Source organism: Cyrtonyx montezumae, unplaced genomic scaffold (genome assembly GCF_038088225.1).
Source record: "Cyrtonyx montezumae isolate F1298 unplaced genomic scaffold, pur_monq_1.0 scaffold_5, whole genome shotgun sequence".
In the NCBI taxonomy this organism is placed as follows: Eukaryota; Metazoa; Chordata; class Aves; order Galliformes; family Odontophoridae; genus Cyrtonyx; species Cyrtonyx montezumae.
Genome location: NW_027072056.1, coordinates 7,372,372 through 7,516,550, shown reverse-complemented (window position 1 = coordinate 7,516,550; position 144,179 = coordinate 7,372,372). Strand labels below are relative to the sequence as shown.

Here is a 144,179-nt window from a genome sequence, read left to right as displayed (position 1 = left end):
ACGCAGTTATTCTCACATCCACCGTAGGCGGCAGCGATGGGCTATTCCTTAAAGTTTATAAAGGAGAATCTCAGCCAAAGTGAGTAATTTTCCAGAGCAAACCTGAAGCAGGGGAGGGACCAAGGCAGTCCTGGGACTGCTGCTGAGCTGGGAAATCCGGCAGGATGAGCCATGCTCTTCCCGACAGCCACAGATGTCATTTGTTGCTTTGGCATCTAATAGCATCAAGGAGGGTAAAAAAAGTTCACTGTCCCAAGGTGGATAGATTTTTTTATTTTCGCTGTATCTTCTACCTGAGAATTGCAAGCATTTCACGTCTGACAAGGATGCATCATGTTCTCACAGCCAGAAGCGTCAGTAGCTTCATCTGATAAACCAGCGAAAGATGAGACAATTAAACAGATCACCCAGGAAGAGAGATGGGAGCACAGATTGTGGTACTCTGTTCAACAGCCTTTGTTACCCTTCTCTTAGTCACTTATTGTGACAGCAAAAGGCCTCAGTCTATCCTGGCATCATATAAACTAAAACTCTGCCCAAGGCCAAACTAAACCAAAAAAAACTCTGAAAAGCTCTGGTCCTCGTTGATTTTATATAATTTTCCATTTTTTCCCTTGTTGAAATGGATACAGAAGTGTTAATATAATAAGAAAAAGGCTTATCTTGCAGCTATTTTTGGCTGCATGCAGAAGGAACTGTAGAGATGTGTGAAAATTGAAAAAATATGGAAGCAAAACACCAAATGCGCAGAGACAAATATGATCAGTGCATAAAAAAGCAATAACCTAAGCAGTTTTATTAATTTTTTATGCATCTAAGATCAAAAAACTGTATTCAAAATCTAAAATACAACCATGAACTCGGAGAAATATAATTTTCTCACTAGAACAATAAAGTCCAGAAAGATTACAACACAAGACAGCATGTCAACATCCACAGGAGAGCTTTGGCACAATTGTATCAGTTGTGATGAAGCACAGTATTCTTCACCCCACTGACCACCTGTGACAATGCTTATCTACTGTGTGGCAGGGCTCCTTTATCCTTTCTTTGTAAAGTTTTGAAATTCTGAGATGAAAATTTAAGGTGGGTGGTTTAATCTTCTCCTGAATTAGATGGATGCATTAAAAGATACAGACACATCTGATTTGTGTGCTCTCCCTGTCCTTGGATGATACACCTAACCTTGTCCAACACCAGTCACTCAGGACTTAGAAATGGCAGGAATGGCTTACCTGTTTCCTTCCTTTTGAAACCTTAGAGAATCAATTTGATTATTAGGGTGGGTGTTGGAAACACATCCAAAAAAAAAAAAAAAAGGGACAGATCCAGAAGAACCTGCTGTGAGAGGGGCAAGCTAGGGACAGAGGTTTATGTTAAAATTAAAGTACACAGGGCTCCTGACCTTACTTACCATAATCTGGGAGAGTCTTTCATCTTTGTTAACCTTCCCTCCCTGGTTAGCTCTTTTCCTGGACCAGAGCACGCAGTCCTGGGAGGTCTGCATTTCCACTTCAATTATTCAGCAGGTTCAAGCTGTTGAATGAGGAACTTCACCTGAATGCAATCCACTGTCACAGTTCTCAGACTGTGAATCATCCAGGTGCTACTACAAACCCCAGAATGATGATCTTGAGTGCTGGCATTCATATTTACAGCTGCTCCTGGAGCTATGCATGCCACATGCTGCCAACTTTTCCTGCTCTATCGAAGGAAATATGTGTTAGTAATTCCAATAAATATATGAAGTATAGCACTGCCAGGAGGTGGGAGTCCAATTGCTGTGTTCTTTCAAGATAGAGTGCATTTGTAAAAATAAATCTTCTCTGTTCAGTTCAATAACAATCAATTATTGTTGTCTTCAAAACAAGATCTGTCAGCTGTGAATATGATTTAACTTTCTGAAGCACACTGGAAACATCTACTATCTTGGGAGAAAAAAGCAGTCATTTCCACCTTCTTCTTTTCCATAGAGGACAAAAGGATTTTGAAACAAGCTTAATGGAAGCAAATTTCCTGCCTCCATCCATAGTGTTCAAGGCTAGCAGCACGTCTTCTAGTTTGGAAAAACAACTACTTACAGTCCTGGGACATCAGCCTGCTTCAAGGCATTGTGGCAGCCTGATCTGGAGGGTGGCAACCCTGTTCACATCAGAGGGTTGGAACCAGATAATATTTAGGGTCCCTTGCAACCCAAGCCTATCTATGATCATTGCATTCAGTTGCAGATGCAACTAACTTTTAAAGCTAAAATGTGTTTTGGCTGCTCTTTTTTCACCCCTAGTACTATTAGAATTCTTATTTGGACAAAGCGAATGTCTTAGTAAATGGATGTGTGCCAAACTATCATGCATACCCTCTGAGCCCCACAGGCCAAGAGAGCTCCTCAGCAGTCCACAAGAAGGTGGTCACAATTTTGTGCTTATCAGCCCACTTTAGAGCCCAAAGCACAGCATTTCCCTTTATAGCAGCTCAGTTTAACACAAGAGACTGCTGGAATAAGATAGCTTTTTGATCCACGAAGCAGAGCTGTAACTTACATCTTGTTCTGTTTTTCCTTCTTATCGCCAGTGTTGTCAGGAGTCTCTTGATTCATGAATGTGGCAATGGAAACACTGAGGCAGCACCACGGGTGTGTGTGGAAGATGCAGCATTACTGACCCGCTCTTCCAGGACACTGCGGGTGTCCCAGGAGATTACACTGCTGCTTACATAGCTGCAGGGCAGCTCTAGGGCCACGGAACAGGCCCCGCAGTTCTTTAGGAGGGAGGGAGTGAAGAGAACAGAGCACAGGGGAACAGATTTTGTGGGAAAGCAAACAGACATAGCCTTACACAACCTGATTTTTGAAGCAATCTAGAATTGCCCACATGCAAGTAGGCCTCAGCCAGTGCCCGTACCCCATACGTACTGTCACAGCTTGAAGGAGTTGCGGAAGTGCAAAGTTGCCTCTGAACACTTCCTCCCTTCACTGGGAGCCAGAACCCTGCAGCCTCCTGTCCCTGCTGCTGGAAATGACAGCGCAGCAACGAGACCTGGGGTCACACACAGCCTGTAACAAAGCCAGCTCTGTACTGTGGCCAAGTGCTGGAAATCCAGTGGGAACCTGTGTAGGATACTTGTGCTAACCTCAACCCTAGCCCATGCGATTTGCTACACACTTAAAACTAAATCCCAAAACACATGCTGGTGGCAGAGTAAAAAGCTCTCACAGCATCTTGTCTCTGCGGGACTTGCAGCAGCAGGAGCACGGTGTGGGCCCAGCACAGAGCCAAAGTGCAAACAGCCCATCATGCCGCAGCACTACTGGTCACTTGGGTCCTCCCAAAGGAGCTGAGGAAAAGCTCCTGTAGCCACTTCGCTTGGTCCCATTCCATGAAATCTATTTGAGATAGTGAACAAACACGGAAACATTTCCAGGAAATGTGTTTCTTTATTTAAATTAAAATGAGTGCCAGTAGAAACAATAAACTTTAAATATGTGAGACAATTATATACAACTCAACGTCAGGAATTATATACATCAGGTTTTTACAGACACAAATGCATCTATACTGAAGTAGAAGGATGAAGGAGAAAGCAATGGAAAATGTGACAACTCACGCATGTCAGTCTCGTTTGGAAAGTTTCAGGATTCAAGTGATTCCAGGCAAAGTGCCAAACTGAATTTGGCTTCTTTCAAACTTAAAACAACCCCTTTCGGAGTAAATCTACCAAAAAGCTTTATATGGTCTGATCCAAAGTTCACTGAAGTCAATGGAAAAACTCCCGCTGCCTTCAGGCTGAATGTAGCAGGACCCCTCGGAGCACAACGCAGCCGTTGTTCCTCTGCCTGGGACACCCCTGGGCTGCAGCACCTCCACCCCAGCCCCACACACCGCCCTGCTGCAGGCAGCAGCAGCCTCTCAAACCCAGCTCCTTCCTGCTGTTCCACACTCCTATTTTTCAAGCTGTCCCTCAAACTCTAATGCCAGTGGATATATTGCAGAGCTATTTTAACACGGGAAATATGTGGAGATGTTTTGCAAGCATTTTGCTGTGCAACACTGAAGTCTCAGGCTCTCTAGCCCTCATGCTTCAGAACTATTCTAGTCATTGTAATAAGTTATTATAAAATAGAAGGTATGATTGAAATAATCATACATTGCTACAATATCAACATTACTCCTTTTAACAGTGCAATGATTTAGTAACTCAGTTCATGAGCATTTGAAAAACCACATTAAATTAGGTGGGGGCTGGTCGTGGTGGTTTTAAAAACTAGTTACTAATGCCTAATGCATACGTTACTGGAAAAAAATTAAAGACGTAATGCAACGTTTATGTACGCTGGCTTAAATAGAGCAGAAAGGCCAGATTACGTAGTGATGCAAATGGATACAGTTTTACTGACCTCAAATGGAGAATATGACTCCAATAGAGAAGCACGAATTTTTGTGCCTGTTACCTGAAGTCAGTAGGGCTCTGCTGGTGACTTCAGGGAGGCCAGGATCTCACCTTTGCTAGGTGAAGTTTATTCTGAGTTCCACCCATTTTCAAGGGGCGTAACAGAGCAGCATTTGTTTAAGCCTTCCTAGATCTTGCACCTTGTAACAGAGATCGTTCAGGTGCTTTTTTAACTTACAGATCTTTGCTTTTAGTGATTACATATACATGTTATTGAAGAATATAAAAGCAAAACCCAAGACCTCTCTTCCTGCTGTTAGTTCAGCCAAAGGCTGGATTGCAGCAGCAGCTGGCACACCTGACCCAGCCAGCACATGTACAACTTCAGCAAAGTCAAATGTAGTGACACAGATCTGAACCCAGCTGTACAAACCTCCTGGAAATAAAAGCCTCCTTTTGCTTTTTGTTTCCATCTTTCACTCTCTCTGTGCCTAAGGTCAGTCTCCAGGCATTCTGCAATCTCCCTCCAACACCATCATCAACAATGGATTGGCCTTTGAGGTCTCACTCAGCAAATCTGCTGTTGGTTGCAGTTTGTTCTACGAAAAAACACACTAGAAGTAGTTCTAGTCTATCACAGCTTTGTGTGAATGAGCATCACCCATCAGCTTTAACAGTCAGGCACTTGTACTAGGGTAACTTCTTTAAGCTTTTCCCAGATATCTGCAGGGTCCTGCAATATGCAGAGACATGCCAGTAACAGTTGCCTCATTAGAAAAAAAAAAAATATATATATATATATATATATATATATTCTCCTTGTTCTTAGCTCTTATGGTGAGAAATAATAATGGTAAAAATAAAACGAATCTTCCCAATTATGTGCAAGTTAGATCTTGGAGCTTGGTACCACTGCTTCCTTGTGCTGTCAGTTCTCAGGAACATCGTGGGCCCCAGGGCACAGATGCTGGTGGAGAGTTCACAGGCAAGCAGGAAGGTAGAACCACAAGTCATCAGTGGGAGCTCTGCTCGTGCTTTGGCTGCACCCAGGGGAGCCCGGCAGGTGCTAGGAGTTCTTGTGGATGTTCTCCACAGAGCCCTCGCTGCTCTCATTAAGGAGCGTTTCTGACACTTCTCCCAGTTCAGCATCCAGCACCTCCTCCTGGATGGTGAAGTGCACGTCTGGGGAAGAGGATTCTGAGCTGACGCTGCTGCCTTCCATTGAGCAGATGGCACAGGACAGGGATGGCACCATGCTCTCCTGCAGCATGTTCAGCATCATGGGTATCTGGACAGACTTCAGCCCTGATACGGTTGGTAGAGGCTTCACAGCTTCCCCCCATTCTCTCTCTTCATCTTTGTAGAGCAGAAGCAAATTAGACGTCTTCTCTTTCCTTTTAGATTTCATGTAGCCCAGCATGATCCCTATCAGGAAGATCCCATAGAAAGACATGACGATCAGGATGTAAAAATACTCATTGCTGTTATTCTTCTCTGTGCTGCGGGACTCAGCGTTCAGCATGGCTTGGGTGATGTTTGCATGGTCCATCTTCAGCATGAAAACTGTACTACCAAAAGCTAAAGCCTGGGGGAGAATTGGTGCAGAGACAAAGATCAAACCTCAGATGAAAGATTTAAAGGAACATCCAAAGGGATATATCCCCGAGCTATTCTTTATTAGTTGTAATTGGGGGCTCACAGGACACATCTGATTGAAGCTCACTGTCTGCCATGCCTCTGCAATAATGCTGTAACTGAATGTACTGTTACCCAGATACAGAGAACATTACAGGAAAGGATACTTAATATTAAACCACAGTGAGTGATATTGTGAAGTACAGAACCCCCAAGCCACATAAATAAAGAAAGAAAACTATACAGAAATATGCTGCTAGGCACTTAAACATAAATTTGTGCTATTTGACCACATTTCCAAAAAGGGAGAAAAGCTTCTAAGGAAAAAAACAAAAAGCAACTTACGTCGGTATGCAAATAATTCTTCCCTGCACAAAGCTCAAGAGACCTTTCCTCTTCCAAACGCCGGGTGCTCTGAAAACTTTCCTCTGCTGCAGTTGGAATAAATAGCCCTCATGAAATGTTTCATCACGTGTTTTAGAGGCACAGTTTATAATAGTTTTGTGTTGGAGTCAACAGATGAACTTGAAGGATTGCAGTTCAACCCACTGAACTCTTAACAGCTGTGAAAAGAAAAAGATTTGGGAACTCAGATTTTACTCTTTCCTACCCAGCTCAGTGGTGGCTCCTTCACCTCTGGATCTGTTCCCTTTCACTGCCACCCCAATGGCTACATCTGACCTGCTAACCAGGGAGCTACTCTGCAGGGTGACAAAGCACCATGCCATTATCCTGTGCTTGTCATATAATAAGGAAAATACGCATTTGGGTGTTATAGTATGTGCTGTTCTGTTAATTACATGCTGCTATGCAAACAGTATTCTCTGAAGAGATGGGGGAGGAAACACTATTTTCTTTTCCCAGGACTTGTAACAAACCCTCACAAAGTGAGCACAGAGCAAAGTGGAGACTGAGCTCCTGGCCTGATGGCACAAGGTGCAGGGCTGTGGAGAACAGGGCTCTGGGTTGGGGATGAGTTTTGAATGGAGGGGTGGCCACACTGTCAAAGCAGCAATGATGGGACTTTGGTTCCTGCCAAGATCAATGGAAAGACGCAGCCTCCTCCAGAGGGCAACTCAGAGCTCAGGTTGGCACTCCCCTTCTGCCTGCACGCAGAGCTGCACAATATGCATGCTATTCACGCTTGAACTAACCAGCACCACCGAGTTAACATGGACTGCAGTGTGATGGAGGCTGACCCCTCTGGGCAGAGGGCTCTGAGTCACACACACACACTGCGGGCACTGCAGTCGGTGCTGGGCTAAGTGGGACGCCCTGCGCTCCCCAGAGCATGAGGATGTGCTGAGTTCCCAGTCATGGGCTCAGTGGCACACAAGGCTCTGAGACCCCCTACAACACGTAAGCAACAGTATAGGCCATGGGAAGAAGGAGGCCCTGCTTGCACCTTGGGGATTTCACTTCCTTATCCCTTGCCATCCTTGTTCTTCACACACAAAACCCAATTAGTCAGGCCCCACATATGTGATGTGAATGTCACCCCTTCTGCAAAGCTTCAAGGATGTTTATGTAACAAGACACTCCACTCCCAGAAAACAGTTGACTGGTGCTGGACTTTCCCAATGGTAGGTCTGGTTTGATGAGCTGTTCTTTTTTTTTCTTTACCGTGCAGTCACTCATGGATTCTTTGCATAGATGGCTATATATATATTTTTTTTTTCAAAACTGTCCTCACAGCCCTTCTGAAGTAAAGGCAGATAGGATTAAGCTCTCTTCACATGCACGAAAAGGCAAGAGAGAGCAGTTAAGCAACATTTAAATGAAGTTAAGAGTTCAAGAAAAGGCAGAACTCTATCTGTTGAAACCAGCATTTTCCGTTGTTTCTCTGTACTCCACAAAGAAATGGAAAAGAAAATTACATTAGCCAGATTCCCTTCTCTGCCCCTTAAAATACAGGATCCACCCGTTAGGATGTTGGCTTTATCTCCCTGTGCATTCCCATGTGATAGCTCAGGAGCTGTTGATGTTGGACTAACATCTGCTGGGATTTCATCTGACAAAGTCTGTCTGCAGCACCAGCTTGCCAAGTCTGGATTCTTCCTCCCTGTTTCCAACAAATTACTGAGCAGGCAGCAAGAACATATGAACTGGTACGCTGAGGCTCAACCCGAAGCAAGTCTGTGGATTTTCTGGCTAACTTTTGGAATTTTCATTTCACATCTTTCTCAGCTCCATGAGACAGATTCTTTCCCAAACAACACGTTGGCCATTCACTCCCTTATTCAGCTCCAGAAATTTGGAATTTAAAAAATTAAAGACTGCATCAGATTTTATCAACATCCTTTTAAGCAAGAGATTCACAAAATAGTGAGAAAACATCCAGTACAGGTGGGTCAATAAAATTTCTCTCAGTACTAGGAGTAACACCTTTTCTGTGTCTAAAACACCCCAGTAGGCCATCTCTGAAGCTGCTTGATTCTGAGAACAAGAAAGCCTAGAGCCATCACCCACCTGAATGTGAGCAGCAGTGTGACTTGCCAAGTCACCAACATCCCAGAGCTCCCAGAGCAGAGAAGGAAGCCAACCTACTCATCTGCAGGTCCCGAGGCCTCAGATTCTTCATGCAGGAGAAGCTTTGCATGAAGATACCAAGACAAAACGTAGCATTCAACAGTAGTACTTGTCAGATACATCTATATGTTCACGCGGTTCCCTGAAGTCCAACAGAAAGATTTGACTGCATAATTATGCACAGTTATTGCTGAGAACTCTTTGCTACTATATTTACTTTGGCTAGCTGATGACAACTGTTCTCCATCTGTTAGCCCAAGATACTGAAAAGCATTTACATTCTAAAAAGACCTAGAAGAAATCCTTCAGCCTTCTTATATAGACAGAGAGGAGGGATAGGAAAACACTGGGGAATAAACATCTGAAAAACATATGTCACTTGTGTACTGGTGCCCTGTCAGTTTTCTCAATCTGTATTATTCAGAAAATGCATTTCTGTATCTTAAAAAAAAAAAGAAAAAAAAAAAGAGAAAGATCTAGAGTCAAAAATGAGTGTCTTTTAACTCTGAATTTCTAAATGACCGTTGTTGCAAATAATGTTACACACTGCACAGTGTAAAACCGTTGATCATGGCAAAGTAAACTTGCTTAATTTAAAGTAATTTATTTTTTAGAGTTACTATCTATTTCTTGTTGGAGGTTTTCCTTCTTCCTTTCAGATCAAATTTACTTCTTCCAAGGCTCATGGAATATCCCCCAGAATTTCACTTTCAGAAGTTACCTCTCATGCATTCCTCTTTAGCATTTTTTGCATCACTCCCCACACAAGCTATAACATTTAAGAACAAACCTCAAGGCCTTTGCTCCCACCTTGCAGATTTGCCCTTCAGAAACCATTCGGACTAGTAAAGCAGAGGAACAGTTGGGCACTTCAGTAATGAAAAGGTCACAACACTGTTGCCAATGCCAGATTATTTTTCTCAAGGTCTCTGTCTCTTAGAGAGTCTTCTGTGGTAGCAAACTCCGTCACCAAAGGACACAAAAGTTGAAGCTCAAGGCATCCCATGGGGGAGGAATTCTTCACAACATGGCTTAAGGGACAGCCTAATGTGAATCTTTTCTCCAAATAAAAATTTGAGGATGGATAGAAAATGGAACAAAGACAGAACCCACTATCAAGACAACTTGAAATGTCCTTAGAGACTCAGATGACTCTCTGCAGGCTACCATGGAAAATAGAAGCCTAACCCTTCATTACAGTCATAATCCGTGGTCTGATGCTGCATTTATCTTGCTTTTTCCACTTGCTGAGTTAATAAGACTAAAGATACAAGATACAACCATAAAAGAGCTTGTTCCTACGGGAAGCTGAGCCCACTTGGTAAGTCAACAGTATGACTCTAAAGAGTTCTTGATCATGCGTATTCTTGGAAATAATCATCTGAAGTTCAACAGCATGGAAAGAAGATAGAAACGGGAAGGACAGAGGGTCTAGCTGGCTTTTTTCTCCTGCTTGTGGACTTTAATTGGAAGTAATGGCACAGCACCTGCTTCTTTCAAGTTCCATGCAACTCAGATTCAATTTTCTGTGAAGCATATGGGTGTTTTGGAATAAAAGAACTAGATCATAAACAGCTAGTCATATTCTCTTTCTGAGAGAAGAATGTAGCAGCCTGACATAAGCAAGTGTGTCCTCAGTAACAAGCCTCTATGCCTCAGTTCACCCACTTGCAAAATGGAATTAATAATTCCTACAAATTACACGTGCTGTGAGGGTACAGCATTGTAATCTATCTGTCAATCACTACCTGAGAAGGTAATAACTGCTGTGTGTGTAAGCACAACAGCATTACCACACGGCTGGCCTAGCATCAGCAGTTCTCACAGCACTAGGTTCAATGTCATTCTCCATCACTCTTCCCTTGCTTCTCATGTTACAGAAATAGATGACACTTTGATATACTTCACACAAGTAATTTATAGAGGAAAGTGGCAATTTTCTTAGTGTAATCTGCAATATACTGAGTTACCAGCAGGATACCAAATGGAAACTTAAGGCTGAGTAACCTGGGTCTGTTCAGCCTGGGGAAAAGATTGAGAGGGGATCTGATTAATGTTTATAAATATCTAAAGGGAGATAGGAGGCAAATGGATGAGGCCAGGCTTTTCTCAGTGGTGTGCAGCGACAGGACAAGGAGTAATGGCCTAAAACTTGTACATAGAAAGTTCCATACTAACATGCAGAAGAACTTCTTTATGATATGAGTGACAGAGACTGGAACAGGCTGCCCAGAGGGGTGGTGGAGTCTCCTTCGATAGAGATATTCAAGACCTGTCTGGACACCTACCTGTGAGACCTGCTGTCAGGTACCTGCTGTTAGCAGGTGGCTGGACTTGATTGCTTGAGGTCCCTTCCAACCCCTGCAATTCTGTGATACTGTGAAAGAATTTTGCATAGACATGTGAATATAAGCCCAGATGCACAAATCAGCCTCCACACCAACTTCTGTGTTGAGTTTGCTTAATTCAAGTTTCACTTAAAATTCATAGCAGACTCACAGATAATGAAATTTTAAGTTTTGCAGGCATTCCCTGCACCTAAAGCAGCAGCAACTCTCATTTTTTATCAATAACAGCAAATACAGCTTCTCAGAAGAACATCTCAGCCAAAGTGGCTGCTTGTCCTCGTGCTTGTAACCCCTGCATGGCAAGGGATTACCCAGAAGTCCTATCTGGAGTCTTGCAATTGCCCTCCAAGCACACAGCAGAACCCCCTAAGGCAAACTGGCTTCTGATGCTGAGAGATGACAAGCAGCAGAAAAATCTCACTACAGTCTGGAACAACAGCTTACACTAAGTTTAGCATTCACTATAAGTCGTCAGTTGTAGGAGCTGCATAGCTTGGAGACAGACATTTTTCAGTCCATAGTCTTAATTCAGCTATGAGTGACTGGAAACAGACAGAGTGAAGATAGGTAACTCTCATGATAGCAGTAACAAGAAATTACATAGGAAGAAACAGAATTTTCAGTGGCTGATACAAGAATCTGAGTCCAATGCCATCACATTCTCAGTTCTCTTTTCTGTAGATGATGCATTTTGCAAAGTTATTTTATCAGTATATATTTCTATACAATAAAGGAAATACACACTGCCCGCTACCTTACATTTTTCCTTTGATGTGCACACAGGAAGTAGGTATGTATGACTTAAAAATACTTTTCTAAACACCATGAAAAACAAAAGCTTAGTCCAGGGTCTCAAATGCCAGATTCAGTTGCACTGTATGTGATTAGCTGTGTTGGACATATTGTCTTTTGTTTGGGATTTAAAACAATTAGCAGCATACCAAATTCTGGACACCATTAAAAATAACTCAAAGTCCTCTACGTTTGATAAACAGTTGTTTGAAGAAATTAACTGACAAGTCCGAACGTATATCTGTTTCTTCTTTGACTAGAGGTGGCTTGCATTTCCAGCTATGGAAAGTGCCTTCAAAGGGTCATTCATCCCCTCTCTGAACTGCTCCTGACACCAGCGTGCTCAAAATTAGCACCTTCATTTATACTAAAGCCTTCTAAAAAAAATAAAATCAAATTGTAGATGAGCAAATACCTAGAAAGTTGGTTTTTGTTGTATTTTTTCTAAGTTCCCTACATATAACATGAAGATCTTTCCTCAGTTCTATAATTTCTTTTGCTCACTTCAAGATTTTCCATGAGAAATTCAGCACATGCTGAATTGTGAAGTTGAGAAGCATAGGAATTAAAGGGGAAAGAAGCACTGAAAGCATTCAAGTGCTTGACTTGAGCTGTCACTTGACTACAGACAGATCAGAAATTAAAGGAATTTGGGAAGAGCTGAGGTGCTTGCACAACATAGAGGGAAAGCTTTTAGAGATGCTGACAAACATCTAGCTATCTAGCTATACACTGCTGAAGCTCATATAGGAAGGCATGCATTCCTTCATGCCAGGAGATATCCTTGAAGCAGAATTTGCTTCAGCTGGGATTTGCTGCCTGCTTCCCAAGCAGCATCTCCCACTGCCTCCTGCCTTTCCCCATCACTTTGGGTTGGGCTTTTCCCAAAGTCATGCACAGAAACTGAGACAACAGGAGAGTGAAATGCTTTTACTAGAACACAACATCTCATTTCTATTTTCAAATATCAAGAATGGTAAGGAGCCCAACATGCAGACAAATGAGCCCCGCCTTGGGTACATGCCCTGAACTCCCATTGAAGGCAGCAGGACTTGCTGAGTGTGAATGACTGCTAACATGGAGCAACGCAGCAGGACAGCCTGCCATGTGAGCCCACCTGGAGATTCAAGTTCCTGCCAGTATATGAAGAGATTTCATATCCATCTCTATTAGCACTGCTCTTGAGAGCAGGTTTGAATGCAGTGTGTTCAGAAAGGGAAGGACAGCACACATTCACCTCAGAAGCAATTCTGCTCCTTTAGGAGCTCAGAGCCACAGCAGTAAAGAATGCAGCACAGGTGTCTCAGAGATCTTCTGTCTGCCTGAGGAGAATCGAGCACGCAGAGCTCCCACAGCCCTATGTGCACAGCAGAAATGAAGGGGACACACAGTGCCTTCTCAGGAGCACTCACATGGCCCAGCTGAAGGCTCACAAGGCCTGAGAGGAGCAAGCCACATTGCTCCTCTTCAATACTACTTTTTGCAGCCCTGGAAAATCTGCTCACAAAGCACAAGGCAGCCCATGCTGCTTCACAGCCATGTCAGCACAGCATCCCAGGTCACTGTGACCTTCTGCGCACACCACTTCCGCATGGATGCCAGATGTCAAGTGCTCTGCCTCTCATGCTCAGGGCACTCAGGCTTCGTCCACCATCAGGCACTGACCCTCCTCTGTGTTTGTAACGCTGCCATTGAGTATTTGTTGTGAAACCTCCACACTGCAGCAAATGCCACACCCCATTCATTTTCTCTCTCTGCCCTGCTGACCTGAATCTTCACGGGACAGTGAATGTGCTCAGGTTTCAGTGCTGCCTTTTTCTGCAGCAATCCCTTTCGGGCTTAAGCAACGAGACTTCTGTTTCATTTATTGCAGCCTGGCATCTATTGGCTTCAATTTTACTTCTAGAGCATAACATAATCAAAACAGCTATTTGTATTCTTATTCCAAAAGTCAGCTTCCAAAAGCACAACCAAAGGCTCCGAACAGCAGGCCAGGGTGTAAGTGGCACCAGCTGGATGAAATTCATGTGTACAGCAGAGAGGAAAGCAGGCCTGCAAAGGAGGTAACAATAACACATGCAGAAGTCTTTCAATCTGAGAAGATGCATGGCAAGGGCAAGAAAGAAGGGGATCTCAATGGGGTGATCTCATCCCTTCCCTTGTGTTTGGTAAAGCAAAGCCTGCCATTAGTTGGACGGAATTATGCTTTCAGAACGAAGGGAAAACAGTCTCCTCTCTTGGCTGCTCCTAACGTGAATAATCAGCACAAAGTAAACAACATGTGGTCTTGTGTGGTCTTTTTGCTCTCTGTATTAAGCTGGTATTTCACTTGAATCTGAGAAGCGACAGGAAGTGGGGAATTCAGCACAGATACCACAGATCCTGCATTTTCCTTGCAGGCTCTAGAAAAGCTGCGTTTGAGAAAATAACACAGCTATTCCTAATGGAAAATGCATTGAAACATCTCTAGGCACACAGAATTAATTAATGCTCCTTCAAGCTACAGAACTAAAGAATTTTGATGCAGTTGTATTCACAAAACTCCTTGACTTTCACAAACATATGAATGCTCAAGCCTCGGGACTGTAATGATCAATTTTTCAAACGAAACACTGAAGAGTTCCTGAAGGTGACATAACTGCGTTATTTGTAAACACAGCTCATGGTGCGTGGTGGTTGCTCTCATACATCTCCCATGCAGGGAGGACACAGAGCTCACAGATGAAAGGGCTCAGCACAGCAGGGCTCTCTTCCCTTTGCACTGCAGACAAGAAGTCTGTTTGCTGCTTCCTGCAGCAAGAATCCCAAATAATGAGGACTTCTGACATGCTCCTACCCATTTTCAAATGAATGGCTTCATGCAGCCTGTATATACCCAACAAGGCTGATCTGCTCTGACATTAAAGGCCCTCCCACTTCTCACCAGCTTTTCCATCCATGCCTCTGGTTCCTCTCCTTTGTTTTCTCCCGTGTTCTCCCATTTTCAGTATCAATATCCTCCACACACCAGGTTGCCAAAGCTGCTTCTTCAGAGCCCTGGGAAAAACAGCAGCTTGTCTTTAGTTGTAAGGGGGAAGGAAACTGGGGAGGATTTAAAGAAAATCTAGATAACACTACAAGACAACAAGAAATACACAGCACATACATAAGCTGCTCACCACCACCCATTCTTATTACTTGTCCATGTGCTCTACTGCTCTTCTCTGGCATTCCTACTTACAAATGTACTTACCATGTCACAGATCACAGCACTAGTTTTTCTCCAAATGGTTTCCTTAAGTGGTTGCTCATTCTGGAGCAAAGACAGGGGCATCTGCACTGGAAGGTTCTCAGCTTCTGCTGTGGGATACCTCTCATTGGGACTGGAATCCAGATATACAGAAGGTTCATCCAAAGTCATCTGTTTGTAAACAACAGCTTCAAACAAACAAACTAGGTGCAGATGTAGTTGCTATGGGTATATCTTGGCATTAGGATTAGCTACCAGCATAAGTGATGAAAACAAAAGAAAGAAATCACCTTTCTGTGTTAAGGAGAGTTGATGACTAACTACGCTCAATGAATTTGTGCTGAACCAACAAATGCATCTCAAATAAAACTAGCCCTAGCTTTTCCAAGGCCAGGAATGAACAAGACACAGCTATGCAAATTCCCAGCAGCATTTTGGGCTATCACAAAGCCCACCTGGTGGACTCCGTGACAGACACACAGAGGAGCACCATGGGACAGCAGCATGAGATGACATGCTGTGCTGGGATGCAGGCTGCAGGGATAGAGGCACCTCGTTCCTACCTTCTGCAGGGTGTGGCAGACAACCAGACCAGAACAACAACAACAAAAAAGCCATACTTTTTGACATGAAAAGAATAAAACGCAGTTGCAGAACCATTCAGAGCCAGGAGCCCCATCCTCATGGTGCTGGGCAGATGGGGCTGATGTGCCTTGTGGTGCTGGGCCCATGGCCCCTGAAGGTCCCCTCACACTCTACCACTCACTCCACTCCTGAGGACAGGGGATATCTGCTGCAATAGAGCCAGCCAGGAAGCGCAGGCTCAGCCTGAGGACTTCTCATTTCCACTGGATACAGCAAACCCTCCCAGGGGCTGCTTCCACTAAATGTGGGGTTTGTTTGTTTTTCTATAAGGTGAATCACATTGTGCCCTTTGGGCTTAATACCTAAATCCCATTGCAGATGAAATTCCCACTAATTCAGCTCTGCAAGTTGCCAGCCTCATAACAACACATCCCATTGATGATAGGACGTAGTGCTCCAAAGCAACACTGCAGATCTGCCCCCATTGCAGACATCACTGCAGCACCTCTGGGTCTCAGGCACAACGCTTCCTGGTGGCTGGCAGCCCTGCCCTGTGCAGATAACCAGGGGAAGCGTAGGACATTGCCAATGTGACAAGTCATCCTTGTAGGTTTGGGGTATCTTTGTTTTCCTATTGAATGTTTTCAGGGTCTGATGCATCTCAGAAAGAAAAAATAAAAAAAAATTAAAAATAATAATAATAATAAAAATAAAATGCAGGTATTGACTCAGGTGCCCAGTTCTCATATACTTCAAATAAACTGCCTGGCTCTTCTCTGTAATTTATCTCAGAAAAGCAGTCAGTTTACTAAATTAAAGATTTTAGCAGTCTTGTGAGTGAAGCAAACCAAGGCTTCACCCTCTGAAACGAAAGCCTGCATAAATGAGTCATCTTACTCAGCCCCTCACCTCAGAGCAGGCCAGCTTTCCAGCAGGTCACTCCGTTGGCACACGGATGAACCCACGTGCAGCACTGCTGCCGTGTCCCAGCCCGGTGCCACCGCCCCACACGTTGCTGTGGCTACGAGGGAGCCTGGGCAGCCAGCACTGCTCAGGAGATGAGATTGCCATGGCACCGCAGAGAGCGAGATGCTGTGCAGGGCAGGGAGCGTGCTCTGAGTGCTGGGCAGCGTCTTAATTAATTAATGAGGGAACGTGCCACAGTCCCTCACGTGTGGGCAACGTACTGCTAAGGAGCATTTCAGTTAAAGAGATAGGCTTCAATTGAGCTTTGAAAATGAATTGCAAAATGAAGGACCCTGTTAACAAAAGAGAGCACAAGCTGCAGTAGATTTACATCTTTATGATAATAAATTGGAAACAAATTGTATGCACTAATTATAGGTGAAAAGCAAATGAGAATCTCTCGCATCCCTATTAAGGACATACCACCGCGCTCCCGAAGGAGAAGGGCAGTGGCTTCCCAGGAGGCTGTCCACCTCTACAGCCCCCAATGGGGACAGCAGGTGGGAAACCCCCAGCCCCACACCTCCCCACCTGCCAGCTCCGCTGCCCATGGGCAGATGCTGGCTAAGGCCTGAAGGCTCCAGCGTATGGGCAACTTGCAGCTGCAGGAACATCACACCGAAGCTGAACACAGAGATCACTTATGTATATATGCATAAGCCCTCCTTGGCTTTGAGACACAGAGTTGTTTAGGATGCACGTGTGTATTTAGGCAGCATGTGTATATGCATTAATAAATGAACATGCAAAAATCCTCCCTCTATGTGACATCGGCGATCACGCCCCACTCAGAAGAAAAGCAAACACTCTTTGCATGGGTCAACAACGAGAGCAGAAAGCTCTGTGCACACAGCAGGGCTCAAAAGCATATCCCATACCCAGCTCCTGCACCTGGCAGCAGCCCAGCCTCACTGGCAACTGAGAAGAGCTAAAGACAAATGTGTCAGACTGCAGCACACAGTGACAGGAACTCCAGAAGCCATTACAATGGACCACTTAATCAGAAGCAGCACTGCTGCTCTGCCATGGCTGCCTGCAGGGCCAATGCAAGGCCCTGTCCCTGTGTATTTAAAACCAGGTGAGCTGACCAGAAGGGTGAGTCCCAGCACAGAGACACCACGGGGCCACAGCCACTGCACTCAGCTCTGCTCACAGCATTGAAGTTGAGGGGGGGCATGGCCTGAGGAAAGCAGCACAACAGCATCGCTGAGGGCAGGCACCGCTTAGAGGATGTTTAAACAGCTTGAGTATTTGTTGCCATCCTTCATGCTTATCAACCGTGTTTCCATCAACTTTGTTTTTGGGGTGTAAACATGTCCAGATGCACCCTAGGATATTCACACAACTCTCACTTGAGATTGTCACACGGATGACACACGTGCATGCTCAGAAGCCACCAGAAGAGGAATCCTGGACAGCAGGACCAAGCAGCACTGTGCTGGCCAAGGGAGAGCAGGCGGGGAGGAGGGTGAGGGGACAGCAGCACCACAGCACTGCACGGGGCAGGGTGGGTAGGGGCATCTGCAGAGCTGAGAGCAGAACTGAGTTACCTTGGGTTGGCCTGGGATCAGTTGGGACCTGTGAGATCACGCTACTGCTGGGCAGCAGGGCTGCAGCCTGGCACTTGCTGCACGTGTGAACAACACTGAGAAAGAGTCCTGGGTGCTCACTCAGTGCGGGTCAGCTTCACGAGGGTCCACAGGTGCTTCCTAATTCTGAGTAATTCATCAGGTGGAGACAGGATACAAGCAATTGAGCACATTATAGATCTTTAGAGCATGGGGTCTTGGCAACAAAAGCAAAAAAAAAAGAAAAAAAGAAAATCATAGTAAAAAAAAAAGTACAGCAAACAAGATACTAATGAGTTTCTCAAGCAGGACTGGGATGAATATCAAATCTGGAATACTTAACGGTGGAAGCTGTTCTGAAGCCTCCTCTAAAGCTTACCCATCTGCCTCCTTAGCTGCGTGAAGTCAGTGTTTACGGATAATGAGCCCTTACAGAGCTCTGTCCACAGTCTCCCGATGTCAGGAGGAAAATTCCCCTTTGCCTTAATGGGCTCCGGCTCAAGCCCTTGCTCAGCAGCTGGCTGCACGTGGTGACGAGCACTGTGGCACTGCTATGGGAAAGCACGCGGCAGCCCCGTGCTCCCGGCCTGGAGATCAGCAACCGCTCTCATGGTGACAGAGGAGCTGGGATGCGCGGCCAGGCTTCCCAAGGTGGGATGGGGGGCTCCGGGAGATCGCTGAGCTCGGACCCAAAGCACACAGGCAACACCACGTGAAACCTGGAGAGGCGAGCAGATACAAAAACAAGCGAGGAGAAGCAGCCGAATGTTTAAAGACAAGCCTTAACTACACAAAGATCCCGAGAAGCCCAGGAGCATCAGCAGAGCTGGGAAAGGGAGTGCCCGGCAGCGCGGCCGTGCTGGGGGTCTGGCTGTGCCGTCGTGATGCTGGGTCCACACGACGGAGCTGCCCTAAGCACTACTGGAGCTTTTCAGAAAAAGTAAATAAAGCAGGGCAGATGGAAGTCATTAGAATATGAATGCCTGCAGTCCGAGGAGTGGATTTTAATTATCCCAGATTGGTTTAGGCCTTAAAAATAAAAATGACAATATTAGAAAAAAAAATAAAAAAAAGCTTCAGGCATCTAAAACTGCAAAAGGAGAAGAAAAATCACTACTGGTCCAGCGAGTCCCCAGAGCCAAAGGAGCAGTGCCTGCTCCAGGGCTGGGTGGGGGGTGCTGGCAGTCCTGGCAGCAGCACGCAGCCCCACACAGCCCAAGGGGACAGAGCAGGGCCAGGTGCCGCAGCAGCTCCCAAAGGCTGCTTGTTGTTCAAGGGACCATGCAGTTATCCTGCCTCCACCTGTACCGAATGGTGACAGTGACAGACTGGAGGCACTGCTCCCTCGCAGCCCGCTGTTCAGTAGCGCTTGTAATTGCTCGCAGTGTGCACTGATAAAGTTAGGCTGCCCTCTACTTGCCGTGCCCCTCCTTGCGTATTTCACAGCTGCACGTAGTGCGGGGGTTCTGCTGTGGATCCTCCCAGCAGCGCCATATTTTCTGGTGCAAGTGAGTACAGCAAACACCTGAATACAGAAAAAGCAAGCAGCTCTGGGGAAGGTGTGTTTAGGGGACTGGCTAAGAAAGGCAGCTGGGCATGGAGCAGGCTGCCTGGCAGCAGCAGGAGGGAGGAGAGTGCTAGGAAGGCAGGAAGCTCACAAGCAGCTTGGGGGTGATGAGCTGAGCAGCTCTGGTCGTAGCAGGGGGCAGTGAGAAAGAGTAAAAGCAAAGCAAGTGTAACTCCAAGGCTATCTACACGGCCTTAGCTAGGATATCTCCAAGAGCGCATGATGGCATACGTGTGTACCTTAGTGGAGTTGCAATAAATCACAAATGCATCAGTCCCTTTTGATGCATTCAGGCAAAATCGGCATACAACAATAGAGAAAAAGGTCTCTTACACAACCTTGGCTGTTGGGGAAAGGAAGAGGATGTGATTGCTGAATAGATCAGATTGCTCACCGGCATTCTCAGTGGTGCTCTCAGCCCTCCTTTGTTACACATCCTGAGAGGGAACAGGCTAAGCCATGACTCCCAGCAAAATCAGCCAAACACATTTCATTTCCAAGAACATTGGCAGTACTGCTCAGTAAACGTGGGTGAGATTCCAGAAAAGAGAACTGTTTAGACATAAAATTTTTAGTGCCTTTTAACAACTAGCTTCCTTGCAGCTTGCTAACATCTACAGCATAACTTCCAACTGCATCAAGTAATGGAAAATACACTGGATGATGCTTTTTAAGTAATTCTTGAGTCAAATGCGTTATACTTTTAAGCTTTTAAGCCAACAGATACACAGCATACCAGGAATGGTATCAAAATAGTGTCTTCGCAGCAAAAAAAAACCTGATGTAAATCTTATTTAGAGAACTGTATCTGATCAGTGACACTAAACCTTAAAAACAAAGCCTACATTAACTAGTGACCCATCCAGGCCTTTTTTCTAGATTCAGATACAGTGAGTTTCATGGCTGTTTGATACAGTAGCCTCTCTTTTTTGCTATTAATGTTTTCATACTTGGAAACAATGCTATGTTCTTCCTCACCCTCTCTACGTGCCTTAAGTAAAAAAAAAAAATTTAAAAGCAAGCAAGCTTTTTTGATCACTTTTCCTTTCTCTTGCAGCCCCAGTGGTTATCCATATCCTTGAGCATTTTGGTTTTCCACTTTTATTTTTAAATAGGTGTGAGCTATTTTAATCCGTTCAATTGAAAGATTTTGTGTGCAGATGACAGTAAGGGGCTAGAGATGAAAACAAGGCATATCGCTGTTTTCCTGCTCTTGGGCTGCACTGTGCAACCCCAAAGCCTAAATAAAGCTGCTCCTGTTACTTCTATGGAAGAGCAGCAGTGCCGCATCACCCTTGAAGAGGTGTACAGTCACAGAAAACACAGCCTGCACACACAACAGGAAATATTTTCTTTCTGACAGCCATTTGTCACGCACAATTTCTGGGGAAAACGGTGGCCTTTTTCCATGCCATTTGCCTTTCACAAGGCCTCGCCTGACAGAGAACTCCTGGAGTGGACAACAGGACCCCCCCCGCCACGTGTTCACCTGCCCAGCTGCAGCACATTGAGCAGAAGGCAATATCTCAGCTGCTCACACGAAGTGGAACACAAGCACAGCTACAGCTGTATGCATAAAGCATGGCTGTTGGTCTCCATTTAACTTCTAAGGAGAAAAGATTGTGTACACAGGGAACCCACTGTGCTGGGGTTGGACTCGAACCTCAGAGGTCCCCTCCAATCCCTACGATTCTGTGGTACACAAAATACTAAAAACAAGTTGTTCCTAACTCATGAAACAGAATTTTCTTTCACAAATCTGACAGCTGCCTCACCATCTTTCAGCCATTTGGGTATTCCTATTCCTCCCTACCTCCCCCCAGATTTTTATTGTGTACAAAACAATAGCAATTCAGAACTTCAGGGTGTTTCCAGCCATAACATTATCAATTACTTTGAATCTTTTATCTTTCTAATATTTTCCTTAACAGATTTTTATTTTCCCCTGACAAGTAGAATTCCTTACATGGTTACAGAAAGGATAACTATGAAATAATTTGCTATCATCAGTTACCTACTGTCACAGTTTAGGATGGTTCATGTTATTTAAAAAGATCCTCCTAAAGGCATGCTTTAGCAGCTGTGGGTGCTTAAGGGGAAAAAAAAAGAGAAATCAAATGTGTTATCCTAAATGAATATGAAACTTTTTAAAAGTCATTTGCAGAAAAGAAAACAAACAATTGCTTTGACAAGAACTGGGAACCAGGAGGAAGCTGGAGCCCCTCCCCAGGGCTGGTTACAGGGACAAAGATCAGCCACCCAGCAGAGAAGGCTCAGCATCCAGCCAGCACTACACATCTGAGGAGCTTGTAAGATAAAAGGAACAACAAGAGGAGAGATTAAGTAGAGTTGCCTCCAGGTTGAACAACCAGCAACAGCCTGGGAAATCAAAATCACCATCTTTGATCTGTCTGCTGAAGATCTTCAATCCACTTGCAAGCATCTGGCATCACTCTGCCACCTGATCCTTCAACCCACAAACTTAAAACACCAAATGAAGTGCTGATACACCTGGACAGTAAGAACTGTCAGCATCTTCCAGCTTGAAGTGAGGCTTTAACACAGCTGGCACACTTCAAAAGTGGGAAGTGAAATGAGAAGTCATTGCTTTACAACTAAGCTGGCAAGCCCTGCACGTCAGGGCCGTTGTTACCTTGTCCAGACACAGAAGCTAGCATGATTCAGTACTACTAACACGCAGAAACATTAACCATCAACACACACACACTGCTAACGGCTGAGTAGTCAGCCAGAATCTTCACCACCTGCCAACACAAAGGCGTGGTTATTAACACAAAATCATCCAGATATCACAGGAGCAGTGCAGGAATGAGCACACTTCCCAGCCAAGACTTCCCCCATAAGGCAAAAGTTTGAATGTGCTTTGAACTAATCAATGCCCATCCATCAGCAGACACATCCTCATCTGTTAGTCAGTTCACTGATTTGCAGCTTTACATCATCTAGGATCAGATTGATAAAAATGAAATGCCACTTTAAAAACTGGACATATGGAGACCGATTTGTGAAATTAGTTTTATTTTTGAAACATGATATCCAATTACAAATAAATAATTCATACAATATAACTCAATTAGGATGTACAACGTTCAGGCAGGTCCTAGTAACAACCAAGATCACATTGAAAAGGAGTTAAAATTAATTAACCAATTACAGTAATATACAACTGGTCACTCAATTGATTTCTCAGCCCAGTCCACGGTGTACACGAGTTGAAAATAGTTCCTCGTACCAGAAATAGAAGTACACAAATTAATACCAAGTCCAAAGTAGTTACTGCACCACACGAAGAAAAACGCTGCGTCGCATGGCCTATGTGTAGTTTTAGTCCAGATGAAAGCTCGTGGACTCTGAAAGCTCGTGGACTCCAGCAGGGTATGGGTGCTTGCAAAGGAGTCTTACACCCAACAGCAATTTCTGCATACAGATTCACAAGCTTCACAGGATGCTTGTGTGCATGGTTTCATCTGCACAACCTCTCCCCCATCCTAGCCATCAAACCAGCAGCATGAGGATGTGTGTTACGTCCTTACCTTCAGTTGCACATTTTTCTTTGCTTTCATTTTGGCCAAATATTTTACTGCTAAGCTACAGCTTCCCACTGAGGTATGGTTCTTGTGTGTGCAAACTGCATTGACAGCAGCATCAGTAAACTCATAAGGTCTTTGCTGACGCTATTTTTTAATTTCCTGATCTGTTCCACAAATCGATATTCTCTGCAAACAACATCGATGATGTCTAGATTTAATTTAGTCTAAAGTCCTGATATATTTAAGTAGTTACAGAATTTAAAGGAGATTCACAGCATCCTTGGAATTTCTTGGTCAGTCATTTTTATACATGAAATACGTTTTTATGCTACATAAATTCTCATGACAGAAAAAGTAGTTACCATTCCCAATGATCCAAAATTCTGCAAGACTCATATTTACAAAAGCTCTGTTAAAAATCCACCCCCCCCCCCCCTTGGGGGACCCTCAGGTGAGGTATATATACACCCTTTGTTCTTAATTTGAACTCAGATTGTTCAAAAGTCACACAGTCTTCTCATTGCAGAATTCCCCATAGGATGAAGACTGCTGCTGCTAACCAAGCACTTCTCACAGCTCATTCTACAGCTGCCTACAGCATGTGGGACACGTGCAATACGTTCCCTGACAGCTCTGTTGTTTCTTTTTACACTGGGCATAGGAATACTAAATTAAAAAGGAAAGCTACCAGGCAAATTCCTGGCTGGTGAATATTGCATGGTACATCTGTGCTGGTACTATTAGTATTTCTAATTCCTTTGTTGTCTTTCTGCTCAGCAATGCAACTGCACAGGGTGTGAATGTGACGGCAGCCCCCAGCCCCTACAGTCCCAGCACACACTGGCCTCAACGGGAACTGGAAAAACACAGAGCCAAGCAATAAAAGTTACCATGCTCACCACAAGTTTAAGCCCATCTAAATACTTTAAGTCTTTCAAAACTTGAACACAAGCTCAAACTGATGAACCACATCAGGTTCACATTCAGTGTAAGAAAAGTTCCACAATGAATCTGATTCCTGAAGGAGGAAGAACTATGCATACTGATACTGATGTTGAACAAAAAACTGACCTGGAAAAAAAAAAGATTCAGATACACAAACCACAACCCAATCTTGGAGCAGAGGAAAAAAATGAAAGAACTAATTCCAAATAATTAGAGTTTCATTTACGTAGTTTACCAGAAACTTCAAGTAAACCCTGAAATAATGATTTCCAACTCACTCTGAATTTACCAAATAAATCACAGCTACTGCACGATGCACCAAGTGATGCACACAGTAATAGTACTTCAGTGATTTATTAGTTTGCACCAAAAATGAGCAACGTACTTCCTGTGCTGAGTGCAAACACCTTCAGAGCCTGCTGATGGAGAACAGACATCGCAACACTTCCCTGCAGCCTTGGCAGCTTCCACATCCTGACAGCTCATTTCCAACATGAGCCTCCACCTATTTGTCATTTATTACCTAGGTATCTGAAGGCATTACTCTTATCAGCCCAGTTCTGTTTTTTGGTTTTGTTTTCTGCATTTCCATTTCACCTGTTACACTGCAAACATAGCAGTTGTTCATAGACCTCAGCAGAGGAAATCTACGGTAATGTAACAAAGAACAGCACAAACCCTCTCATTGTTTCTCCAAACCTGAAGTACAAGGAACCTACTTGATAACATTCAACTGCTCTGAAACCACTTTCTACTACCAATGGGAAGTGTTCATTGAAATAATATATCAGAGTACTTTTTGAAGAGTTTGTGCCAAGCATCTTCCACAACTGCCACATCAGCGCTTCCCAAGTGGTAGCAGCACGAACTCCCCAAACAAACCTTCTGCTGTTCAGAACTGCCATAACACTACCATAATGCACTATTAAGTGAGCAACGAAGACCTTGATTTTTAGCACTGTCAGTGTGATACACACGAGAACTGTCTCCAAATTTACACCACTTTAATATTTGCTCCATCATGAAGTTGAGGGATGTATGTTTTGTCACATTCTCATAAAACCCTGATTAAATTATTTGTTTTAAAAAATATGTTGAGAATAAAACTCAAACCTGAAACAAATCTAAATGTTCTCACTGAAGATGAAAAGATCTCTGATAACTCTTCAAATAGTATTCACATATCTACAGTAAAACAGAAACAGATTCCTTCCCAAAGTTCGAATTTTGGGTGTAGCAATTAGACAGGTAACAAATATGACTCCAATTGACAAATACTTCTAATAGCTGTTTTTAAAAGGAAAAAATTAAACCTCTGAATAGAAGAACACAAAATTAAAAGGGAGATTTTTAATGGCACAAAGGGCAGCTAGGCACTGTGTGAACTGAGAACATAACTACTATTAGGACTTCAGACCCCTCCCCCCCAGTAAGATTTGGGTAGCAGTGAGCACAGAACAGGGCTTTTATCATACTTGCACAAACCAAATAGCAAACCCACTGTGTTGTCCAAATCTAACAAGGAAAACAGAATGGGATTTGTTGCAGTCTCTCTGCTAAACGGACACTGTCAAACTTACAAAGTGTTAATTGAAATTAATTCTGAGAGTTGCACTATGCAATTCAACTACTGTATGGAATGGTCACGAGCTACTTCAAGGAGGAGCTTCTGTATTTGAGAGATTATTCTTCCATTTCATCTTTGCTGTGTTATTAGCCCGATTTAATACAAGATACACTAACACCTGCACAGTTACCCATCTTTATGCAGAGTTGTGCCATGAGCATCTTTTCATTTTCAGACAGAAACAGAAGTAACCATTAGGCACATATTAAAGGTGTTTTACATAATGTCAAACGTTTTCTCCCTCAGATTTACACAGAAAAATAGAACAGCAGCAAATAACCTGGTCCTCTGTTCAACAGTGATCTCATTATAAGCATTTTTAATTTACATAATGTCACAACATGAGTACCTTATCTTTAAACAGTTAGGTAAAAAAAAGGCCCCCAGCGTTACCATTTCTTATATAGCCGAGTTCTCCCTATATACATCCAAATGTTAAAGATACAAATAAAACATTATACAGGATTTATAAATGTTTAAAAACTTGAGGCTTCAGAATCGTGGTTTCCCCAAAACAGTCAGGAAAATCCAAGAACTGACAAGGTAGCAGAGAAAACTGGAAAAGAAGGAGACAGACACAAGTTTGCTGCCATAACATTTTACTAAACTCGCCGCTCATCAGGGTGACGTTACCAGAAATCACAGTTTAGGCTTCAGCTGAGGAACGGTGGTTTGGTGTTTGATCTCAAGTGCTGAGACAGGCGATTCAAGTATTTCCTATTTGATCCAAGCTCACTGCAGCAAAGTGGTGCAGAAAGAAATATGATTATTTTACATTAGTCGCGTACATCCGATCAATGTCCGTCTGATAGTACGCGGTCAGCTCCTTGCGTTTCAGTTTGAACGCGTCTGTCACCAGGCCAGTCTCAGGGGTCCAGGGCTCGGGGCTCAGGCGGATTTTTACTGGTATTTCAAACTTCTCCAGATTAGCTACAAATAAATCAATATAAAACAATGGCTGCTATGTATATAACGTGCAATGTAACCAGCATTTTTATACAATTAATTAAAAAAATGAAGATCCATATTCTCACACAGAGAAGCATTTGATATTACTGAAGAAATGCTCCACAAATTCCCTATGGTCAGGCTCTAAAAACCCCAAAGTGATCAGACACAGAGCTGCAGGATCTACCAGTGCTTATTCTCCAGTTCCCACAGAAATACTAGAATAAGCCTCAGATGTTTGGCTGTCTGTGCTGATCCCTTGCTTCAGAAAAGCCTCAGTGCTTACTTTAAAGCCTATGATACCAAAGAGAAAAATAAAACCATATAAAATAACAAGTGTATGTAGTAAGAGCCTCAGGATTAAATCAAATATTCTGCTTCATCCATTTTAATAAAATAGTTGCAACAATTGAATCCTCTTTAGAATAGTTAGTACTGCTCAAAAAAAAAAGCAAACTACATTCCAGCAGCTTCTTAAAAGAACTCTCCTCTATGCTCTATGCCTTGAAAGAAGATCTATGTGGACAAGAAAATAAAAGTCTACTGCACTACTGAGTCTGTATTCATCATAAGATTATGTTTCAACAACAGAATCATGCAAATACACTACTCCCATAGCTTAACACATTCACAAGTGATATGAAGGAGAGGTGAAGGTTAACAGGACAGATCATTGGAAATTCTCCAGGGTAGAAAAGACAAAGGGAAGTTGCAAAGAGCTACAGAAAGACATCATGATGCTGGATGATTGCAAAAGAGAACAGTGGAAAACATTGCATCAAGACGCAGAGAAAAGAAAAACGAATTTAACCTCTGCAGTGACTATTTAAGAAACATTCTGTGGCAATAACACATTTATATGAAAAGTTCTTAGTAATGGCCAGAGACAGAAAAAGAAAAAGCAGAAATTGTTACATAAGAACAAAATATCCCTGTGCTACTGAATAATTCCCCACCAGAATAGCTAAGTAGAACACAAGCAATTAGCATGATAAAGATACAGCTGAGAGGGAAGTATAATAACACTGAAAAAATCCCTTACTGCCATTGTGACCATTCAATGCCTCTTCCAACACAAGAGCTGACACTACCAGATGGCAGGGATAGAATACACAAGAGGCATTTCTTTGCCTCTAACAACACTGCCACAAGACAGAAAGATACTGATATTTATATAACTTTAAAATATGACTGAAATGTTAATCAAAAGAAGGCTTCTGAAAGCACAAGGAACTGCTTTAAGTTTAGGAAATCTCTCAAATGTTAAGACACTGGATGCTAAAAGAGCCCACACCACTGTGGGCTTTTTCCAGTCACCTTCGTGTAGGTATGCAGCACATGAGATTGTCTAGTACTCACAGACATAGTATGAGTCTATAGAAGACCCACTACCTGTTTCTTCTGGACTAGAAGCAGAAGGCCGAGATGATACTACAGGAAATCCTAAACAGCATTAGACACAAAGGAAAAACTGTGCTTGATGCATAAGCTCAGTTGGTATATTCTTTACTTGGGTACTGGCCACATAAGGAAGAAAGTTACAAGACAACATGAACTAACAGAACTAACCTGGTTCACTGACCCACTCGTGCTTTGCTGTTTACTTTTGTAAGGAAATTTCACTCTACTTATATTCTAAGAATATATAATGAGATCCATATGCACAAGGAAATAATTTTAGGGCACATGCTTATCCTTTTCCACACACTGCCTACAAGACTACTAGCAATTACAGTTACTCACCTGCCATGGCAGCCTCAGCTAGCACCTTCAGTACCTCTTTTTCCATCTCTGGACTATTACAGATCTCTTCCCAGGTTCCTTTAAATCCTTTCTTTCGAGCTAGTTCTGCAAGCTCCTTTTGATTTGGCACAACAAATCCAATGACGTAAGCATGGAAACTGAGAAGTATAACATATTTTAGTATGAATCTTGTAATGTAAAATCAGTGAGCCTTCAAAAATAAGTTGGGGAAATTGCAGTTCATTCAGAGATATGGCTCTTAACAACTGACTTTTGTTCACCTGATTATCTTTCTGAAGTAGTATGCAAATGACCTTTGCCTGCTTAAAAATAAGTAGAAAGAGAAGCTACTTACCTTACAGCAACTGGATTGCTTCAAGGTGTGCTGTCCATATGCATATTCCACTGTGCCTCATGCTCAAAGCTTTGGGGAAGCAGTACCCATACGATGTCAATGCGCCCTGCCTCTCCTCATGTTTTGCATCTCGGTATGAAGGAAGGTGTGCAGCTTCCCTACCTCAGTTTCCTCTCAACTGCAGAAATCCAGTTACTGTAGAGGAGCAGAGGACTGCAGTGAAGAGGGGTTGGAGAGCAGACAGTGGAATAAGCATATGCACAACACATCTCAAAGAATGCCTGCTTCTGTAGGGGAAGTAACTTCTCTTTCAAGTGGTTCTCTCCACACCGCTCTCTACTGTTGGCAATCTTTGTCTACTTCTGATACATCTAGAACATATAAATCCATTATCTCAGTCTTTGAGAAACAATGAAATGCAATTCTCCTTGAAACAAGTAGGGGAGATTTTTGAGATAGTGTAAAGCTTAAGGAAAATGTGAACAGAACCTTAGGTAGCAACTCTCCCCTCCAAAAAAGCCAAATAATCTTTCACAAACTGCAAATGGTTTTGGTTTTCTTTTCCTGTTTTTTCTTTCCCTCTCTTAAATTTCTTTAGGAATTTAAGCAATGTCCCTTCCTCATCAGCTATGGCTCACTGAGCTCCAATCAGATGATGCTCCCAGTTTTCTTCTGGACTATTTCTAAGCAGTCCACCTTTTCTGAAGTGTTGTATCCAGAACTGAAATCCTTTAATACTTAGTAAACCAAAAAAAGATTACTGTGCATCTGGTTGGTTACACATTTGATTGACATGCATTTACCTGCGTTCAACAGCATGGCATTTGGTGATCAATATCAATTCCTACTGAACTACTACCAGCAGATGTTTCTATATGCTTACTAAAAAAGATAACTGTACTCTTTGACTACAGTGGTCTCACAATGCAATAAATATTACGTCAGTGAAGAAGAAATCACCAAGAAAATGAATAAGCATGCTTTGCTAGGTTGAGCAGTAAAACAGATGGCTCTTCTACTTAAGGAATGCTTCAGATTGACCAGACAAATCTGTTTTAGATATTTTTAAACCTGGCTATTTCAAAATTTAGTTAGCATTACTTCCCCAAAAACGTCTGTGAATGCACGTGAAGAATTATATGCTAAATGTGTCATTCACAGGAGAATTACTGAATCTTACAGGTCTTTTAGAAGTACTCTGGTACACTGCAGATGCTACACTGACCTTGAAAAATGAGCAAAAAAAATAGACAGTACAATTCTAATAGTGAGCTCTAATCCTAGCATTGTAGAAATCACTATCTGTACAAAGCCACGTCTGCATCGATGACAGGGAGCACTCAGAGCATGCCCATAGCTTCATGCAGCCAAATCTGAGACCTGCCCGCTGGGTGAAAACCATGATGAGAGCCTAACACCATAAAAATCTCTCAGCAGTGTTATCTAGTACCTATTTTCCCCAAACTGTCAAAAGCAATGTCTCATGATGACTGTTAGTTAGGAAATAATACAGAAACAGGTGAATAAACCATTAGTTCATTTTTTAATCTGTTACTACTGAGCAATTCCCTGCTGTCTGCTCCAGCTTCCTTCAATGTTCAAGTGGTATCATGGAAGCCATGCTGAATAGAATATTTTGGATCATTCAGAAGCTCCAGAATGGCAAGAAAACACATCAAGTACATGAATACATTTAAGTCTATACTTACATACAGACAGGAAGTTCTAGAAATAGAAAATTAAGATATGTCTGTTAAGATATGTTTGAGCCCTGACATGTCTAATTTAGTAGTACAGTTAGAAAGCACATTTATCACTATTTTTCAGTTGTGAGTTTGCATAGTGTTTACAGTGCTTTCAAGCTTCAGGCTTCCTGCTGGTGTTCTGCATGGGTACAAGTCACCTTCTGGGCTATTAGTTTTGTTTTTACTCCTGCCTTCCTCTGAAGAACAGATTACAGCTGAATACAGCAAAGAGCAAGATGCGCTAGGGCTTGCATAAGTAATAACCCTAAAGTGCTTGATTAATGTCTGTTATGAAAGCAGTTAGAGCTCAGTTGCTTTTCAGATTGGAAAAGAGGGAAATGAAAGACTCGTTTCTGGCATTTTCCACAAAATGACTGGAAATGAAAAATAAAAACATTCAGATGTTTTCATCTTCACAAAGAAAGATATTCCATTGTATTTCAAATAAGAGTTGGAAAAATATCCACACTTCGAGAGGCAAAACATTTTGCTTATACCTTCAGGAAGACAGAAGAATACAGCAACATCAAAGCATCAGCTGCTTCTTACCTATTTGCATATGCACAAATGTTATCTACCAGTGGAAGATTCTTCAGAGCTGCTTCTACTTTGCCAAGAGAAACATATTCTCCTGCTTGGAGTTTTACAAGGTCTTTTTTACGATCTATTGATGAAGAAACAGTGTTAGTTATGCAACACAGAAGTTTGACATTTTATACTTCTGAGATGTACATACATCAGAAAGCAAGCTGACTCACATTTGGAGCACATTCCAGAAACATTTAATATCAGATTTACATACTTCATTTTATTAACTTAAAACATGAATCACGTTTCAATTCTACAGATTTTCTGCCTATAAACCAGCACTTCCTATATCACAGAACTAGCACTTGAATGGAAAACAACTAGAATTACAGAAAAGCCAGTGTTTGGCTAGAGACATTTGGTGCTCCCTCATCCAGACATCAGAGGCAGGACAATGCAGCATTCAGTGGCACTTTGCTATTTATTCCTAGATTAAATCCATATTTAAATAGCAACTGTGTTATATGACAAGACAACAATTGAAACTGAAAACGAAGCCCAAATTACTTGAGCTTATTGTATGTAGCTCAAAGAAGGCCAAAGGTGGAGGGGCCAGACCCACCTGGCTATGATGGCAGTCAAGACTACCTCTTTTTTGTAATACCCATATGCTTCTTTGCTTAGCCAAAGTTCTGTAGCTTTTACCTGCTTGACCAGTGAAAGGCAACTGCAATGGGACCTAAGGTTTTGCTCACGTATTAAAAGACAAGCTCTATTTCCAGGATTCCAGCCTGAGTCATCCTCTAATGTCAAGAGGGAAAACTGGCAGTTCATAGGGCACCGATTTTGGCACCTAGGCTCCTAATCCTTTGACACTCATATCTAAGGCTTGTGTCACCTTTATCTTCGTATATTCATCTACTAGTTCCTTTAGAATAAAGAAATACTCTTATTCTGAAGAATGATAAGATTACAAACAAAAACAACTTGTTTAATTCCTGAGAACATATTATCAGAAGTCTTTATACTGAATCAGGCTCTTCCCTTAAAGGGACATAAGATCAAAGACACCTTATTTGGCTGCTTACTATTCAGTCACACTAACAGTAGAGTCCACGTTAAGACTGTTTTGACAGGAAAATTATTTTTAAAGCAACCTAATTGTGGTTTGTTTGTTTTTTTTTACAGTATCAGAATTTTCTTGGGATATATCATCAGACATTAAACTGCATGCCAGGAAATGCAGATTTTTTTTGTTAACTACAGCAACTAGCAGCCCTGAAAAATAGATGTGCATATATATATATATATATATATATTTACCTGGATTTAAGAACTCACCGATAATTTTTAGACATCCATCTTGATGAAACTCTCCAATGTCTCCAGTATGGAGCCACCTCTGCCCGTTTTCATCAATAGTGAAATCTTTTCTGGTTTGTCCTTCATTTTTATAGTAGCCCAGAGTCACATTTTGCCCTCCAATGAGGATTTCACCTCTAGGATATGGTTTATCAGTGTTGTAATATCCACCTGAGAATTATTCCAGTAAACATGAATTTAAAATGAATTCCAATCCCTATTACTTTTGTATTCAAATACCAACAAATTTAGTCAGTCCTTAGCCAGTTACCACTTGAAAAGCAAGTCTAAGCAGTTCAGTAAGAGAAGATGTGGTTCCAATTCCTTCCAGCATATAAAAATCTATTTAACAGGCATGCTTACTAACAGTGAAACTCAAACAGAATGTGAGGAGGACAAATGCCACATCTATGCCTTCCCTCCCCCCCCTTCCAGGACTGACATGCACAATCAGCTTTCCTCAAGTCAAAAAGAAAAATTTCACTTCATATTTTAGGAACAAAACCCACCAAAATCTCAGGTTTCACATTATCCCCCAAGCCCCTCAAGTATTATGTAGGGAATTCTCTACAGTACATAAGAGCCTACCTCAGAGGAAATGGTCTAAACACACTTCAAATTTCATTATACGTACTTAACATAGTATCCACTAAACTTCCTTCCTATACAGACCTGTTTTGTTTGTTTTATTAACAACATTAGGAAGACTATTTTAAAACTTATTAATGGCAACAGAAAGTATTGTGCACATGCTTTAGTTAAAACTTACTGAATACAACAACTCCAAGGGTTGTTACCCTCTCCTGCAAGAATGCTATTCCAAATCACATTTATAGTGACTGGAATAAAAGACAAAATGTAACCTAGCCCAAACACTGTTCGTGTGTTGATAGCTTCTTTCTAGATATTTTTAAATATAAAAAATTGTTTCAAATACCAAAAACTGGCTTTGCTCCCCTTAAGTTCAAACGTATACAGGTAGAAGTAAGAAAAAAACAGTCTAGTTAGTACTACCAAAGTCCAATAGAAACTAGCTTATATAAAATTCTTGCAAACGCATGATAATTTAATCACAGATAGAAATTCTCACCTTCTTCCCAGTTCATTAACTTGATTTCACAGCAAACCAAAGGCGCTCCCACTCTCCCTGTAGTGTAGTCCCAAACTACAATATTAAAAGGATTTTCCACATTAAAAAAATGACTAGAAAAAAGAATTGTCATGTACTTTGTTTACTAGCTGTTCATTTATTCCTCAAGTTTAATGTATACATCAAAACAAAAACAAGCAAAGGCTATATCAAAGGTAATGTGGATCAAACTCTTATACTGCAAGAGAACAGATATCTGTATTTTAGAGGTAGCTCCAGCCACAATAAAACTGATGACAAGCTGCCCACATGGATCACACTGCAGAAAGCATCACTTCTAATAGCACTGCATGACTTTGAAATGACAATAATATTACATAAAAATTTGAAGATTCAATTTCTTATCCACTTCCCTGGTTTCAGTCCCCAATACTTTGACACCTGAGCAGACAGAATTACTGGAGAGGACATCACTCATTACAATTCCACTATTTTTTCCCCTAAACTTCTTTAGAAAGTATTCCCATAGACCTCATGGAACAACAACCACAAACCAGTGATCTGTGGGTCATCAAGGAACATAATACATGCCCTATAATCCAGCATAATCTCGCAATGAACCTCAGATATCCTTAATCTGACTACTAGGCACGCACCACTGCCAAAAAATCAAGAGCTCTGATTGGTTTTGCCACCACAGAATGAGTGAAATTATAGGACTAAAAGGCAAACGGAGCCATGAAGTTACATTAAGATAAAGTCTGGAACAGGTTTTTGAATTCTTTTTTATATTGCTATTATCTTCCTAATGTCTCAATACGCTCACCAAAATAAGATCAAATTTATTCTCTCCAGCCAGTATAGAATACTGACAAGATCCCATTCACATTACCACAGCTTTCTCTATATCACAAGTGCAGACACTGATTCTGTATGTAGGCCATCAAAACACATCAAAATCAGTATTTCTAATATTTAATCCATTTTTTGATGAAGAGAAATTCCCAGGATTTCCCTATTATATTTTAAGACATAAACCAAATGCCATGGATTATTGATGTGCAGCACTCTGAAGGATGCACCAACACTAACCTTCTGTGATTGTTCCAGCTCCAGCTGATTCAGTTAGTCCGTACCCCTGCCCTACAGGGCAACAGAAACAAATGTTCATAAATCGCTGAGTTGCTGCAGAGAGTGGAGCTCCTCCACAGAGCAGGATGCGAATTTTTCCACCTAGCAACATTCGTACTTTCCGGAAAATAAGGCTAAAATACAAAGATAAGAATATTTATTGCCTAAAAACAAAACAAGAGAGTAACTAAGTTTGTATTTGAGATTACATTTCATCCATCTTCAAATAAACTTCTATGACACTGAAGGAAAACTCTGAAGGAGCACAATTAAAGACTTTCAAAAAACACAGATTTCTAACTTTACTTCTACATTCCAATTTGAAGATGAATTACATATTTCGATTGCAGTTTTAGTAAGACAACAAAGTTTGCTTTTCTCTCCAGAAGTATTTTAAATAAACTGCATAAATTGTGTTATCCTTCAGTTTCACTGCTGTTAAAACACAAACTCCAAAGATATCTATAAAATGAAAATGATGCAATGAATGTAAATCTTCAATCAGTTTCAAGTTAAATTCCACTGGTCATTTAAATTATATCAATAAATATTTAAAATTGTTGCATAAATTAATGATTTGTTTCAACTTACACTTCATTACAAACTTGTTCATGCCTTATTCAAAGTACAAATGTTAAAACAAAGAAAAGCAGAAATTTCAAGCAGTGCTCATGTGGTAAGACAGACATTCTTTGATACCATTAACAATAAATTTAAAGTTACCTATCGCAGAGTGGGGTCGTGTAACCTTTGGAAATCTGTTCCATTTTGTAATTGTAGGCCAATATGAATAGATTTCGCTGGAAACTTGTCATTTCATTTACCTTACTCATGACATTTTTGTAGATTCGATCCATAATTTCCTAGTTACAAGAAAGATCAACTCAAAGTAAAAGAAATCATGCAACCAATACAAGAAAATCTGTACATCTAATATATATTCTAAAGTAGTACAGACAACCAACCACTCCCAGCTGTAAAACATAGCAAAACACTAAAATTAAATAACAAAAATCTGAACCGGATTGCTGCTCAATCCCAGTCTGCCTGCTGCCAACTACCCTCATCCTGTAAGTATTACACAAGTCCATTTCTCTCTTCACTACTATCTTGCACTTATACCACAAATCAGTGTGAAACCCAGCACACTGCTAAACAACCAAATACTGTCCTTAACAGGTTAGAAGGCAGAAATATTTCTTCTCTTCCCAGAAAAGGTTTAATGACACAAAGGAAAGTCTGTGTCAAGGTCTATTTTCATCACATAGTGGCTGTTTTCAAATCATGTATAGACACCATTACTACATGATATATAAAAATATAGAACCCTATATGTATATATATGTGTTTTAAAAAGTCTTTGTATGCCACAGATGTATATACAAAGCATATATACACACACACAACACATTATGATGAACTGAACTAAAATAACAGTCCAATCTCCACAGCTATTTAAACTTCTTCAAAGTTTATAACACTTACATTGAGAATAAAAACCATATATAAATAGATACTAATAACATTATGCTACCTTAACATCCAAGATTCTACCTTTTTATTTTGATAAAATTATGAATTACATTTTTAATTTAACACTGTTATATTCTTCAGCGACTTACCGGGACAGCTGCCATTAGGGTTGGGTTAAGAGTAGTAACATCACCTTTGCTTCCTTTCTTTATTTTAGAGGACTAAAGTGAAGAACAAGTTTATTAGCAGAAAAACTTCAAGACTTTTAATGTAAGAAACAAAATGACACAGCACATCTTCCAAATGACCATCTTCATTTAATCTTCTTATTCACAGTTAAACAACCTCAGTATACCAGTCACAACTGCCAATATCCTGTTTCTTGGGATCTATAACCATGAACTGACATATGGTAAAAATAAAAATTACTTATGGGCTTACATCAACAACATACCTGGTCAGCTAATGTCTGAGGTGAAGAGTAACCAATGCGACACCCATGAGACAGGCACACAAGTTCAGCACTCAGCTCCAGAACATGAGCAAGAGGCAAATAGCCTATGTAGATGTCTTTCTCCCTGTAAAGAATTTTAAAGAGAGAGGTGTATACCATACTGTTAGAATCAGTAAGCTAAATTTACTCAGAGCATTCAGAAAAACTATAAGTGGAAGAATGCCTTTGAGCTTATGAACTTGCTTCAGATATGATGGGCTTTGTCTCAAAAATTGCCTAAGAAGTACTGTAGGTCTATAGTACAAATGAAGTGTGAAGTTTACTCATGCCAAGACAATTAACTGTGCTAGATCTGCACAGGCAACTCTGTGGATAATATTAAAACCTGTACCAAGCAGAAACAAACCACAGAATGTCACACCAGCTAAAGAAGTACTGCTTTAGATTTCAACCATGCTACTGCAAGGCAGCCTCACAGGCTTTACATCCCAGTCTTGCCTACATATAGAAGATGAAAAAGACAGCACGAGGAACACTTTTGTCATTTAACACAGTACTGGAAGATGCTCAGACATTGGTGAGCACATAACAGTTTATATTTTACACAATAATTATACATTACACCCAGCTACCCATGTGCATCTTTGGGTAAGTGCTGGCACGTACCCCAGATTTGGAATCCTTTCAGCCATTCCAGTTATACCAGCAATTATGTTGCAGTGGGAGATCATAACTCCTTTGGGAATTCCTGTGGATCCACTTGTGTACATGATTACTGCGATGTCTGAGGGTACAGGCCTGGCTTGCTGTTTGTTTCCTGCAATTTTCATTGAAAAACAATGAAAACAATATGTACAACATGTGGAAAGCCTACCAGACTGGGAGATCTTACATGCCAACATACTATAGCAATTGTTCTAACAATGCCAGCGACTATTGCTACTACATTTTGCTTTCATTTGAAAAGACTGGTCATGCTTAAAAGGCCTTCACAAAGAGAAGGAACTTCTTTGTTTGAGCTGAGCAATAGTTGCAGTGATTGTTTTAGCCTACTGAAACAATGCTTTGTCTTCTGTTTCCTGCACTTCTGCTGGATGGGCAGATCTTCACTCCTCCAAAATGCCCCTCAGCTTCATATGCTTATGAAAATATGCTGCACTGGTTCCAAGCAGGTACAAGGTAAATCTCCATCTACAAAGCTACTTTGCCATGCACTGTCCAGTAGAGGAACAACAAGCTGCTTCAGCTGTAGCAGTCACAGCATGGTTTGGCTGGGCCAACTTGAGCTCCCATTTCCATAAACATTTAATTTCAACAGCTTTAATAGGATTAAAGTGCTTTCAAATACTTGCACTGAAGAAAATATGAAAACTGTGTACTCAAAGGAAAAGCTGCATAATGTGCAATACATGTGGCACAACATGTACACTGTGAGAACACAAGGATATTTAAGTTTACACTCACTGAACCCTGACCATGCTGTGCAATGACCAACAGAGAGGAAACACAAAAATAAGCTCATTTACTTAATATGTGAGTAGAACATGCTTGAGCATAAATAATAACTTGTAGTATTCCATAACTTATGGGTAGCAAACTCAACAAAAGGCAATGTCCTTTTATTATAGTTTGCAGCATAAAATATTTGAAAGACTGCAGAAGGAAGGATTAGACAACTTTACACAAAAATTGAGGGGCCACCATGTTGGCAACAAACCTGATGTCCCCCTAAACTTCAGCAGCAGATGGACTAATCACCCATAACACTCCTAAAACACAATTCAGTGTATAAGTTCTGCTCTGACAAGTTAATTAAAGCACCTAAAGTTCCATTTTCCTAATTTTAAAACTGTTGCAAAGGTTAGAAATCTTAAGAAATCAACATCGTAGATTGATACCCTCAGAAATGCATTAAAAGTGACCACGTTCTATCAGATTTAGAAAAATATTTTACACTTTATTATTTGTGAAACTAAAAAAATTTAATGGTAGTGAATTACTGATGCAATTTGCTATAAAATGCAAAATAATTTTCTCTGTGTGGTCTAAATAACCTGTTTTAAAATGCAACTGACCATACAAATGTGTTTGAAGTTTCTGTCCCGGTCTAAATGTTGAAGAATAACTTTTAGGATAAACATGTGTGCTGCTTGCTTCTGGAGAAGACCATTTTTATTGAAAGCATTTTACTCACTGCATAATTTTCTGAGATCTGCAAATTTGTTCAAGTTGACTTAACAGTGAATCAAGTAGGATCCAATTAGGACAGATGGACCAAACAGAAAGAAAAGGTTACCTACCGCTGTCTGCCTTGGCTCCCATAGCTTGCACAGAAGCCATAGTGTGAACAATGACACCCTTGGGAAATTCTGACCACGTTGTTGGTTTACCATCCACAGTAATAATATGTCGCAGCCGCGGAATTTGAGAAACAATTTCCTGGAGAAATTCAAACACCAATATGAGGTTTGGGCCAACAGGAGAAAGTTATCAATTGCATACATTAAAATAAGAGAGGCAGAAAATATTTGAGGATTTAAAGTACCAGAGCATAAACTTGTCTAGCTCACACAGCTGCAAAGCTTGAAGCTTTCTACATTTAGATTTGTGGGACTAATTGATTTTTCCATTTACAAGTTCATGCAGAATAATAGTTCCACTTGAGTATTCTACCTGGGTCGGTAAGGTCTCAAAAACAGCAGGTATCCTGCACTCAAGGCTTTGCCAAATAAGCAACACCACTACAATACTACGTGATGTTTGTTTCACATACACACCTCCGTTGATACTTCCGGACTGAGAAGTAAGCTAGCTAAACTGTAAGTGCCACAAGCCAAAGATGCCACAGCATATAGCCAACTGACATGTCACATTAAGTAACCGACTGACTCTGTCGTACCCTCAAAAATCAAAGCTTCCAAACAACACAGCAACCAAGTCTGAAAAGTCCTCCTTATGAAAAGAGTTAAGGAACGGATCAGTACCAGCACACTGAAGTTTGAAACGAAACACCTACATTTCTGCAAGCCCTCAGTCACACAGAACTCCTGCTGGTTGAGGCATGACCTCAAGACTCTGGACTACTCTTACTGGATCACAGGGATTTATTGGTTTAAACGAAATTATGAAGTTTACAAAATACATTTTGAGGAATTTTTTTTTTAAGAAAAGCTAAACTAATGTTTCATAAGCTTTCTCTGCACTAGAAAACAGCTCTAACTCTTCAAGCACTGATCTTGAGATTTAACTCATTAATTCTCTGCTGAAAAAGCATCCAAGAATAAACCAGGAGTATGATCACAGTTATTCATATACAGTTTATACATTTTTCTGTTCCTCCCATTTCCTTCAACAGTTGAGTTTATAGACTCTAAATCCACCCAGGGACCACAGCGGTTCTTGTGAAGGTGTTGTTTCAGACAGGACTGCCACTCTTCAATAGCACAAATGGCTCATCCTGCTCTCAGAAGCTATTCAGGAACCTAAATCCCAAGGTTATAATTTCTTCTGTATATGAAGACAGATACAGAAACCTTGTTCTATAAGAAACTACAGAAAGGCAATACATCATCGTTTCATACAGCTACCAAACCTTTTAAGAATAATGAACAGATATAATCAACAGAAACACTTTCTGACCTTCAATTTTGTTTGCATCAACTCTTTACTAGTGATGATGGTGGTCACCTCTGTTTCATTAAGCCCATGTACTATTGCTGCACCTCCTAGGGTAGCATACAGAGTAACAACTGAAACAAAAAAAAGACACTTGTGAATCTTAGTTTGCACTTTCAAGTACAGTAGACAATAAAAGGCTGAGATTAACCTGCTCCAAGTTAGGCAAACAGTCAAAGTATTTGTCAGCTATTAAAAAGGTGGTATTTTCATGCTTCAAAAATACATACTGCTTTATTTAAATCCAGCGTGATTTTTCAGTTAGACTGGGAACAAAGAACAAGTGACTTTACTACTTCTCAAGCTCTAGTTACATGTATTAAAACATTATCCTCTTCTAGATCTACTATTGTATCTTCATGGTTTTTAAATCACGCATCTGTACATAAATACATTGTTTAAACAGTTCTCTTGTATGTGGCAAAGAAACAGCAAATATGTACTTGACTTCTCTTTTCAGAAGCACTGTCACTAGTCTCAACTGGCTCCTGACGAGGAATTATCAGCAGATTAATTCTCACATTCAGTATTAAGTCTGAGACTATTGGATTCTCCCATCAATTTAATAAAGATTTAACCACCACAATCACTAGCCACTAAATTGGCATCGTGACAATACAGAATGGCAAGAAAATTAAATACTTCAGAAATTGACTATTGGAAAAACAGTTTTTTGTATGTAAGAGCAGCTCATTAGTGACAGAGCGTTAAACCACAGTTATTTCATGTTGACAATTTTAACAAACCCAATTTAATTTCCTGCCACTTTTATGGGAAATGCACGAGACAAGGAAGGAAGAGACTGGGGGGGAAAGCAGCTCTGAAAGGAAGAACTGCTCTCAAGGAAAAAAACAAGTTAATTTCTTCCTCCCCCCAAGTTTAACACTAAATGGAGGTATAACAATATAGCATAGCTCACATCTCAGAAATGTTATAGGATCAGATATCACAATTATTAATAACAGCAACATCAGTTTGCTAAGTTTTAGAGCACGAGTTATCTGACTTTCTTTTGTACTCAGCACAGCACAGTAAGGAAGAACGCAAAAATCAGGCATTTCTTACAGAGAGAAGTAAATAGTTGACCTTTATTTATTTTTTCCTTGTTCAGACAGTCTATCATAGTTCAGAACTGTTGCAGGGCAAATGCACATGCACTGTGTTTTCTTTAATTTGGTGGGAGCAAAGTCCAGAAGAGTGCCTCCACTAGTTCCCACGAGCTCTCCCTCCTTACTTCAGTGACCCCTGTTATATAAACATCTCACAGAAATTCAGGCTCCCCAAGCCAACAAGCACAACTGAGATGTCACGCTGCTTGGAAAGAAAAGTATAATCTCTAAAATAACCATTTATATAATTACTCATCCACAAAATAAATGCATCAAGATAAAAAAAACAGATACACCACTTATGAGATGAAGTACTGATGTCATAAGGAGAAACAAACCAAGCAGTGGCTGACTCACTTCTCCACACTGGCACCTTAAAACATTTTCAGGCACATCTGAAAGTGGTTTCAGTATTCCCTTCCCATCCCCCCTGTTTTTCCCTTGAAGGCAGACCAAGACAGGATTACCTTTTCTGCTCATCTTTATATACACAATAATAAAACTGAGTATTAAATGCAAAATGGATCTTTCAATTTCTGCTACAGAAATTGATCTAATCTGAAAAAGTAGAGAAGAAAAACAGTAGCACTAAGTTCACCAGCTAATTATAAAAGTATTAGCCTAAAGCAATAAGATTTTTTTTCAGCATTTATTTCGGCATAACTAGACTGCTGAACCCATCGATACCTCAGAAAGTACACCTTTACAGGCTTCAGCAAAATCAATTCTGACAAAAACACTTCTGCTCATGTTTTTGTCTTTTAGTCATACTTTCCTGAAACATAACCTTTCCTTTTTACTTTTCATTATTTGATTTTTTGCAGGTGTTGCATCTGCTCACACCACTGAACAACTCTTCAAGGATAAAGAGAATACACTAGAAGAAAGATTTTTCTTCTCCCCCTCCCTATTTTTCAGTTACCAATTCCTCTCTACTCTGGCAAACAGAAGACTTACATAGCTTCTAAAGGATGTAAATATGACAATCAAGAACATACTGTATTTCTTATCTCCAAGCCGCTCATATGTGCAATGTGTAAGAATGAATTTCTCTAATTCTGAAGTACAAAAGGCTCTCTAACACCAATACAAAGCATGTGAACTTGGTCTTTTGGCATGAATTTTGTGTAACTCCCAGATTTAACACATTTCACACTCAAAGAATGCCACAATGCTACTGGAGCAGTTGATGGGGCATCTGAAAACTACAAAGTGTCAATATCTTGCCACATGATAACTTCAGCAAAAAGTAAATTCTATGATTCACTCAGCAAAATGACTATGTGAATACTGCATGATAATATCGTCTGCCAATACAAAAGTCAGCCAAGTTCACATAAGATGACATTGTGCTGAAGTGCAGGAACTTAAAACATTAATCCTACAAAATCAAAACCATACAGCATTCTACACATGACATCCATCCACCCACTATCCTAGATTTCGTTTTTCCAAATTACAAAATCTTCCAATGCAAGCTTTTGTATTTTATTCCCAGGATGGCCACTAGTAGCCTACCAGATGCCAAAAGGAACAGAACAGTAAAATGGGATAAAATGCTGAACAGATGTCTTTCTGTCAGTCCTCCAATGTCATGTTTTCCAATCACTCCATCATCCAGCCCTCCACTTGACTCATTTTGGTATTTCAATGCAGAAGGTAACCACAAAGAACCACGTGAGAACTGCTATGTATTTATAACTCTATGGTTTAATCAAATAAACCAATATTTTAAATGATCATTCTCTGCTATAAATACAATTTTTGTTAGGTTTGTTTCCAAAATCTGAGAGAAGTCTGTGTAACTACTGTAACTAGGTACTAAACCAGAAGTTTCCACACATCTGGCTTTTATGACCTGGATCTTAAAAAGGAAGAGTAAACACAGCATGGGTGAGAAGAGGCCGAGGCCCACGAGGAACAGCAGCTTTCAGAGTATCCTATATGTAAGTAAGGAATGTTCCCCTGAGGATGTCCCCACCACAGGCTTACAGCTTACAGGAGAAGGGCACATTAAGACATGGTGATGAAATGGACAACAATCCCTATACCAAGCCAAGTTCAGTGCTCAATAGGTTTCTTAACAAGAAACTTACTGTTCCTACACAAAACCCTGTGCCAAGGCTCTGGCTAGGTTATGGCACACAGCAGGCTTTCTGCCATTGGTGCAACTCAGACACTGTTGTGACCTTCCACATGACTGAAGTGAGCAGAAGGAAGCAGAGTGCCTTTGCATCACTCTGCATGGTACTGCAAAGTGAAGGTGTGCAAGGACAGCTCCAATCAGATTGTCCTATTCTGCCTCCTCCACCCTGAACAGGCTCTACTTTGCCCACCATTAGTGGTCTCACCAACAAAATAGTAGAGGACTAAAGGATCAATAACTAGGTCTTATTAAAGCAGATACTAGCAAGAAGAGAGACTAACTTTAAATAGTTTGCCAAAACTAAACATGGGAGAGAAGTCAAAGCTTCTAACAAGGAAGACTCAGCACTGCTCTCAAAGCCTCAGACAAGCATTTCAGTTAAATCAGAATGCACTAAGGACAAAATGGACTATGAGAAAGTTAACAGACAGAACAGCAAGCAAAATAAGAAAATTAATACATTAAGCTCAGCTCAATGTTTGTACTGAGGAGTATTATAGCTTGGTAAAGGAGTTACTAAGAAGCTTTTTCTAAATTAGAAAGAGCTCCCCAAAATAAGTTCAAAGACTCACCCATTCATTTTCACTTCTAGAGATAACTATACAACAAAGAGACTAAAATCACAAGTGAAGAACTTACAGAATATCCAGCAAAATAAAACTTGCACAGATTAAAGTTTGGCGTCAGCTCCCTAAATTGAGTCAATGAATGCTGTGTGATTTTTGTTTGTTTGTTTTTAGGAACTTGGGAATATGTACTGATTTGAGATTAGAAGAAAATAAACCTCTCAGAAATTCATTGAGCAAGATATATTTACTGAAACCATAACCCAGCTGCAAACACATACTTTACTGAGTTGAGAAAAATCAGTTCAGAAACCTGAAACTACAACACAGAGTCTCTATTGTTATTATTTTTCTAAAGGGGGAAAATCTTTAGCGTCCTATATAAACTTCTCTTAGCATGTACAGTGAAGAAAGAGGTTTATTTTCATGTAGTCCTGTTAGACCAAAAGGAGTTAAAAGTTTTAAGCCTGATACTTACGCCGGTAGTTGCACATAAAGCAGGCTTGTGCTGCAATCATCCACTCCGCTCTAGTCTCACAGAAGATAGCAATGTTTGTCTTTGGTTGCTGACCCAACACTGCTAAGCCATTTCCAAAATTAACAGCTTTGATGTATACATCTTCATATGAAAGCCAGGTGTACTTGCCAAGGATGACCTACCAAGAATAATAAATTCATTTTAAAAAAACAAAAAGCCTTAGCATATGTTCTACACTGCAAACTTATCCACATGAATAATCCACAGATGTTTTAAGTTGTTTAAATTGTAATACCAGTTTATTAATAATGAAAATATCCTTGCCAAAAATTAGAGCAGCTGTGGAAGTTCCAACACAAATACTGCAATATCTCTTTGCACATTACTGCCTCTATTTCAGTATTCACAATAGGAAAACACAGTTCCCACCATCAGTTCAGGAACCCTAAGAAAGGCTGTGATTATCTGACCCATATGCCTTTAGTTTTACGAAGCTTTTTGCTCAAATAGAGCGTGACAAGTTCTAGCTAATAGAAGCCATTCTGTGCATTTGCTTTCTTAGACCTTTGGACTACAATTCTCCTACACAAATATGATACATAGGTGTAGGATCTTACACAAAACCAACAAACTGGAATCCAGAAAGCACTGTATCAGTGGGTTATGACAAAAATTCTGAAATCCCATTCCCCTTTGTTTGTTCTGAAACAAATGTCAGGGGGAAGAGGTAATCTTTTTGCCTTTTTTTTTTTTTTTTACTGCCAAACAGAAGTGGGACAGAAGACGGGAAATTACTGGCACATCCCAGCTCTGAAAACCTTTGTGGAAAAAGTTAAGCAACCACACTTGCCTTCTGTATGGAAAGTTGGCGCATAGTAAAATTGAATTTGAATTTATAATTCAGTATGTAGCAGGTTCCTGTGTGCATCCTTGTGACTTACAGTGCCATTTTCTCACCAAGTGTCAGGCTATTTAGAGGATATCCTAGAAATTCCCATATACAGATGCAATATATTTTGCACTTAATTCTCAGTCTAAATTTACCTTCCTCATCTAGCTATACAAGCACCCTGACAATATTGAACACTATCATTTTAATTGCTCAAGTATTTTAGACCTTTCACTAGACAGCATTATTAGTAAATGCAAGCAAAGACTACAAAATAAATTCAGATCAGCAAACTTTTTCCTCATTGCCCCATTCTGTTCTCCAGATTTATCAAATTTAACTTAGTCTCGAAGTTGCAGATTGTAAAAATCCAACTTAGACACATAACTACACTTCTAACAAGGCTGTGTTCCCAGACTTCCTAGCAAAATGAATTTGAAAATCTCTTGAATTTTAACAGAAATAAAACAGAATTCCAATACGTTTCTTCTATCAGCACACATTAAGCAGCTGAAGTTCACTGCTGACTGAGTTGTACCCACTACAGCCTTGACCCATGCTGCCCATTAATCTGAATGTTTACAAGACAATGTTTTGTTCACTCAGGACAGACACACTGAAACACACAGAAAGATGCTTAGAAATTTCAAAAATGTTTTCATTCGAAAATATTTATTAAAACTAAAAAATACTTGCCAACAACAGTACTACCACCAAAAAATAAACAGATTCAACATGCATATCTGCTCAGGATTCCCTGTCTTATTTACAGAAACAGACAAGTAGGCTGCTCCAAAGCCCAAAGCCTTACTGCAGGAGGATCACCAGCAACTCCTCTGATGTCCCTGGAGAACCACTGCAGGATGCTGCCATGAGCAGTGCCCAGGCACCAGCTCACTGCTAACGTGTCAATGACAGGAACCTGGCACACCAGCCAGTTTAACACACCAGAGTGCTTCTAGTGCAGGAACATTTTAAAATTAAAAAAAACTGCAAAATTTTCCTATTCATTAAAGCTTCAATATTTTTTCAATTTTTTATTTCAGTTTGAGAAACTTTTTCCCCCTAAACACCTTGGAAATTCTCAACAAAACTCACTGGCTTAAAGCACTTTACAGCAACACCCCTTCCACCACTACTCTCCAGTTACAGAAGGGTATCAGAATGCTGTTCTTAAATAAAAGCAAGAAAATGCAGCAGGTAATTGTTACCACTTCTGGTTGGTTTACCAACTAGTGAAAAAGACCAAAGCCTGTTGATTTACCATTTACAGTGTAACATGAATTCAAATTAATAAACAGTCAAAAAAAAAAATCAATCTGAGTAACACTTGTGATTCTTCCTCCCTTTCATTGTCTTTATGAATTTATCCTCATTGTTTAAGCCAGTTTGCAAAAAAGCAGTGAAAAAAGGTCTTACTGGTGCTTTGCTTTCCTGAAACAGGGGACAACCTGCAGAAAGGGAGTAACACACCGCAAGCTGCGTTTCTGGAGAACACTGGTGTGTATGAGCCACTAAGACTTCTCTCATACAAGCCATGTTGGGTTTTACTTTGCCTTCTATGTATTTAAATTTCCACATTCATTCCCTCCCCATACCCAGTGTCTCTTTTCTGTCCTCTCCCTCCAACATCATTAACATACCACTTCTGTATACATCCCCCTCTTCCACACTTTCCCGCATGCTTCCTTTGCAGGACACAGCACAGCTTATGGTTTCACACACTCCTGATGTTTCAGCACCTGTATCCAAACACACCTCCCTTCTTGGCCCTTCTGTATAGCATTCCTACTGCATAGAGCTGTTAAGGCCTATGGTAAGTTCCATAACCTTTTGAGCATTCACCCATATGCTTTGCAGCTCTCAGAACCTCCCCTGCCCTCACTACTGACAAATGCCAAGAAAGCAAGTGTCTGACAGTTTGCAAGAGAAGGGCCAAGGAGCCAAGATTATGAATAGCTGATTAAACACACAAAACCAAACATTAAATCAGAAGATACAGCACCTCTCAACATCTACTTAAAATAGCGCGTGAGTAGAAAGACACTGCCCTCTAGTGCACAAGTTCTTAAACACACAAACTGAAGTGTACAAACACTTCAATCTTACCCTTTAATGCACTGGAAAATATTTAATACCAGCACTGCATTAAAATTGGGAAATATATCAAATAACTAAAGAATAAGTATTTGCTGCCTGGTGAACATTTTTTAACCTGGATTGTAGGGCAGTTGTATTATATATATTATATTCTAGCATGAAGGTGCTATAAAAAATGTTCTGAAAGGAACAGCAGGCAAACCATCATAGAGCTGCCCAACCTCACTGACCATTCAGTCTGCTGCGAAGTAGCTCAGGAGCCTCAAAAAAAAAATCTCAACTGCAATGTGAAGCCAAACATTCCTGGAAACAACAACAAAAAACCACACACCCCCTAAAATACTGTTTACCCAGGAACACCTTATGGTGTTTTCCATTATCACAAGCAACCCCTGTACTGCTGCTCATCGTGGCCAGAACCTTCCTGCAGCCCCTAGCAGGTATCCACACCAGCCACCCTGAGCACTGCAGCACTCTCCTGCTGCAAGGAAAGGCTCTTCTTGTACCTCACTGCTTGTCTCCCTTCAAATCAAGCATAGTGCACATAATTCATGTATCTTATGGGAGCTGCAAAACTTAAGAACTGAGAACTGTCATGTTCCTATTCAAAAGGCTGTACCAAATAAACCTCAACCTTTACTTTCACTGGGCAGTGAAAAGATACATGTTATGAACGACCAAAATCAAAGGAGAACCCTGACATTCAGAGTCAAAGGCACCTTGTGCAATTTTTGTTTATTCACTTGCTAAAACTTTCTGTGAGGTAATAAAAAATATTGTATTCCTAATGGAGAAAAAAAAAAAGTAAAGCTCCTTGCTAATTCCACAACTTGGAACAAAACAGCATCAGGGCAAACATGGCAATCAACCACCATAATGAACTGTTGTGTCAAGCTTAGATAGAATTACCTAGCTTAGGTAATTTCTAAGTCTAAAGACTGAAAAATAAGTAATTTAAGTAGGTCAACATCAACATTCTTCATCTTTCTTGTATTCAGAGTATGTTGTTTGCATAATAGGAAAGGCTAAAACTCGTAAGATCTTAAGCCTTGTGCTACCAACCACATTCAAAGAACAAAGCACTGATCACAGGCAGACAAAATTCTGATCCGTGCTCAGAAGCCTTTACTCTGCACAACACCAACTCCTTTCTGTTTCTTTACAGAGCATTGAAGCAACAAAACATGAATCAAAGATTCTGTATACCCTTCTCTCTCAAAAATGGTCATTCCTGAACAGCATTTAACTCAGTGAAAAATTAATGACGGGGAGGAAGATTCACTAACAAATCTGTAAAGACTTCAGCACAACTACATTAGCCAAGTACTGTGATATTAATTGATTTGCTCCTACAACTGAATTTAAATCAGCATTGTTTAAGGGCCTCTTTATTACACACACGTTTTTCTTCTGCAGGAAACTCAGCCTTAAACAAAAACAGTTCCAAGTACATGCAATTAATATCTAATACAGAAGTACTCAAACCCTGCTTTAAACATAAGCATATTCTGGTAGCTTAACTCACTTCTTCAGGAAAAACTACATTTTTACACACCTCTAACCACACAAATCAGCAAAACAACACAGGCCCTGAACTTTAGAGACTATAAAAACCTCAGTCTCTTGATACAGCAGTTTTATACTGAAATTAAACCTCCCTCTCTGCACTGTGATTAAAGATTAGCAAAGAAGTAGATCACCTTAAAAGAGACTAAAAGAATGCAAGTCTTCCAATTAAAGTCTGTGCAATCCTTTTCCAAGCAAAATCCCATTCAGAACCTGAACACTCAGAGTAAAACTGTAAACCCTTAATTTACAGTTAATTTCACTGAAAAGGCACATTTGAGCATAGGCATCTACTACCTTCCTATATTACATTTAATTATACTTTAGAATCAGACAAAGGGAAATATTTTTGCTCACCTAAAATAAGGATTTTAAGTTACTTTCACCAGCCAAATATTTAAGATAAATAATAAAATGTAGCAGCTTTCTTCAGCACCACCCCCATCCCCCCAGGTTGCTTTGCTGGATTAGAAATGTTGCAAGAGAAAGCAAACACATCGAATAAAAAGCTCTCAGAAGGCAGACTGCAAAAACACTTACCTTCTTGAAAACTCTTCCTGATGGCTGGATTTCATCTTCCTCCTTCAGGATTTCACGAGTCCCTAAGAGCTTTTTGTCCTTATATTTAGTTTTAGCATACTTAAAAACTTTGTCGAGTGTATCACAGCCAGGATATAGAACTGAAGCTAGGCAGTGCAGACTGTTAACAGATCTGTATGCACCCCCAGGCCTGTTATTCACAGGTCTAGCTTTAACCTGCTTGGATTTTGCTATAGCCTGCCTTGAGCCTGAAAATATGTACCAAGGAATGTACGTTACAACTGTGTACACCAAGATGATAAAGTTTATAAACTGCAGAAGAATGGGGTTGATGTTATGCTTCAACTTCATTTTGGCTCCTTGTGACAGTTACAGGGGAGGGTTTGAGACCATGGATCAATCAGACAGGGATCCAGAAAGATCTGGAAAACAAAAAAAATCAAGAGTAAACTATTTTAGAGAATGTTTTCAAGCAGGTGTTGCAATACATGTCAGAAGTAGGCCTCTCTGCACAGAAATCAGGCCAGAAGCCTTAATCCCCAACACAAACACCACAAGCCACCCATAGGTGAGGAAATGCTCTTCTGCTGCATTTAAGCAGTTGTAATGCTGGTCAGCATTCGCATTTCTTTGGGTGTTAAATAGTAAAAACCATTGTTGAGGAATTCAGGAATTTTTTGTTCATTTGTTTTTACATTAAAACACACATCCAATCACATAACACTCCAGAACAAATACAACTCATTCACAATTTCAGAAGATTCTCTTGTCTCACATCAGAACTCCTGTACGCATATCTGAACTAGCAATCTGCACATCCTTCTACCTCCATACAAAACCTAAAAAAACAAGTTGTGCAACTATTTTGTGCAGGGGAAGCCTGACCATGGGTCACCCTATCACTGATCACCACAAATCCCGGGTACAGTACTGTGAAGAGACTGTGCAACTTCTTCCAGTGTCCTTACAACACCAGTATACTACCTTTACTTTTCTTTTAAACCATAGTTTATCATGTCTAATGCATATAATGATGCAGCATCCTAACGTGATCAACTGCAAATAAATTAGTCTATCCAAAAGATCCACACAATCAAAATTAATTATGGCAAATCAAAGAAAAATCATAATGGTTGAAGATGAATTTCCTCAACAGCAAATGAGTTACCCATTATAAAAATAGTTTTGCCCATAAAAACAAAGCAGTCTAACTATAATTACATTTCACTCACTCAACTCTTTAAACATATCGATACAACTACATGAAGAGCAATAACAAATCAGAAAACTAATACTGATGTGTGCACAAGATGCACAGATTTGATCATCATTACCAAATGAACTAAGTCTCCATTCGTGGGCTACAGTGCCAATCCCATATCAGTTTTGCTGTTGTCTTACAACACTTCTTAATACTGGGGTTTTTGAAATGCTAGTAGAAAAAAGTTTATATCATAAAAGATAAAACTTGACCTAGTAATGGAAAGAAACCTTGCTTCATCACTAACATTAGATTTGTACATTCTTCTGTAATCAAAACACCATCCTGAGTGTGCAGGATAAGATTAACTCCATCTTCCTCCAGAATATTTACTTTCTTAGAAATCCAAGCAGAAGTATTTCTGCAAAGCACACAGAGATCTGTATTAAATAAAGCACTGGAGTCCTTCCTTGGAGATACTGCCTGGAACAAGCAGTAGAGGGGGAAAGGGAGCTTAAAACCTAAAATGGAACAGCATATATATATGATTTTTAAGATCAAATGCAAAACAAGCCTGTTCCTGTGCCTTTAAGATTTCCATCTTGAGGAGCATCCAGGCTTCCTGGACCCCTTAACCCCTCAGGAGCAAGTCCCAAGGGACCCTTGCAACAAGCACCCTGAACAAGTCAAAGTCTGCCCTCCAGAAGTCCAAGGTAGTAGTTTTGCTAGTCACCCTCTTGACGTCACCCAGAATAGCAAACTCCACCTTTTCATGGTCACTCTGGCCAAGACAATCTCCAACCTTCACATCCCCTACTAGTCCTTCCCTGTTAGTGAAAAGTAGGTCTAGCAAGGCATCTCCCCTGGTAGGCTCTTGCACCAGCTGTGTCAGGAAGCAATCATCCACACATTCTAGAAATCTCAAGGACTGCTTCCTCTGCGCAGTATTCTATTTCCAGCATATGTCAGGGAAGTGAAGTCCCCCATGAGAACGAGTGCTGGCCATCGTGCAACATCTACGAGTTGTTTATAGAACACCTCGTCTATTTCTTCATCCTGACTAGGTGGTCTATAACAGACCCCCACCACGATGTCACTCCTAAAGACTATCCCCTGATCCTTATCCATAGGGACTCTACTTTATAATTTCCAACCTCAAGCTCTTCAACATCAAAACACTCTTTGATATAGAGAGCTATGCCACCACCCTTTCTTCCCTGTCTATCCCTTCTGAAGAGCTTGTAGCCATCAATCCCAGTATTCCTGTCATGGGAGAGGTCCCACCATGTTTCTGTAATAGCCACAAGGTCATAGTTAGCCTGCCTCACAATGGCTTCAAGCTCTTCTTGTTTATTGCCCATGCTGCGTGCATTGGTATAGATGCACTTCAGCTGAGATAGCTGCCTCACCCCTTTCTCCAGCACAGCCTCCTTAGGCTCTTTACTGGTGAGCCCTGTTTTATCCCCTTCCCTCGTCACAGCTAGTTTAAAGCTCTCTCAATGAGTCCAGCTAGCTCCTGTGCTAGGATTCGTTTCCCCCTTTGAGATAGGTGCATCCCATCAACAGATAACAGGCCAGGAGCCGAGTAAACTGTCCCATGGTCAAAAACCCAAAGTGTCTATCTCTACACCAACCTCTCAGCCAGTTATTCATCACCTGTGTTTTCCTAGCCCATTCTGTGTCCTTCACCGCCCCAGAAGGTATGGAAGCAAACACCACTTGTGCTCCCACCCCTTGAACTAATCGCCCTAATCCCCTGAAATCTCTTTTCATAGTTCGCAGACTTCTCTGAGATATTTCATTGCAGTCTGCCTGAACTACGAGTAACGGGTAGTAGTCGGTGGGGCGTATCAAATCCGGGAGTCTTCTAGCAATGTCCCTGATCCGAGCCCCAGGGAGACAGCATACTTCCCTGAGGTTTGGGTCTGGTCTGCAAATGGGGCCCTCAGTTCCCTTTAGAAGGGAGCCACCCACTACAATCACCTTCCTTTCTTTCTTAGTAGCAGCAGTCTCAATGCACGGAGGTGACTGCCTTGCCATTGGTGACCTCCTGCGGGAATCTTCCTGCACATCACCCCTTATCACCTCTTCAACATCCAATGCTGCAAATCTATTGCTTAGGGGTATCTGGGGACACTGGGGAGGCAGAGGGGGAGACTGCCCACGGTACCGAGCAGGGACTCTCTGCCAGCCCTCCCTATCCCTCAGATATCCCCCTTCTGCCCTACGGGGACAGGTCAGGGAGTCCACCACCAACTGCGGGGGATCTCCCTGGTGCCTTTCTCTCTGGCACTCTAGGGAGTTACTCCACCAGTCTATCTCCCGCTCACAGTCCCTGATGGCCCTCAGTCTCTCAACCTCCTCTTTCAGTTCAACCACCATGCTAAGCAGATCTTCCACCTGCTCACACCTTGCACAGGAGAACTGCTTAGCACCCTCATCCAGCAGTAGCAGGCTCTGGCACTCCTTGCAACCAGAGACCTGTGTAGCCACGCTTCTGGGCAGACCTTCTGTCTGGGTCGCCACAGCCTTTTTAAGGCAAGCCTTCTGTCTAGTAGAGACCACGGCACAAAAAAGAATAAAAACAAATAAATGAAAAATTGAAAATAAATAAATAATAGTTTATAATAATATATATATATATGAATTGTAATAACTTAAAAGTAAATAAATAATAATAATTTATATATATATATATATAAAAAACCACAAACAGTGGGTAGTGACACTTCGTGTCCCTCCCTGAGCCCTATTCAGCTGAGGGGTGAGGGCGAGGGCGCTGAAACCCTGGCAACGCCTACGCCTCGTTAACGCCTCGTTAACCTCTCGGAGAACAGCCGTAGGCACTGGCCGCTCTCACTCGGTTCCCGAGGGACAGGAACCTCCCGAAAAGCCGCCCTGTACCTCAGTCAGCCACCGCAGCACCGGCTGTGCCGATTTCAAAGCACTTGGTCATGAGGACTGAGTGACACTTCCGGGTTCTGACCGTTTTAAATCCCCCGCCGTTGCCCTGGCAACGCCTAGCCACATCAGCCTCTCGCGAGAGAGCGCTGCCGGGATCTGTCGGGACTGGCGGCTCTCACTCGGTTCCCGAGAAACTGGAACCTCCCGAAAAGCCGCCCTGTACCTCAATCAGCCACCGCAGCTCCGGCTGCGCCGATTTCAAAGCAGTTGATCACGAGGACAAGTTTCCTTGGGTTTCCTTGACCAGCACGAGAAGAAGCAGCCAGCACACTCACTGCTGAGTCCGGGGCAGCACATCAGCAGTGCTCAGCACTGATCCTGCTTAGGGCATAATCAGTGATTTGCCTGATACACTTCTTACACTACGGCTGTCACACCCTTTCGGTTTAGAAGCAAACTTTTGTTAAATGAGAAATAAAATCCTTACAGGAATGTGCTTACTAATTGATCTACTTATAGCAATTGCACTACAATAAAAGCACAAAATAATGAGGAAAAAAAACCTTATGCAATTTTATTGAGGCAGGTACAACAGCTGATACAAGATGCTCCTGTCTCAGTTTATTCACCAGGAGCTGTCACAGGCAACTGCAAGATACAGAAGTGGAAAATCTCAATTACACATGTCAATTACAAAATATATCCCCCACGCCTTCACTTGTGTTTTGTAATATAGTCATAAATAAACAAACCTTTTTGCTCACCTACCACTGCTCTTTATCACTTTGGAGAGTCCAGGCCCATGATATCAAGTTAAAACAAAGCCTGTTACAATATGCAGCAGGATGGTCCTGGTTCATGCCCATGCACAGCACAACCAAGGCACTGCAGCAGTCAGACCCAGCAGTTTCTACCACTGGTTCCACCATTTCAGGGTAAAAAAATATTTGGCCCTGTATATCTATCTATGCACGGAATAGACTTTAGCAAGAGTAATAAATATTCCTGGATTTAAACAACTACACAAAATAGTAGTCATCACATACCTGGACTTCAATCCAACTTCTGCTACAGTGTCACACACAGTAACTAAACATGACCAAACTCAAACCCAAGGAGCTCAGAGCACCCACACAAAAACACTGAAATGTGTGTACCTGAGACTTCAAACTGCTGAGTGATTTTCTCACACCAGTGAATCTTGCAAACTAATTGATTTGTTAATATTTGCAGAAAGATCAACAAGGGTATTAATAGGCTTGGCTTTATTGGACAAAATATCAGATAATGTGTAGATACTCTGATATCTAGATTAAGAAAATTAACTCAAGACAACATAGCAAAACACATTAAACAGAACCTTGAATTATTTGCAAGCTTTGCATAATTACCATCTGCTAGTTTATGTCTAGACTTCAGATGTTTATTTGCTGATATTCAGCAAGCGAACTGCTAATTTTTACCAAAAAAAAGTTCTAAAAGAAATTGCTGTTACTTTTAAATGCTCGTGTATTCACCTGCATAAAAATGGGGAAGTCAAACACACAGAAGTAGCTATCAGCCTCTACTTCATTCCCATGAATACAATGCAAGATACATGCCGAGGCGAAAAACGCTTTCAGGAAAAAAGTCTAAATAGATGCCAATCTAAGTGGAAGAGTTGATAAGTTTGCTATAGCTTTATCTCAAATCTGATGTTCCCCACAGCTACCACAGATGTGTTTCTACACATAGCTTATAAAGAAATGCATGGGAAAAAAAGATGGGAACCCCACAGAGCCCCACAGCCCAGCTGATATGCAGACCATGATCTGGAGAGCAGTGCTGGTGCTAAGCACACCTTCCCAAGTCCCAGTACTGTTGGCAGGTCGAGCCTTTCTGCACACAAGGCACATCTGGGCATGCAGCCACTGGGGAGAGGCACCAAGAGCAGGGCAGCTGCAGGATGGGAGCGTGAGAGTGTTGGGCAGCCACAGCAGCAGTTCCCACGTGGCTCAAGCACATTTAATGCTGGGCTGCTAATAAAAACAGAGCATTTGTTTGCAAAATCCAGCTCTTCCCTTTCATTGTCCCACTACTTTAGTGCTTGTGTGGCTAGGAACAAGTCAGATTAGCTTGCTGATCCACTTTAAACCTTCTTGTCAGGTCAGAAGGGTGGATTTCCCTTTGTAACAACTGTGGCACTAACTGGAGCCCAGGGTATCACTGCAGGAACCTAAATCGACAGAACAGCAGTGCTACAGACACCATAACAGGCACTCCTGAAACTGCTGTTACTTATGGCACATAAGCATCCTGTGAAGACAGTAAAATCAGTTGAAAAAACAGTCCTGCTGCAATTCTGATTTTAGCAATGTTCCTATTCAGAATACGTTAAAACTTATTTTCCTTAACCAGTCTCAAGTCAAAAGGTTAAGTATTTCTTGCATTGGCAGATCTATCTCCCACTAACAAGAGTGATTAAAACCAAATCCATGGTAGCAAATTTAATGGACAAAGTACCTTACTTCTTTTGAAGATCTCAGAACAGTCCCGGTATCTAAATATTAACTGTCAAAAAGAAATAAACTCCAATTTCCCAAGTATACCATTAGGTTTTTAAACCACAGCTACAAATTGTACATCAAAGAGAAGTTAAACAAGGACACCAACACATACAGCATGTAAGAACTCCACATAAAAACTAAATGGAAGCATTATCCCCAACTCCAGCCACTGGGGAAGGGGAGTAACGGCCCAGGCATTGCTGCCAGTTCATCCTTCTCTAAATTTCAACTTACTGCCATTTTCCAGTCATTTAAGGCAATCCAGCTAACTATGTCCACTGGGAGGCAGACTCTGCTTTCAGTATGAATGGAAAGGCACACACAGAACGGTGTGATAGGTGTTTTCTACAGCAAAACACAACCTGAGTTCACTTCTATTATTTCTGGGCGAACTGAAATGTCAAGGTGTGAAACAGGCTTGCCCGGGGGAGGGGGCTTGATGAAAAACATATGAAAAATAATCAAAATAATCAGAAATCAGTGTTCCCTTTATCTACACTCAGCCTGGCCATGTGTTGCATTATACTCGTATTTGTCAGAGCAGAACAAAAATCTAATGTATTACCAGAAATTCTAGCATGCACAGTGATGCTCTCATTTACTTTTAGATTAACTGCTTTCCTATAATGTCACAGTAAACATCATCCTACGATCCCTTAAAAAAAAAACCACCAAAAACAAGCAAACACACATGACCAGCTCCAGTCAGGTAGGACATATTTCTATCCCTTTCGCTTCTTTAAGATTTCTTTTTTACTCTAAGGGCTTTTCCTATGGATAACTTTAATGCAGAACCTCTTTAAAGAGCATGCAGCAGACAAATACACTTAAGTCATTCAACAAAGTAACACCTAGAGATCAAACTGATGTTACAGGCTTCTAAAGAAAAAGTAAATATTTATTCTAAGTCTTTAAAGAAGTCCCTCACAAGAGAAATATCAGGTAGATAAGCTACACTTTCAAGAGGAGTTGAACCCATTTTAAAGGGATAAGGGTATCCACAGCACAAAGACAACGGACTGATGAAGTGGCACATTTCACCACTTAATTGGACAGGCTGAGCTGTTGACATTTTAAATACTTTCTATTTTGATGAACAAATGAATGCACAGGCTCCAATTCCTTTGGGTTTTTTGCAACCTAACTGTGCCCAGCCAGCTACAAGAATTTACCACTAAAAATGTAATTAACTCCCCAGAAATATCAGCTCTTCTCCCCACACTTTCTGCTGTGGTGACTGCACCTGATCAAGGGAAGCCACCTCCTCTCCTCTGGCAGCAGTATTCGCTGTGAGCTTCCCAAAGGGAACCATCACATTTCAGCTAAGGATTTCTGCTCCAAAGCCCACCTGCGTGCTTCAGGCTGCATTCTGTAACAACCACTCAGTGTAAGGAAGAGATACCCCCAAATATTAAAGTATTACATGCCTGATTTAACTCCAGTTTTCAAGATGGCTCAAACTAAGCCAAACCCTAACTTATAAGACACCAAAATGCTGCACACAGTTCAGCTGGCACTCACACAAGGAACATTTCCCCATATGCAGAAGCACGACACTACAAACACCAAGCTGCCAGGCAGGAACGTCACCTGGAAGCTAGCTAGGAACTCCTGGCTTTGTCACACATGCACTTTCTCAACGACATCCCAGCTGGCTAAAAAGCTTCCTGATCTAAGCACAAGAAGCCCAAGCAGGACTCCACAGCAGGCTGACTCAGATGCTCTGCTTTGCCCTGCAGCCCCCCACACCCTGTTTCCAGCTATCTGTGCAGCAGACAGCACTCTTTGCACTCAAGAAGCACAGAGGCAACACAGAGCTGTTGCAGAGAAGCTTAAAACACAGACAAGCAGACTCCTTTGCTGCAGCCCTTGCATGCTCTGATTCTCCAGGGGGTGTGGGGAGAACTTGAAATTTAAGATATCAGGATGCCTAACATACTCAGTTGAAATATCCTGTTTTCTAACCCTAGACATAAGAGGACATCAGGACCACGCTCTACCTTAGCTGCAACAGAGCAAACAGCCTTTTCTCTCTTTTTTATAATCCCCTCCCTTTTTTTTTTTTTGTAAGCAAAGGCAGGCAGAACCAGCCATGAGCATGCCTGCCAATCCCAGAACACAAAACAAAGGCAAAACAGGGACTCATTAAATTAAATGTCATTTTATTCAAAGAGCACTGAGAAGCACTAAGAGGACAATCTTCAGCTTCAGCTCCTTTTTCATCACCCTTGAAAACTAAATTTACAAAGTCAAAGGACTACAGGAGGGGATAAAGCTGAGGAGGAGGTGGTGGAGGTAATTAACCACTCACAGAGGATAATTCAAGCTCTTAGAATTAGTATACAAATATTATGTAGGTAAAGGGTTCTTGGCAGAAGAGAATTCTGTTTCTTGATTCAGGAAAAACAAACACACCCTCAGACCTCAATTACACAAACAGGACTGAAACATTCAAGTACCTGTTTTGGGTAGGCTCCACCACAAGTTTTCAAAACAAGAACACTGACCTTTTTTAAGAAAGAAAAGTGCCATTGTACTAACTGCACTTGAAGGAATTTTGTGTATATTCTCAGTCCGATTTATTTTGCCTGTGTTATACAGACAGCGAGATTAGATTAAAATATGTTAACAATTGGAAATCCAGAATAAGCCATTAAATATTTCTAGAATCTAAGAACAGAAATCAAGTATTTTATCTATTTCATGTGCTACAAACATTAAAAAAATTACAACTTCCACAACAAAACCAAATAAACCCCCCCAAAGTTTTATGAACAATAAAGCAAATAATGTAATTGAAATACACACCATTATACTCTTAAACCCATACTTTAGATACAGAAACATCTACACCAGGCTAGAAGATCCATCCATTCTTTCATACCATGGACCTAAAACACTGTGAATGCATAACATAGGGTGTGGATGGGATTCTTCTTCTTTGTAAGAAAACTTTCTTTTATTGGTAAACTACAGACTCTTGGGAACAGAAGTTGTCACAAGTCCCTGTAAGTGTCCTCTTAAGTTGCTGATGAAAGGCCCTAAGGCCATGGTCCACCACCCACTACCAGCCTTGGCTGGGCCAAATGTCCATGCCTGGAAACTCACATGGCAGTTCACAGCCCTGCTGTGCTCTTATGGGATCTGAACCTCATTCTTGAAAGTTCTGGATATTATTAGGCTAAGTTAGTTACATGGATTGTAAGTCCAGGGCTCCCCAGTACAAAAAAGACCTCCTTGAAAGAGATGTCCCTGAAAGAGTCCAGCAGAGAGCTACAAAGACAGTAAAGGGCGTAGAACACCTCCCTTATGAGGAAAGGCTGAGAGACCTGGGGCTGTTCATCCTCGAGGAAAGACTAAGAGGGGATCTGATCCACATCTATAAATATCTAAGGAGCAGGAGTCAAAGGGATGAGGCTGGACTCTTCTCTGCAGTGTGTGGCAACAGGACAAGCAGAAATGGCCACAATCTGAAGCATAGGAAGTTCCACACAAATGTGCATAAGAACTTACTCAGAGTGCAGTGGTGGAGCACTGGCTGCACAGAGAGGTGGTGGAGTCTTCTTCTCTGAATATGTTCAAGACCCATCTGGACACGTACCTGTGCAACCTGGGCTGGGAGCTGCTTTGGCAAGGGGTTGGATGTGATCATCTCCAGAGGTCTCTTCCAACGCCTACAATTCTGTGATTCATGAGACTGAATGTGTACAAGTCTGTGGGGCCAAATGACATACATCCCAGTGTCCTAGGGGAGCTGGTTGATGTGGTTGCCAAGCCACTCTATTATATTTGAAAAAAAAGTTTTATGCTTGGGTCAAGCTAATTCCGGATAAGTATACAGACTGAGAGAAGAACTTGAAAGCAGCCTGGCTGAGAAGGACTCTAGCATCCTGGTTGATAAGAAACTTGAACCAGTAGTGCGCACCTGCAGCCCAGAAGGCCAATGATCTGCATCAGAAGAGAGGTGGCAGCAGGGTGAGAGAGGGGATTGTTCACCTCTACTCTGCCCTTGTGAGGGCCCATCTGGCGTTCCACATCCAAGTCTGTGGCCCCCAACACAGGAAAGATGTGGAGCTTTTGGAGAGGGTCCAGAGGAAGGCCATAAAGATGATCAGAGGGCTGGAGTGCCTCTCCTATAAGGACAGGCTAAAGGAACCAAGCTTGTTCAGTTTGGAAAAAGGCTGTGGAAAGAACTCATTGGGGCCTTCCAATACTTAAAATTTGTAAACATGAGGGAAATCAACTTTTTATGAGAGTAGATAGTGATAGGACAATGGGGGAATGTTTTAAACTAAAGGAGGAGAGATTTACATGAGATGTGAAGAGGAAGTATTTTTTTTACTGAGAGAGTGGTGTGGTGCTGGAACATGCCGCCCAGGGAAGCTGTGGATGCTCCACCTCCCTTGGAGGTGGTTAAGGCCAAGAAGGATAGGGCCCTGGGCAATTTGATCTAGTACTTGATCTAACAGTTGGCAACCCTGCCTACCACAGGGGAGTTGGAACTTAATGATCCTTGAGGTCTCCTCCAACCCAAGCCATTCTATGGCTCTATGGTTCATCAGAACCATTAAACATACAGCTATAAATGTATGATACGCACTGGTGACAGAACTTCCCAAGTCATTTGTGAACTTTATGACAGCAGAACAGATGCAACTCGCAGCTTCCTACACATGCAAGCAAGCTCCCTGCCCCAGCACTTCTGGGTCTACTGCCTTCTTCTCATGCTGCTTTACCTTCCCCCTCTCCTCTTCAGTACTCACTATAAATCCTCATGAAGTCTGGAGGCACAAAAAGCAGAAGCATTGTACATCTTCGTGTACAACCACGCCAAACTTTCCACAAAGCCTTCTCAACCTCTGGTTTCTTCCCTGCTCCCTTCTACCTCTCACATACACAAACACATTTAACACAGATAATAGACAGCATCTTTACCAAACACAAATTACACACACATCAAACTGTTAACAACTCACCACAGACGTTCTACTTCCCAACTTTCCTGTTAAATTCTAAAAAAAAAAAAAAACCCAAGCCCACACATTTTGATTTTTGTAAGTTTAGTTTAACAACGGCAGAGCACACTTCGCTCTTTTATCAAATATACAGCACATTAAACCTTTGCTTTGGAGAAATCATACCACAGGTTAGGTCCAATAAACCTATGTCATAGCACACACACATGCATGTCACTGAACTAACTGCTCTAGATCTGCTCAAGAAGCAAGGAACCTAAGCAAAGCTTCCCCATGGACACACAGGTTTCCCACGTCTCTTAATCATCAACCTGCTCAAAACACAGCAAGTTCTATACCCTGCTCTGGAGAGCAAGAGGAGAAAGGAAGAACACTTTTCTCTGGAAAGGTGCAAACAAGTTGTTGCTAGACAGTGTTTCTGCTTTCCATTTACAGTATCCTTGGAGTTTATCACAGGAGAAGAAAGTGTTTTCCAGAGACAGAAATGTAAAGCAGCAAACAAACGTGGGGCAGGATCTGGGAATCTTAGTACTATTTATTTCACTGCTTAATCAACATAAAATCACCTGTGCTCTTCATTATCTCTTCTCCCCATCCAAGTCTTACACTGCTTTTATCCAGTAGACAGAAGCATCCAGAGGATGATGTTTACACAGTACTCAGCCAATAACAGTATCACATTTCCAATTTTTAAGTGAAATAGGGAAAGTCTTGCACTTAGTTACTGTTGCTGTTACTGTGAAAATCTGCAATTCAGTAACTTTCGATAAGCCTTGCATTATCTTCCCTGCTTTTCAAGAAACTAATGAAACTGAGAAGCCAGTCTGTCCCACATCAGATGTTGTAGTGAACTAGCATGGCTCAGTAAATGACAACAATCACAAACACTGACACATGACTTCCCAAAGCATGTGCTGACAAACTGCCACCTCCTGCTGTGGGATTACATACACCAAGCAGCACTGCAGCTTCCACGAGCTGAGGACTCAGGGGACAAGGAGACACTTGTGAGAGCAGTTCCTTCCTAAGAATCAATGAAGACTGCTGAAAAAAAACCTCATGATTTTTAAACAGCATTTCCCTAGTTGATTTAGAAGCTACTGCAGAATGAGATTTGAGCCTTCTTCAGTGATGTCAACTTTTATTTCACCTGTAGCCCTGGATTTAATGATAGTCATTCAGGAGGTGCAATTGGGATCGCCTGTCCAGGTCATCTCCTTCAACATCTTCAAAACTGTACCTTGAAGCAGAGTACTGAAATCTTCAAGGGCCCTTCAGGCCTTACTACACTGCAAACCATCGTGTAGACCAGGATCTCAGAATGGAGAGCAGTTCTTTTAACTCTAACTGAAAGATTAAACAAATAAAGCCCATCCGTTTGAGAGCTTCTTAAGATTGCCTGAAGTGCTTGCAGTATTCCTCAAAGTATGAGAAAGAAACCTATGCTGCCAGACAGCTCTCAATAAGCTGGCTCGGAGACTTTGGCCACGTGGGCAGCAGCTACCTGGGACACAGGGTGACTCCGAGGGGAAGGGACTGCGGCAGGCTCCAGTTCATCCTTAGCTCAAAGTAGGGTGACCCAGGGGGTGAGATCCTCCTTCCAAGGGTTTTGTCCAATTACCTGTCAAAAACTCCAAGGAAGGAGACGGGACAGCAACACTCAGGAGATGGACTGGCAAGCCCCGAGAGGAAGTGGATAATTTGCTGTTGCAGGGCACACCACAGCCATCAGGAGAAGCCCAGCAGCACAGCTGAAGGGCTGCACCCCACCAGGACAGCCCTGTGAAGGGTGAGTTTGCTTAATAACCAGCAGCACGCGAAATGGATAGAAATCAAAGCCAAGTCTTCTTAGTGTTAATACACCTTACTTAGTAGTATTAAGTCGCATCTTAGGGCCATATTCAGATGGCCTAAATTCCACATAAATCCTTCTGCCTCCTATTTCTTATTAGCTGCCTTTCAGTCAGCTCCCCATTCAGCATCTTACGTCAATTCTCTGAATTGCTCTCCAAAAACAACTGGAATTCTCCACAGTTTGAGAAAAGTGGTCTCAGTGCAATTGCAGCCACCTGAACCTGGTCTGCAAGACCCAGCAGCAACACACCAGGCTGCATTACTCCTTTGGCCTCATCACTGTGACAGGAATCAGCAGTTTGTTTGTCAAGATAAGTTCTGATTTTGTTGCACTCCCACTGGAAAAAAAAAATGCTCTTTTAAGCAAAAAGCAGATTTCTAAACAATTCAGAACCCAATTCTTCGTGTTCCTCTCTGGAATGCAACTCTATATACCTGGGTCTCCTTGAACACGGATGCCCCACCCACAATTCACTCACATTTCATCCTAAGCCACATGTGCTGCTTTCGTCCTGACGTCTAGATTCTTTGATAAATATTTGGTCTTTAATATGACTATAGCTCCATGTATTCCACTTGTCTGCTGAAAGGAAAAGTAAAAGCCCCAGACCAGCACTAAACACAGGCTGAGATCATGGCTCAAATAAAACAGTACAAAAGCATCACACTCAGCTCATCAAAGACTATCAGTTTCCTGGTAAGAACCCTTCAGGTATTTCTAAGGATTCCAGTTGAGCCAGATCTCTTTATTTGAGAAGTTTCTCAAACAATAGAAATAATTGTTATGGTTCTATAAAAGCACCCTAAATTGAGGGCTTGCACATACCAGCACACTCATCCCAAGATGCGCTGCCCAAGCAGCCTTACACAATTAGGATCCTCCATGCAGGAGAGATGGAGTGGGGGGACAGCAATACCCTTATACATTTCAGAAGGGAAACCAGCACCTGCAGACAGCCCTGGCAGCTCACCCCACAGCCTGAGGCCTGGCCACAGCCACCAGGCAGAGAAACTCAAAGCCAGCTCTCTCAGAAATCATCACAGCATAGCAGCAAGATGCACAATTGTGAAATATCCTGTATCTGTAGATGTCAATGTTTGTTGGGGCTGAGGGTTCATCCTTTTCACAAAGGATGCAGAATGGGATGCCTGGAGACAGCATAACTTCCAGAAACAAGTGCCAGCTTATTGCAGATCAAACAAGCTATTTTACAACAAGCCTGGTAGGTTCACTTCTCTTCCAGTGGCAGTGTCTCCATTATAAGAAGCCAGCTGCTCTGAGCAGCCACCGGCAGCAAATCCATAGCACAGCGTGCAATGCCTTTCAGCTTTCTTGAGCACAGGGAACAGCAAAGGCACCAAATTTACTCACATTTGTCAGAGAGCCATCAACATAAAACAAAGCATCAAGTCCCTCATTTCTAGGGACTCAACCACAAACATGCAGAAGGAAGCAAGTGTTTGGGTCACAGCATTCATCTTCAGTCGCTCCTGAGGCACACACACGACAAAGTAAAGTCCAGGAGCAACAGTGCCTTTCCACAACTTCTCAGAGCAGGCAGGACGTGCAAATACAGCAATGTTGAGGTCTTGCTGTGGTGCTGATGACAACGAGCATCACATCTCAATCTGGGCTCACCGAGATCATCATCTGCCTTGTAGGACACGCCAAGACCCGACTAAGCACCCATCGTTTCTGACTGATACTCCTTACCCTCAGACTGCGCCAAAGGGCGCAGCGAGATCTGCAGTTACCTAGAAGCATTCATTGGTTTTGTCCTTTTTGCACCAAAGCTGGACTGATAACAACGCTTTTTAAAAGTTAAAAGAGGGCGTCAGTTGATATGCAAGAACTTCACGTTTGCTGTCAGCAAATCCATCCCACAGGCCAGGAGATATATGCGAGAATCCAGTACTTTTGAACAAACTGCAGCATTTTTCGTTTTCTTTTATATTCTAGCTGCTACATGCCGCCACATATAAGGCGCATGGTGGTGGGGCCGTTTGTTGAGGGGGGAGAGGGGGGGTATCACTTCGAGAAGCTCAGAAACCACCGTAGCACCGCTCGGCAGAACGCAGTGCCCAGCGGGCCGAGCACAGCAGGCAGCACAGCGGCACGCAGCCCGCCCCCCCCAAGCGGACCCCGCTGCCCGGCACAGCCCGCCCCGAACCGACACCTGCCCCGGCCCCGCCGCTCCGAGCTCCCCGCACAAAGCGCAGCGCACGCCGCCGCAGGGGGAGCCCGGCCCCGCCCGGCCCGCCGCTCCACCGCGCGGCCCCGGTACCTTCAGCACCGCTCGGAGCCGGTTGGCCGCCGCGGGCCCGCCCGCTCGGCCGGGCACCACAAGGACGCGCGACCGCCCGGCGCTCACCGCTCCGCCGCCCGCAGGCGGAGGGTCCCGGCGCTCCCCTCGGCTCAGCCCCGGCTCGGCCGCCGTGCGCGCTCATCCCATATGCAGCTGGGCGCCTCCCGATTGGCCGCCGGGCGGTGGCGCGCGGGGCCGGGCTCTGCGGGAATGGCGGCGGATGGGGGGGGGGGGGGAGGGAGCGGAGCGGGGTTACTAGAGGTCAGGCGCGGCGCGGCGTTAGGCGGGGCCGGGCAGCGCGAGGGGCGGGGCCGGGCAGCGCGAGGGGCGGGGCCTGCGCACTGCGCCTGCGCCGTTGTCCTGCGGGTGTAAACGCGGCGCCGGGATCGCGCCCCACAAAATCCTTCTCCTTCATAAGCACTGCGTGTTTTAGGGGAAAAAGCACTGTTTATGTCTCTGGAGCCCTTGAAAGGCGCGAACATACTGAGCCTTTCCGGAAGTGAATTAACAGAGTACGGGATTGTAATCGTACACCAACAGGAGCCACCTCGGTTACTGCAAAAAACGCTTCCAAGTATTTAGAAATGAAACACAGGAGACTTCACTCCTGACTTCTAAAAAGTGGAAAATATTATCCACAGGAGATAATTGAGCAACCAAAAAAGACGCTAGCTGAAATAGCTGAAATAGGATTTTAAAGTTAAACTCTTGCAGGAAGGAAAAAAAAAAGAAAAGGATAAGTACTTTTGGAAGGAGAGGAAACTGTTCTTCAAAGATGGAAAATGTGGGAAGAGAATGCTTTCTGCCAGCGGTTTTATCGGTAGAGACAAAATAAACTTCATGAATATGATGTGAATATTAATACACTGAAAGCAACCCTACATTCTGCCATGTAATCTTTGATATTTCATTTAAGGCAAAGAATTTTCATGATAACACTACAAAAGCTATTTTACCTAAAGGAAAATGGGAGCTTTAACACTGAGTTGTGGCATGGGGCACAGCTCATCTGCTCCGCATTGAATCTAAGTTTGAATCCTCTGTTCTTGTGTTTGGTCCTGGGCAATTACCAGTGGCCAAGCACTGCAGTGCCTAGGCAAAATTCCTCTGAAAAATGCATGGGACGTACAACTAGAAATCAAACATGACCCTTATTAAACTGCTAGATCTGAACACTATTGAAGTATTCAGTGAGACAGCAGCTACATTATCTAATTACTCCATCCATGTGCAGGACGTGCATCACAGAGCATTTTTTGTGACCCCAGAATCTGTCCAATGTACACCGTATCTTAAGGTTATTTAGATAGGACTCAACCGTTCAAATAACAAAAACACTTAGAAAGAACTAGGAGATCTTGACAGGGTCTGAAGCTTTCAGACACTAGTGTTCAAAGCAGTTTTTAAGGAATTCAGATTAAAAAGGCTAAACTGTGTCCGTTTCCATTACTCTGCAGCAACATCCCTTCAGCTGCTCTCTGTACTGCTCAGTGCTGACGGCTGCTGGAGGCAGAAGTCCAAGCTAGATAACTTGGTTCCTGCACACCTTGCAGTTCCTCATTCACAGTTCAGCATCAGAGGTGAAAGATTATCTGCAGTCCCTGCTGATTAAGCAACTTTGGAGTTAGAGACACCAAAAGTTTAAACACTCACATACACACATATATATTTGTGTAAATGACAGAATATAGATTTCAACAGATTCCTACATGTTTTCAGCATTGTCTTGAGCCTCTTTATAGATTCCTTATGGTTAACATCTAGTACAGGCAAACTTTTTATTGTTTTCACTGATTTTATCATACGTTGTAGCTGAAACAGTTTGGTACAGAGAAAGATAGACGTGGAGGATTTGGAGGATACCAGTGTAAGAGTGTTTTCCACCATAACACTTCTCTTGTTCAACTCTATGCTGAATACCCCGTAGGAAAACTAAAGAACTCAGGAATTTATAGTAACCCAGTGATCACATACAGAATGACTGATAACCTGTGTTTCTAATTTGAAATTCAAACTATAGAAGATGCTGTATAAGACACAAAGTGTCCAAGACACTGGTGACTGTGGGAGGTTGTGACCTTTTGTGTATAAATTATGTACAATGATAAGAACTGCCAAGTAGAAGTATTAGCTGATTCTTTTTTAAAGGCACAATAGCACAATTAAAAGCAATTACCAAGTCTTTGTATCACCCTAGAGCATTCAAGCAGTTAAGGAGTAGCTGCAAAATCATTAATGGCTGCTATATTGCATTGATTTATTCACAAATGCTTGTTTATTATTTTTAATTTCCAATCAGCAAAATTCATTAGCTATTCTCACTTTTGAAAGTTCCAGGCATCCAGTCAAGGGGAAAGGAACACTGCCATATGTTTTGATCAACAACGGAGGATGAATAGCAAGTAGTAACTAGCAGGGAAGATTGCAACTGAGCTTATGAAAATACTGATTAGGAAATGCAGTCAACTGAGTCATCGGGAAAGAGAACAGAGAACCAATGTTTTCTGGTTAAATATGGCCAATTCTAACTCATATCCAGTGGGAATTAATAAAAACAAAGAGCTACATTGAAAGAGGAGAGTCTATGAATGGGTAAATGCCTGTGGAAGGTTGGCATTAATCTTTGATGAGCAGACTGCTGTGTACCGATACTGAGGAAGAAGCCAGAGGGGAAAAAAACAGTGTCACAGATATAACAGATGTGAAAGCTTTTAGCAAAAATTCCCTGGAGGGACACAAACAAAATTAAGCACTTCAAGAAGACACATACATTTAAACTAAAACCAAGCTGACTTCTTATGTGGAACAACGGACAATTAGAGAAGGACTCGGATAGGACAAACCTCTTGGTCTGGACAGAGTATTTTTCCTTTGCATGCCTTCAAACTTGTGAAAAATAAATGACTCTATAATTAGTAATCTTTCTCCATGACTCACTACATAATTAAGCACGACAAATTAATATACCATTACTCTAAATTAAATGGACTTCAACTAAGAAGAAGATAACATTTTTAAACTGTTTGCTTGGAATCTATTTGGTTTTAGCTACAAACAATAACCAGTATAACAAAGGGGCACTTATCCCCTGATTTTTTTAATTAAACAGTCAAATTGGCATTGCAGCATTCTGTCTCTAAAGATATCCTGGTAGCGTGGCATTCCAGATGCCCTCTTAAAACAGGGAGAGAATTGAACTGATGGCGCAGAAGAGGGGAAGCCAGCTGGGATGGGGTTCTGGCAACAGACAGGTCGTGTACCTAAGGTCATCATTCCCAGAGCTGTTAATGTTGGGGTGTTGTTTTAAAAGATGGATTGTTGTTGTTGTTTTTTCCTAGAAGAAACAGCATGAAATTTCTATGCTGAATAGTCTGCACATACGTATCAGTTCACTTGACTCATTTTTATCCGTGAAGCTTTTTGTTTCCAAATAAAGGAACAAATGAGTAAGTTGCTAAGCTTAAATTGGAAAGAGGCAAAGTATGGCATCATACCTCAAATGATTAATTATTTAGTAGAACATTTGGTATTGTGGTTATAGCCAGAGCTGATAAGTACTGCCACTTTTCACAGAGAGAGATTAATGACATTAATAATAGGGTGATCAAGGATATAGTGTAAGATTCATTGTCACTTGACACAGTTCAGCTTTGTAAATGCTTGAATACTTCTTTAAATGCCTCTCTTATATTTTCTATTACTACAAGTCTATTGCCAACGTGCCGCAGTAAATCAGAGGGCCATGTAAGTATTAGCAGTGTGATAGCCTCCTCCAGACTGAAATTTCCAGCTGGGAGAAAGCGTGTAAATCTGTACAAGAAGCTGAGAGGAGCGCTGTGTAACACCACGCGACCTGCCATGCTATGAGAAACTGTGTCGCCCACAGAAAATCAGAGGCAGGATTAAAAGTAGATTTTATTTCCGCTCCTGAACTTTCTTGCTCGAAAGCCTCCTGTCATTTTCTAGGCCACTGAAACTTTACAGTTGAGCTGACAGCACCAAAGGCGGCCAAGAGGAATCAAAAGCATCTAACAGTGAACAGTGATTCCAGAGTGCAGAAAAAAGGTGATCCTTACAAGCTCCAAAGACAGCAGCCATCAAACTGACCAAGCCCAGGTCCTAGCCCAGGGCCCCTATTTGAAGTCAGAGGAAAGGCAGTTTCCAGGACAGACTTGCTTTCTTCCACAATTTTGAATGAATAAAAGCAGTAAAGCAGCAGTGTTACAGATGAAGGTGACTTGTTTGTAATGGGACAGCGAGTGGCTCAAACAATCCAAGTGTGCTTTCACACTGTAGCAAGTGAAAGCTACAAAGGCTTCTGACATTTTGCATTTATTTAGTGGGTTTTCTTTACTCAACTACCATGCAGTGTTTTCATAAAGCAAAAAACGTTTTCAACTAGGAAATAAAAGTGGCCAAGAGTTTCCAAAACAGGAGCTTAAATTCAAGCTTTTGTGCAAGTCAGATATTTTGGGTTATTTGAGAAAAGTAATTGAGGAGAACTACTACTTCACAGTCTGGGAAACACTGTAACTTATTAATAGCCCATGATGTGATAGGGGAGAACATCCCCCCCTTCTTATGTCTTCTGTGCAAACAGAATCCTCCATGTAACCCTCTCAACACATTCAGAATGTATTTCTTTTCTAAGTCTGTGTAGTAGTTTCATTAGAGAAGCCACTTCTACCCCACCATCTTTGTATAACATCGCTTCCCATGTGTAAATATGAGAATCCTTACCAACAAGAAAAATTCAAACCTGGAAAGCAAAAGAAGGTGAATGAATACCTTTCTTTCTCTGGGATATTAGGTGAAGGTAAGAAACAGAGATGCTTTGGATGGAGCACAACAAATTTCAGACACAATTATGTGGCTAAGCGTAATAGCAGTAAGTTACCTTATGGTGAACTTGGTTATCCTGGAAATCTGTAGAAATAAGACTAAAAGGATTTAGAGTTCTGCCTAAAGCAAGCTGCAAAGTCATTCAGGCAATGGATTTGTGCAGAGTTCATCAGGATCATCTAATTAGAGAGAAATTCTTCCTGGAAAAAACAAGGACTTCTGTAAAAACAGGCTGTTACTCTCTTGTAATGTGCAAGAAACAAGTTTCATTTAAAAAGGAGAGCTATTGCAGCCTGTAAAAGTTGAGTGAGTGGTGACTCACAGACACTGAAGTGCTGCTGATCAATACATACAGGGTCTGACTATTCAAACCGCATTACGCATTCATGTATGAAGTTGATTTTGAATCTGGAGTTGTTTGAATCCTAACACATCAGATCCTAATGCATCTGATTTCACTTTGGCATAACAAATCAATCATTTTAATACCCATGAAATTTAGCCTTCAAAAAATAAGCTCATTGAACACACTTGGGTTTCCTTTGTAGTGAAGGGCAGCACTGCTTCAATACGGCTGAGAAACTTCAAAAGATGGGATTTCAGTGAGCTGAGTACAGGAGGGAGTAGCCACCCTCCTCCTTCCAGGGTCATGGAAAGTAAACTATGGCACTGACTTGACAAAGCTTGACTAGCAAATCCTACCTAAGTCATGGCTACAGCAGAGGTGTGCAGTTCTGCAGGCTGTGCAGAGCACCACTGATTGGAAGCCAGAGTGGAGCTGAAGCTACACAGTAGCAGAGCATCTGTCCTGAGATGTGCTGGTAGTAATGGGGAAAAAAAAAGTTAGCTCTTATAACCCGATTTATGTCATTTCCACATGTGTAAAAGCAGTGATTATTCAGGGACGTACACGTCCATAGGTTATTCTGAGCAGCGTTGAGCAGAATGTCAGATCTGCTCAACTCTACATTTACAGAGCTCCCCACTGACTGCCTCAGACAAATGATTCAATCTACTGCTTAAGGGAACCTTCGCTCTTCAAGTTACTCCTCAGTAATGACAGCAGGAGATGTATTGAAGTTTTGACTGATATGTGTACTCCTTTGCTTCACAGTGATTACTTGTGATTGAAAATCTGGTACCAGAGACAGCAGACAGTGAAATAGAACTTCACTAGCAGATAGATTTTCTGTGCCTAATGAAAGTGACCAAACTCAATACATTTTAAGGTTATTTTTCTGCAGTAGTAGAATGGGGATCACTGTTAATAAATTCTCAGTCAATACCGATACGTACACATCAGCATTCTATACTATATTGTAAAAGCATATTAAAAAGCAGCTAATACAGAGCCAAGTGCTGGCAGTAACAAATAAAATCAGAATGTACATATATTAAACCAAAAAATACCAAACAAGAAAATAGAGAATCACAGGAGGATTTAATATAAAAGTCTTATTCAAGAATTTATACTGGAAGGTGCAATAATGAAAATATAATTTTATAATCCCCCAATTTGGCATTACTCTGAAGTAAATCTGAGAAGGCGTAAATAATAGAAAACAGATTGATCTCTTAATGATTAAAGTGATACAACACTCCAAGCTCAGATGGTGGTTTAGGTTTCAGGAAAATAGGTCAGTAATGTCTGAGAGCACACAAAGAACTCATCCTCTCCTGACACAGGAAAGGTCTAAGGATTATGAGGATTAAGATTAAGGCAGACAATTCATGTGTGAGGAAGACTACAACCACGCTTCCTTAGCAGCAGATAAACGAGGACACCCACATACCGTGATCTGCATTCCAAGAAAATGTTTGTGTTACCAGCTAGTGAATCATACGTGTGTTCTTCAAAACACTGCGTGATGTACCTCTTATCTCTTCTGATATTTCCAAGGCACGAACATTTCTGAGAAATGGAAGCTGAGTGTGTGATAATACATATTACAAATCAGAAACAACAAATACTTTGTATGTGCAGTTAATGCTTTTAAGGATTTGTTTCGCCATAAGTTTGCCTTAAGAGAACAAAGATTTGCAGGAGAACATCATAACTTAAAGAAATCTGAAGTCCTAAAGGGGCGATCCACCTTAAACATGAGCTGTATTTCCTGGATGCCGGAGATACCTAGGCCAAGAAGTTCCAACCCTGGTCCAAAGGCACGTTGCTCTGGCAAGACAACAAACATGACTTTGTCCCCTCCTAACTTTAGGCTGTTCACAAAATACATTTTGTGCTTGTCTTTCGACACATAGCACAGACAAGGAGTTGTGTTCCTCTGCAGCCAGCTGCCATGTGACAACAGGTACTCAGAGACCTTCCAGAATGCAGCAGATGTGGTTTGGGTTTATTAGCCTTTCTCGCTATGACAACTTGGGAAGAACTGAACATACTTTAGCTAGTCATCACCCATAACTAATAGTATCTTTCATTATATCTGCACTTCAGTTCACATTATTTTGGTTTCTTTTAAAGACGCTTTGTCTCGTCTGTTTCTGTAGTTGAGACAAAAGTTTGGAATTTCAAATGTTCTAATTAGCACAGCTCACCCAGGTCATGTTCTCACACAACCTGTTCTGCTCCTGGAAGACATTCTGGGAGAGATTACAAAGCTCAGTTGTACCTCCTGAGTCAGCTGCCTCCTCTTCTCTTCCAGAGTGCGACGCAGCGCAGTGAACAGCGCTGTTTTTGCTTGCAGTGAGGTACTGCAGTTCACTGGGTAGGGTTGTGTGGTGACTGCTTCCTAACCAAGCATGGATGATGTATTCTGGAGGCCTAGATAAGAGTTTTGTTGACTCCTTCAAAATATGCACAGATGTAAAATCTTGGACCTGATAGAAAAGCCATTCTACTCTTCTGTCTCCTATGTTGAAGCCATTCATTTTGTAGTGTGCAGGCTTCTTACAGATAGCTGCGAACTACACGGCTGTTTTAACATGCAGGCCCCCCTGAATAAACTAAAGCACCACTTTTTTCATGGCTGTAAGTCTGTAAAAGACAGCAGGACTCTGATTCTGTAATTAGTAGTGACGTACATGCAGTAGTGAACAACGAATGCAGCCACTAAAAGTGTGCGGTGGAAGATCTCATCTGTGTGTGAACTCTGGATGCCTTTGGGATAGAGTCAGCTGGAAGAGCTGTCACCAGGTGCTCTCTGCTTTGTTCCTGCTGAGCCAACTAAAGCATGACCGACCACCAAGAATGAATAGTTATTAACAAACTTAGTTTTAAAAACCCTAAGCAGGTATCTCCTTCTTTTTCTCTGTTAAGAATACTAGGTTTTATAGCAGTATAAAATATTTCAAAAAACAAAGCAGAAAATAAAGGCGATTTACTGAACTATCTTGATTTCTATCTTGAAGTTTGCAACAACCACACACGAACCCCTGAGACTTTATTATTACTCCAACTCCTCCTGAGCGCACAGCACTGAACGCAACAACCAACAGCACAGCAACCATGCTATGAAAAGAGCTGTTATCTTTTTAAGCAAGAGAAAATGCAGCTTGCAGCCTGGCTTGAGAAGCTGATTAGTGCTGTTCTGCAAATACACAAGGAACCGTACAGCATGGAGCAGATTACACCCCATCGCCCTTGTGCAGTAATTTTATATTTACTGGAGTAATACTGAGTAGCCACACTCCTCATTCTAATGCCCCAAATGAGCTCCCGTCCTGCTGAAAAACATCACCGCTACCAAAGCACTCAGTCTTCATTGAAAAAGAAAGAACAAAACCAAAAACCAATAAATAAGACTTCAGTACTTATATAAACAAAGTCTGAAGTTCTGACAGGCTCAGAATGCAGAATGGAAAGAATGCAGTCTTAAATACACTACTAAACTTTTTCAGATTTTTTGTGGTGCAAGTAAACATGTATTTCTTTAATTGTAGGCTTACAAAGTGGCTTTCAGAAAATTCTTATAGCCCACAGAACCCAGTCCTTGATTTAGGAAATCTATGTGATGATATCATGGGAACTGACTAACGTAAGTGCCAAAGAGGCAGTGTTTGAATACCAGCTGTGCCCTGCTGAAAGCACACACAGCAGAACTGCCGCTGGCATTTCCAGAAGGAGGTGTAATGTTTCAACAATAGCTCTTTTAAAAGAACACAGCAAAACTGGTGCTAAGGAAGGAGAGGTACCCCTCCTCTTTGACTGCACTTTTTGGGTTGCTTGAAAATGCTGCTTCATCTCCTGCCACACTTTTCCCTCTCTGCAAGAACTGCAGTCCTCGTGAACAACTCACTGAACGGATAACTCAGATACATGTAGCTCAGCTGCTGCAACCTCTGCTCTCACTCAACTTTGCCCTTTTTCTTTGCTGTCCCCATCGCTTGTTGCAAAGGCAGCACTGCCCTTGATCTCACAACAGTTGCACTAGGCTAGGATCAAAGTTTAGATGTCAGCAAATTAGCACGGAAGACACCAACCACAAGGAAAAGGCGTTTTCATACTTGAAAAACAACGTGCATGCTTCTACTGCCACGTAACTGAAAACAAGGTTATGGGCAGACACATGACAGTGAGTAATAGGGGTGCAGATCAGCAGCTCTCGGGTGCATGGAGGCATGTTCATGCCAGCAGAACAGCTTCAGTGCAAGGATTCATCACGTGCCTTCAGTGCCACCTCCCCTCTGTGTCTTTATTTTTCCTTGGGGAGCTAAAATTTCTGCATGTGACAGTAAGAACTGCAAACATCCCTGAACTGACACGGAAACCTGGATGCAATTTTTGGAAGCTCATGCATGCACATTTCATCTCATTGGCACTAATTATGGTAATAGCCCCTCTTCACAACAGCTTTAATGACCACAGCTCAATGGCTGCTCTCTGCCCTCAGCTCTGCTGCAACATCCTGCCATACCTGGGTGGCTGGAACTGGGAGAAGAGCTATGGATCTATCCCAGCTCCCTCGCTCTTGTTGGTTTGCACCAGTTCTCACTGTTGATCTTCGTTCAGTCCTCCAATTGGTGGCAGAAAGTTGGGATAATTGGCCTTTGATGTCACTCAGGGCAGTAATTCCCTGCTCTCTGGGACCCATGAGCAGAAAAGAACACTTCTCTCTGGGATCACTGCTCCCCTAAGCCAGTTATTTTAAGTCACATCTAAACGCAGTTATCAGCTTAAGATCAGCCTTTCTCCCCTGCAGCAGGTTCAATCAGATGCAATGCAAGTTAGCTAAAAAGCACAGTTACACTCTTCTCAATGCAGACACATTCCTGCTGGCCTCACTAGATGCTGGCTGCTGCTGAGCAAAGGAATTCACAGCCCGACTCAGGAACACGAGCAAACACCTGTGTGAGGGATGCACCCCATTGCCAGCATGGGCCTGCTGACAAGTGGGGACGGCTGTGAGTCAGCACCGTGCCCTGTGCCCCTGCCTGCCAACAGCGTGCTTGCTGCTGGTCTTTATGTGCCTTCTCTCCAGCTCATCCCCCTAGTGAAAATAAACCGGAGTGCAAGCTAAACAGGCTGTGCCACGTGGCTTTCCCTTAGTCTGTGCTGCAGCTCCTCATCCTCCTGGCACAGGCTCACATCTCAGGCTCCATGCAGCTCCTCCCCCTGCAGAAGTTGGCCCATCTGTCCCCTCAGCCATGCTTCTGACACAGCTCAGTGCCAGAGGGAAACAAGACGTGGCTTCCCATTAGGGAAGAGGCACAAGCAACAAGGAAGCAGGGCTACTGAATTTGATCTGGGCTGTGGTCAGGCAATGGCAATCCTGAGGCTGCTTTATACAACAGTGAGTTGGGCTGCAGGGACCTTACAAGAGAACCAAGACAGCTGATGGAAAGCCATCGTTTACAATTTCTCCCTTCTTGGGGCTGGAAGTTAGCTACCAAAGTTCTGTCATTTCCTCACATACATGTTCGTGTGTGTAGTAGTGCTGGTGTTACATCAAACTCCAGTCCCTCAGTGCCGCTCCTGCTCAGAGGAAGAGCTGAGCCCTGTGTGGGGCTGCTGGGCTGGCTGTGCCCGACTGCTGCTGCTCACCTCACTGCTGGGGTCGGGAGCTGCAAGGAGGGGAACACATCGTGCCTGGCAGTCTCTGCTTGGGGAGCATCTCAAGCCAGTGTCACACTCTGCTTTCTCCAGCACATACCATCAAGCACTAAGAAATTCTACACAGAAAACATAGCAGTAAGGTCAGGCAATACTGCAAGAATATCCTTTAAATACTGAAAAGGACACATCACAGATAATATCAGCAGAGCTGACAGCAGTGCCATATAAACTTGTCACCAACATCCAGCTGCCACTGCGAAGCACTGCAGATAAACTGGACAAGAAACCTTTTAGAAGAGGGGATTTCCATGCATCTGCCCTTTTCCCCACAGGTTTGGAGTGCCAGCCTATCAACATACAGGATCTGTGGAAGAGATTCTTGTAGAAGCACAGCAAGGCTTTAGGATTCCGGCTGCTGAAACTATTAGTTAAACCTGAAAGTCATTTTATGTTAATTCATACTTCTGGTTTTGTTCTTTCACGTGGATCATTTTCTTACATAGTTTGCTTTTTACTAATACTTTAAGCAATGTGTTTCATTTTCCCGTTTCTTAAGTAAAACATCAATTAAGGGTTCAGCCAGCTTTCAAAACAAACATTGCCATCCAAAGGAGGACCCCGGAGCTGTCTCTCCATGCAGGTAAACAGCAATACTGAAAGAAGTTGGTGTCTATCACTTTCTGTTTTTACCTCCTCCAAGTCATTCTGACAGCACACCCACACCGAGATAAGGATCAGAGCTTTTCACACCCATGAGTGGTTTTCTTCAAAGGGAGCGGAGCTGCAGCCTGCTGCCCGGCGGGGCTTCCAGCGCTGACTTGTGAAGGATGAGGTGCTCAGGGCTCGCTGGGACCAGGCCCCCACAGTACCTTATTGCCCTCTGCTTTTACACCAGGATAAGGGCCCAGGCTGACCCTCTACAGCAGCTTTTCACATGGCCACTGCCCATTTTCAGGGAGGAATTAGGACTGAGGTTGGCACAGCACTGAAGTCCGCCACACCTCGGGCAGCTGAGGGCTTCCGCAGTACACGTGTTCCCAACAGCTCCTAAAACATCAGGACTTGCACAGAGCTGTCTGAGCAGTGAGAAAACTTCAACTGCTCGGCTTTGGAAAAGGCCATCTCCTAAAAGAGAGCTTCCTGAAAAGCAAATTGCTCCTGAGAACACGATCCTGCAGGGCTTGCAAGAGGACCCCAAGTCTGAAAGCTGAACGAACAAAATTACTTGTCTGCAAAGTGAACTGGGTCAGCACTTTTCCCTGAAGCCCTACAAAGTCCAGACAGCCTGGCAGTTACTTCTGCCTCATGTAAATCTAGAACAAGCTTCATGTGTAAGATCCTGGATACCTGACTAGATACTGGGGGAATTAAATCTCAACTTTTTCTGCTGACTCCAAGACCTTTTCCCCAGCACTGTGTGCTTTCAAGGAAAGAGAAAGTACGGCAGTCAGCTGCATTTTGGCCTTCCTGCTGTGAGTTTGATCCAAAGCAGATCTGTATTAGCAGCACAGAAGAGCTGCGGTACACCAGAGAACAGGTAGGATTGGGAATGGAGACATCTTTTCTGTAGCTGTTTGGATTCAAGAGGGCTGAAGACAGCAGTGCCCACAATGCCCTTCCAACACACCTGCAATGCACACGTTACCTCCTGAAAAAAAAAGGCTTAGATATTTGAGCTGGGCTGTGTAGCCCCTTTTTTTCTTTCTCTTCCTCTCAGTGTTGCTTGCTTCTGAAATCTGAGCTCCATTTCCCCCCGCACAGCCTCACACCGCGCTGTCCTCGTGCTATAGGCACTCCGCACCGCCACAGACAGGACATGATGCAATTCAAATGCCAGAAGTTGCTAAAGCTCTTATGCAAGTTAATTACTGTGCCTGTTTAATCCCACATAATGCAGATTAGCGCTGTCAACTACCGCTCCGAGAGCGGTTGATGTAACAGGCCGGCCCGCCGTCAGCCACACCATCTCCCAGAGCTGCAGAACTGCTGATCCTGGAGTTGGGAAACGAACACTGAGCAGCGCTGGGAGCGGGGCCCTCTGGCACCATCTCCTGGTCTCTGCCAGGGGGTAGGAAGCTGGCACAAGAGCTGGGCGTGGCAGAAAGGTGTAAAAAGAGACCCCTCCTTTCAAAATACAGTGCCTTCGATTTTTAGCTTTGATCCTGTGCTCTGCTTTGGAACGTGTGGATGAAAACCTTCTCAAGAAGAGTTTAGGAAACAACCATGAAAGTGTCTCTTGTTCAGGACAGGAGCCAGAACCAAGCCAGGTCACTGCTGGTGTGTGGGACAGGAGCACGTCAGGCACTTACAGCAAGAGACAGCCAAATCTGAACAGCATCTACAGGGGGAGGGGTAGTGGAAGGGCTGACCGGGAACTTCAGCTTCTCACAATCTGAGTCAAATCTAAAAGGATTAATTTACAGTCGTTACTCGAGTGAGACGCCCTTTGGCATCAAAACGTGTTTATACAACACCTGCTTATTCCTCAAAAGATGCAAATACAACGTGTCCAGATACACAGTTTCTTGAATTAATGACATGTCATGCCTCAGGATTTCCAAGAAGGCTTTTCCTGCTCTGACAGGGGAGCAATGAGAGTTACCCTGAGTCCAGGTGCTTACGGGAACTACAGCGCCCACATGACACCACTGTTAGCTGAGCTGCTGTAATAGCATCCACTTCCCAACCCATGTATTATTATAGGTAAGCAAACATTTTCCACCTAAGCAGATTTGCACGGCCAAATGACAGCCTTTCCCATGGCCGGACCGCGGCTGATAAAGCTTTGTTCACTGAGTTAGTAACAACAGTGCTCAATGCTGTACCACAGGGCTTTGTACCACTGGCTGCGAGCCCAGGCACCGGGCAGCGAGCTGCCCCAAAGCACTCGTGTCTCTCCAGGCGCACGAGCCGAGCCCTCAGCCCCTCGCTCCTCAGAGCCGCCACCCGTCCCGCCGCGCTCGGCCGCACGCATCCTTCCCGGCGCATCCTTCCCCGCCCCGCCGCGGCACTATGGCGCCCCCTGGCGGCCGCGGGCGCAGCTCTCAGCCACGTTGCTGCACGCCGCGCCTGAGCGGGAAGAGGGGGAGAGGAGCAGCGGCACGCGGAGGGTGCGGGAGTGCTGCGCGGAAGGCGAAGGCAGCTCCTGCTTCTCTCCTCCGCTTCAGCCACACAGTACGACCCTGCAGACGTAGGAGCGCTCTGTGGTGCTTTCTGATCCCATCCCTTCCTTTTTGCAGTGCCAGGGGTCTCTTCACAAGCTCTCTCTATTCGTGAAACCTCCTGTTACAGAATGGAAAGCAGCCGTAAGGCATACGGTTCCTCACCTTCTACTTACAGTTTGAGAACGATGTACTTCTCCAGCACTTAAGTATTTTGATTTCTCCTTTTCATCTGATCTTCCTTTTCTGCAGCTGTAGAGCCAAGAAGGCCCTTGCACTGCAGGCACACCAGCAGTGCAGCTGACACAGAACTGATGCAATGGTTGGAAGCTGCCCTGGGTCCCCCCGAGGAGCCACCTGCTTTGGGACCAGGTGACATCACTTACCTGCTACAAGCAGCTGCGATCAGGATTTCTGTTTCTGAAGCACTCCAGGATGTATGAAACTGTTCTGCATTCCTCTTTTTTTTTTTTTATCTCCTGCTTTCAGGTATCACTCGCTTCTTTTTATGAACTTCAATAAATCTGAGATGTGATGTTGAGGATAAATTGTAAGAAACTTCGTACTGACACACACACACACACACACAGGCATAACGAGACTGCTTCAAAGCAAGCCAAGGCTGCCACCTTTCATCCATTTAAATGCTTTTATGGCACACAGAGATGCAGGGTGGGATCCATCCATAAAGCGTTAAAGCAGTAATGGAGTGCCATCAGCCCTTCCCAGGCTTAGGAATTCATACTTGTCAGGACAGTTACTGCCAAAAACTTTGCCACAGTTCTTCATATAAAAGTTGCACTGCATCACCACTTTAAGGTGGCTGGTTCTTCCCTTCCTGATGGAAGAACGCAGTACTTTCTTACCCCAAGCAGCCATTGAGTTCCTGTTTCCAGAGTTAAGCAGAGTCTGCAGGGTTCATTCTTTCTGGGGTACAAATAGAGTTTAACACTTCAAGTTTGGCCTAGAATTCAAGCTTACACTTGAGCTTAAGTTGAATTCAGCTCTGATGTCACTTATTTCAGGTCACCAAACTTTATGTCTTCACAGCAGCTGTGGATAGCCACTGCTCAGCATTCCTTGCCACCGATCCCTCCTTCCAGACGCTTTTCTAACTATGCTGGTTATCAATGGTATTCTGAGCCCACAAATCATTTTCTCGTGGAATTCAGGCTGATGGTTGGGTACCCTCTGCACCAGGAACTCAGTGGCTGCAGTGCAGGTCACCTCTGACCACTCCTTAGGATTTGGGGCTAATTTGATCAATAACAATCTAAACGCTTCCCATCCTCAACCCAGTGCTAATGCTTGCAAATTTACATCCCAAGCTTCTGTATCATTAAGGCATTAGGAGAGGAGCAGGCTGAAAATGAGAGGAAATGTCTTATTAGAGCAATGGTCTAGGAGAGAACCGTCTGACACAGACTCCAAATTCTTCCTGCATGACTACATCAGCACTCCTCATCGGGGCAGGCAGCAGAAAAACAAATCAGAAGCAAATTTCACATAGCTGGTAAGCAAAATGGGTCAGTGGCGACACAGCGCTCGTCACTTACTACTGCCTTCAGGACCCCAGAGGCTTCTTCCAGGTATCAAACCTGCCGTGTTGGATTTCCCTAGACACATGCTCTTCCACGAGCCAAAACACTCCTGAGCTTAAGCTTATGTTAAACATTCACACTCGTAGTGCTTCCTCTTTTCAAGCCCTGCTTATAAACCCCATTTCTGCTGAATAAGTCCCTACCCACTGTTTTGTATGCACATATAGTCATTCAGAAATCCTAACCGAGGAGAGACGGACAGAGCAGGAGGAAGTTCTGTGCCTATACCACAGTGATCATCAGGCAGCAAAAGTGTTGCACAGATGCATGCAAGAGCATGTGGCACCAAGAAAGCTGAAGTATTGTAGAGATGGACTGCGGACACATCGACAGCAGCCTGCCAGGAGAGGCAGCTTCTCCAGGCATCACAGCGTGCAGCTCTCCTGCTGGCTCCCATAGTGCTAGCAGGATTTGCTGCCTGGGTGCTGGTCACCTCTGGATGATGGATGCACCAGAAGGCACAACAGCTCTCCTAAGGACACACAGCTGCTGGAGGCTTTCTAGAACACGTTAGCCCAACAGAAGTCTGCTCTATCTAGCAAGTATCTACACAGCTTAGGTTCAATAGGAGCCCACTCAGGAGTCAAAGTATTTCACCCTTTTCCCTAAAGACCTTCTTTTTGCTAAAATATTTTCTACCCAAGACTTCCCAACTCTTCCCAAAATCCGAGCTGCATTTCTTCCAGGGATGTGCTCGGTGTCCCCTGGGCACCAGCACTGCAATCTGCACAGTGTGCTGGGCGGCCCCAGCTGCTAACAGCCCACACACAGCCCAACGTGCCTGTGTGTGTCCTGCCAAAGCACCTCACTCACACAGTGCTCACACACCAAAGCTGCCCAGGGCAAACCAAATGTTTGTCAACACCAGGTCCATGAAGTCCAAAAGCATTTACAAATCAAAGAATTTCATTAAAAAGTTTAATAAAATACTGTAATTCTCTTCACACATCATCATCTCAGTGACCTAGGCACTTCAACTGAAAAGGAGATATTTTTTCCTCTTAGATGCATATCCACATTGAAGATAAACCTCTCGAATCCAGGCAGCTATTTGAACACAAGGCATCCTCTTATCCCACCACACCCCAGAGCTGTGCTCCCACTGCCCTGGGGCAATTTCAGCTCTGTCAGACAGACACAGCTCCCCATGCATCTCCCCAAACCTATCAGTGGAGAAGGAAGAGGCATAAATCAGTACACTGTTCTTGGTGAAATATCAGAACTGGACTTGAAGAAATGCTTCTTTCCTTCCCTCTGTGGCAGTGCATGGCATATCACTTCTGATTTGCACAAGAGGTAAAATTCACGATTCCCATGCTAGTTTCATTGTATACTTCTCCTGTCCTGCCATCTCCTGTGAGATTACAACTACTGAACAAAGCTGCTTCATCTTACAAACCGATGATCCAAAGTACAGCTTGTCCAGAAAGGCCACATTATTCAGTGCTTCCCACCACCCAGCATATACATGCACACAGAACAACTCAACACACTGTTCTTCCTCCCAGCAGAGTTTGGCCTGCTCCATCAGTTGGACAAACCACTTTTGCTGATTGTCCTTTTCAAGGCAGAAAACTCTTAATTAACCATGAACTCACATGTAAATGACTTGTAGTAGCCAGCTACTAAAAACATACAACTTCATTTCCATGGAAGAGCAGCAGACTCCTGATGTTCGGAGGAAAACTTTGCTGTTGTATTCGACACATGTTGGCAGGACTCCCAGCTTCCAATGACAGACCTCAGGGGTATGTACTTTTCCTGCTCTTGATGTCGTGCTGGGACAAGGTCCTCTGCTCAAGCTATGGTAAAGTACCTGGTAGTATGAACATCAGTGTTGAGTCTCTCACTGGCATTTTTAGTACCGATGAACCCCAAATGGCAACTCGAAACAGCACTTGCTTCGATGCTCACACCCTAAGGACAGTTGATTGTGTGGTTTTTTTTCTCCATAAGATAAAGATCAATAAACTATTTAATCCCTTCTTAGAATTGTTCCTTACACAAGGCTAATTACAGATTGCAAAATACAGATTGCAAGAAAAACCTCTTTCAGCATACTTTTTTTTTTTTTTCCATGAGATATGGAATTATAAATTGTAATTCACTACTCAAAGATAAGAGTTTTGTGCTCAGGGATTCCATATTTTCCTTTGTGTTCTTCAAATAACTTTCTGAGTTCCTGTAGGTACAGTGCATGTAGCTGTTCAACCTCTTCCTTGGTGGGATTCGGGTTCCTTTTTACAATGATGGGGCTTCCCACTGTAAATCAAACACAAGAGCAGGATGAGATTCATTGACATCTCTTTTCGAGAGAAACCTCTCTCCCTCCTGTAACAGCTCTGCTCCAGCTCACATTAAGCCAGCAGAGCCACAGCACAGCTCTCCTGCTCTCAGGCCTCATCCTGCCTTTCATAAACCTAATCCCTGGCTCTGTTTTTCCCCAATGTTGCTCAAAGTCAGAGAAAATGAATTAAAAATCTGCATCATTTCAGTTTGGCATGAGAAGAGCAAATGAGGAGGGTTAGCTCTACTTCGTGGTTCACACCACAGACTATGACCCCATGGGCTGCACACCGCAGCGACAGATAAAAACAGCACTGAAAAAATCTCTACCTTCCCACTGTCTTCTGTTCTGAATACTGAAGGTACCCAGTGTGAGGGGCATGCCTCAGCAATGAGCTCAGTCACATAAACACTGAAGGAAAGACAGAGCTGAAGGAAGGACAGACATCCTCCAATCCACACAAAGTGGGGATTGCTGCACCTGTGCCAGAAATCTCACCGGTTACCTCAGCCCAGGGAGTGGTAGCACTTAAAAATCCCAGGGCCTGAGAAGTGTCTCTGAGCCATACGTTGCCCACAAATATCATTCCAGCCTGAACATTCTCCATGTGTTAGGCACTGCATGAAACCTGCTATTCTGTTTCTTCAGTTGGGGCAAGATCTGGAAGGAACATGAATTAATCCCACAGAAATCCAGAGGGCTGTCTCCTCCACAGAATACTGCAGTTTAAATGCAGTTAGCTAACAGAAGCTTCCCATGATCTCACTCTTCTGTTGTTCAATCATTTCAATTTTTGAAAGCTGCTCTTCTTTCACTGTAAATGAATGGAGGCACTGAGCATAATAAACCTGACAAAGATTACAGAGGATCTAATCAACTCTCTGCTAGAAAAACAGAGAGTTAAGAGCACCCCCCAGCAGTTTTCACAAATGCACCTGAAAATCCCTTTCAACACATACTGCTGCTTCAAATTGGATGGTGTTGACTACAGGGAAGTGAAGTCTCAGAGGGGCTGACTGCGTGCTCCTCCTGCAGGTTTGGCCGCCAAGAGCTCAGAGGGTTGGCACTGTGCTGAAATCCAGATTTAAGATGGCCAGAGGTGGGAAGCCAGCACTGGGCTCAGCAATGCCTCGAGCAGGGGAAGTCACCATCCATGAGACATAGAACAGGAAGCACAGCACCTGAGCCAGCACCAGGAAGAGGAGGCTCACCACCACCTGCACAGCTAAGTGGGTGGGTGGAGCTCAGTGCAGCTGATGCTTCCATACCTTTGTGGAGCCATAGCATGGCCTCCCAGAATGCAGCTTTAAAGCAGAGACACTGAAGGTGAGGGCTTTCGGGAGATCGTACAAGATCTGCAAGACTGTGGTCTTGCTGATTTGTAGCATTACAGTGCTTTAGCCATGGGCCACTTCTGCTCTGGCAGGAGCTATTACAATAAAGAAGATTTGCCTCAAACTAAAAAAGCTTGTTAAAATCCAGAACAGGCTAAATGTCATTAGCCCAGTCAGAAACTGCAGAAAATACATCACTTAGTTCCAGTGCCTGGGACTTTTTGGCTTCAAATCGAGTGACATTTTCAGCCTGCTTATGCACCAAGTGGGCTTCAAAAATTAAATACTTTCCAAATTATTTTATCAGATGCACTAATTGAACATTAAAATAGCTACTTCTTTTGTCTTAAACATTTGGATCCGACCCACACTAAAATCAAACCCTCCCTCCATTTAAATGGAAGGCCTTCTTGGATGTCCCTTGTGGAAATGCTATAAGAATTCGATTCAGTTTTCTGATTATTTCAGAATCCATCTGAAAAAGATTTATCCAGAGTATGCAGGCAGCCAGCTCCTGCCTTGAATGACCCCTAGCATAACCTTTTTTTTCCCCTGACATTTAAAAGAAAAAGAAAGACATTCAGTCCTACACTCTAGTGAGAGAAGATGAGAAGGATGAAAGCTCTGGGGAAAGAAGTTCTCCAAACTGACTGTCAACATGGCACGCATGTTCTTAATTAAATGTGAATGGATCTTTCCATGGGAGAAAAAAAGAAACAACTATATGAAGGAGTGGGAAGGAAACATCCCGGGGAGCTGCAGGGCCAACCAAGCAGCAGCCTGCTGAAGGCGTGCTCTCCCTTCCCTCCCCAGTCCCAGCACGCACCACCTCAGAACCACACCAGCTCTTTCCAGCAGCATTGCCCTGCAGAGCTGCTGCAGTGTCTGCACCACTTCTCTGCAGGCAAGAAATGCAGGTGCTGAGCCTCTTACAGAGTAATGTCAGCATCCAGAACACGCAGTAGCAGCTGCAGAGCTGTGCCAGCCCTCTGGTACGGGATGGAGCAACCCTTCAGTTTTCCCGAGGACTGCTGAGATAACAAGCCTGGGAATAACTGTGAATGAAGAATGACTTCTGGCCTGGGACAGAAAGGGGAAAAGAAGAAAGGATTTCCCCCTTTGAAAAGTATACAGAAAGGTGTATTTTAAATCTCACATAATTGTCTCAGATGCTTCACTTAGATTTATCAGTTTACACAGATATGAATGAACCCCATTTGCATTTCTGAACAATTGCAAATGCATTAGAAAAGGCACAAGGAACTCACCAACAGTGTGTATCGGTTGCCTGAAGGGTATTAAGCCAAAACTGTATTGAAATACTCCTCGGGCATGAAATAGTGGTAAAGCAAAGCCCATTATCTTTTGCAGTTTCTCCTGTACAGTTCTGAGTCGTGAACCCCTGGGGTTTGCAACTTGCTTGTAGAGCTCATTTTCACCAAAGGAAAACACTGGGACCAGATGAGCTCTGTAAAGCAAAGAACAGTGAGCACCCCATAGCAGCCTGCTCTGGCACTGTGGTTCATACCAGCAGCATGGAAACTATCCCAATAACCAGCACAGAACTTTTGCAGCTCCAGAACTCACCAGTAGCATCATTCAGCTCTCCTGATACACAGCTGGTTTTGGCTGCATAGAGCTTTCTGTTCCAAAAAAAGAAGCTATTCACATACAAGCAGCACTTTGGGCAGTATTTAGCTGTTTGCTACCCATTACAACCTTTTGTGATTATTCATAATAATAAAAATGGATAATTGTGTGTACTGTAATTACGATCTTATCCAGCACTACTTCAGCAAGTCCACTCTTGTTCCACTGTTCATTTTTGGCAAGCGATGAAGCCCCACTGCTAACCTCACAGAGCTCCCAGCTGGGACATGGCAGCTGTAGAACGGAGCCCTTCTCTGACTTCTGGCTGGAAGGATGCACGCACTTGATCTCAGCACAGAAAACATGACGAAAAACAGACATCCGTTCAAACACGACTACGATGCCAACCTCCGCTGCTGTCCAACTCCCGGTGAACTCCAGGCTCCCTGGAACACCACTCTTGATCAATTTTTTTATCAGGGGTCAGATCATACCCAAAGAAATACTCACTCCGGCTCCTCCACAGCCGAATGAATTTTCATTCTGTTCATGAACTGCATTGGAAGTAAAGGCATTGAGCAGTTCCTGGACTAACTACTTAGTGCACTTGCCTCCAGGAGGCGAAAATAATGCTATACTTTCGGTCTCTACCACAGCATGTCCTACAATTAACACTTAGTTTGATGAAACTGCATTCTACACAGTTTTAGCTTTTAAAAAACAACCGGGGTAATCCTAAGCAATCTTCAAAGGATGTTTTATTTGCTTTACTTAAGTCTTAACTTCATCCATTCCATTCAGCTGGCACTGTCTGTCAGAAAATGCTTACTGTAAAACAGCAGCATTGCTATAACATTGCCAAGGTGATTTCCTACAGAGCTCTGAACACCTGAAGAGGAGGCACTGAGGACAGAGCTGGCTGTAAAGTACTGTGGACAACCAAATCCTGGACAAAGCAACCACTTCTGTAGCTTCTCAAGCCTGAGGATTCCCAAATACAGTAACTCCCACTCCCTTTTCTGACTGGTGTCTGCTCAAAGGTTCATTTCTCCAACGCAGTGCATCACCCAGCTGCTTGTAAGTGAAGTATTGGAAAGCCTGGTACACACTGTGCTATATAAATACTCTATTTTTTACTACGACACTGAGACAAACAGGAAAATCTTGTGGAGCAATAGCAACCTAAGACTGAGATTTGTTCTAATCTGCGTGCTAAAGGCTTTTGCAAGACGCTATGTAGGAGGCTGTGACAGAGAAACAAGTGATTCTGATTGTGAAACTAAGGATAACTTGGCTGATTCATCATTTGTTTCACATTTTTAGGATTTCTTCACTTCGTATCAGATACCTGTATTACTTTGGACCACAGTGTCGTTTCCAGCAGCACAGAGGACTTTGGCTTACATACCCAAGCATGTTTGACAAGTTCCCAGCTGAGAAACCAGAGCTTCTCTGTACTAGCATAGCACAAGAGCCAGATCAGAGAGCACAGGACTCCTGGGCCCTGCATCACCCTTCCCTCATCCTACATGATGCTGCAAGCCTCCCTTGCCTTTTCGCTTCCACTTGAGTTGGAAGCTCATTTCAGATTTTGATAAGTTAGAAACAGAAGTTACAAAGGAAAAATAACTGCTGGATGCAGAGCCTTTGGCACAGGATCTCAGGACCTGAAGACCTCAATGTCCTGCCATCATACAGCCCAACCACACACAAATGATACCAAGATTCTCACACTTCTCCTAGCAGCTGTTTCCCTTGAACAAGCTCAGACCTTGACTAACTTGCAGCCCAGCAGTTAGGATGATCATGTGTGAGGTGTAGGTAAGCCATTCAGGCAGGGACAGGGCATTATTGCCCTATCAGAGTGTTCCAGACACTAATCCTCTTTCTTAAAGAGGATAACAATTACTTGAAACACCAAACTTCATAAGGCAAGAAGTGGCCATCACTGTGTTTTGTAAGTGCCCTCATCTTGTCATCACACATGGGGATGCTCTTGAAATCACGAGCATGAAAGGCACAGGAGTATCAAGTTTCTCAATCCAAATCAGCTTAGATGAGTGAGAAATACCAGCCTCTGTGAACCAACAGATCAGATGAATCTGGACATGCTCAATAAAGCACTTAAATTTTCTTCTAAAATTGATGGTAATAAATAAAAGCTACTGATGGTGTTTAGGATCCCACTGGATTTATCAGCAGTTGAGCAGGGGTTGGTGCCTAAACAGGTTTTTGATCCAAGTCCCAGTTTAAACACACAAGTGTTATTTGTGGGTACAAATTATACTAAAATATTACTTCATTAGAGAACAGATCCTTAATGAGAATTCTAGTGACATATACATATATATTTATATAAAAAAAACCTCTTGAAATATACTGACGCAGAACAGTTACAAGAAAAAAATTGACCTAAGCATCCTATGTGAAACCAGTGCTCTCCTCACAGCTCACTTTTTTTCCAGTTCATGGTTTAAGAAGTGTTACAGATCTGTAGAGGATTAATATTGGTTTTTCACTGCTTTGCATGTCATATATAACCCCAAGCGTCCGACAGCTTAGCAGAACAAATTGATGGTTCCAGTATTTCTAGTACACAAGATTCTACAGCAACCTAGCATGAATAGGACTCGCACTGTTTACAACATTCTAAAGATATGAGTACCAGCTCTGTGTAGTTATACATTCATGGATGCCTGATAGTAAAAAGTAAGTTAGCTTCTCTTGAGATTCACTCCAAATATTCCTAGAAACCTACATTTGTAAACAACGATCTTTAAAATAAATTATTCAGAATGAAGATGAAAAGAAGCCTTCCTGGACCGTGCTTCACAGCGATCTAATGAAACAGGGCCTAGTGCTCCTATTTATTTATTTACTGGCTTCAAATGATAAGCAAACTCTGTCGTAATATAACTTCAATATACAGAAGAGAAAACAGAATGGCTGCAGTCAGCAATAAAATCTGAGGTTTACTAACACTGTTTCACAATTTACTTTTTGCTATTGCAATATAAAACAACTGAAACAGATCACCAAGATATGCTAATAAGTCCACCTACTGCTCACAAATTATGAAAGGCAAAAGTGATTTTTCAACACTCACAGATTGGATCTAGGTGCTCAGACTGGCTCTTATGTCAGATATCTGCACGTACATACACAGGCAGCTCTTTCAAATTCTAATTCCGGGTTTACTATATATAGTATGTACTATATTTAAGAGTCTGCATTCAAATTGTGCATAGTGGGACAGCCCCGATGGGAAACGTACCCATGTTTCAAGGCCATTTTAATGAAGCCCTTCCTCTTGAGGATGTTCAAAGTCAAACTCCCAGGATGTGCATTCAGAGATTCCTCTGCTCCTCCAATCACAATGATGGACGCATGGCCACCGCCCACGTTGTTCAGCACGTATGAGACGCTCTCCTTGGAGGCAGAAACCATTCCTTTAGGAGCAAACATTTTGAGAGTGATTTCACTACAGCTTCATTTGCAAGGACTGTGGAATTTACGAAATATTTTTAACTAGTGTCTAAATGATGTTTCTAAACATTTACAGCACGTGACAAATTGTTTAAAGATTTGGATTTAACCTCCTCACTCTACAGAAAATATGGTCTTAGATCTAAGTCCTTTAATTTCACACTTAGGAGCTAAAATGATTTGCCCACCACAAATTTGAAATCTTCAGGGAAGAGTATGCCCTTCTGCACACTCAACTCAACCCACTCTCACACTCCACATCAGAGAACTGGACAGCTGAATTGCAGCAGATATTGCTGGAGCAGCAGCTAAAGCCATAAAGCACAGAGAGCTTAAAAGAATGACTGGAGAACTTGTTAACTTAAACAGAGATCTATGGTGCCAAGCTTATTCCCTTCTCTTCAGAGCTCTTAGCAGCAGCTTCACTGAAGGCAATGGCACAGCAGCATTAGAAGAAACAGGAAAGGCTCAGCTGCTTCAGCTTACAATGACTGCACCAGCTTATTCCCTAGTAACCAGGACCAGCCACTCAAAACTTATTGAGGCTAATCTCTTCTTGCTAGAATAGCAGTACTTTCCTGATGTTGCTACCACACTAATACTTCTACTCAGAGGCACACTGACATATAAGCCCACAGTATTGACTCAGACCTTGCTCTGAACTTGGTACACTGAGAAATCCCCTTTCTAACAGAAATATCCAACCTCTCCAAAGTTTCTTTATGCCATAAATTCTTACTGAAAAGGCTCACAGTGGTACCACTCACCCAGAAGTCATGTTTAGTTGTACTGTGTTTAATTAATATACTCAGGATCTAGAACAAACAGGATTAGAAAAAATCTATGTGTTTTCTTTTTACTTTGTGTGCTTTTTGTTTTGCTCCCGTTGCACAGCCACTCAACTCAGGGAAGAAAAGGCTGGGGAAGAAAACAGCATGCTACAAGCATGGTTTTCAGTAACACGAAGATTTTGTAAGTGCTTTATAATTTGACTGATAACCTGTATTACACTGACAGGTCCCCTTTGGTTTATCAGCTACAGACCAGTGAAAAACAAGCTAAGATGCTGACTATGATTTAGCACGTTTTTACTCAAGATATTTCTCATCTAGCAGGTAAATATTTATTTCTGTGAGTCAAGATGGCAAAAACATGTAAACTGACTTCCAGACTTCGCAAGGTTTAAATTTGTCATCTTCCATTGCTAGCAGTCTCTCAACTTTGCAAGCCTGAAAAAATCCTCAGAAATATACAGAGGTTTTTTTGTTTGGTTGGCTGGTTTCTGTTTTGTTTGTTTGATTTTGCATGGAGAGGCACTCAGTGGTAAACTGAAGTACATGCAGATTTGCTATTCCAATATTAATCTAAACATTTTAGGCATGTTTCCCATGTGGAGGAAATGAACAGTGTGTCTGAAATCAGTGTCTGTGTTAGTCAGGACTAAGAGCTAGCTCTATATCCCAAACCTCCTCTTGTCCGCTGCACTGTACTTACTCAAATGCTGTAGTTAATCAGTTTAAGTGAAATAACTCCTCTATTATACCACTATGGGGAAACAATAGTCAGTGAGGGAACTGTAGTCCTGATTTAATTACATGTTTCTATTTACCAATCACTATTGCATCCTCTTTTTGTCTTTTGTTACTGCCCTACTAGTGACAGTATGACCCCTTTATGACAAGTGCTATACAGAACAGTGAAAAAAAAAAAAGTATCCATCTTTACAGTTTACATCTCTGTTAAAATTACACAAATTTGAAATGAGGGACCTCAGTCAGAAGTAGGTAATTAACTTTTGACTTAATCTATTTTTACTAGTGCACTGACTAGGACTTTAAGCTTTACAGGTGAGAGATTATCCTCAATTTGTTTTTCAAGCATCATTGCACAATGACTGAATTACACTACACTTTAATACGCTGTCCTCCTCTCGTAAATAACTGCTGCTTGGTACCGCTGCCTCACAGTTAGAGGAGAGACCAGCAACTTTTTTCAGGAAAAAAAAAAAAGGCACAGTGATATGAGTGGGAAAAGCAAAAACCACAATACTACAATCTTGAAACCCTCTGATGAATTGATTAGAAGCTCTGTAGGAACCTTTTAGGCATACACACTCCTGACTTCCCAAGCAGCAAAATGTCCGTAATGTCAAGGTTGTTTCTGTGCAAGAAGCACCTCAGGCTAATGTCTAAACCTAAAGTTCAAAAAGCCTATTCCATTCAATCCCCCACTTTGAGAACCACTTAGTAAATGGTTATTCTCACAACACATTTAGGGTAGGGTGAAGGGACGCTGATTGCTCAAAAGCCACCAAAGCAAGTGCCAGAGTTCAGCAAGGGTGGGAGGGCTGAGGTAGGGCAGGTTCAGAGGTTTGAAACAGCAGGGTGGGGAAGGGAAAGCGAAGCTTTGGAAAACAGCTCTGACCAAAGGGTACAGAGAGAGCCTGGGGCTGCTGGAGGCTCCTTTCCCCTTGCCTGGTGGGCAGACAAGTCAGCAGATGCCATACCCATTCAGTCCCAGGCTGCCTTAGCTCCTGCTTCCCTTCCTAACTTCTTCACACATCTAGAAGTAATAGGCAAAAAGCAGTTTTGCAGTGACGCTCTCATTATCAGCAATTACTTGACTTGTAATTGTTTATTTGTTCTAGCTAAGATAATGTTTTAAAAGGTAGAGATATAATGTTTGACCTTAAGACTTCAGATTTAATAACTAGCATTAACACCCAGCAGTTCTCTGAGAAGAGCAATTACTTTTAACCTGTTCCTGCTGTAAAGTTCTTTTTGCAGTGGATCAGCTGCATTGTATCTGCTCAGATTTCCAACAAGGATCAACATTATAAAACAATACATTAGACAGTTTAGCAAAATTAACAAAACTTCTCAAAAATTTCAAAACTATCTTGCAACCACAATCCAGTTCATCATATAACAGCTTTAGCTCAGCACCAGCACTGATCATTCTGAAGGGAAGTTACTTACAGCTTATAGGCACAGGACTACTCCCTGCATTTGAAGCAGAAGGTACAAAATGAAGCGAGAGCTAAGACAGTCTGCTTTTACCTACCAGCACTCATTATATATTCTCTGAAGAAGGGACAGCCAAACCAGATGGGCATGATATGAAGATATGGGGTAAGTCCAGGAAATAAATTTTTGAAACTTGGACCAGTGCAAAAGTTTCCAAAGGCTCCAGCCACCAGGACCCCATGAGGGTGAAAGCCCAGTAAGTAGTTGTGCCTTGGATTCAAATCTGAAGTTTTTATTAGCTGAAAAACAGAGACAGTGGAAGACGTTTTAATACTTGTATCACAGGTATTCTGAAAAACAACAAAGCATGGAGACTGCACATCGACCGGATACCGAACTGATGACAACTCATTTCTTCCTTTGAAGCAATTTAAACTACTGCTCTGTTTTGTAGCTGAACAAAGTTTAAATAGATGCAGCTTTTACTGTACTGAAGCACCATCTTGTGACCCAATGGCTCAAGCAGAAATCCAACCCCTATTTCCCCTACCCTGACACTTTCCATCACTGAATCTCAGGTTTTCCAGGTTTATAAAGTTAAATACTGTTAACTATTAGAATCTCATCAAAGACAAGCCCCAGACATTGGTGCATGCTATTCAAGCTGTCAAATTTCAAACATTTACAGTTGGGTGAGAGACTTTTACCCACCTGAATGGGGAAGTACTCCCTGAAGTAATTCCAGACAGTCCAGCTCCTGACCCACTGCGACCGCCTGCCCCCAGCGCATGGCGTTTCCCAGTCCAGGTACATCCATAGCAGGTACAGAACACCAAGGAACCAGAAGTTGCTCAGAATCAAGAGTGCAAATAATCCACAGCAAAACTGTGCTGCAGGAGATGAAAGGAAATAAAACAAAAATCACATAACTACTACTAACCACAGCTGTAGGACTGTTTGGTTGGCTGTTCTGTTGTAGTTGTTGTTTGTTTATTTGTAGACCTTGAATTCCCATTGTTATTGAGGATGGTACTCAAAATGTACACACACTGAAGTTGGATTGTCCACACTGCATGAAAAAAAAGTGATATTCCAGTGAATGAGAAGTTGGCAGAAGAGGTGCAAAGGGGAAAAGGGCTGCAGCAAGATCTCGTATTAACTGGAATGGTGTTGGGAAATTCTTTTCTGCTTCTTAATTTCTCTACCTATATAATATGGATGGTAATTTTCCCTATGAAAAGTGCTCTGTGGCTGATCAAGAAGAAGCACTAGACAAGACCAAAACAACATTTCAGCCTCTGAACATGTCACTGCAAAGAGAAACTCACCATATCTATGGGGGCACAGTAGCACTTTTATGCCCTGCTACTTTCAGACCCAGGTAAATAAGAACTGTGTTACAATATCAATACACACAAAATTTATCATATACAAATAATAATAATAATAAAAAGATTAAACAGAATATGTTATTTTGGGGCTCAAACCTGAAATTCAGAAAAACTCCTTATGGAAACATTACCTTTGTAGGATTTGCAGAATTTTGTGCTCTTGCAGCAAAGCAAGCAGATGTGGGCAGCCAGGTAAAGCCAGGGCAGCAGTATGTGCTGCTCTCTGCCCAGCAGTACACCTCACACCAGCTGCTCACTTTGGCTTCTTGAAAGCAAAACACATCAGGTGCATGTATTAGAGTAATTCAGCAGATGCTGAAGTCAGATGGCCTGGGCTTTGACACTGTCTGTTCATATGACAGCAAAAAAAAACAGGACCTAGTCCTTGCTGCAAGACTCAACAGGCAGGGTTGTATCAAACAGGCATTATTCTGTGGTGCCTTAGAAAGCAGCTTTTTAAGAAGTATGTTGTATGTCTGACAGCTGATGGTCTTCCACAAAGGCACTATTACCCTGTTGCTTCCCAAAACAAGCTGTACCAGTGAAATACCCTGGGCTAGGTACCTGGGTAAAGAGAGGAGAGTAAAAATGTCACAGAAGTACAGCAGACAATAGTTTGACTAACATAATGTACACATTGGCAGCATTTATAACTGTGAAATAAGCAAACAAATCAACAGTAAAAAAAACACTTGTCCTAGCTAAGATGAGCTTCATTAAAGATTTCCCTAGCAGAGTTTGGCTGGGAGCTGAAAGCTGACAGCAGATTCACTGTATCAGAGAAGCAGGCATCGAGCTGTTGAAAACAGAACCTAACTTGGTGTACTGGCACTCCTGCATTTCCTCCAACCTGGGTACTTATTTTCTTTTCTGAATCTCTCCCAACTTGCCCTTCTTTCAAGCCTCACTGTGCCTTCAGTGTAGAAATACTGATATATTGTCATGGGGCAACTGAGTGCTACCACAGAGTGCAAAAATGAACAAAGCTGCTGGTTAGACTGTGTAGGAAAGGGATGAATATTCATGGCAGGGAACGAGCAGAAAATAAGGAGCTGAATTTACTTACACGGAAGAACAGGGAACAACTCTAAGTGAAAAATGAATCAGGATCAAACAACCCTGTTCTGAAGGACACTCCACAGTTGTTTCAGTAGAAGAAGACAGAAGCTCATTCCTTCTGCTTAAACAGGAACCATGGCCTCATCACAGAGGAGCACCTCAGTAAAACTCCTGAAAAATACCACAGCTGAGACCCACAGACCTTCAAAGTCAATGTGGAAAACTCCCAGAAAATGGCAGCAAGTTCAAGGGAACACCTTTACCATGGGACTAGGAACTTGGGTGAAGGAGGACACTCACTTGCACTTCTCCTAAGGGAAAACTCACTGAGAATCCCACACTTCAAAATAAGGAATAGAAAGATTATACATAAGCCATTATGTATTCTTTGAAGAAGAAATCATGAAATAATAGAAATTTCTATGAATGATAATCTGGACAGGATACCAAGGGTCACAGGTTACCTTTGAATAAGCACAATACGTTTTTTAATTGCCATCAATCAATTTCAAGTTCTCATGAGGAAGTTGGCTTTTATATTCCCTGGCCTTCCTTTAGAAGCACTTTTGGCTCAATGCAGAGTCACGTGGCTTTTAAGTACCAGTTACCTAGCCAAACATTTGAAAGGAACCTTGGATCAAAGCATCCTTGCTGTGAAAGCTAATTAAATCAGCAGTGTGAAATGTGAGATAGCACTGTTTAATAGCATGCAGACAAACATACAATGGAGACTAACAAGCTCACTGCTTTGCTTTAGCTAGAACAGAACTGGAGCCAACATTACTGCATAAGGTATAGGGACTTGAGTACTGCCAGCACTTCCTAGAGCTCAGCGTCCTGTAGCACAAAGCCCATTTATTATTGCTTTCACAAGGAAACATGCAAAGCGAATTCCTTCTACCATACCTCCTCATTATTTCAATGCATTAACTCAAGCAAGATGAGTTACACACCGATGACTCAAAACTGATGAGCCTGTAAACACAAAACCAGTCTTTTCACCTTCAGAGAAGTCAGTGAGCAAACAATGGCAACCACTTTAAACTCACAGATTCCAGGAAAAAAGATGAACATAGAATTTGTCACTTGACTGTACAGTTGCCCCCTCTGATGGACTTACAGCATGCACTGTAAGTAATGTTTTGAATGAATCCGAATTAAAGCTTTGAAAATACTTCAGTGGTGTTTCAAAGCAGCAGGGGGAAAAAGAAGAACAAGATGGACTAGAAGACAAATCAGTACCACGAGACTCCCACCATCTGTTTTGCTGGCCAAAATTGGGCTAGTAACTTCAAGTTCTGTTTCTTCCAATTTCCAATTTATAACATAGGGATACGGCTCTGCTGTGAGAGTCTGATGAAAAAAATCTGTATATAGTGTTAAGTACCACTTAAGTACCAGCAGACATCGTGCCCAATGATCCTTGAACACCTGATGTTTCACTCATTAAATACACACTGAGATTGCAGCAGCAAGCACCAAATCCATAAAACAGTTAACTGCACTGAGATAGGAAGTAGGAAAGCAGCATACTGTGTTGGTAAACACAGGCAACCCCCAGCAACTGGAAGCTCCAAATTCATCTGCAGTTACTGAAAAGATGAAAATGTTTGAGTAGTATCTGCTGTGAGGGCCCCCAAATCTAAGATCACTGACAAGAAGAAAAGCCTCTCATCACTCTCAGAGCAACACCAGCCCATGTCCAGCCAGTGCAGGCTCTCCAGAGCATGGCAGTAATCAGTACCTTCAGTTTGCTTCCCAACGCAAGGCCGCTTGCATGGAGCCCTCTAGGCTGCAGGATGGCTCAGACAGCCCAAGCTGTGCTGCAGGTCCTGCTGAAACTGCAGCACCTGCACACCCTTAGCAAAGCTTCCTGAAAACACACTGCCCTGCTGTGCCTTAAATCGGTGGGAGGCTGTCAGAGCTGGGCAATTTGAACCTCATCCCACAGAGGATGCAATAACCGGGACATCTGTGTATCGCTGGGATTCCGGTGAATGAACAGTCTACTAGAGATGTGACTTTTAGTACCTACACTCTGCTGGGCTTTGAGTATATGTGTGTACCAACACAACACAAGTCTAGCACAGAAAGCAAGCTGAAAATCTCATTTCTTACTTCTGTGGCCACAGTAGAAAAACAAAGATAGCATCTTCTTTAACAGCTTCTTGAACATAGACCTTTCCTTCACCCTTCGTCTTCAGAGCAGCAACGCTTCTGAGCTGCATGCATGAAGAACAGAACACTGGAGGGAATGCAGAAGGGGAACTGCACAGTGATCTTTCAGTCCCTAATGAACACTGTTTTCCTCTTTATTATCTCTCAAGGTAACACTGATAAGTTGATATTGCCAGTACAAATAATTTCTCCCTGCTTAGTGGATGCTTTTGTTAGGGGAAAAAAACAAAACCAACTTCTGGAAGCACTTTCTAAGTTATCTATAAATAGTAAAGAAAAGGATAGAAAACACAGGGACTTGCTGCCACTTTCTATCTGTGGCAGATATGGTCTCCAAAACAAAACTGACATCTGCAACAAAAAGAAGGTGTCAGCTAATTTAAACTAACTGCACTGGAAAGCAATTGAAACCCACTTGAATTCTGTAGTCATCCTCAGGACAGAGATGGAGAGCAGGTCAGCATTTGTTGAACAGATCGCTGTCCCTGCTCGGTGTATCGGTCGCAGTTCAGAGCCACAGTCACCGGGATTTGAGCATTCCTACTCAGGGAGTTGTATTTCAACACTACGCTGATAACAAATACAAATCCTCAGATGCCAAAGTTTGGAAAGCTGGTTTAAAAGCTTGTTTACTCTGAAATTTGGTTCCATTTTCAAGCAAGCATATCTACCATTGGCAAATACTGATAAACTAGAGATATAGAGCATTAGACACTATTAGCTGTTAAGACAGAGTGGTCTGGATACAGTAAATCCCAGAGTTACTAATTACCAAATTCTGAGACAGCATGCCAAAGAACACGCAAGTCTACACACTTCCTACATCTTTTATTCTTCCTTAGGCAATCAGTATGAGTTAAACTGACATACATATTGCCACACTAGATAGCCACTGGCCTGACACAGCACAGCCATTTTTCAGTTCCTATATACACACAGACACTGCTAAATTCCCTCCCTAACATGCAGGTAAGAGAGCTGGCATTCCGAGAAATACTAGTCAGCCAGGCATCAGCAAATACCCTGTTATTCTGTGATCACACATCAGCCCCTGCCCGAGGGTCAGCAATACACATCCGGGATAGATGAGTACAGGGAGGCATGAAAACAAGCACGCTATCAGCCAGCTAGCCAGAAGGGCTCATAGCTTTCAAAGCAACTTGTTTGTTAATGAGAGAGAGAAGAGCAAAGCTCTGAAGAATGAGATAGTGTTAGCCAGATACAGCTGACGAATCAGTTCAGCACAGGGTAACAAAACATCAAGATAAGTTTGTGGAAAAGGTTATTTTCTGTTTTCTGTATTAGGACATCACACCCCACACCTGCTTTCTCACCACTGAAGTCACTCATTATTCCAGTAGCAATATCTCACTCTGTGGCAACTGTTTCATCACTTTTATTATTTTGGGGAAGCCAGAGCCACAGCTCAAATGGTCTCCAGCCAAATTCAGCTACGGGTGTTCCATCCTATATGCACAGAAGTTCAATTACTAGAGGACAAGATGTACATGAATACACACCAATTCCTTTGGCATATTATTTTGTGGCTTTGTGTATATTCTAGTTTTTTGTATTATGTATTGATTTGATATTATTATTTTGCAAATAAACACAGGAGTGCACATGTAACACTTGCTTCCCAGCTCCCCAGTAAGGACAAAACCAGCCCCACTGCTGCTGGGCCTAGAAAGTTAACCACAAAAGAGGTACCACATGTGCCTCACCTCAAAACTAAATCCTGGAATCCTTGTCTGAGGGTTAAACACATTTTATCTCTCTCCTTCAACTCTCGCTCTGTTATTTGATTTATGTATATCAGAGAGGAAGAACAAGGAGACGTAGCACTTGCAAAGAAGCACTTGAACCAAATTTAACAAAATAAACTGTTTTGCCTTGAAGCAAACACTTAGGTCTATCCCCTGCCCAGGTAATGATCTACTGATACAAGCTGAACCTCATTCACAGATACACAATACAGTGGCACACAGCTCACCTCAGTAACCCACGTAGGGACTCAGTTATTGTGCGAGGAACAGAAAACCCACACTAGCTCTTAGTGGGAGATCAGACATACAGCACAATGCTTTCAGTTAAGATTCTCAAGGAGAAGACTGTGAAGCTTAAAAACAAAGATCACAGAATGAGAGAAAGTTGGGGTCCAACATCAAGGCTCCACAAAACCCAAACCCAATACCTGAGAGCGGAGTCCCAATACTCCTTGAACTCAGGCAGCTCAGGGCTGAGCCCACTGCCCTGTGGTGCAGAAGCTCTCCCTGACCCCCACCTGCCCTCCCCTGACACAGCTCCATGCTGGTCCCATTGGCCCTGTCACTGTCCCCAGAGAGCAGAGCTCAGCGCTGTCCCTCTGCTCCCTGTGAGGAGCTGCAGCCGCCATGAGGGCTCTCCTCAGCTCTGCTCTGCACAAACCCAGTGCCCTCAGCTGCTCCTCACACCTCTTGCCCTCCAGACCCTTCTCCATCTTTGCAGCCCTCCTTTGGATGCTCTGTTAGTTTTATGTCCTTCTTATACTGCAGTGCCCAAACCTGCTCCTGGTGCCCACAGTGCAGCTGCACAGTGCAGAGCAGAGCAGGACAAACCCTTCCCTCGCCTGGCAGCAGCACTGGACCTGATGCACCCTAGGGTATGGATGGCCCTGTGGGCTGCTAGCACAAGCTGCTGGCCTAGATTCAACTTATAGACAACCAGAAATCCCAGATCCCTTTCTGCAGGGCTGCTCATCCAGATCTGCACAATCCCAGGTGCAGAATCTGGCATTTGTTCTTGCTAAATTTCATATGGTTGGCAATTCCCCAGCCCTCTGATTTGTCAAGATCTCTCTGCAAGGCCTCTCCACCCTCAAGGGAGTCAACAGCTCCTTCCAGCCTTCCAGCTAGCATCGTCTGCCAACTTACTATACCTTCATGCCCTTATCCAAGTGGTTGATGGAAACCACTTAGAGAATTAAAGAGAATTGGCCCCAAAACGGAGCCCTGTAGAAGCCCACACCAGTAATATCCCTTTGAATTCACTGCCTGTCACAATTTATTTTGGGAATGGGATGCAAGCTCTCTGCTCTTGCCCCTGGTCAGCCCAGCAGCACTAACAGGTTTGCAGATCTCATTTCTCCAGGTGACATTCTGCACAGGGTTTGGCTGGACAACAGCACAGGAGCAGACACCAGCACAAAGCACCACGCATAGCAAGAGCCTGGAGTCAGACCTGCCAGCTCCTGGCCAGGCCAGCGAACAGTAAGTAGTGACAGGCATAAAACTACATTCACCAAAATCGTATCTTGCAGCTTTTTTTCCCCAAAATAGATACTCTGAAACTGCAACACTTCATACCCTTGTTGTTTCAGCAGCCAAGCTCTAATGATTTGATATTAAACTTCAGCCTGAAGCTTTTCTGGATATGACAACAGCAGATTTAGCGTTTCTTTATTTTGATGTCTGGTTTCCTAGACTCCAAGCTGATACCTTTCTTTTAAAAGCAACAAGCCCATTTAGAACACTTCTTTCCTTCATGGAACTTGACCTAAACTACTGTAGCCCACACAGAGCAGGAAACTGTTAGACTAGCTCCTAGTTACAGCTCATAGTATTTCAGAGCTCATTTTTGCTTCTGGAGTCATGGATAACCAAGAGAAGAACCAGGGCTACAATAAAAACTTGTTTTTTCTGTTTGAGGGCAAATTTTGGCAGCTTACATTACAGAACAGGAAAGCACAGGAACTTACACTCTGCATTTTAAGGAGGTTCCTTTTGTTTAATGAAACGCTGTGCACATCTATACAGCTTTTTAGAGGCAGAGGCATGCTTATTCTGTCTACGCTCTAAAGCAGAAGAATACATTTGCAGCACAGATCTGGCCCAGTAAGCAAAGCAAAGAAGCAGAACTTACCTGCTCTTTGTTGACTGATTAGCTCTTTCTACCAGTGGTGATAAGTGATTGCAAACTGAAGACTCACAGTGTGAGGTAACTATTGCACACACGTACTTCAGGCCAAACTGCCCACAGCCTTCAGTCTTAGCAAGAGGGCATTTTCAACCATCAGTCCCACACGGTATAAAAACCATGCAGCAATGCAACAATGGAACCCCGGAGAGCAAGGAGCCATAATGATCACAAAGCACTGCTTACAATACATTCAGATACTCCTAGTCAGGAAGACAAAAATTAATGCTGCATTTCTGTAGTCTTACATCCAAGTCACACCATGGATTCAATGTTACAACAGACTCAAGTTCCCCTTACAGTTTACCCTGCACACCAAATCACATTTTCATATCTATTTCCCAGATTTAAATGATGTCTTTACCTGATTCAACCTTTGTCTTTCCAGGCACTAATTTTTAGAGTTCTCCAACTTTGTCTATTCACTGCACTGGGTTATTTCATTCAGCTTAGGCTGAATTAGCACATCTTAGACAAACAAGTTTTGGAAAAAAGCCAGTACCATATTTATTCACTGCACAATACCTATAATAGAAATCATTAATTATCACCTCATGTTACCTGGAGATTTTCATGTGAGAAAGACTGATGAATTGACACAGTATGCCACTTGTGCCTCAGTATTCTCTGCATGATCTGAAAGCATCACTTTTGAATTTGAGAACTTAAGAACTCTTTCCACATCTGTAGTTCAGTGAGCAGAAAAAGGTTAAAGGACAGATAAACATTAAGAACTAACCTATTGTTTTGGTTCTTAAAGTTATTTAGGATTCAACCAGCTTATTTTTTTCTGGATTTTTAACCTTCCCATTTTAACTGACATGTGACTGAAATGGCACACCTACAAAATGACAGGGTCACCTCAGAAAGCTCGAACAATAAGTGAAAGCACAAGCAGATTATTATCAGCATCAGTTCGCCCTCTTTTTTGAGCATAAGCAAACAGATTTTTTAAGGTCACGTTCACTCATTATATTCAACTTGAGCAGCCATAAGACACCCTCCTTGCTGACCTTCCTTGACACTTGTTCCCCAGCAGTGCCAGCTGCAGAAGACAGCTGCCTGCTTCTTCTACTTAAACTAGTAAGAGTGGATTTCTGCTGCCCATTCACTCCAAGTAAGCACAGAATGACATTCTGTATTCCTCGAGGAAGTAGCAGCACTGCCATCACATATGCTGGGATAAAAACTGTTTTCTCCCATTGCTACTTGGCATCCACTGTCCCATTTAGACCGGAATAGCAAGATATGCCAACATTTAATTCAATAATAGAGACTAAAAAGGAAAGACTATTTGCAGTGTAGCCACAAACACAAACAGTTGGACATTATATGTCCGACCACATATAATTGAGAGGTAATATAAACTAGACAAAATGCTAAGGGTAATTCTGTAAAGATGTTCCATGTCCTCCACGCTTCCCTCATGTACATAAGCGATTTGGGCATGGTCAAATAACCCAGCAGCAGCCTGAAACACATCACACCCACATCTGAATGACGATATATTTCAAAGATGTACAAAATGTGCACACATTCCCTTTCTCCTTGTAAATCCTAAATCAGAGATGATTATGAAGTGTTCCAAGGTTACCTGCAATCAGCAAACACCATACCTTGGATTGGGTCTACCCCATAGAGCACTCACACAGAGCCTTGCTCAACTACAGGAGCTGGGGATGTGGTCCCAGAGGATTACGGATCAGCTTACCTGATGAAGTGACTCATTTTATCAAGTTGCAGATAACTACCTATCAGATCTGCTGCTGCGATTAGGTGTTCGGTGATAAGAGCCTACCAGACTATTAGGAAAGATCGTGACAGAACAATCAGAAGAACAAGTTCACAAGATAAAATTGTCAGGACCGCTTTCTTGAATCAAGTACGTACTTCATAAATTTACTGAAGTGGTTGCGTTACTGGATGGCAGCTCACTCAAGCTGCCAATCTTTATCAATCACCTACTTAAATGAAAACTTTATTGAATTACAGCACGTTAAGGTATTTGACAGCAGCATCAGTCAAGTACCAGACTCTAGGCAGCATTATCCTACCAACTCGGTGCTATCTGTCAGTGGCCCGGCAGGCAGCTCAACGAGGATGCCGCCTTTAGCATTTTAAGAACATATTTTTAAAAGAATCATAGAAAGGAAGAGAGCCGGCAGAGGAAAAGCCAAGCGGAGCCGCCACGGAAGAGAAGCGCCCAGCCCAGAGGCGCGATGCCCGGGCACAGCGCAGGCACACCGCTGTGCACAGGCGTCCGCGGGCAAGAAAACCCCGATCCAACCCTTCTTGTGTGGGGCGAAGACAGGGAGGGAGACGGGCTGTTACCCAGCAGCAGGAAGGAGAAGATCCACTGCAGCACCGCGACGGTCTGGATCCTCCTCTTCAGGGGGACGTTGATGGGAGCGAAGCGGACCTTCATGCTGAGCCGCGAGGGCGCCGAGCGGGATCGGGGGGAGGCACGCAGCGCCCGGCCCGCACCTGCCGCCTCCTGCCCGCGCCCCGCCCGCCGCCAGCGCTGCCCACGGCCGGCGCGGCTCCAGCGGGCGGGGCCGGACGGCGGGGGCGGGGCCCGAGGTCCGGCCGGGCGGAGCGTGCCGCGGGGCCGCCGTGCGATGCGGGCTCAGCGTTCTCCGCTCCGCTCCCCGGGGCCTCATCTCCCCGTGCAGAAACCCCACAGCTGCGTCTCATCAGCAGCCACGACCTCAGCGCCCGTTCGTTCGCGCTGGGCCCCGCGGGCCGTCCCGCGACGCGGGCTCTCTCTGCACGCGTGGGAGCGGGCACTTCAGCGCTCGCGCGGTAAAACAAGAACACAGAGCTGCTTCAGCGCTCGGCTGTAACGCCTTCATTTCCAATGGAACCGGCACACACTGTGAAATACAGCCAAACCCCAACCAACCCACACCGACACCGCGGCGGAAGAGGTCCTCAGGCCCGCTGCAGCTGCCCGCCGCTCTGCCTCCTCTCTCGGCTCGGGCGCGGGCGGCGCCGCGCTCTGGCGCTGCGGTCAGGCGCTGCGCGGGCCGCCCTCGTTCGGCGGGGTCCTCGCTGGGCGCAGGCGCGCAGCGTGCCGGGTGCAGCCATGCCGACCGTCAGCGTGCAGAGAGACCTCCTCTTCCAGGCGCTGGGCAGGAGCTACAGTGAGTGCGGCTGGTGCGGCCTCTGGGGCCGCAGCGGGCTCGGTGGGGATGCCGGGGACGTTCGTCAGTGCTCTGCCGGCGCTGATGCCCCAGAGCGGCCGCTATGAACGTAGAAGTACGCCGGCCGCTAAGGGAACTGCTGTTCACACGCGGACGCGAGCAACATTCTCTACGCGACTTTTATCCCTTTTTCAAAATAGCCACTTGAAAGTGCCCAACATAAGCACAGAGTTTAATAAAATCTGAGTTCTGCTCGTAAAGGATTTCAGGGCTGGATGTGGCCCTTGGCAGCTTGTGCTTAGTGCTTGGCGACCCTGCACACGTCAGGGATTGAAACGGGATGGCCTTTGAGGTCCCTTTCAACCCAGGACATTGTATGATTTTCTGATTCTATAGCAAAATTCATCTTTTTTTTTTTTTTCTTCACAGCCGATGAAGAATTTAATGATCTTTGCTTTGAGTTCGGTTTGGAGCTTGATGAAGTTGTGAGTAATGTTTTTGTTCATTGCTTTATGGGTAGGTGCAGCAGCCTGACACGACAGCATTTATATCTGTAGTGATCTGTAGCACGTCACTGCCAGCGTGTTCCCCAGGGCAGCACTGAGCCCGTGCCCTCTCAGGTAGGCACCAAGAAATATCCATGTGGGGCCTGGAGGATACCGTGGGGCTGTTCTCAAGAGATGTGGGCAGGGATTGGCGTTCCCTTCCACGTGTGCAGTCCACCTGCAGTATGGCAGCAGGCTTGTCAACATGAAACACTCTCACATCTCCGCATAGCACTGAGCAGACAATATAACATATCCCGTGTCCTTGTTACAAAATACTGCTGTCATCAGTTGTGTTAACGCAGGTGGTTTGAGTCCAACAAGAAGAACGTCAAAAAAATTACTGTCATAGGAACAAGGGACACAAAGGTGGCATATTGCCATGGTTTGTGGAGTTCAGCTGTCCCTGCCTCTGTTCTTAAGTCTCTGGCTGATTTAGACAGCAGGGTAACTACAGCCATAGGCTGTGTGTTAAATGCTCTTTGAAATATGTGTTTAGCTGTATTTTTACAGATTTTTATGTGCAATGCCACAAGAATGTGTTTGTCCTGGACATGCTGTTACCCGTGTTGCAATTAATGTATTTTTTTATCCAGGTTCTGCACCTGTGAAAGTTTGCTGACCCTACGGTCTGTATCCACATAAGTCTTCAGAAGTGAACTGCATTTTCGCCTTGTTTTTTTAAATTGAAATGAATCATTCTTTTAATTAGGTTTATCAAAAGCTACCCGAACGTCGTATGTTGTGCTGAATTACAGAGCAGACCTGATGCTACAAATCTTTGCTGATCTGTAGCAGGAAGTAAGGTCTGTGTTCTGTGCTAGGGTCTTCTGGCCTGGACATTTGTGTTTCTATCTCTATTTTAAAAATTCAGATCCTGATAGTGAAGTTTTCTCTTGATAGCTGCATTATAATCTTTATATCTAAGAATAATGTTGATTTTACAGTACTTTTTGTACTTAGCATGCTTATTTGCTATATCAATCCAAATTATATTTTTAATTAATATTTTTTCCAATTATCTCACTGTTACAGTGCTGTGAATGTTAAGGTATTTCAGGTTAAAAAAGAAAAGTCGTATTTTTATTAATTTCAGACATCTGAGAAAGACATTATAAGTAAAGAAAAAGGTGAAGGAAAGGCAGAGGGTGCATCTGAGACTGTTCTCTTTAAAATTGATGTTCCTGCCAACCGCTATGATCTTCTTTGCCTCGAAGGGTTGGTCCGAGGACTGCAGGTCTTCAAAGAAAGGTAATGGAGAGCTGTGAGAAATTTGTGTCTTTGGTTATTCGTTTAAGTGAGAGTCCATTTCTGGTGAATAACTTCACCACTTGATTGGATTTTGAGGACAGTCTGATGTATAAATCAGCTATATATGTCAGATGTCCAGATGTTTCCTCAAGAGAGGACCTGTTAAATACTTTTAAAAGACTAGACCAGTGTGTTACATTTTGAATCTGGTCTACGAGTTTTTCAACTGCTAAACTCATTTTGTATTCGAGGCTTATCTTCTGTAAAGAACTCCTGCAGTTCTACATGTGCTCCTCAGTTATGAATACCGATATAAATAATTTCACTTCTTCATGACTTTATCTTATTGAGGGCTTCATTTCTATTTTAGCTATCTGTTCACTATTCAATAGAAAATTTGATGTTTAAACACCATAGATATAATCTACATTCCCAAATTCCAATGTCCAAAACCAGGACAGTTGCCAAGAAAATACATACTATTGCTGCTGCATTTCTGAAGAAGTTTTCTGCATTTTGCAACCATTCTGTCTCTTAGTTACAGACTTATTCTATTTTTATTCTAGGATAAATCTCCCTAGGTATGAAAAGATAATACCAGCTAAAGATGAAGGCCAGAAGCTGATTATCACTGAAGAGGTAAAAGTGTTTACTGCAGTTTTGTATATTTATTGGAAACACGAAGATAGTATCAAGAGCAATTTTATGACAGAAGCGAGACTGGAAATCTTACTTGCAGAACAAGAGCTAAAGAAAATTTAATGCCTCTCCTCAGTCTGATTTATTTATAGGGAAAGCAAAGGGGAGGAACAACAGACAAATAATTCTGGGTGAACCTAGTAGCACATCAACTCACTGTCATTTGTATAGCATTTAGCTTCTGGGCTATTACAGGGTACAATGCAATTTTCCGTGTCTCTACCAGACTTGAAGTTTTTTGTTTTGTTTTGAATTTCTAATGTATTTCCAGAAGTTTTTCTTTTGATTGCTACTCTACAAAAAAAAAAAATTATGAAGGAAAATCAGTTCTTGTGTCATTTGTACTTGAAATTTATAATCTGTTGCAAATTGCAGACTGTCAAAATCCGTCCTCATGCTGTAGCTGCAGTGCTTCGTAACATAACTTTTACCAAAGAACGTTATGACAGTTTCATTGACCTCCAAGAAAAGCTACACCAAAATATTTGCAGGTTAGTGCTTAGATTTCAAATACCATGTAGTGTTTGAACATGATTTGATTTTATGTTAAGGCTTCACTGCCCTATTGCAGGGAGACATTGTATCTTATATTTGTATTAAAGAAGATATGTTATAGCTGCTCTCTTTCTCCTTCTTATTTTCTTGTCTGTTCCTATCTGCTCTCAGTACATTTCAATGTAAATACATCTGCAAGAGCTGAGGAAGTAGTCTTCTGCAGCAATCCCAGTGGATGTACTTTTGACTGCCATGTGTATTCTTAACATTCCTCATTGTTAGCATACAGAGTGAAAATAATTTCTAGGCTTCTCAAAACTGGCCCTTGGTTGTTGTTTTTTTCAGTAAATTATGTGAATACACAGAAATATAGAGCATCATGAGATGCTATCTCAAAGGAACTCCAAGTATTACTAGCAAATCATTTTTTTGTCTTTCTGTCTAGGAGGAGAGCATTAGTAGCAATAGGTACCCATGACTTGGACACCATTTCTGGTCCATTCACTTTTACAGCTAAAGCACCTTCTGAAATTAAATTCAAGCCCTTGAACCAATCACAGGAGTACACAGCTTCACAAATTATGGATCTATATAGGGTAAGTGTGATTTTTCAGAGTTGCTGTGCTAAGAAAGGAAATAAGTTTCCAAGGCTTAATGTGTAATAGCCTTGCAATTAGGGGATGTTCTTACAAGTAAAAGACAGCCATCTCCTGTAGCTTCAGCTGATGAACATGATAAATGCATGGTGGTAGTTAATTTGTATTGCTCATGAAAGATACATCATGGTGTTTGGTGCCTAAATGTAACTCTTAAAATAGTGATTTTGATGTTAACCCACTGATGTATCAACACAAAGATTACTTTTCATGATGCTCATCATAATACTTTAAAAGGGTTGTGTTCTTGCCTACATTGGTAAGATATTCTGCACACAAAGCTGAGAAAAAATTGATATCTAGAATATCAAATTTTAAAATGTTATTTCAATTGGACCAGCTCGGTGGCAATGTTGAATTACTTACCCAGCTATGCATTAGGCAGGTGTAACATGTGGAAGTCTCAGAGTTTGGCATCACTCTTGACCCTGCATCCTGTTGAAACCAGTTAAACGTTAGAAAAAGACCGTACCAGATAAAAAACAGTTATAAAACTTTTTGTAAAATTAGCTTTTTTAGATGTCAGTATTTGAAAATGATGCTATTAACATTAAAACATACAGATCTTTTGGAGCATGCACAGAGAAGTAAAAAAAAATTCTCAACAATCTCTAACTAAAGGCAAGTAAAAATTAGGAAATGAGATGTCAGAGAGACTAAAAGTTAACTATGCTTCTGGTAGAGTCTACATCCACGTCATTGGAAAAAACATAAGTTTTGAATCAAACTTGAGCATAAATGTATCAGAGTTCAGCACTTTAGCATTAAAAGTATCAAAATGTAAATTTTTATCACTTCTAAGGAGAATTCTCATAAAGTAAGGATGGGTGCCCACGGGTTTGGCAACGGAAGGACTGTGGCAGTGAACGGAGACTTTGTTTAGCTAGCACACCTTAAGCATCTTTGAGAGAATCCTTAAAGAAACAGTTTTTAACATTTCTGAAGAAATAGAATCCATCTCTCCCCTTTCAAAGTTTTCCCACTTCTGATGGTGAGCAGTTTTTGCTAGAGGTACCTAGTTGTAAGCCAATCCTACCTCCTTTAAAAATTCATTTTGGTACCTCGCTCGAGGACTCGTGGGATGGAAATTCAAAAGTGAGCTGATGTTAAATGTGGTGTTACTCTTTGTCTCCCCAGACTGACAGCCATCTTCGACAGTATTTACACCTGATTGAAAACAAGCCACGTTATCCTGTCATTTTTGATAGCAATGGTGTTGTTCTGTCCATGCCACCAATCATCAACGGTAAGTTTATTTCTGACTAGTTTTTGCTGTTGCTGCTATCTTGCAAGTCAGGACGTCTAACAGAAATGTTGGTACATAGTGGATTATTCTGTTCTTTTAAAAATGTTTCACTTATTACTTCTTTCCTTTCAGTTTAAACACAGACAAGATTTTTTTACTCCCTCAGGAACAAGTAATTAAATGTAAATATGGGCATTGTTGGTTTTTGGGTTTTTTTTTTGATTGGCTACAAGCACTTAAGTGAAAGATTATATGGGTTTTGAAGCCAGTCCAGAAGAGCTGAGTAGATCTTGGCTGAATAGAGGTACAGCACAGCATCCTGGGATGGGAGTACAGCATCCCTCAGTCTTGAGAGCTCAGGTGCTCCTGACTACATTCACACAGTATGGGTACTGGCAGTGAAATTCATTCAGTGTATGCACTGACCATTGGTGTTAAGCAGATGATAAGAGGCAGATTTCTGTTCAACCACAATAGGTAGCTTACCATTTACTAACAGAATCACATTTTTGTAAGGAGTCTATTACTCGGGGACTTCACATCCTTTTTGCAAGGAAGACACTTTAGGTGATGCTTCTAAGTGTATTTTCTACCTTACTTCTTCCAGACAAGAAAAAGTTCTGAGTACGTCAGTGATGTGCTACAGTGTATGCCCCATGATTGCAAGTACAGGCAAAAAGCAAACCCGTGCTTAAGAGGAACCTGTCCTATGCACTTGACCACTCACACAGACAAAACCTATAGTGGCTCAGATAACAGTGTCAAGAGACCTTGTTTATTCATTAAAGTAGCTATAGATTTTCTTCAGTCTAAGCCACTTCTTAAAAAAAACATTCCTTGCTATCTAAGTTTGCTTTCTCATTCACATCCTGCCAAATGCCAATCTGCTACTGAAGCTGGGAAAAGGAGGTGCAGAACCACTGTGCTACCAGCAGATGGCTGTGTTTCTGCTAGTTCTCTTTTTCAACTATATGGAGAGTGCCTGTCAGTTTGTGTTTTCTAGTGTTCAAGGGCAGCCAGGTCAGCAAGACTAGTCTGCCTTTTCTGATTAGAATGTGTTGTATTTTTTGCTCTTTTTGATTTAGAAGTTTAAAAATCAAAAGCACTAATACTCTGGTAAGAATGGTGTGAATGTTGATGCAGCAGACAGAGTAGCTTCTAAACTGGAAAAGGTGGTGATGATGATCATTTTGAAATACAAAATTGGTCAATATCAGTGTAATTGCAAAAAAAGTAACAATATTTCTTAACATGTTATTGTCTTCACATGTTTTAGGAGATCATTCAAAAATAAGCCTAAAAACAAGAAATGTATTTATTGAATGTACAGGCACAGACATGACAAAGGTAAATTAATCTTTTCTGCTTTTGATACGCTGTAATGTCATTGTTATCCCAAAGGGAAAACAATGCTCTAGTACAAAGACATGAGGTAGATGAGCATTTGTTTTATGGAGCAGACTCCATTTCAGAAGGGCAGGATAAGCTGTGGGACTACGTGGAATTCCCTCGGTACAGTTTTAGGTTTGCTTTACAGATGGTGTTGTGTTCTCAATGGGTTTTGTTTTTACTGTATCTTATGTTGACACTAAGCTTTCAGCTTATACAAAAAATAAGTAAACCTGGTTTATTTTTGTTGTTGAACACTTTTCAAAGTCTTTAAGATTTAGAAAAAGAACAGAATTCATTAAAACTGCTTATTTTGCTGAAACGCTCTTTGTAAAGAATAATTAAAATTTGGGCTGTGGAAAGGGAGAAAGCACTTTTTCTTCTTAGTTATCTTTTTCAAGCAGGGATGCTCTGTGAATAATTGTCAGCTAGGAGTCTTTCTATATGCAAATTCTGCAACTCAGCAGCAAAGAATGAAAGCCTAGCAGTTATAATTGCCTGTTCTTAAACATAGGTTGTGCATTCATTGATAGTTTCCTTAAAATTCATATCTTGATGCTCAAGAACAAAAGTACTTTTAATTTATCCAACTACACTGTGGTTCATTAATGGCAAATTTGCGTGTTGTGATATGGCTTCTAAGGAAACTAAAAAATAACTGCTACTGCTTACTTTGATAGTAAATTGATAGTAAATACAAAAATAGCATTGGTCTCTTTTCATGAAGGAAATTGCAGAGTGAGGCAACATAAAGCAACTCCTGTAGATTAAGAATTTGATAAAAAGCTCATGATTGTGTTTTGTTTTACTAACTTCTGAAAATATTGACTGTAGAATAAAAAATGTTGCAAATGAGGCTACACTGACAATATGTTTTAAACAGTGCACAACCTTTTGGCCTCTCGGTGAAGTAAGTAAGTAGATTAAAGGTTTAGGAGACACAGTTCCATCCGGTATCTTCAGAATAGCTTAGCAAAAATGTACAAATGCTTTAGAGCCTTGAAAACCAAAGATTTCAGTTACCAGGTTTTTGAGTAACGTCTTTGCAGCAGAAACAAGGCATCTCTTAAAACTGAGCCTGGCATTTCATTATGATATTTTGTCTGTTTTAGCACAAGAGGTGGGCAGATTTCAATGTCATTATTGTCTTTATTTTGTAGGCAAAAATTGTTCTTGATATCATAGTTGCGATGTTTAGTGAATACTGTGAGAAGCAATTCACGTGAGTATAAATTTGGAGTCAGAAAGACATTAAATTTCCACCACGTTTTAAAAATGTTTTAGTTCTTTTTTTATATGTCTTACAGTGTTGAAGCAGTAGAAGTAATCTATCCTAATGGGAAGACTCACATCTATCCGGTAAGTGAGATGGTATCTCACTGGCACCGGAGAAGGGATTTTATTTACACAAAGTATAAAAATGACTTTTCTGCAGAGGCGGAGTAAGGCAGGGCCTTCTCTAACCCTGCAGGAAAAAGAACATAGTGTCTCAGTTTCCCCTTGCCTAGAAAACTCATTCCAAAGCACTGTTAATTTATGATAAGGCTGAGAACAGTCTAACTTAAGCTGATGCTCAAGAAAGAAGGCTAAGGCTTAAAGCTATGAGTGGTAACATGGATTAGAGTTTGTGATACAGATGTTCTCAGGAACAGGTAAAGATGGCTATCAGAAGTCTGCATCTAAAGGCTACCTGTTCCAGATCGGGAAACGTGAACGCAGAAGGAGGTCCTTGAGGCTTGAACCACTGGACAACTGAAATCAGCCTCAGCATAACATACTTATTAGATCTGGAATCTTTAATGCATTTTCATAAAAAAGCTTTTTAATCCTGGATTTTTCAGTCCTTCATTTTATAGATTCCAGCTATTTGAAGTCAACACGCTGCGTGATAAACGAATTTCAGTGCAGGTTTGCCTGCATTCAGAGTCTCAGGCATACCACTGTGCAGCACTGAAGGCGTACTTTTTTGTTTTAAGTTAAAAGAAAGCAATTCTTCCTGTTTCCTGAAAGCAACTGAAGACAAACAGGTCTGACTGGGTTCATAAAATAAGTCTCAAGCAAGTACGAATTAATTAAGGGGAAATTTTTTTTTTTTTGCTTAGACTTTTAGTTCTTTTTTAAACTTTTTGTTTTAAAAATGTTAACTTTGATCTTCAGAAGGGAGACCTGGAAACTAGGAGAGACATCCAATAAAACAAAAATCTCTGCCTTAACCAATACAGATACACTGCATAAAATAGTGCAAACAATTGCTGTAGTTTTGGATTCTAACGGTTTTTACGGATTTATGTTTTTTTAATCAAATTTAGAAGCACTAAGTATATACATACAAAATAACTTTCCTAGTATGCATTACACACTTCCTAGGAAAAATATCAAGATATTTCTGAGCCTATACATTGGTAACAAGTTCTCTTTCCTTTTCCTTCTAAAGTCATATGATCTGTACTAGACCATGCAATCTTTCGCGTGACCGTTCATTGCTTTAGGGCTTTGACTTAAGATGAACTGGTGGCTAGAAACTATCAGAAACTCAGTTACTTGCATATATCGGAAGTTTCAATAATAAAGATTTCATGCTGCATTTCAGACTTCTAGTTTAAATGAGAACAGCTTTTGCATTATGTACTATAATGTTATTTTCAAGAATAATTTTATCTTAAAATGTTGAGCTTGTCCTAATATTCCATGCTTGTCTTTTGTGGCCGTTATTTGGGTATCATAATTAGAAGAGGCTAAATTAGCATGATGGCAGAACTGAGTCTTCTTAGAAATGGCAAGTGGTATGTATGCTGAAAAGCTTTGCCTTTTTTTTTTTTTTTTTTAGGAGCTGGCTTACAGAAAAGACAAGGTGAAACCTGAACTCATTAACAAGAAACTAGGAATCAGGTGTGTTACTGCAAATGGAAACTTGGTTTTGTCTTTTTTCACTCAAGCATTAATCTGAAAAAGATACTTGAGAATATTGGTTATTGCATTGTTTTAAAAACGTTTGCAGTGTGCTTTTTAATTTATCGGAAACTCAGAGGTAAACTTTGGTGATGTGGTCAGTTTTGTAGGACGTCTCCTCTTTTCAGGAAATGCAAATCATTCTCTTTGCCCTCACACAACTGTTGTAAAATAAAGAAAAAGGACTGTTTTTGAGTCAGAATCTGAGCTGGATGTGATGGCATACTCAGTTCATGTGCGTTCCAAAAAGTACTTCAGAGATTATTCAGGAAGTAAAGCAGCAGAGCAGAAACACCGATTACTTTAAAAAAAAGTGTATTCTAAGGTCTATAAATTACTACTTTCTTGTTTTGTTTCAGTGAAACTCCATCAAACCTTGCAAAGCTGCTGACTAGGATGTGTTTGAGCTCACACGTCACAGGGAATGGGAACAATATAGAGATTGAAATCCCTCCTACCAGAGCGGACGTTATCCATGCATGTGATATCGTAGAAGATGCAGCAATAGCTTATGGTTATAACAACATTCAGATGGTTATTCCGAAAACGTACACCATAGCTAATCAAGTAAGATTGCCCCTTCAAATAAATGCTCTGTTGTCAGTAAACGACTGGTGCATGCCAGAAGGGCTTTGGGGAAAACAGAACCTAGGAATTAAATATTTTGACATGCTTTGCCTTGAGAAGTATTTACCGTGGATGGGATACAAAACAGATGCCCCACTGATTTGAATAAGTCCAAGACCAGTGGTTGCTGGTACTTGAAAAAAGACAGGGTTTGAGCAGGGAACCCATATTAAATCTCTAATTGGGAGATTCATTTCCTCAGGCAAACCTAAAGGCAACCGGCCGATGCTTTAAAAAAAATTTAAGCACATAGAGTATCTCCCTAGCGAGTTCTCCGTAACATAACAGGCAGAATCACCCCAGGAAAGAGTAGAAAAACATTTTTAAATTGAAGTTGAAAAGTGTGTTTTGTTTCATTTTAGCTTCCACTCAATAAGCTCACGGAGCTTCTGAGACTGGACTTGGCAGCCGCTGGATTCACTGAAGCACTCACTTTTGCCCTGGTATATTATATTGCTTTCATATTTTCTTAGTTGCATGTTGAAACACCAGTGAAGCCAGAACTGCAGAGGATGGTTTGAGACTATTCCCTTGTATAAATGTACCCGTATTATCTGTTACTGTTTTGGTATGTAATTGTTTACTAATGCTTTGGAATTCTAGTGTAATATTGTGAGTTTCTAGGTCAGATAAATTGAATGAGTCACTGCTAATGTGGCACGCAGTTCTAAGTACAGAGGCAGAAATGGTGCTGAAGTACTGTTTTTGTTTATGAAAATTGTTTTATTGTATTATGAAATTGTAAGACAGCATAGAAACTTCCTTCACCAGATTCAAAATGCATCACAGTTTGATAATCTGAAAGATATCATCTAAATTTAATGATTTCTGATGGATATTTCTGCTCTTTAAGGATCACACTGTTTCTATTTGCCTCTTCCCATTATTGTCATCTGCCCACGATTGCATTAGGTACCAAGTCAATATGTAATTCAAAGAGTCTAGTTTAAGAATCCCTGTAAAGGACTTTGATGGGATCAAAGGGATCCCTAAGGGATCACAGATGAGATTTTGATAACAGACTCAAAGGTTTTAAGATACAGCGACCTAGACTCCCCAAATGCTTGCATAGATCAGATATTGCAACCAATGTTGGAATCCAAACAGATCAAATAAAATTCACACGTACACATTTTATAGAGCTACATCTGCGAGCTTTGGAGCTAACTCTGAAGCCTGATAAATATACTGCAGTTTTAATATTTAGTTGTTTGTTAGATGTTACTCATTTAAGAAGAAAGGATAATATCTGGCATTACCTCCTGCAGTGCTAGTATTTGCCAAAGATATTCAGACTACTTGCTGTAGTACTGTGCTGGGGAAATGCTATGTACAACAAGTTCAAACTTCTGTAGGCTCTTGCTTATGCACTAAGTTGAGTTTTTTGTTTGTTGTTTTTTTTTTCCCCAGCACTGAGTAGTTAGGATGCTTAAAAACACTGACTGCAGTGTACCACTGCAATGGAGAACCTTTTTAACTGCCACAGCAGAATTTTGAACAATCAAGCAGTAGATGATTTTATCACATTAAATATTTGATTAGTGGCTCACCAACACTTCATTAAAACATCAGTGTGAGGCCTATGACAAACAGCATTTGTGCTACGACGTTCTGTAGCCTGGTGCTGTATGACAAGCACTGCTTATATATTTATGCATGTAATCCTATTCTTGCTTTGAACCTTAAATTATCTCCCATACAGAGTAGCAGTCTCTGATTTAGCCAAAATGCATTTAGTTGCATCATAGTAACACTGTTTAGATACACATGTGAAAATTGGAACATAGTTCTCCCCTCCTAAGGTCAGCATTTGTTCAATTTATTTTTTTAATTAGACAACCTACGTTTTCAGGTGGTATCATCCCCTCACTTTCCTCACATTTGATCTATCAACATACTTCGGAGCATTGCCAGTGTAAAGGGAACATCTGAGAGACTGCAGTATTATCAGATCCCCAAGTCCTAGCGTGCAATTGGTTTCTTAATACATTAATGAAGCAATAAATTCTGGAAATCTGTAGCGTGGATCTTACCAGCAGCATCTGTTGCTGTATGTGCACAGACATCATCTTAGCCTGACAGTTTGCACCTATACTGCTTCCTTAAAAGTACTCCTTAAGAGTAGCAGCTTTAGAAAGATTACACATTTAAAGAAGATGTGAGAAATGAGAATCTTACACAGCTGTGGAAGTTGGAAGGCTTGGCTATATCCTTTTTTTAGATAGTTCCTTATTTTCCTTAAGTAGCCCCCAAGGCATTGTTTTCTTTTGAAGAAAGCTTGAATGCCATTCCTCTGACAATTTTTTTTAACTATTTTCAGAACACTATTTTATTCAGATAGTCAGAGGGCAGAACGTGAGCCTCTGCTTTTAAACAGATGACAGCCATCTCTGACAGAAGCTTAGATAAACATTTTTTTCTTCTTTTAAACTACACCTTTATTTTGCTTAGTAATTAACATTTGTAGATAAACCAGTTTGCCTGCATTGTCTTAAAGCTCAGGCTTAATTTGTATCAAAAGAAGGTGTTGTACAAGAGGGCCTCAGAACTACTGCTGTGCTTGTATTGTTCGTTCTTGTTACTGAGTTTCATCACTGGTTCACTGTCTCATTTAACTACTTCTCCTCCCCATCCCCTTTTTACTATCTCTTCCTCAGTGTTCTACAGAAGACATTGCAGATAAACTTGGCGTGGATATTTCTGCAACAAATGCAGTGCGCATAGCAAACCCCAAAACTGCAGAATTTCAGGTGAGGTAACTTAGTTCTGATCAAATTTGTCGTACAATTTATGTATAAAGAGGAAAGAAATAAGGTAATACAAACTAAAATTTATAAACTATAAAGCTACTTTTTACTGCAGTAAAAAGAGTGTATGTTTACATGCTACATTAGCTGTCATTTTCTGTTACTCATTAACTGAGGAAGACCTTATTTGGTGTGAAATGCTATTTGCTTTTCAAGGAAGCGAAGTCCTATGTTCAGTATGGTGGCATCTGGCAAAACTGAGCTGTCTTATTACAGAAAATTCCTCCTAAGTTTTTGATCAGCACCTGCATTTAGAAAAGCTAGTTAGTAAAAATGGAGTTATTGGTCTGGGCAGTTTTTAAACATCAAGCACTGGATGGAAAAGATGTTTTGAAAAAATATTAACTATTATTGCTTTTTTTTTTTTAATACTGGAAATCTATATATATTTTCCTTCTAGAGCTCGTAAGTTTCTGTTTTGTTTGTGGGTTGATTTTTTTTTTAGTGGAACGTAATTTGGGGATAGCTTCATGTATTTTCTGTTCACTACAACAACTGAACAGTGATTTAAGACACTGTTGTATGGTATTGAGACTATTACTCCGTTTATATGTATCATTCAGCATGGTAATTACAACTCACCAACATAGAATGTACCACAAACATAAACTATACTGAGCATAAACAAAATCAGAAAAGCATCATCCCCACTAGCCCAGTACAGTGGCACATTCCTGTTCCTCAGAGAGCACAGGCCTTTGCTGTAGGGGCACTGCTAGATAGTTATACCATTGGTTGAATATTCCTTGTGGCAAAATAGCCTCCATCTTTTGAAGTCTATAGGCCTCTGTGCAGATTGGGAAGAATTACTCTCTGTGACGCCCTATGCAGTTTCAGCTTTAAATGTTAACTGTAGTGGGATTCCTCGAATGGCTTTTTCCCATCCCCCCAGGATAGCTCTGCCATCACAACAAGGACTAGGTGATGCCATGGGCCCTATTCCTGACTGTGCACTTTGAGGTCTTCATCAGGTAGTTAAGAAGAGAGGAACAAATAGGAAGTTATATGGCTGAGTACATGATAACTTCTCACCAGCAGTTGAGAAGTATTCAGTCACTTCCAAGTTTCACAGTAGTTTTAGCAAGACTGCCACTCTGGGAAAAAAAAAAAGGGTGGCCTTCTATGCTCTCTGTTCAAGTACCTCCTCAGAATAAGGACTGTGACTTTAAAACAGCGATATGCCTCCTGCCTAGTACTTTGCATATGTTGTTTACATATTTCAGGTCCTCCACAGCTGCAATATGAGTATATTCATCTTCCTTATGTTCTGCCTGTGTCGCTGTTTACTATTAGGAGGTATCAAGATAATATTTCAAATAGCATTTAATATTTCCAAAATAAAACTTAGTATTTACCTTCTGCATCAACAGGATTCAATTGTAATTTGTTTGTTTTTTCATTCATTCTTTGTGTAGGGCTTTTTTTCCCCTGTACTGAAGGTCTGGGATCTGAGATGTTATCTGCTCTTAAGCTTGTATATACTCTTTCAGACTGCCATAAAAAGAACATGCAAAAAATATACCTTATGAGGTTTAATAATTCTAAAACAAAGACATTCAAGCATAAGAGGTTAGCACAGTATTTGCACCTCGTTACTTCTGAATTCTTGTTAGAAACGAGCAAACCAAAACAGTAAAAGAAATGGACCATTAGCTGTTTGGGAAGGTATTTCACTTGCAGCATCCGGGTTTGTCCTGCAGGTGGCACGTACCACCCTCCTTCCTGGTCTGCTGAAAACTGTAGCTGCTAACCGGAAGATGCCCTTGCCTTTGAAACTCTTTGAGATATCTGACATTGTAGTAAAAGATCCTACTAAAGGTAAGAGAATGGTTCCTCAGAGTTTGTAACTTAAGATGTTATTAAGAATTTCCTCTTTGAAAGGGATTGTAGATCCAGATTAATTTCAGAAATTGAATAACTAGTTAAAGGCTACAGCTGTGCAAGTTCAGGAAAAAATAGGCATTTCTGTTAGAATCAGACAAGATGAAAATAGAAAATAGCCTTTTAAGGAAGCAAGTGGAAGGACCTTGAGAACTGCAGTGCAGTGGGCATGATGTGAGCCTCAGGTATGTTCAAGATGGAAGTGGTGGGTACGTCTGCACCCCCTGACTCATGTAACAGCTGAAGGAAAAGATCTGAGCTTTATTTGCCATTATCTGTTACAGTTCCAAGTGTTTATAGCTGCACTACACCTTCACATTAACTTGTTTATCTGGAAAATACATTAAAAATGATTTTTTAAAGAAAGAAATGTACTAATTCATTTCTTCTTATAGGGTATATTAGTGGAAAAAAATGCGCAGCTGAAGCTTATGGGAGTATGTGCTTATATCACAAGTTACAACTCTGGATTAAGTTTTGCTTCTTGGTGGAAAAGGCTGGCATGACTTTTAAGTTCAGCAGCAAGAGTGGGTTTTTTTTGTTTCCTTATCTAGTTTCAGATCTTAATGGTTGTGTTTAAGGTATTTGGGATCTGCAAAACAAAGGTTTTTATAAGACATAAACAAAATGGCAATTGAATTGCTTTGGTGATGAATATAATTTGTAGATTACTATTTTAAAGGAGAAAAAGCAGCCCTGCCAAGCAGTTTTAGCAGAGCACGTTGATTTCTTTATTTATTGTAAAATCAAATGCAAGCAATGTGGTGGTGCAACTCTTTCCTTGCTGAGCATAGGGTTAGCTACAGTGCAAAAGCTTGGTACAGATGGCAGAATAGTATTAGCAATCTTCAGAACCAAGAGCGGGATACTTATCTCGGAATAAGGAACACATTTATCCTGGCTTTATAAAATCTGCAAGTTAAATTGATTACTTTTGTGTATGTTAATCATAGATGTTGAAAGTTTCATTTATCCAGGTAGCTGCTTCACAGCTTTCTGGAGGCTGATTTTGTAGTGTACTTCATTTTGATGGGAATCATTGCAGCAGATGAAACTCTTTCTGCAGCAGCTTTGCAGCCCAGGCTCTTGGGCAGCCCTCTCGCAGGTTAAGTGCCTGCAGACTGTGACCAATGTCTGAAATTATTTTTAGTGTTGTGTGGAGAATAACCGCTGTGTTTCTCAAGCCCACTTCTAAAATTAAGCTTGGATCATAAATGGTTTGAAAGGGAAGGAGAGAAAGAAATAATGGATAATTGTAAACACTGGAAAATGTGGGATTGCCCTCTCACATATGGAACGAGATTTCCTGAAGAAGGTTTATGTCATCAGACTGACTAATTTAATTTTATTATCTCACAGTTTTGGCATGCAGAATTTCCAATTAATAATGTAAGAAGCATGAGTCAAAAGAGTACTGACGTTAACTATATTCGAAACGGCATCTTGCGGTCATTCATGTGTGAACAAACCTAGCTTTTAGACACACTGTTTTTCAATAAAATACCTGCTTACACAGAACTTATGCTTACTAAGGTGAACAGAAAGTATTTCTCTTCAGTCGTATCTGGCAGAAAGGCTTGACATATTAAATTGGCAAAATGTGTGCTAGAGTTGATGTTGCTAAATGGAACCAAACATGAGCAGAAACGTTTCTTAAGGCAAGAGAAATGTGCTGATTTTGAGTAAGTTACACAGCATTTATGAAGTTGTAACTCTAGATAATCACCTCTAAAAAAGCAGTTGCACCAGTTCAGTATGTCAATCATCACCTTGTACCACTACACCTAACCTAGAATACCCTTCTCTCTCCTACCACAAGAGAAATGTATCCATAAAAAAAAATCACCTCTGACTGGTGACTTGTAGAATCTAGCAAGCTCATGGCAGTATACATGGCTGATGCTTATTTCAGAGCAGTTTTCCTGTCTCAGTCTGGGAGTGTTAATTACACACAGAAAATACATGTACCATAGCCTCACAAAAATCCAAGTTCAAATGAACAGGTGCCTCCTTCCAGATCAACGTATTTTCCCAAAGCATCCCTGATTTGGAAGAGCATACAGCACAGCTCTGCTTTCCTCTATTGCCTTCTGGCTCACACACTCCTGACCAGCTGCCCATCCTTCGGGTTGTTTTTCAGTAGGATCTCCAGGAAGTGCTTTGAAGTCTCAGAAATATATATATGTAATTTAGGTTGACATTCTTGGCAGGCTGATTCAAGAAAAAAAAAAACTGCTTCATGCCGTGACACAAGAGATCTCTTAAGTCAGTTATAAAGAGCTGAAGCATTTCTAACAGCCGCCAGCTTTTGCACACTGTTCTTAATGCTTCTCCTGTTTGTAGTGAATGCAATTCTTGTGCCACAGCATAACTGTAAAGAAACAAGTTCTGTAATGCAGCATTTTGAAACGCTTCAAAATACATGGTTTCCTTCACTGAAAATCTTAACAGTTGACTTGAAATCAGGAGGTATAAGATTTGTTAGAAACATGATGATTTAGTTAGGAATAGTGATCTGAAGACCACTGACTGAATAGTAATGAAATAAAATGCAGAGAGTTGCACAAATCCTGCTAGCATAGTAAGAGAGAAAAAGGAACTCATCCTACTGAACGCTTAGCACAGGAAGCTTGTTTTCCTAGCAACAGATAAAGTCTTGTGGAAAAGGGAGAACATTTTCCTCTTTCCTGCTGCACAGCACAACGTGAAAATAGATTAGCCACTATTCATGACTGCGTATTACTGTCTGACATCTTATTTTAGTTGGGAAACTGAGACATAGTAATAGAACTTGGCGGCCAGGGTGCTCAGAGAGCAGAAATCAGACGTTGCATTTATTGATATTTTCTCTGTACCCTTTAATAAAAAAAATGCTATAAGAAGAGTAAGTCTTCAGAACTGAATTCTCCATTGTTTAATACTTCAAATTATCTTTGTGATACTAAAAGATTACTGCCACAGTAAGTTCAGCAGAAGAACTGATGACTTGTGGCTGTATTGCCAAGCTGCTGCTCTAGGAGTTCTGAATGACTTTGGGCTCAAAAAGGCTTCTCTTAGCTTTTCCATAGGCTCAAGCTCCACTATTTCTTGTTCCTTTTAGATCCTTGTCTGTCTAGCCTCTTGGTAAGCATTTTCCTGTTCGCTTATAGATTTCTGTTATTAAGTGGTCAGTTGGACCAAATAAGCAAGATAGAGATTTCTTACATGGTTGATATTAGCAGTTTAGGAAGCATGCAGTGAACACCTGAGTTTCTGCTTGTGATTAAGCTCAAAGATCAGCTATGGTGGATCAGACCTGAGGCTCACTTACCCCAATATCCTGTCTGTAACAATAGCTAGGAGCGTTTGTCAAGGAGAAAGCACAAAATTAGATAAGTATATATAATACTTCCTGTTCTCCAGTCATTTATACATACTGATTCAGACATGATTCTTTGAATTCAGTAGCACATAATAGATTTCTTCCTATGAACATTCACTGCTTGACTAGGTGATGTCTGAAAATACCTACTCCCTTTGTTTGAAGCTTGGCCCCTGCTGGTTTTAACATCCACTAATACTCCCACTGAGTGCAGCAGTGAACAATTAATCCCACTGGAATAGAACTGTCTCAAGGCCCAAGGTACAGACATACCCCTGGTGCTCACATCCAGAGCTGCCTGTCAGTGCAGCTCAGACTGTGGGTGCAACTGTAACTGTTGCAGATCACTAACCACATGGGGTTCCCAAATCACAGTATGGGTAGCATGCAGCACAGCACCTTTTCTTCTGGGAACACTAAGTCCAGCTGAGATGCTTTGTGACCATTAGTCCTGACCAATGCCCACTCTGCACACAGTTTGACTCCATAATGAGCATCATTCACCCTGGAATATGCTGTGTTTCATCTGTATTTCCTTTGGCTCATTTCTAGGTAAGAAATAGAAAAGCCCTACTCATGTTAATTGGTGCAGCCCTGCCTCAACTTGTGGACCAGATGGAGGTGTTTTTACTCCTTTATTCCTTCACTTCCAAATAAATTCTTATTCTTTCCCCCATCAAGCATTACGAGTAGACAGAAATCTGAAGGAGTTAAAAAAAACTGTAATTCAAGGGAGTACAATTGTTGTTAGTTAAATACATTCATTCCCTATACCTAACCACCATTAAGCGAAAGAGATGAGAACGTCTGTCTAGATATGAGCAAGTCCACAGATCCCAGGGGACTTTCAGGGATGGGAAGAAATCTGTGCATAAAAAAAATCTAGTTTACTTTCTACACTGCCTGAATATTGCAAAATAGTGCAGTACAAAAGGAGATCAGCTGATGACGTGCTGTCCATGCTATATGCATATAAGCTGTACTTTTGACTACCTTTATACAGAAGGTGGTTTCAAGGCTTATGAAATTCCAGAGAAAAAAAGATAATCACCAAGAGTTCTTCCTCTGGCTTAAGAAAGTTTTACCCTCATATACGCCCAGTAACTGAACACTTGCAGTTCAGCTTTGAGAAGGTAAAGACCGGAAGAGAATACATTATTTCACTAAATTATTACTTTTTTAAATTTTACCACAGCTGAACTGACAGCTGTGACCATCAGCTTGTTATTCCATTCCTAGATTGTTCCCCTCTAAAAGTGAAAACCTTGAAATCTGCAACAAGTAAAGCTAAGTAGGCTACAGTAGTTCAAGAGAATATATAGCAATGGTACAGGGTGAAGGTACAAGTGTAACAAAGTACAGCTACAAGGTAGTTTTGAAGGTATAACAAGTAACATCTCTATTAAGTGAAATAAGATTTACAGCAGGGAGAAGGCAGCATGTTGAGTACGGAAGCTGTTCAAAGGGGGACAGGCTCGTGTCAGTCTCAGCTTTGTGGGAACCAGCACATTTTTCATAGTCACTTGGTTTCACGGATGTCCAAGATGATCATGAAAACAGTTGTGATTTGGAAACTTGTGTAAATTTAGAACTTCTCGTAGATTAATATTAGCCATCTCACGTTGTGGGCCAGTCATTTTACATGAGTTGTTATTCTGCAATTGAATTTTATCAGTATCTAGTTTTCCAACCAGTACCACACTTTCCTGACACTTACTGAGTATTTTCATTTTGGCTAGTGTGTTTTTAATCTCTTTAGCACTTAGCTATATGCTTGGTACTCATCATTGTCTAGATTTTCTTATATTTAACAACCCTATTTGCTGCACAAGACATAAGGTACCTTGAGTCTCCATTAGTGATTGTTTGACTTAGTGGGTTAAGGAAATCGCATCATTTCCTCAAATTACAGTAGGTGCAGCAGAGGCCATTTTGCACACTTCTTTCAGCTACAAGTATCCCCTGTGTAATAGGGAAAAAAAATGCTGCAAAGGGCAAGGCTGAAGGCATGGTGAACTCTGCCAGATAACATAATTACTTCCTTCCTTTTCAGATGTGGGTGCAAGAAACTACAGGCATTTGTGTGCACTTTATTACAACAAGAGCCCTGGGTTTGAGATCATCCATGGTTTGCTGGACAGGGTCATGCAACTTCTGGAAGTACCACCAAACGAAGAGAATGGGTATACAATCAAGGCAACTGAAGGTAAGGAAGACACAGGTACAGTGTACTGCAGAGGTTGTTTTGGAGCTCAGATGTTCCCCTACAATCTGAGGTGAACTTTCTGTTGTTGCTAGCAGTATGCAGAATGAATACCGTTATTATGCACACTGCCACACCACAGTGTAATTTTGAAAAGGCATTAACTGCATTCACTGATAGCAAAACAGGATTGGTGTCTGATTTATTCTTACTATGAGCAATGAGTTGAGAGCTTTCTAAAGAAACTCATAGTAAATTGTAAGCTATGAGCTTGATAGGCTGTTTACAATGAATTAACCAAATTATTAGGCAAGTAGGAATTCACAAAATGGATGAGCACCCACTGCATTCTCTTCACTTAACAGCAATTGGAAAAGACAACTTCTTACACCTGCTCTTAGTTTATAGCTTTATCTGTATCATTTATTTCTAAATGCCTCTTATTTGTATATTCATATGAAACTATACACTTCATCTATCTTTTATTTAGTGACCTGCTGTCTTTGAGACTGAGCCTTTCAGACTGCTCTTGCAAGCAGTTGTATAACAGACTTCTTCATCCTCCATACGGGGTCAGCTGCACATGAATTAAAGATAACATCCTTAAGTAAAAAGCCTCCTGTGTATGTGCATTTGTATGCAAGAGATAAAGGAAGCAGACTGACTTTATTGTAGGAGCTGTGCAATTGATGCAGGAGAACAAGCAACAGCAATTAATCTATTCATTTAACTTAAACAACTGCATAGTAATTATGCTACAGGAGAGCAAGACCATAGAAATTGTGACTGCAATTTACTTAACTGTGCGTTGGTGCTCAGAGGTATGAAATAATGACGTAAATAGGCTCAGCTTGAAGAAATGCTTCCATTCTGTACTTACTGAAACCAATGGCACCAGCATAAGATCCCCAACAGCCAGACATAACACTTCAACCAAGTGGTGTCCTAACCCATTTTTTAGGCACACTTTTGTCATATAGTAACAATGCTTTTCCCTGGCTCTGCCTCTCCCCTCCCATTTTTTTCCACGAAGTAGTTTGCTTAGTATTAGTTAGGCAGACATTCAAAGGGTGTTCTAATTAATATTGTTAATATGATTCCTGGGTCAACCAGAGGGCTGTTTAAAGACTTGTAGCTTTTGTTCTAATTGTACACAATACAGAACAGGTAACAGCAAAGCCTACTGAGGAGGATTTAAAAGAAATCAAGGAGCTGAGTACTTTGACTGCCACATCAATGGCACCTAACCTAACTGTTATGTTCCTTCTTGTTTTTGAATAGGCATACGAAGTTAGCTTTAGAAAAGTATTAGGAAATGTTTTGTGGTCTGTACTGTAGCATTTCATTAACAAATGCCTGTCTGAGGAACTGGAATGAGAGGATCAACAAATAATCCTAATACAGTGAAGCTGTTACTTCTAGATTCTAGTGTTGTTATTCTTGATGCTGTGGATTTGCAATACCCATAAGAAAAAAAACCCTGCATTGCCGTGGCATTACTCTACAGTGTATGCAGCATGAAGGATGGGTAATGGCTTGCCCTATGCACTATAGGGCAAGCAGTTTGTGGCTCTGCTATAGAGCAAGAATAGTGCCTGCTGCTTTGTTTCAGCAGTGATTCAGAAACTCTCCAGGGATGACATGTAGATCCCTTGCAGTTCTCCTGACATTGGAATTTAACCTCAATAACAATGCAGATGGCTGATACTCTTAGTGCCAAGTGAATGCAGCGCCACTGCACCAACTTATTTAAAAGATCCTGACTGCAGAGATAACTCAGTCAAAGTAGCCCAGAGAGGTTTGTTTGGTTTTGTTTTTAACCTGCAGATTGCAAAGCAAGTTAAGCACACATGAGAGAAAATGTCAGCAGATGATGGAGTAAGGTCAATTGCTGAGTGAAAGAAGGATATCCTACAATGTCTTAAGAGCCTGCAGCATCCTGAAATAATTCAGGAAAGAGTAGTGCTAGCTACTGCAGAGGTTTTAAACCAGGACATTACATGTGGCACAGCTGTTTCAATGCATCTTTATGGATTTTTTTTTATTGCCTGTGCCAAATTAAAATTTGTATGCTGAGAAATGGATTAATCCTACAAGACTGATACTGACTGAGTAGTACTGACTCCAGATACTACTTCCGTATGCAGTCTTCAGCAGAACTTGAGGCTAGTATTGAACACAAGATGAAGGCAGGGCTTCAGACTGTTCTTTATTCCTGGTGTAACTGCTTAAAATGGCTCTAGTAATTACTGGAAAAACAGTGCTGGGAAAAACCTTATTTTATATGAGCAACACAGAATAATTAGAGGAGATGTATTGGGCACATATATGCCTCCTTCCCAAATTCATTTTGGAAAGTGAAACACCCCTGCTATATTCTTCTTTGGTCCATATGTGCAAATCATAGTTACTTAAGCTCCTTCTGTTCGACCAACACCTAAGTGCCCTGTGATTTGACCTGAAGGTCAGAGCCTTTCTGCCTTCATAGCAACACCTGTGAAAAAGTGCAGATGCTAGAAAATATGGGTGAAATTGTGATGTTCCCCTGGCCTCAGTTTGGTGTAATCTGAGCCAGGTAATAAGTGGAGAAAAGATGTTTAAAGCAGCCTTAAGGAAGGGAGGGTTCTAAGCGGCTGAATTCAATTTCAACATATGTACATCTTGCACTCAGTGCTTTTCAGTTTCTTTGAGTTACTGAGGAAACTTTTTTCCTTTGTCACCATCTATAGAAGATTATGAAGTTTTTAAGACAGCATTCTGAAATGCTACCCGTTGTTTTAAAACACACAGGATGGATTTTCTGAATTCTGTGATCACTGACCTAGAAAAGATTTTGGTTTTTGTTTTAGAACAGCCTAGGCATCTGTAATTGAACAGACTGAGTAGAATTACTTCTTATCTCTTCACATTTTCCTGTGCTCCACAATACAATCTCAATTCTATACATAAAATTTATGGATCAGTCTGTTTAATTAATAAAAACATGAGTAGAAAGAGTCAATGAATTTAATGGAATTAGTTCTTCTCCATTTGGTTTCACTTCCTTTGAAATGAAAATTAGTGCCATTCTGATAAATACACTGAAAGTTTCTCTTAATTTCAGGCTTTTATCTCTGCAGAAGCAGGTGAGTTTTCTGCAACATTCTGGTAACCCTATATCCTAGATGACATTTTCCTTCCAGAAGTCAGGACCACGATCAGAAAAGGTGTTCCTCACAGGATTTAGGTCCACAGTAAAGTTTTACTTAAGCTAAAAAAAGTAGTTTGTGCATTTTAAGTACTGATGGTAGATTGTCTTGCACAATACTTAAAGGTGTGGTATAAGGCATAAAGCGTAATGAATCTCTCTCACATTATAAATAAGTGATGATTATTCTAAACACAAAGGAAAAAGCCCTATTTTCACAGTACCTCCTGAGAGTCTCCTGTACCTTCAAATGTAAATGAATTGAACACAACGTATTTGAAAACAGAGAATACCACCCATGCTTTATGAGAGTGAAGCAACTTGATATGTTCATAGAATATTATTAATGCTACTTGTTCACATGTAAGCAAACAGTTCCTGGACAGCATGGGCTTACAGCACCAGCTCCTTTATTTCTTGTGAATTTCAGCTCAAGCTTGGGATTTATTTATCTTTTTAGATAAATCTGCATGCCATTCATTCTGTTAGGGTAGCCAGCAGCTTAATAAGGCTGGGAAGTCAGCCAGTTTGCATTCACCATAAATGTCTGCTTAATAAATGCATACTTGGATGCCTACTAAGTCTTGCTTCCTTTAGTAATAGACAGTTGTCTTCAAAAAAATTGCTCCCCTTTATTTTTACAGCCCTTAATTAAATGAAAGGTGTGGTAAAGTGTAGAAAATTTTAATTCCACAGTAAATCATAGTAATAACTTCTCATTTAATGAGGTTTAGCTGTGAAATTAGAGGTGTAATAGTTATCTCCATAACTAAGAACATCAATTTGCTTTTAAAGTAATAATTATGCAACAGTTCAGAGTCTAAATCTCCATTTAAAGTTAATCTCAATTCACAAGACAAAAGCAGGAAAGTCTGGGACTAATTCTGAGCTGCATATGTAGCATTGAGCTCCTGCATCTCAATCTGGTGGTCACTTTGAATTGGGAGATTGTACCATACACAGAGGTTTAGTACCCGTGCTGAACTTAACATTATTAATACCTGTTCTGGTTTTATTAATTCAAGCTTAATTGCACTCAGTAGCAGTCCTGGCTTTTCAGTTTCCTGTCCTGGCAGCTGTTGCATCATTCTCAAGTGTCAGTAATTACATATTTACTCATAGATAAATAAAGGAAACGTGTACATCTTCCTGCAAAGCCTCAAGCATGATTTGTGACACATCAGAAAATATTAGCCAATCCTTCATCCATTTAATGGACAGATAAAAAGTACAGATACCTTATAGGTGCTGTTGTAATTGTATTTATCTACCAAATTTTAGTTTGGAAGACTAGAATCAGATTTGTATGACTACATCTACTTTCCATAAAAATATATCAGCTGCTAATTGACTGTATCCAAGTCCTCTGAATTTCAGATTTGCCAGTTCACAAGTCATGTATTTTCTCAGCCCAGGATCAGTGTCAGATCACTGTTTCTGGTTTTGTAAACCATCCACCTGGAAATACTGGCACCACATGAATATTTTTCTCATACTGCAGGAGTGCCAGTACTGCTTTCAAGCAGAGAGAAAGTGTATTATTGAAACACATCATGGGACAATGAGAGGTTTGGCAGTCCTGGACTTCTGTCTTTTAAACTCTCGTTACCCAGTTGTGTTTCCCCACACATGAAATAAAACATCAAGTAAGAACAAAGAAAAAACTTGTTTCTCCTCACTTAAAAGTATGTTTTCTATGGTATAACAGTGGGAAGAAAAAAAAGTCTACAGAAACTACAAAAATATTTTGGAGAGTGCTGTCTGGTCAGCTTGCAAAGAGATGGATTGTTCTGGTACCATCCTTTTTCCCCTAGTACAAAATAAGAGATTACAGTGCTTTTTTTTTCCCCACTGCATTTTGTTCTGTCAGACTACAGATGCTCCCAGCAGTAGTAACACTTCTCATTTTCTACCAGTCTCCATCAGCTCACAGACCTACCTAAAACATTCACCTTTGTGTTTGAGCTGAAGGTGTCCATTTCTCCTCCCTAATATTTATTCTTTGCTCTTCTGCTGTTCCTGTACTGGAGAGGCCTCTTCAGAGTTGCTTTCTGCCTCTCCCCACTCCTATCAGCAAGGGCAACTATATTTTTTTAAATCGTATACCTTAGCAAGTGTAAGATCAAAATCTTTCTTGCACCAAGAGTTTTTGAAGTCTGGCACAGCTTACATTATATAATACACAATTAGGTCATTTTTACGTTCTCTCCTTAGATTTTGAAATACACAATGATTTGTCACAAACTGTGTTTTCAATGTAGCTGTTGCAAACCCCTCTCCATAAAAGATGATTCATCCAACCTAGTAAGCAGAAATAGCAACAAATTGCATCCCTCCCTTTGCAGCAAGCAGGGGCAGTGCCAGTGATGTCAGCAGTGGCTGCAGCACTCCTTCCCTGCTGTCTGGTGCCTTGCTGTGACAGAGGGGGATGTGTGCTCAGCTGATCTCATTTTTGCTACAACATTAATGCCATTTAACATATCACCAATTACTTGTAGCCCTAGTAGTCACCAAATACATTAAGTTCTGTTTTTAAACTATTTCTAGTTTTATGTATTCCCACTATCATAGGCTTAGGTTTGTTGTTTGGTTGTCTTTTCCTGCGATGGTGGGGTTTTTTTTTTTCCTTGCTTAGTTTGTTCTGGAAGCAGAGGGGTTGTTTTAAGATCCCATTGTGGCCTTTTCCCACATGTGCATCTGCTTTAATAAAGCTAGAGTAATGCTGCTGGCTGACCAGTATAACTGATGTTAAGGACTGCATCAGCCCAAAGCATTGTTGATAACTGAATGCCACATCAAATGTGCAAGTCGTCAGTTGTCACTGGGGTTGTGCTGGCATGTCTTGAAACTTCTACGTCAGTGTGAGTGCAGAACCTTAAGACTGTGCCTGTGTTAGAGGAATTGACTCAACCAAGACTTGAGAAGCCTTGGTTGCTAGCACTTGCAGCGTCACTGAGTACTGAGATTCGTAACTCAATTAAGGACTATTCTGTGGTAGTTCAAGTCATTTGATGAACAGCACGAGATTGGTAGCCATGAAAGCTACATGATAGCATCATAAAATCACCAAGGTTATCAGAGAGCTAGATCTAGTCCAACCATCCACCTACCACCAATACTTCCCCACTAAACCACATTCCTTAGTACAGCATCTGAACATTTCTTGAACACCTCCAGGGCTGGTGATTCAACCTCCTCCACATCTATCTTAGCAAGTGGTATCAGGTCACTAGGAGGGGAGGATGGCTTGATCAGGGGTATGAAATGCATACACATCATGCAATCTAGATGTGATGTGCCCAGTAGAATTGCAGACTGATGGTGCTGGTTCTTGTTCTCTCCCAAAAGCAGAGCTAGAAGCTGAGACCTACTGGCTTACTGTGTAACATAGAATACAGAGTACCCCTACCATGAAGAGTATTGTTTATTGTTTTGTATTTATTTCTAAGGAATATTGATGTGAAAGGTGTATTATTCTTTCAGATATATAAAAAGGGACACAGAAAAGAGTCACAGAACAGAGAAGTTAGCTGTGACACAATATCAGCTGAGGTGTAGAGCTTTCAGATGGGACAAACTTGCATTTCGGATAAACCTGGATTTCAGAACAGAGAAAACTAAAAACAAAGCTTGGCTGTGTAATGATTCACCTAAGGTCTAGCTAAAAGTCAGTGTAGAATTGTTGTTTCTCAGAGCTGCCACACAAATGCTGATTTACTGAGCTTGATTCACAGATATTCATTTCTAGAAAATGATACTAATTCAGTAGAATTCCTTCTAGGTTTTCTGCTTGGCAAATTTTTCCTGTACAGATTATTGAAATAGTCACACTGATACATCAGTACTGTATACATGAAATCCCACTACCTGGATTGATGGCCCAGGATGCCTGGTTTCCTTAGGCCTCCCCCCAAATACTGCCTTCCATTGGGAAAGCTAATACATTAATAATTTGTCACTTGCTTTTATAATGCCTGCAAAATGCAACAACCTACCAGATAAATATTTGCAGCAGGAGAATATTTTGTTTCTACTTCTATCTTTAGATAGATCAGAATAGAGAACATTATCTCAAATACATGTATTACAAGTTTGTATTATTTGAACAGTATCATTGATCCCTAAATAACCTTAAATACAATTCTGTGATAGAATGTATTCTGGACTGAGGCTTCTCCAAAGATAGAGGAGTTATTTTGCCTCATACCCTCCTCAAGGAAGCAGTGCAGCCACTGACCCCAGTTGTGGCATGGAAACAGGATTAATTCACTGACCACTGTGTATTTGTGGGCAATTCCCCATATACCCTAGCCTGCTGTCATTACAGTTAAGTAGGATTTTGAACGTGGAGATGGTTATGATTTTAATCAGAAGTTACAAGCCAGGAAACTGAATGTGATAAACAACCTATTGATCCCAAGTATGTTTTTCTGGACACCAGAGAGTCAAAGAGCCACTGACAGTGCACAATTTAAGAGAGGTATTGGTCTTATCATGCTCCAAAAATCATTCAAGATTTGACCTCTGATTTTTAAGAGGTACCTTAAGTTTGTCCTCGCATGACAAGATGTGATGTTGAGCTAGCTGCAGTTTTAGAGGCCTTTGCATAAGATAAGAGCCCAACTGCACTGCATACATGCACGAGAAAAGGTGACTCCCTTCTAAAAAGGCTGCCTGGCCTGATGCATGCCATGACTTTGTACTTGAGTGCATCTGCTGGAAAAGGGAATTAATAAGAAACATGAAGAACCTGATCCTGAAAAAGAAAAGCCACTGCTACCCTCCAAAACAAATTCCATACAGTGTAGCAAAGGTAAAATACTTCAGCAGATGAGCCAGGGTGAGGTAGTCACCCAGCTGCCTTCTCGCCAAGGGGATGGGGAATTAAGATGAAAGGCTTCATAGGCCACATGAGCTCCTCTCTGTTACCTTCTTAAGCTTCAACTTCCGATGTTCCTTCAAATTACAGGAGCAAACGAGTAGGTTTGAAGGCTTTCACAACCGTAGGCCTCTAATACTGCTTTAATCTATTTCTTTTTGAAAAGTAGGGAGAGTAAAGCACAGAAAAGAAACTGTGCAAGGTGTTTGACAACAAAGAGTGCAGGGAACTCAGAGCGTTTTGAGGGTCAATTAGCCAGAAAATGTGCTAAAGACTACATGCTCTATTGGATTAGTGGCCAAGGAATTACCCCAAAGCAATCAGAGTGCCCCTGCTGCCTGAATACAGAAAGGCAATTACAGATTTTTGAGGACAAGCTACAGAAGCTGTAATTAAAGGTGTTATTTCTACATCACTGAACATTAGAAATTAAATTCTTACTCGCAGCCACGAGAAGTAGTAGCTTTTGTCTTTCTCTTCTGTGTAATATATCAGCATAAACCATGACTGGCTTCGGCATCTCTTCTTCAGGAATGCATATTGTGTTTCACCCCACCCCTTCTGACAACTACCAATTATAACACTGACATATTAAAAGGTGGATTTCCATTGTCAGACCTTCTGACTTCCTCTGACATTGTGCAAGTCTCCATCAGCTAAGACAGTGTGATCCCCAGCTGGATTTCAAGGTGAAGTTTGTGAAGAGCTATTTGTGTGTGAAGAAGATGGAATGATATCAGAAGAGTGATAGATTTGTCATCATTGAAGTGGATAGCCTAGTAAATTGCAGTTTTAAAATGAATTTTGGCTCTCAGGGCACTTGGCACAGGCAACAAGACCTACAGGAGCAGATAGTGACTGCAATCACACCAGCCACAAAGGCAGCCACCTCTTGGCATACTCACTGCTGCCCCTGGATGTCCTCCTTAACCAGCCAAAGCCTATCTCAGGAAGGCCATACTCCTCACAACCCTACAATTATTCACAGCACTGTGTATGCAGCTAGGATAACACATGCTTAATGTTGACTTCCAATCCCTGCCTCATTGAGGCTTAAGAATAGGCTCCAGCTTATGGTCTAGCATATTCCAGACAAAATAACCCTGCCTTTTTTTGCTGACTCCTCATACACATAAAGCAGCATAAGCACTTATCTTCCACACAGCATTGGCTCTCTGAGACTTTATACCTTACTTTGAGAACTGACACAATGGTCCAGCCCACAACACACGCTCATAAACTTCCTCAGAGTCTGAGACACTATTATCACTTCTTTGGGATTACAAGAAACACACAAAGTGAGAAGCATACCTGTTATTTCAGAGCACCCATGGGCTGATGGGCCCTGCTGCAGCTCCAGCTATCCTGCCCAAGGAGGCACCTCCTTCTCACTTCTCTCCCAGTGCTGGTTGGTGCTTCGCTTAAATCAAACCCTCAGCCACACAGTACCCTTCTCCCTCTTTCTGCTTGCATTTGTGCGTGCTTCTTAATCTTCCTTTGTGGGCTCCCCTCTCAACACCTGTTTTTTTGTAATCTGAAATTGGCTCCTAATTGTAGCAGGCTGGCAGAGCTGCGTGGGCCAGCATGGTGCCAGGTGTGAGCCAACCTCCCTCACCTGTGGGGCCATGGGAGAGCTGCTGGGGTAGGGAACCCCCAGGGCCCCATCTGCTGGGTACAGTCCAGAGATTATTCTAGCAAGCAGGAATATACTTTGAGGCACTCCACAGGGCAGCCAATTATCACAATAATAGTTTCATTATTAACCAGAGTTCATAAACTGTCTGTAAAACTATTCCTCAGCTCATGTTTCTCTGGTACAGGAGCCAAGTGTTAGCCAGACAGATGGGAACCGAAAGCTTTTAGCAGGTTCTTCCATTTGTATTTGCTGATTGTCTGACCTCTTCCAGTCACAGAGTAATGTGGGTTGTCCCACGAAGCAGTGAACCCCTCCGGGTTAGCAGGGCTAGAAGTGGAGAGGTGGTCTGAAGGTCCTATTCCATCCTCTTTGTGGAGCTACCGCCTCTGTTTTGTACTTGGACTTCCGTTTGCTTGTTATGTAGTGTGAAGTTATGCTGTAAGCTTATGGTAAGAAGGAGCACATTTTGCCACTGTTGTGCTGCCAGCTGATTCAGCACTTCATCATTGAATGACTTCATCATTCAGCAGTTTCGTAGCTTCCGATACAGTGCAGTGAATTGCCAACGGCTTCCAACATGTATTACAGGTGCAGCAGTTGGTCAGGCAGCGGTGCCCCGTCCTGCCTGTGCTCTGCTGACTGCTGCCTGTGTCCTTGCTTGGGCCTGAAATGGTTTCATGCTATGGGAAATAGCACAGATCTGGGGAACAGCATGCAGCTTAGTGCTCTCCTGACCCCGCTGACCACAAGGTTACACCCAGAGCTGAACTGCCCCTGGGGAACCCGTGGCCCAGTGGCAGATCGCTGGGTGCTACAGGTGAAAGTGTAACAAGGAAAAATGTGTTTAATGGCAGTAAAGATGCAGGGATGATAGCTGGTATTGTGTTAGACCTCATTCAGATGCCTAAAGTTTAAGATCAGTTGAGTCATGAGAAATACCTGGGATGGAAGCGAGGAGATGAAGTAACTCTCCCAAGGCTGCACCGAGCTCAACTCAGACTCTCAGTTTTTTAATTAACCCTGTTGTCAAAGCTTCCATTTATTTGTTTGCTTTCCCCCCCTAATTTTACAGTGGCATGCCAGCATTATTACCATGTGTTCAGTCCTTGCTGTTGTGCCAGGGTAAGCTTACACGGGCGTTGCTGAATGTCTCTGTGCCGCTCACATCCCTGGCACAATACCGGCTTTATTCACAGAGGGGAAAGCCTTTACCACTAACTGCAAGGGTGCTTTATTTTCAGGCTGTGCTTTCACCCACAGTGTGCAGAGCGTGGACGGCATTTGTTTCTTTTCTAAACGCGTTTCGTCAAGTTTTATTTCAGCGCTCGCGCTGCAGCGTGGCGGTGGAAGTGTCTGTTTGGGCAGAGCCACGTGTGGGTGAGAGCTGGGGTCACGTCATCGGCTGTGTGCCCAGCGCTCAGGGCTGAGATCAGAATGGATCGTTTAAAATACACTGGGTCAGAGTGCTTTTAATAACAACCCTTACCTCGCGGTACTGTGCCGGTGCCTGGGGCTGCTGTGTTCCCCTGCTCGTCTGCCTGAATGTGGGAGGACTGCAGACATCCTCTTGGTTCCTCGCAGGGCAGTAGTGGGCAGTGAGGCCATGGCACTGCTGCCCAGAGCAGCTGTGGGTGCCCCATCTCTGGAGGTGCTCAAGGCCGGGCTGGATGGAGCCTTGGGCAGCCTGGGGGCAGGCAGCCCTGGTAGGGGTCAGAAGTGGGTGGGCTTTAAGGTCCCTTCCAACCACAGCCTATGATTCTATGCAATGTTCCTGAGGTTTGAGTTCAATTTTGGCCCTTTGTTAAATTTGGTGCTGCAGGGATGCACCCCAGCTGCAGCATCACAGCCACCTCGTTTCCAGCTGCTGTCTCTTCTCAGAGAAGATGTTTTGTTGGATGTTAGGATGTTGAGAAAAAGACACAGAGTAAGGGGAGAGCACAGTGGAGGTGCTACTCTCTGATGCTGACTAATGTCCTAGTGGAAGTCCAGAAGCAAGCCCGTCTGTCTGCAGGGCACTGCCATAGGAGCACAGTGCAGGGGCTTTCTGCAGGAGGAGCTGCAGGTCCAGCACTGTGCTTCATCCTCTCCCTTCCTCCTTTATTCCATGTGCTCCCTGAGCTCCCTGTGCTGCCTGCAGTGCTGCTGGTGGTGAGCTCTGCGCTGTGCTCCAGCATCCAGTCCTCACCTCCTTCTCAGGGGTACAGTAACTGAAGGAAGGAATAAACAACAGCAAAATACACAAGCTTCATGTTTCAGCTTAAAAGACAGAAGCCATCCCTTCAGGCTTAATGCAAATGCTGTTGAAGCATCCCAGCTCTCTGATCATGCTGGCATAGAAGGAGCAGGGAGGGTTTCTTCCCGTGTGAGGAGTTCCCCAGCTCCAGGTGTACAGTCCATCATTTTCCCCCAGGGAAGGCCACGTGGTACATCCTCATCCTTCAGATGAGGAACACAGTGTGCTTAGTTATGTGCAGGTACTGCCAGCCATCCTACACAGAGCCAGGTGGGAAACATTCAGGTGTTCAGTAGTACCCAAAGCCCAGAAAGCCCATTTTGCTGCCCCTCTGACTTCAATTATCTGTGCTTATTCCTGTTAGAGGAACTCAGCCAAAATAACAGAGTGCAGAAGTTGCCCACGCTTTGGGCTTCACGTTTTATTTTTAACTCCAAGTGTTTCCTCGTTTGCTATCAATCATGGCAGCTGCTAATGCAGAAAGTGAGAGCCTATTCTTAGCATCTCAGCGCGCAGAGCTGCCTAATACTGAGTGCTTTGTTCCCCGTGGTAAATGCCTGTTGACTTCCTTGGCCCAGAGAAATATTGATTTTTCCCTCTCTTCCTTCACAGGCTCCGCTTTCTTCCCTGGGCGCTGCGCTGAGATCTTTGCCAGAGGTCAGAGCGTGGGGAAGCTGGGAGTGCTGCACCCCGACGTCATCACCAAGTTCGAGCTCACCATGCCCTGCTCTGCCCTGGAGATCAACATTGAGCCATTCGTGTGACGACGGGGCCTCACACACAGATGCCCACTCCCGTGTGCTGCACCCTCTGCTCCTCTCTCTCTGTAGGCAACATCCGCTTCTGCTTTTATGTTTCAATAAACTACAAATACAGTCTGGCTCCGTGGGTAGATGTGTTCCTTAGAGCGTAGGATGGAGCAGCAGTGAGTCTGTGCCATCAGTATTTGTGTAGGGGTGAAAAAGCCAAGCTGGGTAACAGCCCAGTGCTCTACAAGGGAAATGTAATGGCAGAGCACGTGATTCGTTTCAAAATCAGAAATGTTCCACAGACGCAGCTTCATACTGTAACTGATTACGGCTGCGTAACAGGAATCTCATTCTTTTCTTATTGCATGAAATAAGATAATTGATTAGAGCAAATGCTGAGTGAATGTGAGCAGAACGAAGGAGCTGAGCTTTTCTTCTGTACGGTTGTCATGTGCTCATCAGTGGCTGGGGGAGGAAAACAAACTTATTTCATGAAAACCAGAGATACTTTGTAAGCAAGCTGTGTGTAATATCTGCTGCCCCGCTCCAGACATCACTGCCGATCCTTTATCATTCTAAATTCAGAATGGGGGTGGGTGGAATGACATTTTTCCATGGTTGATGTAAGCCCAGTGGATTTTAAAGCTCCAAACCGAATTGGGGAAATGCATTTAGGAGCATATGCCCGTGGTCTTCTGCACGAAGAGCTGAAAATGTCAATGCTTTGGTCAGACTGAGGTTGGTGTGCATCTGCCCGGTGTGCTGTGACCACGGGGTTCAGCCCTGTGCTCCCAGCTCTTCATCTGCTCACCAGTGAAGCTGGCTGTCGTTCATTTGCATGGCCACAACCACTGCAGAGTTGCATGCCAGTAACAGCAGGCCGCTGTTAGGCTGATTCATTGTGGCTCACTGCCACTGGGGAGCCAGGCGGCCTCTGTTCCAGGAGCAGCCCTGCGAGCAGCGCGCTGCCATCACCCACCTGGAAACACCACAGTTCCCCAGAAAGCCGCAGCATGGGGGGAGAATCCAGAGCCCCCATGGCCCATGTGGCCGTGTGTGGGGTGGTGTGTGAGGTGGGGCACCGCGAGCCCTGCCCGGCCACGCTGAGCTCAGTGTGGGAAGCAGTCTGTAGCACAGATGGAAGGCATTAGGAAGCCCTGCTCACTGGTGTGTCATGCATGGGGATTAGGGCGGCAATGCGGCAGATTTGCATTTCAGCAGGCTGCAGGCATGTGTGCGTGCACTAAACGTATTTCTCCACGCATGATTTTCCATCTCTTTGGGTGTCCCAATTCTGTGAATTTATGCCCTGTGAGCGTGGAGGCAGTGCTGGGGCTGCAGTCCCTCGCTGCTGCTTCAGGAATTGGCTTTCCACGAAGCAGGAACACAGTTTTGCTTAGGGCAGGCGCTAGCAGGGCTACAGCTGCAACTGCAAACATCTCCCATTCCCCCCTTCCAACTGCAGGCCCCTCCCATCGCGGCGGTCACTTGCAGCAGGCAGTGACAGAGGGCGTAACAGGAACACAGAAACAAACCAAATTTTGCAAAATATTTCTATTTTAAAATTCGAACCAAGTACAGTTTGCGTGTAGCACGTGAATCCCATACGGGTCAATACTAGAAAAGATAAAAATATCTGTGTGCATACTTTATAAATCCATGCACCCCTGTACAACTTGAACGACTTTTTATAACACCGAGTAGCTGTGACTCAGAACAGGAGTGTAACACGTGGGTGCCCCCACCGTGCTGTGCCCGGCAGCACCAGGAGGGCACGGAGCAGCTTTGGTGGCCACAGCAACGTGGGAGCAAATCCACCTCAGCTCTTTGTGCGCACATGTGGAGACAGATGTGCCCGCACGCTCTGATTTAAAACAGTTGAACCGCAGCCCGGACAAGTCGACAAACTGCTAACGTTTCTGCCTGTGCTTCTTCTGGAGCTCACCGACCGTGTCTGAAATCACACGGCTCTTTCAAGTGCCCCAGCTGGTCAGCTGTGAGCACAGGCAGCCAACAGATGGCAAAGCATCTCACCCCCGAGTCAATCTTTGTCGCAGCAGTGAGCATGGAGCTGTGCAGGCAGGGAAGGCCTGTAGGCCCAGCCCGAGCTCTGCGGTGCAGCACTATGCTCTCTCAGCCCGGCAGACCGCACTCACCGCTGTATTCCTCAGCAGCTCGTTGGTCCTGGAGCAAGTACGCACCGTTAAATAAGCAGCCTGAGCAGCACAGCGATGGTGTGCCTATGAACACTGCTAATGCTATTCGACAGCTTTGTACAGCACTGCATGACGTGTGGAAGAGCAACAGCTCAGCATCATCTCTCACTGCAGGGTGAGGGTCTGCCCGCCAGCCCCTGCACGGACACCAGCAGCACCACCATGAGCCTCACCGCTGCCACCACTCTGCTCCTCCGTACAGGGAAAGGATCTTTCGGTTAGGATGAGAGAGAGAGTGGTTAGAAATCACTCTGTGTGTGGGGCTGGATTTTTCTTGTTTTTTTTCTGCTCATAGCACTACTGGCTCATGAGGACGCAGTGGTGTGCTGTGCTCATCACACTCAGTCACCGAGGCCATGGGTCACTTAAGGGATGTGGTGGGATCAATGATTTCTAACTCAAAGTTATTTGGGAACAGTGAGTCCTTCCCAGTTTTCAGAACTGGGTGTTTTGGGCCAGTGCAGAAAGGCAACAAACCCTTTTTGATCAAGTTCAAACCCTGAACAACTTCTCTCTGAAATGGTGGTGCCATGAGCTACTTGTCAAGGAGAGACCCCAGGCTCAAATCAGCCCCAGCAGCTCATGCAGCAGCGGCACGATGACGGTAGCAGTGAAGCCCACTGATGAGTACGTTACAAACTTATACGGCACTTCCACTTCCAGCCTCCTCCGGGCATCCAGGTCAGCAATGGGGAACGTGTAGCAGTAGCAAAGCACACGCAGGACCACATTCTTCATCAGCTGCCGCGTCAGTAGGATAACGAGGAGCCCTACAAAGAACCTGGCCAGCATGAGCACCACCACGGTACTGGTGATGTGAGAAAATCCCATGTTTCTGCTGACATAGGCAGATGCCACGTACTGGTGGTTTAACCAAAACCCCACAGTCGCTCCGGCCCCAGCCCCGAGGATGGTGGTGGTGTCTCCACGGGTAGGGCTGTAGTAGTCCAGCTTAGGGTAGTTGTAGCACAGCAGGAGGGGCACAGCGATGGACAGCAGTGGGCAGAAGGGGCTGGTCAGCAGCACGTGGTCGATGCTATCCCACACAGGGTACAGGAGCACCAGCAGCGCTGCCGAGATCAGTGCCCCGCCGATCACATCCTGCAGGGAGATGGTGGTGAAACACTGCAAAACAGAGCTCCTCAGCTGGCTGTAAGGCACTGACACCTTCTGCTCTCATTTCTTCCCTACCAGTGTTCAGTGGCTCCCAGCAGCAAGTTGCTGCCTACTTCCTAGCTCAGCAGTGCAGCCCCCCGTGACCATCAGGCTTTCCCATAGCATAAAGGCAGCTTGCCTCACCCTGGGCTGCAAGGCCAGAGCGAAAGCAACAAGAGCAGGAAGGAACCTCTGGAAAACAGAACACGTCACCGCCCAATTGTCAAGATACCATCACTACTGGTGCTGCACACTCACAGTGAAAATCCAAGACCTGCACTAAATAAAACACAACCCAGCTTTAGCTCTAGAAATAGGAATGCATCTGCTGATCAATTTTTTCCCAGAAAAGTGAGGCCACAGAACCATAGGGGTTGGAAGAAACCTCTGGAGATGACGAAGTCCAACCCCTTGCTTCAGCAGGTCACACAGGCAGGCAGCCGCATGCATTATTAATATTTCCAGAGAAGGAGACTCCACCACCTCTCTGGACAGCTTGTTTCCATGCCCTATCACCTTCAAAGTACAGAAGTTCTTCTATATACTCACAAGGAACTTCCTGTGTTCCATTTTGTGCCCATTCTGTCACTTGGCATCACTGAAAAGAGCCTGCCCCACCCACTTGACTTCCACCCACTATACATTTATAGCCCCCTCAGCCTTCTCTTTCCCAGGCTGAACAGTCCCAGGGCTCTCAGCCCTTCCCTGTGCAGGAGATGCTCCAGGCCCCAGTCACCTTTGCAGCCTTCTACTGGACTCTCTCTAGGAGATTCCTGTCTTCTTGAACTAAGGAGCCCAGAACTGAGCACAGCACTGCAGTGAGGCCTCACCAGGGCAGAGCAGAGATCACCTCCCCTGCCCTGCTGGCCATGCTCTCTCTAATGCAGCCCAGGACACCACTGGTCTTCTTGACCACCAGTGCACACTGCTGGCTCACAGCCAGCCCGTTGTCCACCAAGACACCCAGGTCCTCCTCTGCAGAGCTCCTTTCCAGCAGCTCAGCCCCCAGCTTGTGCTGATACGTGTGGTTATTCCTCCCTAGGTGTAGAACCCTACTCTTTCCCTTGTTAAGGGCATCATCATTATCAGGTTTCTCTCCTCCCAACTCACCAGCCTGTCCAGGTCTCATTGAATGACAGCACTGCCTTTTGATGTGTCAGCCACCTCCCAGCTTTATTATCATCAGTAAATTTGCTGAGGGTTACACTCCATCCCTTCATCCAAGTCAGTGATAAGATGTTGAACATGACAAGAAGAACTGTCCTAATCCCCTCCCCTCCTCTCACACTTTATGGCCACTGTCCATACATAACTTCAGTGGAAGAGACAGACACACAGCTTCATCCCAGGGAAGACACTAAGTGAAGCTGCATTAGCACAAACCCTTCCCATAATCCTACAAGTAATTCATCCCATCCGTTGAATAGCCCACATTGCATGGAGAGGTGCCCTCCTGTGCTGCAGATGGCTGCCAGGAACACGAAGCACAGGGCACCTCCAGGCAGGAGCAGGGCAGGGTGAAAGTTGTTGCCTGAGCCTCCAAAATCCGGCTGCATTCAGGCGCCTGAGGCGTGCCCATGGTTAAAACCTGATTTATTAACAGAGGCAAATCAGATGTTTTGAGAAATTGACTGTTGTTACAAACAGCACTGAGAACACAGACAAAAGCTTGCCCAAAACAGTGGCTTTCTGTACGAAAGCAGTGTAAGAAGAGTCAGTGTGCCATCCCAGATACTGCTCAAGACGCAGCAAAATTTGTACTGCAACCATGACATTCACTGCAAACACTGTAGTTAATCACATACAGCAGCGTCCTGCTCCCAAGATCGTATCTTTTTCAGCAAGTCATGACAGTTGACTACTTCTATGCTTGGTCACAGTCTAACATGAATTATTTATAAGAACTTAATTTCTAGTTATGCCAGAATGAGGGGACTTGTTCACAACAAATATTTAATGGCTTTCTGGTAAATGCATTACTCGGGCACAGCCAAACTTCAGCTCTTGACAACTACCAGGCAACAGCTCCAAAGCATGATTTGCTTTAAGCAAGAAAACGTGCACCGGGGCACAGCCTGCACACAGACACCCCCAGCTCGGGGACCTGATTACAGCTTTCTCAATGGTGCTGAGCTGTGCCTGCATGGCCAGAAAACTTTTACAGATAGGGCTGTGCATCCAAAACCTAGCAGAGCACTGCTTTATACAGTCGTCCCCCAGGACACAGGCTTAGGCTCTTGGGACTCCCTACCAACCCATGCCATTCTGCCATTTCTGAAGGAAAAAGAGCTTTTCTGGCATCTCCATGACATGTGTTGAGGGGACCCAACTTCACCCTGTGGCAGGACACTGCCAGGGCTGGCAAGAGACACAGCCCCTGCCCATCTGGCTGTGCGAGCAGCTCAGCCTCTCCTCTAATTGTGACCTGAAATTACAAAGGAATTCTCAAATTAGGGCAGGTGTAAATGCTGCCTGAGGTGGTGACGCTTGGAGCCTTCCCCTTCTTGCCGGGTGCAGCCACACACAGCATGGCACCTCTCCACTTGGGCTGGGCAGGACTGACCCAGTGCCTGCAGATCTGAGCTGGAAAGCTGTTGTTTTGCTTCGCTGCCTGAAGAGTCCCTTTCTACCAGCACATGGGGTCCCACCACCGGGCTGCTTCTCTGTTCACAGCATTTTATTTTTAGGAGTACAAACGCATGCAGCCTGGCTTTTGGAAGGCCCGCCCTATGCCTGCCACTAAAATGAAGATGCACGTTGGCGCTACAGGCACCAGTACAAACCCCCAGGACATCAAACCTGCACCCAAACAAGGTGGCACTCCAAAATACTCCCCCAGTTATCTCACCAAAGCATTCAAAGTGCTTCTGAGCACAGTCACACATTGAGCTGGGACACTGCTCACTCAGAGGAGCCAGCACTCATTGGCCCCAGCACCAGATGACTCTGACAGGCTCACAGCACCGAGACAGAAAAATGACTCTAAATATTTATATTCCAGGTAATCCTCATTTGCACTCCCTGCACCTGCAGATGCACACCCTGCCTCTGCTCTGCTCCTCCACCTACAGGGAACGTTGGAGAACCCAGGAGGGACATGTGGCCTCCAAGACCACGTTTCTCCTAGTGACATGAGGGAGCGTTTTTTTATTTACTTATTTTAAAGCCCTTTTTAATAGGGTCAACGGCACAAAAGACTTTTTCTTCTTCACCCTAAAAATCCATCTAAATTTAGAGGCATCTTTCATTATAATGGAACAGAAAGGGAAATATGCCAGGAATTTTTACTGATTGACTTAAGGTCACTGGTGAAGAAAGGATGTCTCCAGATGAGATTTAAGATATTGTTTTGATCCACCAGGCCCGGCGGGAAGGTCAGGCTATATTTTATAGACAACCTCCATCGCACAAGGGCCCTCTTTCTTACACTTATCAATTCCCCTTATTACAGCACCATTATTGGTCACAAAAAAATGCACTATTTCTTCACACGCACTCACCAAGTCTCACATCTCCAGCTGGTGGGAGCTGCTGGCTGCATTCACACAGCAGAACGGGGTCACACTCTGACAGCCTCACATGACAGGGCAGTGACATACC

At 42.4% G+C, this 144,179-nt stretch overlaps 5 protein-coding genes across 9 annotated transcripts in view; 1 reads left to right on the top strand and 4 right to left on the bottom strand.

Annotated features, from left to right (window-relative positions):
- Window positions 1–5,202: 5,202 nt before the first annotated feature.
- KCNE4 (potassium voltage-gated channel subfamily E regulatory subunit 4) lies at window positions 5,203–6,419 on the bottom strand. Its single transcript, XM_065748217.1, has 2 exons — window positions 6,367–6,419; window positions 5,203–5,971 (listed from the first exon to the last, which is right to left on the bottom strand). The coding sequence occupies exon 2, from the start codon at window positions 5,942–5,944 to the stop codon at window positions 5,453–5,455; it is 492 nt and encodes a 163-aa protein (XP_065604289.1). The 5' UTR covers window positions 5,945–5,971; window positions 6,367–6,419; the 3' UTR covers window positions 5,203–5,452.
- A 19,425-nt stretch (window positions 6,420–25,844) lies between these two features.
- On the bottom strand, window positions 25,845–103,663 carry ACSL3 (acyl-CoA synthetase long chain family member 3). Of its 4 annotated transcripts, none has more exons than XM_065748250.1 (15): window positions 103,604–103,663; window positions 49,627–50,048; window positions 44,532–44,709; window positions 40,197–40,306; window positions 38,858–38,996; window positions 37,224–37,374; window positions 36,558–36,681; window positions 36,253–36,324; window positions 35,354–35,493; window positions 34,592–34,764; window positions 33,500–33,574; window positions 32,389–32,580; window positions 31,069–31,183; window positions 28,420–28,577; window positions 25,845–26,658 (listed from the first exon to the last, which is right to left on the bottom strand). In XM_065748250.1, the coding sequence occupies exons 2-15, from the start codon at window positions 49,975–49,977 to the stop codon at window positions 26,495–26,497; spliced, it is 2,142 nt and encodes a 713-aa protein (XP_065604322.1). In that variant the 5' UTR covers window positions 49,978–50,048; window positions 103,604–103,663; the 3' UTR covers window positions 25,845–26,494. The 4 variants fall into 4 exon arrangements, with proteins under 4 accessions (XP_065604322.1, XP_065604321.1, XP_065604320.1 ...); XM_065748249.1 differs by lacking the exon at window positions 103,604–103,663 and adding an exon at window positions 65,480–65,524; XM_065748248.1 differs by lacking the exon at window positions 103,604–103,663 and adding an exon at window positions 65,393–65,516.
- Window positions 82,184–103,804, bottom strand: MOGAT1 (monoacylglycerol O-acyltransferase 1). Of its 2 annotated transcripts, none has more exons than XM_065748254.1 (6): window positions 103,604–103,804; window positions 93,402–93,580; window positions 92,788–92,989; window positions 89,513–89,687; window positions 85,917–86,116; window positions 82,184–83,289 (listed from the first exon to the last, which is right to left on the bottom strand). In XM_065748254.1, the coding sequence occupies exons 1-6, from the start codon at window positions 103,695–103,697 to the stop codon at window positions 83,135–83,137; spliced, it is 1,005 nt and encodes a 334-aa protein (XP_065604326.1). In that variant the 5' UTR covers window positions 103,698–103,804; the 3' UTR covers window positions 82,184–83,134. The 2 variants fall into 2 exon arrangements, with proteins under 2 accessions (XP_065604326.1, XP_065604327.1); XM_065748255.1 differs by lacking the exon at window positions 103,604–103,804 and adding an exon at window positions 93,693–94,201.
- Window positions 103,805–104,350: 546 nt separating this feature from the next.
- On the top strand, window positions 104,351–137,339 carry FARSB (phenylalanyl-tRNA synthetase subunit beta). The gene is made up of 17 exons (XM_065748253.1): window positions 104,351–104,415; window positions 104,845–104,900; window positions 106,057–106,211; window positions 106,778–106,850; window positions 107,286–107,401; window positions 107,851–108,001; window positions 109,199–109,307; window positions 110,584–110,654; window positions 111,857–111,918; window positions 112,004–112,055; window positions 113,524–113,585; window positions 114,005–114,212; window positions 114,635–114,715; window positions 116,930–117,022; window positions 118,780–118,897; window positions 124,375–124,527; window positions 137,072–137,339. Exons 1-17 carry the CDS (start codon window positions 104,358–104,360, stop codon window positions 137,221–137,223), a joined length of 1,770 nt encoding a protein of 589 aa, XP_065604325.1. The 5' UTR covers window positions 104,351–104,357; the 3' UTR covers window positions 137,224–137,339.
- Window positions 137,340–139,311: 1,972 nt separating this feature from the next.
- The window catches only part of SGPP2 (sphingosine-1-phosphate phosphatase 2), a 13,833-nt gene continuing 8,965 nt past the window's right edge, over window positions 139,312–144,179 (bottom strand). The window contains exon 4 of the mRNA XM_065748044.1: window positions 139,312–140,525. Within this exon, the coding sequence (XP_065604116.1) occupies window positions 139,986–140,525 (540 nt within the window). The 3' untranslated portion in view covers window positions 139,312–139,985. The remainder of the gene's footprint in view (window positions 140,526–144,179) is intronic.

Bases quoted from the DNA above. Each gene is read 5' to 3' on its own strand.
- MOGAT1 (XM_065748254.1), bottom strand. From the start codon at position 103,697: ATGAAGGTCCGCTTCGCTCCCATCAACGTCCCCCTGAAGAGGAGGATC. The intron at 93,581-103,603 runs GTAACAGCCCGT...CATCTCCTGCAG, and splicing joins CTTCTCCTTCCTGCTGCTGG to CACAGTTTTGCTGTGGATTA. The intron at 89,688-92,787 runs GTAGGTAAAAGC...TTGCTCCTAAAG, and splicing joins AGAATATATAATGAGTGCTG to GAATGGTTTCTGCCTCCAAG.
- KCNE4 (XM_065748217.1), bottom strand. From the start codon at position 5,944: ATGCTGAAGATGGACCATGCAAACATCACCCAAGCCATGCTGAACGCT.
- ACSL3 (XM_065748250.1), bottom strand. From the start codon at position 49,977: ATGAAGTTGAAGCATAACATCAACCCCATTCTTCTGCAGTTTATAAAC. The intron at 36,682-37,223 runs GTACGTGCCAGC...AATTCTTTACAG, and splicing joins GAAAGGATTCCAAATCTGGG to GGAGAAAGACATCTACATAG. The intron at 26,659-28,419 runs GTGAGTAACTGT...ATTTATTTGTAG, and splicing joins AGCTGAGGCTGCCATGGCAG to CTAATCTGGAGAAGTTTGAA.
- FARSB (XM_065748253.1), top strand. From the start codon at position 104,358: ATGCCGACCGTCAGCGTGCAGAGAGACCTCCTCTTCCAGGCGCTGGGC. The intron at 113,586-114,004 runs GTGTGTTACTGC...GTTTTGTTTCAG, and splicing joins AACAAGAAACTAGGAATCAG to TGAAACTCCATCAAACCTTG. The intron at 117,023-118,779 runs GTGAGGTAACTT...TTTGTCCTGCAG, and splicing joins CCAAAACTGCAGAATTTCAG to GTGGCACGTACCACCCTCCT.